The sequence below is a fragment of the Ranitomeya imitator genome, chromosome 6 (genome assembly GCF_032444005.1).
Source record: "Ranitomeya imitator isolate aRanImi1 chromosome 6, aRanImi1.pri, whole genome shotgun sequence".
Taxonomy (NCBI): domain Eukaryota; kingdom Metazoa; phylum Chordata; class Amphibia; order Anura; family Dendrobatidae; genus Ranitomeya; species Ranitomeya imitator.
In genome coordinates this window covers 143,222,099-143,366,277 of record NC_091287.1, presented here as the reverse complement: position 1 = coordinate 143,366,277, position 144,179 = coordinate 143,222,099, and positions in this window count along the sequence as shown.

Below are 144,179 nucleotides of genomic sequence, written 5' to 3'. Positions count from 1 at the left end.
TATGGGGTGTAGAGAGATGGTGTGTTCCACTCCAAGGTGTTCCCCAGGTTTCCTCGCCATTGCTTCGATCTTCATGCTCTCGTTTAGTAGTTGTTGGAAACTACGCTGCATTAGGCCTACAAATTGGGTATGGGGTGTAGAGAGATGGTGTGTTCCACTCCAAGGTGTTCCCCAGGTTTCCTCGCCATTGCTTCGATCTTCATGCTCTCGTTTAGTAGTTGTTGGAAACTACGCTGCATTAGGCCTACAAATTGGGTATGGGGTGTAGAGAGATGGTGTGTTCCACTCCAAGGTGTTCTCCAGGTTGCCTTTCCTGAGCTTCGATCTTCATGCTCTCGTTTAGTAGTTGTTGGAAACTACGCTGCATTAGGCCTACAAATTGGGTATGGGGTGTAGAGAGATGGTGTGTTCCACTCCAAGGTGTTCCCCAGGTTTCCTCGCCATTGCTTCGATCTTCATGCTCTCGTTTAGTAGTTGTTGGAAACTACGCTGCATTTGGCCTACAAATTGGGTATGGGGTGTAGAGAGATGGTGTGTTCCACTCCAAGGTGTTCCCCAGGTTTCCTCGCCATTGCTTCGATCTTCATGCTCTCGTTTAGTAGTTGTTGGAAACTACGCTGCATTAGGCCTACAAATTGGGTATGGGGTGTAGAGAGATGGTGTGTTCCACTCCAAGGTGTTCCCCAGGTTTCCTCTCCATTGCTTCGATCTTCATGCTCTAGTTTAGTAGTTGTTGGAAACTACGCTGCATTAGGCCTACAAATTGGGTATGGGGTGTAGAGAGATGGTGTGTTCCACTCCAAGGTGTTCTCCAGGTTGCCTTTCCTGAGCTTCGATCTTCATGCTCTCGTTTAGTAGTTGTTGGAAACTACGCTGCATTAGGCCTACAAATTGGGTATGGGGTGTAGAGAGATGGTGTGTTCCACTCCAAGGTGTTCCCCAGGTTTCCTCGCCATTGCTTCGATCTTCATGCTCTCGTTTAGTAGTTGTTGGAAACTACGCTGCATTAGGCCTACAAATTGGGTATGGGGTGTAGAGAGATGGTGTGTTCCACTCCAAGGTGTTCTCCAGGTTGCCTTTCCTGAGCTTCGATCTTCATGCTCTCGTTTAGTAGTTGTTGGAAACTACGCTGCATTAGGCCTACAAATTGGGTATGGGGTGTAGAGAGATGGTGTGTTCCACTCCAAGGTGTTCCCCAGGTTTCCTCGCCATTGCTTCGATCTTCATGCTCTCGTTTAGTAGTTGTTGGAAACTACGCTGCATTAGACCTACAAATTGGGTATGGGGTGTAGAGAGATGGTGTGTTCCACTCCAAGGTGTTCTCCAGGTTGCCTTTCCTGAGCTTCGATCTTCATGCTCTCGTTTAGTAGTTGTTGGAAACTACGCTGCATTAGGCCTACAAATTGGGTATGGGGTGTAGAGAGATGGTGTGTTCCACTCCAAGGTGTTCCCCAGGTTTCCTCTCCATTGCTTCGATCTTCATGCTCTCGTTTAGTAGTTGTAGAAATCTACACTGCATTAGGCCTACAAATTGGGTATGGGGTGTAGAGAGACGGTGTGTTACACTCCAAGGTGTTCCCCAGGTTTCGTCCACATTGCTTCGATCTTCCGACTCTCGTTTAGTAGTTGTTGAAAACTACACTGCATTAGGCCTACAAATTGGGTATGGGGTGTAGAGAGATGGTGTGTTCCACTCCAAGGTGTTCTCCAGGTTGCTTTTCCTGAACTTCTATCTTCAGGCTCTCATTAAATTGTAGTTAAATGGAACAACTGCATTTGGCGTACTAGTTGGTTTGGGGCCTACTATCGGTGTCTGTCACTCCTTGCTGTTCTCCTGGTTTCCTGTCCTGAAATTCCATTTTCAGGCTCTTGTTAAGTAGTTGTTAATGTTAGACTGCATTTGGCCTACTAGTTGGGTTGGGGCCTACTATCGGTGTCTGCCACTCCTTGCTGTTCTCCTCAACTGAACAAAGCTGTGCCGCCTGTTTACTACGGTTGCCAATTTTGAACTGCATGTCGACTACTTACTGATTTGGGCCTACTCTCTGTGTCAGCCTCTCATTCCAGTTGTCCTCCACTGCAATGCCCCCTGGTTAGTCCTGTGTTACCAATTTTGAACTGCATTTAGCCCACTTTATTCTTTGGGCCTAAATCTGTGTTTCCTCCTCATCCTGCCCATTGCCCAGCCAGTGATAGATGAGTCTGCTGGTACATTGACCCATAACGCAAAATTCCCCGTGCACGCTACACAGCAAGATTGTGACCCTGCTGAAAGTCAGGTTCCTCTTCCCGCATACCATACCACCTTACACGGGGACAAAGAGGAAGGTGCAGATGAAAGTGCAGGTTCCTTCATCAGGTGGGGGGAGGAATACTAGTTGGCGACGTCACTGGCACAGGGCCTCTCATAGTACGCAAAAGTGTTGCTGCCGGTGGGAGGCGCCCCCGCCGTGCAAACACACCGCTGTACTTTGAGGGGCCCTGTGCCAGTGCCAATGCCAACGAGTGGGCCCCCCCTGCTTGCTCAGGATCACAGCACTTGCAAAGTTTAAATACTTACCTCTCCCTGCTCCACTGCCGTGACGTGGTCCAGATTTACTGGGCCCACTAATTACTTGAACCAGCCCTACCCCCCACAACTTTAGCCAAATGACCCCCAATTTCAAATGCCTTCCAATTATTATAAGGTAAATTATGATTGACAAGCTTCTTTAACAAGAATGGATGTTTTTGCCATTAAAATGGGCAGTGTAGGTGTTTTCCTGGCCTCCACTCACTGCCGACTATGCTCCCCCATTGACTTGCATTGGGTTTCGTGTTTCGGGCGATACCCGACTTTTCGCGATAATCGGCCGATTCCACTCGACTCGACTTCTAAGATAGTCGGGTTTCGCGAAACACGGCTCGACTCTAAAAAGGTCAAGGTCGCTCAACCCTAATGGAGAGGCAACCTGGGGAACACCTTGGAGCGGAAGACACCGTCTCTACACCCCAGACCCAACTTGTAGGCCGAATGCAGTGTTGTTTTCAACAACTACTAAACGAGAGCTTTAAGATTGAAGCAATGGAGAGGAAACCTGGAGAACACCTTGGAGCGGAAGACACCGTCTCTACACCCCAGACCCAACTTGTAGGCCGAATGCAGTGTTGTTTTCAACAACTACTAAACGAGAGCTTTAAGATTGAAGCAATGGAGAGGAAACCTGGAGAACACCTTGCAGCGGAAGACACTGTCTCTACAACCCAGACCCAACTTGTAGGCCGAATGCAGTGTTGTTTTCAACAACTACTAAACAAGAGCTTTAAGATTGAAGCAATGGAGAGGAAACCTGGGGAACACCTTGGAGCGGAAGACACCGTCTCTACACCCCAGACCCAACTTGTAGGCCGAATGCAGTGTTGTTTTCAACAACTACTAAACAAGAGCTTTAAGATTGAAGCAATGGAGAGGCAACCTGGGGAACACCTTGGAGCGGAAGACACCGTCTCTACACCCCAGACCCAACTTGTAGGCCGAATGCAGTGTTGTTTTCAACAACTACTAAACAAGAGCTTTAAGATTGAAGTAATGGAGAGGAAACCTGGAGAACACCTTGGAGCGGAAGACACCGTCTCTACAACCCAGACCCAACTTGTAGGCCGAATGCAGTGTTGTTTTCAACAACTACTAAACGAGAGCTTTAAGATTGAAGCAATGGAGAGGCAACGTGGGGAACACCTTGGAGCGGAAGACACCGTCTCTACACCCCAGACCCAACTTGTAGGCCGAATGCAGTGTTGTTTTCAACAACTACTAAACGAGAGCATTAAGATTGAAGCAATGGAGAGGAAACCTGGAGAACACCTTGGAGCGGAAGACACCGTCTCTACAACCCAGACCCAACTTGTAGGCCGAATGCAGTGTTGTTTTCAACAACTACTAAACAAGAGCTTTAAGATTGAAGCAATGGAGAGGCAACCTGGGGAACTCCATGGAGAGGAAGACACCGTCTCTACACCCCAGACCCAACTTGTAGGCCGAATGCAGTGTTGTTGTCAACAACTACTAAACGAGAGCTTTAAGATTGAAGCAATGGAGAGGAAACCTGGAGAACACCTTGGAGCGGAAGACACCGTCTCTACAACCCAGACCCAACTTGTAGGCCGAATGCAGTGTTGTTTTCAACAACTACTAAACAAGAGCTTTAAGATTGAAGCAATGGAGAGGCAACGTGGGGAACACCTTGGAGCGGAAGACACCGTCTCTACACCCCAGACCCAACTTGTAGGCCTAATGCAGTGTTGTTTTCAACAACTACTAAACGAGAGCTAGAAGCTCAAAGCTATGGAGAGGAAACCTTGGGAACACCTTGGAGCGGAAGACACCGTCTCTACACCCCAGACCCAACTTGTAGGCCAAATGCAGTGTTGTTTTCAACAACTACTAAACGAGAGCATTAAGATTGAAGCAATGGAGAGGAAACCTGGAGAACACCTTGGAGTGGAAGACACCGTCTCTACAACCCAGACCCAACTTGTAGGCCTAATGCAGTGTTGTTTTCAACAACTACTAAACGAGAGCTAGAAGCTCAAAGCTATGGAGAGGAAACCTTGGGAACACCTTGGAGCGGAAGACACCGTCTCTACACCCCAGACCCAACTTGTAGGCCAAATGCAGTGTTGTTTTCAACAACTACTAAACGAGAGCATTAAGATTGAAGCAATGGAGAGGAAACCTGGAGAACACCTTGGAGCGGAAGACACCGTCTCTACAACCCAGACCCAACTTGTAGGCCGAATGCAGTGTTGTTTTCAACAACTACTAAACAAGAGCTTTAAGATTGAAGCAATGGAGAGGCAACCTGGGGAACTCCATGGAGCGGAAGACACCGTCTCTACACCCCAGACCCAACTTGTAGGCCGAATGCAGTGTTGTTGTCAACAACTACTAAACGAGAGCTTTAAGATTGAAGCAATGGAGAGGAAACCTGGAGAACACCTTGGAGCGGAAGACACCGTCTCTACAACCCAGACCCAACTTGTAGGCCTAATGCAGTGTTGTTTTCAACAACTACTAAACGAGAGCTAGAAGCTCAAAGCTATGGAGAGGAAACCTTGGGAACACCTTGGAGCGGAAGACACCGTCTCTACAACCCAGACCCAACTTGTAGGCCGAATGCAGTGTTGTTTTCAACAACTACTAAACAAGAGCTTTAAGATTGAAGCAATGGAGAGGCAACCTGGGGAACTCCATGGAGCGGAAGACACCGTCTCTACACCCCAGACCCAACTTGTAGGCCGAATGCAGTGTTGTTGTCAACAACTACTAAACGAGAGCTTTAAGATTGAAGCAATGGAGAGGAAACCTGGAGAACACCTTGGAGCGGAAGACACCGTCTCTACGACCCAGACCCAACTTGTAGGCCGAATGCAGTGTTGTTTTCAACAACTACTAAACAAGAGCTTTAAGATTGAAGCAATGGAGAGGAAACCTGGAGAACACCTTGGAGCGGAAGACACCGTCTCTACAACCCAGACCCAACTTGTAGGCCGAATGCAGTGTTGTTTTCAACAACTACTAAACAAGAGCTTTAAGATTGAAGCAATGGAGAGGCAACCTGGGGAACTCCATGGAGCGGAAGACACCGTCTCTACACCCCAGACCCAACTTGTAGGCCGAATGCAGTGTTGTTGTCAACAACTACTAAACGAGAGCTTTAAGATTGAAGCAATGGAGAGGAAACCTGGAGAACACCTTGGAGCGGAAGACACCGTCTCTACGACCCAGACCCAACTTGTAGGCCGAATGCAGTGTTGTTTTCAACAACTACTAAACAAGAGCTTTAAGATTGAAGCAATGGAGAGGCAACGTGGGGAACACCTTGGAGCGGAAGACACCGTCTCTACACCCCAGACCCAACTTGTAGGCCGAATGCAGTGTTGTTTTCAACAACTACTAAACGAGAGCTTTAAGATTGAAGCAATGGAGAGGAAACCTGGAGAACACCTTGCAGCGGAAGACACCGTCTCTACAACCCAGACCCAACTTGTAGGCCGAATGCAGTGTTGTTTTCAACAACTACTAAACAAGAGCTTTAAGATTGAAGCAATGGAGAGGAAACCTGGGGAACACCTTGGAGCGGAAGACACCGTCTCTACACCCCAGACCCAACTTGTAGGCCGAATGCAGTGTTGTTTTCAACAACTACTAAACGAGAGCTTTAAGATTGAAGCAATGGAGAGGCAACCTGGGGAACACCTTGGAGCGGAAGACACCGTCTCTACACCCCAGACTCAACTTGTAGGCCGAATGCAGTGTTGTTTTCAACAACTACTAAACAAGAGCTTTAAGATTGAAGTAATGGAGAGGAAACCTGGAGAACACCTTGGAGCGGAAGACACCGTCTCTACACCCCAGACCCAACTTGTAGGCCGAATGCAGTGTTGTTTTCAACAACTACTAAACGAGAGCTTTAAGATTGAAGCAATGGAGAGGCAACGTGGGGAACACCTTGGAGCGGAAGACACCGTCTCTACACCCCAGACCCAACTTGTAGGCCGAATGCAGTGTTGTTTTCAACAACTACTAAACGAGAGCATTAAGATTGAAGCAATGGAGAGGAAACCTGGAGAACACCTTGGAGCGGAAGACACCGTCTCTACAACCCAGACCCAACTTGTAGGCCGAATGCTGTGTTGTTTTCAACAACTACTAAACAAGAGCTTTAAGATTGAAGCAATGGAGAGGCAACCTGGGGAACTCCATGGAGCGGAAGACACCGTCTCTACACCCCAGACCCAACTTGTAGGCCGAATGCAGTGTTGTTGTCAACAACTACTAAACGAGAGCTTTAAGATTGAAGCAATGGAGAGGAAACCTGGAGAACACCTTGGAGCGGAAGACACCGTCTCTACAACCCAGACCCAACTTGTAGGCCGAATGCAGTGTTGTTTTCAACAACTACTAAACAAGAGCTTTAAGATTGAAGCAATGGAGAGGCAACGTGGGGAACACCTTGGAGCGGAAGACACCGTCTCTACACCCCAGACCCAACTTGTAGGCCGAATGCCAGTGTTGTTTTCAACAACTACTAAACGAGAGCATTAAGATTGAAGCAATGGAGAGGAAACCTGGAGAACACCTTGGAGTGGAAGACACCGTCTCTACAACCCAGACCCAACTTGTAGGCCTAATGCAGTGTTGTTTTCAACAACTACTAAACGAGAGCTAGAAGCTCAAAGCTATGGAGAGGAAACCTGGGGAACACCTTGGAGCGGCAGACACCGTCTCTACAACCCAGACCCAACTTGTAGGCCGAATGCAGTGTTGTTTTCAACAACTACTAAACAAGAGCTTTAAGATTGAAGCAATGGAGAGGCAACCTGGGGAACTCCATGGAGCGGAAGACACCGTCTCTACACCCCAGACCCAACTTGTAGGCCGAATGCAGTGTTGTTGTCAACAACTACTAAACGAGAGCTTTAAGATTGAAGCAATGGAGAGGAAACCTGGAGAACACCTTGGAGCGGAAGACACCGTCTCTACAACCCAGACCCAACTTGTAGGCCGAATGCAGTGTTGTTTTCAACAACTACTAAACAAGAGCTTTAAGATTGAAGCAATGGAGAGGCAACGTGGGGAACACCTTGGAGCGGAAGACACCGTCTCTACACCCCAGACCCAACTTGTAGGCCGAATGCAGTGTTGTTTTCAACAACTACTAAACGAGAGCTTTAAGATTGAAGCAATGGAGAGGAAACCTGGAGAACACCTTGCAGCGGAAGACACCGTCTCTACAACCCAGACCCAACTTGTAGGCCGAATGCAGTGTTGTTTTCAACAACTACTAAACAAGAGCTTTAAGATTGAAGCAATGGAGAGGAAACCTGGGGAACACCTTGGAGCGGAAGACACCGTCTCTACACCCCAGACCCAACTTGTAGGCCGAATGCAGTGTTGTTTTCAACAACTACTAAACAAGAGCTTTAAGATTGAAGCAATGGAGAGGAAACCTGGAGAACACCTTGGAGCGGAAGACACCGTCTCTACAACCCAGACCCAACTTGTAGGCCGAATGCAGTGTTATTTTCAACAACTACTAAACAAGAGCTTTAAGATTGAAGCAATGGAGAGGCAACCTGGGGAACTCCATGGAGCGGAAGACACCGTCTCTACACCCCAGACCCAACTTGTAGGCCGAATGCAGTGTTGTTGTCAACAACTACTAAACGAGAGCTTTAAGATTGAAGCAATGGAGAGGAAACCTGGAGAACACCTTGGAGCGGAAGACACCGTCTCTACAACCCAGACCCAACTTGTAGGCCGAATGCAGTGTTGTTTTCAACAACTACTAAACAAGAGCTTTAAGATTGAAGCAATGGAGAGGCAACGTGGGGAACACCTTGGAGCGGAAGACACCGTCTCTACACCCCAGACCCAACTTGTAGGCCGAATGCCAGTGTTGTTTTCAACAACTACTAAACGAGAGCATTAAGATTGAAGCAATGGAGAGGAAACCTGGAGAACACCTTGGAGTGGAAGACACCGTCTCTACAACCCAGACCCAACTTGTAGGCCTAATGCAGTGTTGTTTTCAACAACTACTAAACGAGAGCTAGAAGCTCAAAGCAATGGAGAGGAAACCTGGGGAACACCTTGGAGCGGCAGACACCGTTAGTAGGCCCTACCGAAGTAGTAGTAGTAGCCCCAATGCAGTTTTCAAATTCCTATAGGCTGAAAACCAGACTATTGACGCTCAGCTTTTTTAAATGGAGGACAGCTGTATTGAGTGGCGCAGACAGACACAGGTAGTAGGCCTTAAACACAACATTTGGCTCAATGCAGTTTAAAAAAGGTTACAGGGGTACACAGGCAGCATTGGTCTGTTCAGTGGAGGACAATTTCAATTATGGACCACAGACAGAGTTTGTATGCCAATTATTAAAAAAAGGATGCTCTATGCAATTTAAAATAGGTTCCAGGGGTACACGGGCAGCAGTGGACAGGTCACTGGAGGACTAGTGGAAGGAGGGACCGCAGACAGGCGTAGTAGGCCTAACATAACAAAATTTGGCTGTAGGCACTTTAAAATTGGTTCCAGGGGTACACGGGCAGCAGTGGTCTGGTCAGTGGAGGACTAGTCGAAGGAGGGACCGCAGACAGGCGTAGTAGGCCTAACATAACAAAATTTGGCTGTAGGCACTTTTACATTGGTTCCAGGGGTACACGGGCAGCAGTAGACAGGACACTGGAGGACTAGTGGAAGGAGGGACCGCAGACAGGCGTAGTAGGCCTAGCATAACAAAATTTGGCTGTAGGCACTTTTACATTGGTTCCAGGGGTACACGGGCAGCAGTGGACAGGTCACTGGAGGACTAGGCACTTTTACATTGGTTCCAGGGGTACACGGGCAGCAGTGGACAGGTCACTGGAGGACTAGTGGAAGGAGGGACAGCAGACAGGCGTAGTAGGCCTAACATAACAAAATTTGGCTGTAGGCACTTTTAAATTGGTTCCAGGGGTACACGGGCAGCAGTGGTCTGGTCAGTGGAGGACTAGTGGAAGGAGGGACCGCAGACAGGCGTAGTAGGCCTAACATAACAAAATTTGGCTGTAGGCACTTGCAATTCTCTTGCAGGGATACGCAGGCAGCATTGGTGTTGTCAGCGGAGGCCGATTGTAATGAGTGTCTGCCAGTTAGTACTCCAAAAAAATAAATAGATGTTAATGTCTCGCATTACAACAAAACCAAAACATAAAAGGGTGGAATATTTAGGTACAGGGGTGGGCTCCTCTACTGAGTTTTAGACCTAGTAATTTGGCGCTAATTATTTACTGGTGTAAATATACGACACTGCCCCTGACTATGTTAAGTACCATCATACATGTCAACACAATGGTATTGTCAGTGCCAGGCATTGAATGATGTCAGCGCATAGACTAAAAATTGGTGGAACTGTGAGAGATAATTGTGCAAGTGGTAGAGCAATGTTTGAGCTGGGGGGGACTCTCTTGTGGCCGGCGGTACAGGCCCAGGGCCCCTCATGTTATAACAGTGTGTCTGACGTTGGGTGCGCACCACCACCGCCAGAGACACTTTATTGTACTATGAGGGACCCAGTGGCAGTGCCGTCGACCAAAAGCGGGCACACCCACCTCTTCAGACAAACGGCACTCTCACGGGTGCTTGCGCCAAGTGTCGATACCACGGCCCCGTGTGGGGAGTTTGGCCATTTTGGGAGGTGTAAACATGTCGTATGCTGGACAATCAGCTGCTGCAAATTACGCGATTGGAAAAGTCAGTCAGAGTAGTCCACAAGCAAGACCTTTTCATAGGAAAGCTAGGTGTCAGCCGGGCAGGGTGGGGCAAAAGAATTCGAAATCAAGTTGTGGTTCATTTTAATGAAGGTTAGATCATCAACATTTTGGGTAGCCAGACGAGTCCTTTTTTCGGTTAATATTGAACCTGCAGCACTGAATACTCTTTCTGATAGGACACTAGCTGCCGGGCAAGCAAGCTCCTGCAATGCATATTCTGCCAATTCTGGCCAGGTGTCTAATTTGGATGCCCAGTAATCAAATGGGAGTGATGGTTGAGGGAGAACATCGATAAGGGATGAAAAATAGTTAGTAACCATACTGGACAAATGTTGTCTCCTGTCACTTTGAATTGATGCTGCAGTACCTGTCCTGTCTGCGGTCATAGCAAAATCACTCCACAACCTGGTCAGAAAACCCCTCTGTCCAATGCCACTTCTGATTTCTGCACCTCTAACACCTCTGGTCTGCTGCCCCCTGCAGCTCGTGTGAGAACGATCACGGGCGCTGTGTGCTGGGAATGCCTGAAGCTAACGGTTAACAAGAGTTGATTGTTTGGTTGCTAATATTAGTTCCAAGTTCTCATGTGGCATAATATTTTGCAATTTGCCTTTATAGCGAGGATCAAGGAGGCAGGTTAACCAGTAATCGTCATCGTTCATCATTTTAGTAATGCGTGTGTCCCTTTTGAGGATACGTAAGGCATAATCCGCCATGTGGGCCAAAGTTCCAGTTGTCAAATCTGCGGTTGTGCTGGGTTGAGGGGCTGTTTCAGGCAAATCTACGTCACTTGTGTCCCTCAAAAAACCAGAACCCGGCCTTGCCACGCCACCAATTTCCAGTGGCCCCGGAAAAGCTTCCTCATTAAAAAAATACTCATCCCCATCATCCTCCTCATCCTCCTTCTCCTGTTCGCCCGCTACCTCGTCCTGTACACTGCCCTGACCAGACAATGGCTGACTGTCATCAAGGCTTTCCTCTTCCTCTGCTGCAGACGCCTGCTCCTTTATGTGCGTCAAACTTTGCATCAGCAGATGCATTAGGGGGATGCTCATGCTTATTATGGCGTTGTCTGCACTAACCAGCTGTGCGCATTCCTCAAAACACTGAAGGACTTGACACATGTCTTGTATCTTCGACCACTGCACACCTGACAACTCCATGTCTGCCATCCTACTGCCTGCCCGTGTATGTGTATCCTCCCACAAATACATAACAGCACGCCTCTGTTCGCACAGTCTCTGAAGCATGTGCAGTGTTGAGTTCCACCTTGTTGCAACGTCTATGATTAGGCGATGCTGGGGAAAGTTCAAAGACCGCTGATAGGTCTGCATACGGCTGGAGTGTACGGGCGAACGGCGGATATGCGAGCAAAGTCCGCGCACTTTGAGGAGCAGGCCGGATAACCCTGGATAACTTTTCAGGAAGCACTGCACCACCAGGTTTAAGGTGTGAGCCAGGCAAGGAATGTGTTTCAGTTGGGAAAGGGAGATGGCAGCCATGAAATTCCTTCCGTTATCACTCACTACCTTGCCTGCCTCAGGATCTACAGTGCCCAGCCACGACTGCGTTTCTTTCTGCAAGAACTCGGACAGAACTTCCGCGGTGTGTCTGTTGTCGCCCAAACACGTCATAGCCAATACAGCCTGCTGACGCTTGCCGGTAGCTGCCCCATAATGGGACAACTGGTGTGCAAAAGTGGCAGCTGCAGATGGAGTGGTTGGGCGACTGCGGTCTGTGGACGAGCTCTTGCTTCTGCAGGAGGACGAGGAGGAGGAGGAGGGGGTGCGAACGGCTACAGCCAACTGTTTGCTAGACCGTGGGCTAGGCAGAACTGTCCCAAAATTGCTGTCCCCTGTGGACCCTGCATCCACCACATTCACCCAGTGTGCCGTGATGGACACGTAACGTCCCTGGCCATGCCTACTGGTCCATGTTGTTAGGTGCACCTTTGTACTCACAGATTGCCTGAGTGCATGGACGATGCGCTCTTTAACATGCTGGTGGAGGGCTGGGATGGCTTTTCTCGAAAAGAAGTGTCGACTGGGTAGCTCGTAGCGTGGTACAGCGTAGTCCATCAGGGCTTTGAAAGCTTTGCTTTCAACTAACCGGTAGGGCATCATCTCTAACGAGATTAGTCTAGCTTTGTGGGCGTTCAAACCCTGTGTACGCGGATGCGAGGCTAAGTACTTCCTTTTTCTACCCATAGTCTCATGTAGGGTGAGCTGGACTGGAGAGCTGGAGATCGTGGAACTAGCGGGGGTGCCGGTGGACATGGCAGACTGATAGACGGTTGGAGATGGTATTGTTGCCGCCGGTGCCCTAGATGCTGTGTTTCCTACTACGAAACTGGTGATTCCCTGACCCTGACTGCTTTGGCCTGGCAAAGAAACCTGCACAGACAGTGCAGGTGGTGCGGAAAATGGTGGCCTTACACTGACGGAAGGGATGTAGCGTTGCTGACTAGCTTCATTGGCCGAGGGTGCTACAACCTTAAGGGACGTTTGGTAGTTAGTCCAGGCTTGCAAATGCATGGTGGTTAAATGTCTATGCATGCAACTTGTATTTAGACTTTTCAGATTCTGACCTCTGCTTAAGGTAGTTGAACATTTTTGACAGATGACTTTGCGCTGATCAATTGGATGTTGTTTAAAAAAATGCCAGACTGCACTCTTTCTAGCATCGGATCCCTTTTCAGGCATTGTAGACTGAGCTTTAACTGGATGGCCACGCTGTCCTCCAACAGGTTTTGGCTTTGCCACGCGTTTTGGGCAAGATACGGGCCCGGCAGATGGAACCTGTTGCGATGTTGATGCCTGCTGTGGCCCCTCCTCCTCCGCTTCAGAACTAATGCCGCCTGCACCCTGTTCCCCCAATGGCTGCCAATCGGGGTCAACAACTGGGTCATCTATAACCTCCTCTTCTAGCTCGTGTGCAACTTCGTCTGTGTCACCGTGTAAGTCGGTGGTATAGCGTTCGTGACGGGGCACCATAGTCTCATCAGGGTCTGATTCTGGATCAGTACCCTGCGAGGGCAATGTTGTGGTCTGAGTCAAAGGACCAGCATAGTAGTCTGGCTGTGGCTGTGCATCAGTGCACTCCATGTCAGATTCAACTTGTAATGGGCATGGCCTGTTAACTGTTTCACTTTCTAAGCCAGGGACGGTATGTGTAAAGAGCTCCATGGAGTAACCCGTTGTGTCGCATGCTGCATCCTTCTCTGTTGCTGTTTTTGCTGATGAGGACAAGGAAGCGACTTGTCCCTGACCGTGAACATCCACTAACGACGCGCTGCTTTTACATTTACCAGTTTCAGAAGAGGAGGCAAAAGAGCTAGAGGCTGAGTCAGCAAGGTAAGCCAAAACTTGCTCTTGCTGCTCCGGCTTTAAAAAGCGGTTTTCCTACTCCCAGAAAAGAGAGCATTCGAGGCCTTGTGTAGCCAGACGACGAACCTGGCTCCACAGCTCGAGACTTAGGTGCTATATTGTTTTTCCCACGACCACCCGATGCTCCTCTACCACTACCATCATTACCAGCTGGCAATGAACGCCCACGGCCACGACCTCTTCCACCATTGTTTTAAAAACTTCACCAAACTAACGGTATTTGTTACTGTCAAACAACTTACAAGGTGAACTCTAACTTCTGTATGATTTAGATATCTGTTATGGACCTGGTGGTTAGGAGCACCCGGAGTGACCTGATGGTTAAACTGACACAAGACAAGCTCTGGGAAGTGGGAGCTCTGCTGACCGCAACCCCTAATCCTATCACACAACTAGAAATAGCCGTGGCGCGTACCTAACACGACCTAGACGCCTCTTCACAGCCTAAGAGCTAACTAGCCCTAAAGATAGAAAATAAAGCCTACCTTACCTCAGAGAAATTCCCCAAAGGAAAAGGCAGCCCCCCACATATATTGACTGTGAGTTAGGATGAAAGTCACAAACACAGAAATGAAACAGGTTTCAGCAGAGGGAGGCCAGACTTACTAAACAGACTGAGGATAGGAAAGGTATCTTTGCGGTCAGCACAAAAAACTACAAAAGACCACGCAGAGTGTGCAAAAAGACCTCCGCACCGACTCACGGTGCGGAGGTGCCACTCTGCATCCCAGAGCTTCCAGCTAGCAAGGCAAAATCATGATAGCCAACTGGACAAGGAAACAATGAACAAATAATTAACTAGCAGGGACTTAGCTTCTGCTGGAGTAGACAGGTCACCAGAAAGATCCAAGAGTGAACAGAACCAGTACAAGAACATTGACAGCTGGCATGGAGTAACGATCTGAGTGAAGTTAAATAGAACAGCCAGCCAAAGAATAAACTACGTCACCTGTGGAAGGAACCTCAGAAGCAGCAGCTCCACTCACAGCCACCAGAGGGAGTCCATGGACAGAACTCGCCGAAGTACCATTTATGACCACAGGAGGGAGTTCGAAAACAGAATTCACAACAGTACCCCCCCCCTTGAGGAGGGGTCATCGAACCCTCACCAGAGCCCCCAGGCCGATCAGGATGAGCCAAATGAAAGGCACGAACTAGATCGGCAGCATGAACATCAGAGGCAAAAACCCAGGAATTATCTTCCTGACCATAACCCTTCCACTTGACCAGGTACTGGAGTTTCCGTCTCGAAATACGAGAATCCAAAATCTTCTCCACCACATACTCCAACTCCCCCTCGACCAACACCGGGGCAGGAGGATCAACGGAGGGAACCATAGGCGCCACGTATCTTCGCAATAACGACCTATGGAACACATTATGGATGGCAAAAGAAGCTGGAAGGTCCAAACGAAATGACACAGGATTAAGAACTGCAGAAATCTTATACGGACCAATGAAACGAGGCTGAAACTTAGGAGAGGAAACCTTCATAGGAACATGACGAGATGACAACCAAACCAAATCCCCAACACGAAGTCGGGGACCAACACAGCGCCGGTGGTTAGCGAAACGTTGAGCCTTCTCCTGGGACAATGTCAAATTGTCCACCACATGAGTCCAAATCTGCTGCAACCTGTCCACCACCGTTTCCACACCAGGACAGTCCGAAGGCTCAACCTGCCCTGAAGAGAAACGAGGATGGAAACCAGAATTACAGAAAAAAGGTGAAACCAAAGTAGCCGAGCTGGCCCGATTATTAAGGGCGAACTCAGCCAAAGGCAAGGACACCCAATCATCCTGATCAGCAGAAACAAAGCATCTCAGATATGTTTCCAAAGTCTGATTAGTTCGTTCGGTTTGGCCATTTGTCTGAGGATGGAAAGCCGAAGAAAAAGACAAATCAATGCCCATCTTAGCACAAAAGGACCGCCAAAACCTCGAAACAAACTGGGAACCTCTGTCCGAGACGATGTTCTCCGGAATGCCATGCAAAGGAACCACATGCTGGAAAAACAATGGCACCAAATCAGAGGAGGAAGGCAATTTAGACAAGGGTACCAAATGGACCATCTTAGAGAAGCGATCACAAACCACCAAAATGACCGATATCCTTTGAGAGACAGGGAGATCTGAAATAAAATCCATGGAAATATGCGTCCAGGGCCTCTTCGGGACCGGCAAGGGCAAAAGCAACCCACTAGCACGAGAACAGCAAGGCTTAGCCCGAGCACAAGTCCCACAGGACTGCACAAAAGAACGCACATCCCGTGACAAAGAAGGTCACCAAAAGGATCTAGCCACCAAATCTCTGGTACCAAAGATTCCAGGATGACCCGCCAACACCGAACAATGAACCTCAGAGATAACTCTACTAGTCCATCTATCAGGGACAAACAGTTTCTCCGCTGGACAACGGTCAGGTCTATCAGCCTGAAACTTCTGCAGCACGGGCCGCAAATCAGGGGAGATGGCAGACAAAATTACCCCCTCTTTGAGAATACCCGCCAGCTCAGGAACACCCGGAGAGTCAGGCACAAAACTCCTTGACAGGGCATCAGCCTTCACATTCTTAGAGCCCGGAAGGTACGAAACCACAAAATCAAAACGGGAGAAAAACAGCGACCATCGAGCCTGTCTAGGATTCAACCGTTTGGCAGACTCGAGATAAGTCAAATTATTGTGACCGTCAAGACCACCACGCGATGCTTGGCTCCTTCAAGCCAATGTCGCCACTCCTCGAATGCCCACTTCATGGCCAACAACTCTCGATTGCCAACATCATAATTTCGCTCAGCAGGCGAAAACTTCCTGGAAAAGAAGGCGCATGGCTTCATCACCGAGCAATCAGCACCTCTTTGCAACAAAACAGCCCCCGCTCCAATTTCAGAAGCATCAACCTCAACCTGGAACGGAAGCGAAACATCTGGTTGACACAACACAGGGGCAGAAGAAAAACGACGCTTTAACTCTTGAAAAGCTTCCACAGCAGCAGAAGACCAATTGACCACATCAGCACCCTTCTTGGTCAAATCGGTCAATGGTTTAGCAATACTAGAAAAATTACAGATGAAGCGACGATAAAAATTAGCAAAGCCAAGGAACTTTTGCAGACTCTTCAGAGATGTCGGCTGAGTCCAATCATAAATGGCCTGGACCTTAACAGGGTCCATCTCGATGGTAGAAGGGGAAAAAATGAACCCAAAAATGAAACCTTCTGAACACCAAAGAGACACTTTGATCCCTTCACAAACAAAGAATTAGCACGCAGGACCTGGAACACCATTCTGACCTGCTTCACATGAGACTCCCAATCATCCGAGAAGACCAAAATATCATCCAAGTATACAATCAGGAATTTATCCAGGTACTCTCGGAAGATGTCATGCATTAAGGACTGAAATACTGATGGAGCATTGGCAAGTCCGAATGGCATAACTAGGTACTCAAAATGGCCCTCGGGCGTATTAAATGCAGTTTTCCATTCATCGCCCCGTTTAATACGCACAAGATTATATGCACCACGAAGATCTATCTTGGTGAACCAACTAGCCCCCTTAATCCGAGCAAACAAATCAGATAGCAGCGGCAAGGGGTACTGAAATTTGACCGTGATTTTATTTAGAAGGCGGTAATCAATACAAGGTCTCAGCGAACCATCCTTCTTGGCCACAAAAAAGAACCCTGCTCCCAATGGCGATGACGACGGCCGAATATGACCCTTCTCCAAGGATTCTTTTACGTAACTCCGCATAGCGGCGTGCTCAGGTACAGATAAATTAAACAGTCGACCCTTAGGAAACTTACTACCAGGAATCAACTCGATAGCACAATCACAATCCCTATGCGGAGGTAGGGCATTGGACTTGGGCTCATCGAATACATCCCGGTAATCAGACAAGAACTCTGGGACCTCAGAAGGGGTGGATGATGAGATAGACAGAAATGGAACATCACCATGAACCCCCTGACAACCCCAGCTGGACAAAGACATTGATTTCCAATCTAATACTGGGTTATGGACTTGTAGCCATGGCAACCCCAACACGACCACATCATGCAGATTTTGCAACACCAGAAAGCGAATATCCTCCTGGTGCGCAGGAGCCATGCACATGGTCAGCTGGGTCCAACACTGAGGCTTATTCTTGGCCAAAGGCGTAGCATCAATTCCTCTCAATGGAATAAGACACTGCAAGGGCTCCAAGACAAACCCACAGCGCCTAGCAAACTCCAAGTCCATCAAATTCAGGGCAGCGCCTGAATCCACAAATGCCATGACAGAATAGGAAGACAAAGAGCAGATCAAAGTAACGGACAAAAGAAATTTCGACTGTACCGTACCAATGGTGGCAGACTTAGCGAAACGCTTAGTGCACTTAGGACAATCTGAGATAGCATGAGTGGAATCACCACAGTAGAAACACAGCCCATTCTGACGTCTGTGTTCCTGCCTTTCAGCTCTGGTCAAAGTCCTATCGCACTGCATAGGCTCAGGTTTATGCTCAGATAATACCGCCAAAAGGTGCACAGATTTACGCTCACGCAAGCGTCGACCGATCTGAATGGCCAAAGACATAGACTCATTCAGACCAGCAGGCATAGGAGATCCCACCATGACATCCCTAAGGGCTTCAGAGAGACCCTTTCTGAAGATTGCTGCCAAAGCACATTCATTCCATTGAGTGAGCACAGACCACTTTCTAAACTTCTGACAATAAATCTCTATCTCATCCTGACCCTGACACAGAGCCAGCAAATTTTTCTCTGCCTGATCCACTGAATTAGGTTCATCGCACAGTAATCCGAGCGCCAGAAAAAACGCATCAATATTACATAATGCAGGATCTCCTGGCGCAAGGGAAAATGCCCAGTCTTGAGGGTCGCCACGTAATAAAGAAATAATGATCTTAACTTGTTGAACTGGGTCACCAGCGGAACGAGGTTTCAACGCCAGAAACAGTTTGCAATTATTTTTGAAACTCAGAAATTTAGCTCTATCTCCAGAAAACAAATCAGGAATAGGAATTCTTGGTTCTAACATAGAATTCTGAGCCACAAAGTCTTGAATATTTTGTACTCTTGCAGTGAGAAGATCCACACATGAAGACAGACCTTTAATGTCCATCACCACACCTGTGTCCTGAACCACCCAAATGTCTAGGGGAAAAAAAAGGCAAAACACAGTGCAAAGAAAAAAAAATGGTCTCAGAACTTCTTTTTTGCCTCTATTGAGAAGCATAGTACTTTGGGCCTCCAGTACTGTTATGAATAGGTAATTCAGAACCACAATGGACCTTGGAGTTCAGAGCACACAAAGTGACCTGACAATAACCAAAAAACATAGGACGAGCTCTGAGACGTGGGAACTCTGCTGACCGCAATCCCTAATCCTATCACACCACACTAGAGGTAGCCGTGGATTGCGCCTAACGCTCCCTATGCAACTCGGCACAGCCTGAGAAACAAGCTAGGCCTGAAGACAGAAAAATAAGCCTACCTTGCCTCTGAGAAATTCCCCAAAAGGAAAAGGCAGCCCCCCACATATAATGACTGTGAGTAAGATGAAAACACAAACACAGAGATGAAATAGATTTAGCAAAGTGAGGCCCGACTTACTGAATAGACCGAGGATAGGAAAGATAGCTTTGCGGTCAACACAAAAACCTACAAACAACCACGCAGAGGGGCAAAAAGACCCTCCGCACCGACTAACGATACGGAGGTGCTCCCTCTGCGTCTCAGAGCTTCCAGCAAGCAAGAAAAACCATTAAAGCAAGCTGGACAGAAAATATAGCAACAAAAGTAACACAAGCAGAACTTAGCTTATGCTGAGCAGACAGGCCACAGGAACGATCCAGGGGGAAGCAAGACCAATACTAGAACATTGACTGGAGGCCAGGATCAAAGCACTAGGTGAAGTTAAATAGAGCAGCACCTAACGACTTAACCTCATCACCTGAGGAAGGAAACTCAGAAGCCGCAGTACCACTCGTGACCACAGGAGGGAGCTTGATCACAGAATTCACAACACTGATCCACTGAATTTGGTTCATCATAAAGCAATCCAAGCGCCAGAAAAAACGCATCTACATCACGCAATGCAGGATCTCCTGGCACAAGGGAAAATGCCCAGTCTTGAGGGTCACCACGCAACAAAGAAATAATGATTTTTACTTGTTGAACGGGGTCACCAGAGGAGCGGGGTTTCAAAGCTAGAAACAGTTTACAATTATTTTTGAAATTCAGGAATTTAGATCTATTTCCAGAAAACAAATCAGGAATTGGAATTCTAGGCTCTAACATCGGATTCTGAACCACAAAATCTTGAATGTTTTGTACCCTTGCAGTGAGATGATCCACACAAGAGGACAGACCTTGAATGTCCATATCTACACCTGTGTCCTGAACCACCCAGGGGTTAAGGGGAAAAGAAAGACAAAAAACACTGCAGAGAAAAAAAAATGGCCTCAGAACTTCTCTTATCCCTCTATTGAGATGCATTAATACTTTGGGCAAGCTGTACTGTTATGGACCTGGTGGTTAGGAGCACCCGGAGTGACCTGATGGTTAAACTGACACAGGACAAGCTCTGGGAAGTGGGAGCTCTGCTGACCGCAACCCCTAATCCTATCACAACTAGAAATAGCCGTGGAGCGTACCTAACACGACCTAGACGCCTCTTCACAGCCTAAGAGCTAACTAGCCCTAAAGATAGAAAATAAAGCCTACCTTGCCTCAGAGAAATTCCCCAAAGGAAAAGGCAGCCCCCCACATATATTGACTGTGAGTTAAGATGAAAGTCACAAACACAGAAATGAAACAGGTTTCAGCAAAGGGAGGCCAGACTTACTAAACAGACTGAGGATAGGAAAGGTATCTTTGCGGTCAGCACAAAAAACTACAAAAGACCACGCAGAGTGTGCAAAAAGACCTCCGCACCGACTCACGGTGCGGAGGTGCTACTCTGCATCCCAGAGCTTCCAGCTAGCAAGGCAAAATCATGATAGCCAACTGGACAAGGAAACAATGAACAAATAATTAACTAGCAGGGACTTAGCTTCTGCTGGAGTAGACAGGTCACCAGAAAGATCCAAGAGCGAACAGAACCAGTACAAGAACATTGACCGCTGGCATGGAGTAACGATCTGAGTGGAGTTAAATAGAACAGCCAGCCAAAGAATAAACTACGTCACCTGTGGAAGGAACCTCAGAAGCAGCAGCTCCACTCACAGCCACCAGAGGAAGTCCATGGACAGAACTCGCCGAAGTACCATTCATGACCACAGGAGGGAGTTCGAAAACAGAATTCACAACAGATATCCCTTTATAGGTGGGTGAGACCGCAAGGAAAATCAGGCACAATGTTATACACTCTGTTTTCTGTGGCACCAAATGAGAGAGATGCCACACACGCAGGACTGTCACTCAAGCAGAAAGGCCAATATTAATCTCCCACTGTTTTTTTTTTTTTCAGGGAGAATTTAGATACCAAATTTAAAAAAAAAAACACTAGGCTTTCTATGGCCCACTATTTAAGAGAGATGGCACACTCAGGACTGGCACACAAGCAGAAAGGCCAATATTAATCTCCCACTGTTTTTTTTTTTTCAGGGAGAATTTTGATACCAAATTAAAAAAAAAAAAGGCTTTCTATGGCCCACTATTTAAGAGAGATGGCACACTCAGGACTGGCACACAAGCAGAAAGGCCAATATTTATCTCCCACTGTTTTTCTAATTTTTTCAGGGAGAAGTTAGAAACCAAATTAAAAAAAAAAACACTAGGCTTTCTATGGCCCACTAATTAAGAGAGATGGCACACTCAGGACTGGCAGACAAGCAGAAAGGCCAATATTAATCTTCCACTGTTTTTTTTTCAGGGAGAATTTAGATACCAAATTTTTTTAAAAAAAGGCTTTCTATGGCCCACTATTTAAGAGAGATGGCACACTCAGGACTGGCACACAAGCAGAAAGGCCAATATTAATCTCCCACGGTTTTTTTTTTCAGGGAGAATTTAGATACCAAATTTAAAAAAAAAAACACTAGGCTTTCTATGGCCCACTAATTAAGAGAGATGGCACACTCAGGACTGGCAGACAAGCAGAAAGGCCAATATTAATCTCCCACTGTTTTTTTTTCAGGGAGAATTTAGATACCAAATTAAAAAAAAAAACACTAGGCTTTCTATGGCCCACTATTTAAGAGAGATGGCACACTCAGGACTGGCACACAAGCAGAAATGCCAATATTAATCTCCCACTGTTTTTTTTATTTTTTCAGGGAGAATTTAGATACCAAATTAAAAAAAAATACTAGGCTTTCTATGGCCCACTATTTAAGAGAGATGGCACACTCAGGACTGGCACACAAGCAGAAAGGCCAATATTAATCTCCCACAGTTTTTTTTTTTTCAGGGAATATTTAGATACCAAATTAAAAAAAAAAAACACTAGACTTTCTATGGCCCAGTATTTAAGAGAGATGGCACACTCAGGACTGGCAGACAAGCAGAAAGGCCAATATTAATCTCCCACTGTTTTTTTTTTTTTTCAGGGAGAATTTAGATACCAAATTAAAAAAAAAACACTAGGCTTTCTATGGCCCACTATTTAAGAGAGATGGCACACTCAGGACTGGCATACAAGCAGAAAGGCCAATATTAATCTCCCACGGTTTTTTTTTTTTTCAGGGAGAAGTTAGATACCAAATTTAAAAAAAAAAACACTAGGCTTTCTATGGCCCACTAATTAAGAGAGATGGCACACTCAGGACTGGCAGACAAGCAGAAAGGCCAATATTAATCTCCCACTGTTTTTTTTTTTTTTCAGGGAGAATTTAGATACCAAATTAAAAAAAAAACACTAGGCTTTCTATGGCCCACTATTTAAGAGAGATGGCACACTCAGGACTGGCATACAAGCAGAAAGGCCAATATTAATCTCCCACGGTTTTTTTTTTTTTCAGGGAGAAGTTAGATACCAAATTTAAAAAAAAAAACACTAGGCTTTCTATGGCCCACTAATTAAGAGAGATGGCACACTCAGGACTGGCACACAAGCAGAAAGGCCAATATTAATCTCCCACGTTTTTTTTTATTTTTTCAGGGAGAACTTAGATACCAAATTTTTAAAAAAAAGCTTTCTATGGCCCACTATTTAAGAGAGATGGCACACTCAGGACTGGCAGACAAGCAGAAAGGCCAATATGAATCTCCCACTGTTTTTTTTTCAGGGAGAATTTAGATACCAAATTTTTTTAAAAAAACTAGGCTTTCTATGGCCCACTATTTAAGAGAAATGGCACACTCAGGACTGGCACACAAGCAGAAAGGCCAATATTTATCTCCCACTGTTTTTTTTTATTTTTTCAGGGAGAAGTTAGATACCAAATTAAAAAAAAACACTAGGCTTTCTATGGCCCACTATCTAAGAGAGATGGCACACACAGGACTGGCACTCTAGCAGAAATGCCAATCTTAATCTCCCACAACTTATTTTTTTAGGGAGAATTAAAAAAAAAAAAAAAAAGGGACTGTCCTACAATTACTATCTCCCTGCAGTAATCTCAGCCAGGTATGGCAGGCAGCAATAAGGAGTGGACTGCTGCACAAATTAAATCAAATGTGTGGACAAACAAAAAACATAGCTGTGCAGAAAGGAAGGAACAACAGGATTTGTGCTTTGAAAAAAGCAGTTGGTTTGCACAGCGGCGTACATACAGCATTGCAGCTATCAGGGAGCCTTCTAGGGCAGCCCAATGAGCTACAGCGCTGAGGAAAAAAAATGTAGCTTCCACTGTCCCTGCAAACAAAAGGTGGTGATGGACAGTGGCAATCGCTACAGCACAAGCGGTTTGGTGGTTAATGGACCCTCCCTAACGCTATCCCTGCTTCTGACGAAGCGGCAGCAACCTCTCCCTATGCTCAGATCAGCAGCAGTAAGATGGCGGTCGGCGGGAACGCCTCTTTATAGCCCCTGTGACGCCGCAGACAGCAAGCCAATCACTGCAATGTCCTTCTCTAAGATGGTGGGGACCAGGACCTATGTCATCACGCTGCCCACACTCTGCATCCACCTTCATTGGGTGAGAAATGGCGCTTTTAGCGTCATTGAAACGCGACTTTGGCGCGAAAGTCGCGTACCGCATGGCCAACCCCACACAGGGGTCGGGTCGGGTTTCGTGAAACCCGACTGTGCCAAAAGTAGGCGACTTTTGAAAATGAACGATCCGTTTCGCTCAACCCTAGTGGACTCCCTAGTCTTGTTGAAACAAGAAAACAATTATAGAACCAGAAACACATGGGCTACTTGCACATTGAACAAGTCTGTAGGAACCTGTTCACACACCGCCAAGAAACTTGAAGACACAAAAGAGCACAGTGAGGTCAAAAATACTCTGTTGCAAAAAAAAAAACAATTTTTATAAAACATTAAGCTTAAAATTAATAGGGGTGCCCAAACTTTTTCATATAACTGTATGACTACTCGAGCCTGTTTCAGTGATTTGGTGGCCATATTTCCACTGTACTGCACTGTTATACAACATATTTTACCAGATGTTGTTTTTTGCTGGGGGAATACAATTATTTCATTGTATTTCTCTACATTTAAGTAATCTTTTTATGCTGTAAAATAATGACAATAAAGAAAGGAGAGAGTCATTTATCAAATGAATCTGTAAATTTGCATTAAATTATTCTATCCCTGTCCTTACGACAGTCTTTTTTTCTCTCTGTGAGACAGCTGAAAAGATTGCTCATCAGAAGCACTTTGAATCTAAGTATCTTAATTTATTAATAAGAAGTATATAACATCAGCAATAAAGCCTCTTCAATTATTACAATATGTAAAAAGTTCTTCAGGCTTTAGTCCAGGAAACAATGAAATTTCTACCTCTGCATGTATTAACTGGACTGGAAAAGAAGTGTTTTAAATGCAATACATTTGTCGGGTTGACCTCTTTGGCTTGTGTTTTTCAATTTCTAGTGCATTTCCTTTCCATATTATTGCTGTTTTCTAATGTAGGTTACTGGTGTATACCCTATGACAACATCACTGTTCCCATGGCAGTAATGGACAGTAAAATATATATTTGTTTATGAAAAATATTTAGACGTGAGAGTCCTCTGTGGTTGATACTTTTTAATGGCTAACTGAAAAGATGGTAACAAATTGCAGGCTTTCGAGACTACACAGGTCTCTTCATCAGGCAAAGACTAATGCGAAATCTGAATCACATACTTATACACAACACATCACAGAGAGAAAGAAGGCAATAGATAAGACAAGTGACAAGAAGCAGAATTATCATGTGAGAGGGATAGACATAGATTTTGGAACAGTTCATAGATGAGGAAGTCTTAATGTTTTATGGTCCTCTGAATGGTTGTGGTTCTGTGTTGTGATGACCCCAGAAGGTCTGAAGAGCAAATTCTTTAATTGATGTAAATAGACATAAATCCATGCAACACATTCCTTCCTGCACTGAGTGTGTCAAAGGTCATAAGTAGGGTTGAGCGAAACAGATCGGCACTTTTCAAAAGTCGACGACTTTTAGCAAAGTCGAGTTTCGTGAAACCCGACCCGATCCCACTCTGGGATCGGGTCGGCGGTCGGCGATCTCTACTTAAAAGTCGGGTTTCGTTATATATATATATATATATATATATATATATGTCATTCAGACACACATATATATATATATATATATATTTATATTAACTTCAGCGTGATATAGCAGAATAGCCGGTAATTCAATTACCGGCTTTTCATTTCTCCTGCCAAAACCCGACATGATTTGAGACATGGTTTACATACAGTAAACCATCACATATCCCCCTTTTTTTGCATATTCCACACTACTAATGTTAGTAGTGTGTATGTGCAAAATTTCAGCACTCTAGCTCTTAAATTTAAGGGTTAAATCGCAGAAAAAATTGGTGTGGGCTCCCACGCAATTTTCTCCGCCAGAGTAGTAAAGCCAGTGACTGAGGGCAGATATTAATAGCCTGGAGAGGGTTCACGGTTATTGGCCCCCCCCCGGCTAAAAACACCTGCCCCCACCCACCCCAGAAAAGGCACATCTGGAAGATGCGCCTATTCTGGCACTTGGCCACTGTCTTCCCATTCCCGTGTAGCGGTGGGATATGGGGTAATGAAGGGTTAATGCCACCTTGCTATTGTAAGGTGACATTAAGCCAGATTAATAATGGAGAGGCGTCAATTATGACACCTATCCATTATTAATCCAATTGTATGAAAGAGTTAAAAAAAAACACACACAATATTAAAAAGTATTTTAATGAAATCAACACACCGTTTGTTGTAATATTTTATTGTACTGTTGTGAATTCTGTGGCAGAGCTCCCTCCTGTGGTCACAAGTGGTACTTCGGCTGATTCTCTCTGTGAGCTTCTGTTGGTGGAGGAGAGTGGTACTGCGGCTTCTGAGTTTCCTTCCTCAGGTGATGTGGTGATGTCGTTAGGTGCTGCTCTATTTAACTCCACCTAGTGCTTTGATCCTGGCCTCCAGTCAATGTTCTAGTATTGGACCTGATTCCTCCTGGATCGTTCCTGTGGCATGCTGCTCTGCATAGCTTAGTTCCGCTTTTGCTATTTTGTTTGCTATTTTTTCTGTCCAGCTTGCTTGATATTGTTTTCTTGCTTGCTGGAAGCTTTGGGACGCAGAGGGTGTACCTCCGTGCCGTTAGTTCGGTACGGAGGGTCTTTTTGCCCCCTTTGCGTGGTTTTTGTAGGGTTTTGTGTTGACCGCAAAGTTACCTTTCCTATCCTCGCTCTGTTCAGAAAGTCGGGCCTCACTTTGCTAAATCTATTTCATCTCTACGTTTGTCTTTTCATCTTAAATCACAGTCATTATATGTGGGGGCTGCCTTTTCCTTTGGGGTATTTCTCTGAGGTAGGCTTATTTTCTATCTTCAGGCTAGCTAGTCTCTCAGGCTGTGCCGAGTTGCATAGGGAGCGTTAGGCGCAATCCACGGCTGCCTCTAGTGTGGTTGGAGAGGATTAGGGATTGCGGTCAGCAGAGTTCCCATGTCTCAGAGCTCGTTCTATGTTTTTGGGTTTTTGTCAGGTCACTGTATGTGCTCTGACTTCTATGTCCATTGTGGTACTGAATTACCTTATCATAACAGTACTGGAGGCCCAAAGTACTAATGATTCTCAATAGAGGGAAAAAAGAAGTTCTGAGACCATTTTTTTTTCTCTGCACTGTGTTTTGCCTTTTTTTTCCCCTAGACATTTGGGTGGTTCAGGACACAGGTGTAGCGATGGACATTAAAGGTCTGTCTTCATGTGTGGATCAGCTCACGGCAAGAGTACAAAATATTCAAGACTTTGTGGTTCAGAATTCTATGTTAGAACCAAGAATTCCTATTCCTGATTTGTTTTTTGGAGATAGAACTAAATTTCTGAGTTTCAAAAATAATTGTAAACTATTTCTGGCTTTGAAACCTCGCTCCTCTGGTGACCCAGTTCAACAAGTTAGGATCATTATTTCTTTTTTACGTGGCGACCCTCAGGACTGGGCATTTTCTCTTGCGTCAGGAGATCCTGCATTAAGTAATATCGATGCGTTTTTCCTGGCGCTCGGATTGCTGTACGATGAACCTAATTCAGTGGATTAGGCAGAGAAAAATTTGCTGGCTCTGTGTCAGGGTCAGGATGAGATAGAGGTATATTGTCAGGAAATTAGAAAGTGGTCAGTACTCACTCAATGGAATGAAGGTGCGCTTGCAGCTATTTTCAGAAAGGGTCTCTCTGAAGCCCTTAAGGATGTCATGGTGGGATTTCCTATGCCTGCTGGTCTGAATGAGTCTATGTCTTTGGCCATTCAGATCGGTCGACGCTTGCGTGAGCGTAAATCTGTGCACCATTTGGCGGTATTATTTGAGCATAAACCTGAGCCTATGCAGTGCGATAGGACTTTGACCAGAGTTGAACGGCAAGAACACAGACGTCTGAATGGGCTGTGTTTCTACTGTGGTGATTCCACTCACGCTATCTCTGATTGTCCTAAGCGCACTAAGCGGTTCGCTAGGTCTGCCACCATTGGCATGGTACAGTCAAAATTTCTTTTGTCCGTTACCTTGATCTGCTCTTTGTCATCTTATTCTGTCATGGCATTTGTGGATTCAGGCGCTGCCCTGAATTTGATGGACTTGGAGTATGCTAGGCGTTGTGGGTTTTTCTTGGAGCCCTTGCAGTGTCCTATTCCATTGAGAGGAATTGATGCTACACCTTTGGCCAAGAATAAGCCTCAGTACTGGACCCAGCTGACCATGTGCATGGCTCCTGCACATCAGGAGGTTATTCGCTTTCTGGTGTTGCATGATCTGCATGATGTGGTCGTGTTGGGGTTGCCATGGCTACAAGTCCATAATCCAGTATTAGATTGGAAATCCATGTCTGTGTCCAGCTGGGGTTGTCAGGGGGTACATGGTGATGTCCCATTTCTGTCCATTTCGTCATCCACCCCTTCTGAGGTTCCAGAGTTCTTGTCTGATTACCGGGATGTATTTGATGAGCCCAAGTCCAATACCCTACCTCCGCATAGGGATTGTGATTGTGCTATCGATTTGATTCCTGGTAGTAAATTCCCAAAAGGGCGACTGTTTAATTTATCTGTGCCTGAGCATGCCGCTATGCGGAGTTATGTGAAGGAGTCCTTGGAGAAGGGGCATATTCGCCCGTCATCGTCGCCATTAGGAGAAGGGTTCTTTTTTGTGGCCAAGAAGGATGGTTCGCTGAGACCTTGTATAGATTACCGCCTTCTAAATAAGATCACTGTTAAATTTCAGTACCCCTTGCCGTTGTTATCTGATTTGTTTGCTCGAATTAAGGGGGCTAGTTGGTTCACCAAGATAGATCTTCGTGGTGCGTATAATCTTGTGCGTATTAAGCGAGGCGATGAATGGAAAACTGCATTTAATATGCCCGAGGGCCATTTTGAGTATCTAGTAATGCCATTCGGACTTGCCAATGCTCCATCAGTGTTTCAGTCCTTTATGCATGACATCTTCCGAGAGTACCTGGATAAATTCCTGATTGTGTACTTGGATGACTTTTTGATCTTCTCGGATGATTGGGAGTCTCATGTGAAGCAGGTCAGAACGGTGTTTCTGGTCCTGCGTGCTAATTCTTTGTTTGTGAAGGGATCAAAGTGTCTCTTTGGTGTTCAGAAGGTTTCATTTTTGGGGTTCATCTTTTCCCCTTCTACTATCGAGATGGACCCTGTTAAGGTCCAAGCCATCCATGATTGGACTCAGCCGACATCTCTGAAAAGTCTGCAAAAGTTCCTGGGCTTTGCTAATTTTTATCGTCGCTTCATCTGCAATTTTTCTAGTATTGCTAAACCATTGACCGATTTGACCAAGAAGGGTGCTGATGTGGTCATTTGGTCTTCTGCTTCTGTGGAAGCTTTTCAAGAGTTGAAGCGTCGTTTTTCTTCTGCCCCTGTGTTGTGTCAACCAGCTGTTTCGCTTCCATTCCAGGTTGAGGTTGATGCTTCTGAGATTGGAGCAGGGGCTGTTTTGTCGCAGAGAAGTTCTGATTGCTCGGTGATGAAACCATGCGCCTTTTTTTCCAGGAAGTTTTCGCCTGCTGAGCGAAATCATGATGTTGGCAATCGAGAGTTGCTGGCCATGAAGTGGGCATTCGAGGAGTGGCGTCATTGGCTTGAAGGAGCCAAGCATCGCGTGTTGGTCTTGACTGATCATAAGAACTTGACTTATCTCGAGTCTGCCAAGCGGTTGAATCCTAGACAGGCTCGTTGGTCGCTGGTTTTTGCCCGTTTTGACTTTGTGATTTCGTACCTTCCGGGCTCTAAAAATTTGAAGGCGGATGCTCTGTCTAGGAGTTTTGTGCCCGACTCTCCGGGTTTATCTGAGCCGGCGGGTATTCTTAAAGAAGGAGTAATTGTGTCTGCCATCTCCCCTGATTTGCGGCGGGTGCTGCAAAAATTTCAGGCTAATAAACCTGATTGTTGCCCAGTGGAGAAGCTGTTTGTCCCTGATAGGTGGACGAATAAAGTTATCTCTGATTCATTGTTCGGTGTTGGTGGAATCTTTGGTACCAGAGAGTTAGTGGCTAGATCCTTTTGGTGGCCATCTCTGTCGCGGGATGTGCGTTCTTTTGTGCAGTCCTGTGGGATTTGTGCTCGGGCTAAGCCCTGCTGTTCTCGTGCCAGTGGGTTGCTTTTGCCCTTGCCGGTCCCGAAGAGGCCTTGGACACATATCTCTATGGATTTTATTTCAGATCTTCCCGTCTCTCAAAAGATGTCAGTCATTTGGGTGGTCTGTGATCGCTTCTCTAAGATGGTCCATTTGGTACCCTTGTCTAAATTACCTTCCTCCTCTGATTTGGTGCCATTGTTCTTCCAGCATGTGGTTCGTTTACATGGCATTCCAGAGAATATCGTTTCTGACAGATGTTCCCAGTTTGTTTCGAGGTTTTGGCGAGCCTTTTGTGGTAGGATGGGCATTGACTTGTCTTTTTACACGGCTTTCCATCCTCAGACTAATGGCCAGACCGAACGAACCAATCAGACCTTGGAAACATATCTGAGATGCTTTGTTTATGCTGATCAGGATGACTGGGTGTCCTTTTTGCCTTTGGCTGAGTTCGCCCTTAATAATCGGGCCAGCTCGGCTACCTTGGTTTCGCTGTTTTTCTGCAACTCTGGGTTCCATCCTCGTTTCTCTTCAGGGCAGGTTGAGTCTTCGGACTGTCCTGGTGTGGATACTGTGGTGGACAGGTTGCAGCAGATTTGGACTCATGTAGTGGACAATTTGACCTTGTCCCAGGAGAAGGCTCAACGTTTCGCTAATCGCAGACGCTGTGTGGGTCCCCGACTTCGTGTTGGGGATTTGGTTTGGTTATCTTCTCGTCATATTCCTATGAAGGTTTCCTCTCCTAAGTTTAAACCTCGGTTCATTGGTCCGTATAGGATTTCTGAGGTTCTTAATCCTGTGTCTTTTCGTCTGACCCTTCCAAATTCCTTTTCCATACATAACGTATTCCATAGGTCATTGTTGCGGAGATACGTGGCACCTATGGTTCCATCTGTTGATCCTCCTGCCCCGGTTTTGGTGGAGGGGGAGTTGGATTATATTGTGGAGAAGATTTTGGATTCTCGTGTTTCAAGACGGAAACTCCAGTATATGGTTAAGTGGAAGGGTTATGCTCAGGAAGATAATTCCTGGGTCTTTGCCTCTGATGTCCATGCTCCCGATCTTGTTCGTGCCTTTCATATGGCTCATCCTGGTCATCCTGGGGGCTCTGGTGAGGGTTCAGTGACCCCTCCTCAAGGGGGGGTACTGTTGTGAATTCTGTGGCAGAGCTCTCTCCTGTGGTCACAAGTGGTACTTCGGCTGATTCTCTCTGTGAGCTTCCGTTGGTGGAGGAGAGTGGTACTGCGGCTTCTGAGTTTCCTTCCTCAGGTGATGTGGTGATGTCGTTAGGTGCTGCTCTATTTAACTCCACCTAGTGCTCTGATCCTGGCCTCCAGTCAATGTTCTAGTATTGGACCTGTTTCCTCCTGGATCGTTCCTGTGGTCTGCTGCTCTGCATAGCTAAGTTCCGCTTTTGCTATTTTGATTGCTGTTTTTTTCTGTCTAGCTTGCTATTTGTTTTCTCTTGCTTGCTGGAAGCTCTGGGACGCAGAGGGTGTACCTCCGTGCCGTTAGTTCGGTACGGAGGGTCTTTTTGCCCCCTTTGCGTGGTTTTTTGTAGGGTTTTGTGTTGACCGCAAAGTTACCTTTCCTATCCTTGCTCTGTTCAGAAAGTTGGGCCTCACTTTGCTAAATCTATTTCATCTCTACGTTTGTCTTTTCATCTTAACTCACAGTCATTATATGTGGGGGCTGCCTTTTCCTTTGGGGTATTTCTCTGAGGCAAGGTAGGCTTATTTTCTATCTTCAGGCTAGCTAGTTTCTCAGGCTGTGCCGAGTTGCATAGGGAGCGTTAGGCGCAATCCCCTCTAGTGTGGTTGGAGAGGATTAGGGATTGCGGTCAGCAGAGTTCCCACGTCTCAGAGCTCGTTCTATGTTTTTGGGTTATTGTCAGGTCACTGTATGTGCTCTGACTTCTATGTCCATTGTGGTACTGAATTACCTTATCATAACAGAGATCGTCGTGGGACACTCGTGGATTTCTGCGGACAGGGAGCAAATTGGTTGTTTGTTATTTTAACATTTTTCACAGATGATAGTGGCTTCAGGGAACAAAGTGACAAGTGATGGTGAGTAGAGTTGAGCGACTTTTACTTTTTTAGGATCGAGTCGGGTTTCGCGAAAACCAACTTTGTCAAAAGTCAGGTCGGGTGAAATCGGCCGATTATTGCGAAAAGTCGGGGGCCAACCAAAACACGAAACCCAATGCAAGTCAATGGGGAATCAAAGTCAGCAGTGAGTAGAGGACAGAAAAACACCTACAGTGCCCATTTTAATGCCAAAAACATCAATTCTTCGTTCTTAAGCTTGTCAATCTTAATTTACTTTATAATAATAGATAGGCATTGAAAACAGGGGGTCATTTGGCTAAAGTTGTGGAGGGGTAGGGCCCAAGAAATGCGGAATAAGTCACTGCGGTGGAGCAGGGAGAGGTAAGTATTTCAACTTTGCAAATGGTGTGATCCTGAGCAAGCAGGGGGGGGGCCCACTCGTTGGCACTTGGCACTGGCACAGGGCCCCTCATAGTACGGCGGTGTGTTTGACGGCGGGTGGCGCCTCCTACTGCCAGAGACACTTTTGCGTACTATGAAGGGCCCTGTGCCAGTGACATCGCCAACGAGTATACCCCCAACCTGATGAAGGAACCTGCACTTTCATCTGCACCTTCCTCTTTGTCCCCGTGTAAGGTAGTATAGTATGCGGGGACTTTCAGCAGGGTCAGATTCTGGCTGTGCAGAGAGCAAGGAGAATGTAGTGGTCTTGGTCAATGTACCAGCAGACTCATCTAGCTGTGGCTGGGCAATGGGCAGGATGAAGAGGAAACACATATATAGGCCCAAATAATAAAGTAGGCTGAATGCAGTTCAAAATTGGTAACAGGACTAAACAGGCGGCATAGCTTTGTTCAGTGGAGGACAACTGTAAAGAGTGGCGTAGACACAGTTTGTAGGCCCACAAAAAAAAGTAGGCTAAATGCAGTTCAAAATTGGTAACAGGACTAAACAGGCAGCATTGCTTTGTTTAGTGGAGGACAACTGTAATGAGTGGTGCAGATACAGTTAGTAGGCCCAAAATAAAAAAGTAGGCTAAATGCAGTTAAAAATTGGTAACACGACTAAACAGGCGGCATAGCTTTGTTGAGTGGAGGACAACTGTAATGAGTGGCGCAGACACAGTTAGTAGGCCCAAATAATAAAGTAGGCTAAATGCAGTTCAAAATTAGTAACAGGACTAAACAAGCGGCATAGCTAGGTACTGGGGTGGGCTCCTCTGCTGAGTAGCAGACAGTAGTAGTAGGCGCAAAGTATTAAGTGGTCTAAATGGAGGCCAGGTGTTATGAAAGGTAATTCAGTACCACAATGGACATAGCGGTCAGCGCACATACAGTGACCTGGCAATAACCCAAAAAACAAGAACGAGCTCTGAGACGTGGGAACTCTGTTGACCGCAATCCCTAATCCTCTCCAACCACACTAAAGGCAGCCGTGGATTGCGCCTAACTCTCCCTATGCAACTCGGCAGGGCCTGAGAAACTAGCTAGCCTGAAGATAGAAAATAAGCCTACCTTGCCTCAGAGAAATACCCCAAAGGAAAAGGCAGCCCCCACATATAATGACTGTGAGTTAAGATGAAAAGACAAACGTAGAGATGAAAAAGATTTAGCAAAGTGAGGCCCAACTTTCTGAACAGAGCGAGGATAGGAAAGGTAACTTTACGGTCAACACAAAACCCTACAAAAACCACGCATAGGGGGCAAAAAGACCCTCCGTACCGAACTAACGGCACGGAGGTACACCCTCTGCGTCCCAGAGCTTCCAGCAAGCAGTAAAAAACAAATAGACAAGCTGGACAGAAAAAGACAGCAAACAAATAGCAAAGAGGAACTTAGCTATGCAGAGCAGCAGGCCACAGGAACGATCCAGGAGGAAACAGGTCCAATACTAGAACATTGACTGGAGGCCAGGATCAAAGCACTAGGTGGAGTTAAATAGAGCAGCACCTAACGACTTCACCACATCACCTGAGGAAGGAAACTCATAAGCCGCAGTACCACTTTCCTCCACAAACGGAAGCTCACAGAGAGAACCAGCCGAAGTACCACTTGTGACTACAGGAGGGAGCTCTGCCACAGAATTCACAACAGTACCCCCCCCTTGAGGAGGGGTCACCGAACCCTCACCAGAGCTCCCAGGACGACCAGGATGAGCCATATGAAAGGCACGAACAAGATCGGGAGCATGGACATCAGAGGCAAAGACCCAAGAATTATCTTCCTGAGCATAACCCTTCCACTTAACCAGATACTGGAGTTTCCGCCTTGAAACACGAGAATCCAAAATCTTCTCCACAATATACTCCAACTCCCCCTCCACCAAAACCGGGGCAGGAGGATCAACAGATGGAACCATAGGTGCCACGTATCTCCGCAACAATGACCTATGGAATACGTTATGTATGGAAAAAGAATCTGGAAGGGTGAGACGAAAAGACACAGGATTAAGAACCTCAGAAATCCTATACGGACCAATAAAACGAGGTTTAAACTTAGGAGAGGAAACCTTCATAGGAATATGACGAGAAGATAACCAAACCAAGTCCCCAACCCGAAGTCGGGGACCCACACAGCGTCTGCGATTAGCGAAACGTTTAGCCTTCTCCTGGGACAAAGTCAAATTGTCCACTACATGAGTCCAAATCTGCTGCAACCTGTCCACCACAGTATCCACACCAGGACAGTCCGAAGACTCAACCTGCCCTGAAGAGAAACGAGGATGGAACCCAGAGTTGCAGAAAAACGGCGAAACCAAGGTAGCCGAGCTGGCCCGATTATTAAGGGCGAACTCAGCCAAAGGCAAAAAGGACACCCAGTCATCCTGATCAGCAGAAACAAAGCATCTCAGATATGTTTCCAAGGTCTGATTGGTTCGTTCGGTCTGGCCATTAGTCTGAGGATGGAAAGCCGAGGAAAAAGACAAGTCAATGCCCATCCTGCCACAAAAGGCTCGCCAAAACCTCGAAACAAACTGGGAACATCTGTCAGAAACGATATTCTCTGGAATGCCATGTAAACGAACCACATGCTGGAAAAACAATGGCACCAAATCAGAGGAGGAAGGCAATTTAAACAAGGGTACCAAATGGACCATCTTAGAGAAGCGATCACAGACCACCCAAATGACTGACATCTTTTGAGAGACGGGAAGATCTGAAATAAAATCCATAGAGATATGTGTCCAAGGCCTCTTCGGGTCCGGCAAGGGCAAAAGCAACCCACTGGCATGAGAACAGCAGGGCTTAGCCCGAGCACAAATCCCACAGGACTGCACAAAAGTACGCACATCCCGCGACAGAGATGGTCATCAAATGGATCTAGCCACTAACTCTCTGGTACCAAAGATTCCAGGATGACCAGCCAACACCGAACAATGAACCTCAGATAACTTTATTCGTCCACCTATCAGGGACAAACAGTTTCTCCGCTGGGCAACGATCAGGTTTATTAGCCTGAAATTTTTGCAGCACCCGCCGCAAATCAGGGGAGATGGCAGACACAATTACTCCCTCTTTGAGAATACCCGCCGGCTCAGATACACCCAGAGAGTCGGGCACAAAACTCCTAGACAGAGCATCCGCCTTCACATTTTTAGAGCCCGGAAGGTATGAAATCACAAAGTCAAAACGGTCAAAAAACAACGACCAACAAGCTTGTCTAGGATTCAACCGCTTGGCAGACTCGAGATAAGTCAAGTTCTTATGATCAGTCAAGACCACCACGCGATGCTTAGCTCCTTCAAGCCAATGACGCCACTCCTCGAATGCCCACTTCATGGCCAGCAACTCTCGATTGCCCACATCATAATTTCGCTCAGCAGGTGAAAACTTCCTGGAAAAGAAGGCGCATGGTTTCATCACCGAGCAATCAGAACTTCTCTGCGACAAAACAGCCCCTGCTCCAATCTCAGAAGCATCAACCTCGACCTGGAACGGAAGCGAAACATCTGGTTGACACAACACAGGGGCAGAAGAAAAACGACGCTTCAACTCTTGAAAAGCTTCCACCGCAGCAGAAGACCAATTGACCAAATCATCACCTTTCTTGGTCAAATCGGTCAATGGTTTAGCAATACTAGAAAAATTGCAGATGAAGCGACGATAAAAATTAGCAAAGCCCAGGAACTTTTGCAGACTTTTCAGAGATGTCGGCTGAGTCCAATTATGGATGGCTTGGACCTTAACAGGGTCCATCTCGATAGTAGAAGGGGAAAAGATGAACCCCAAAAATGAAACCTTCTGAACACCAAAGAGACACTTTGATCCCTTCACAAACAAAGAATTAGCACGCAGGACCTGAAACACTGTTCTGACCTGGCTTAGTGATAGAAAGCAGAGGGTGGTTATAAATGGTATAGTCTCTAACTGGGTCGCTGTGACCAGTGGGGTACCGCAGGGGTCAGTATTGGGACCTGTTCTCTTCAACATATTCATTAATGATCTGGTAGAAGGTTTACACAGTAAAATATCGATATTTGCAGATGATACAAAACTATGTAAAGCAGTTAATACAAGAGAAGATAGTATTCTGCTACAGATGGATCTGGATAAGTTGGAAACTTGGGCTGAAAGGTGGCAGATGAGGTTTAACAATGATAAATGTAAGGTTATACACATGGGAAGAGGGAATCAATATCACCATTACACACTGAACGGGAAACCACTGGGTAAATCTGACAGGGAGAAGGACTTGGGGATCCTAGTTAATGATAAACTTACCTGGAGCAGCCAGTGCCAGGCAGCAGCTGCCAAGGCAAACAGGATCATGGGGTGCATTAAAAGAGGTCTGGATACACATGATGAGAGCATTATACTGCCTCTGTACAAATCCCTAGTTAGACCGCACATGGAGTACTGTGTCCAGTTTTGGGCACCGGTGCTCAGGAAGGATATAATGGAACTAGAGAGAGTACAAAGGAGGGCAACAAAATTAATAAAGGGGATGGGAGAACTACAATACCCAGATAGATTAGCGAAATTAGGATTATTTAGTCTAGAAAAAAGACGACTGAGGGGCGATCTAATAACCATGTATAAGTATATAAGGGGACAATACAAATATCTCGCTGAGGATCTGTTTATACCAAGGAAGGTGACGGGCACAAGGGGGCATTCTTTGCGTCTGGAGGAGAGAAGGTTTTTCCACCAACATAGAAGAGGATTCTTTACTGTTAGGGCAGTGAGAATCTGGAATTGCTTGCCTGAGGAGGTGGTGATGGCGAACTCAGTCGAGGGGTTCAAGAGAGGCCTGGATGTCTTCCTGGAGCAGAACAATATTGTATCATACAATTATTAGGTTCTGTAGAAGGACGTAGATCTGGGTATTTATTATGATGGAATATAGGCTGAACTGGATGGACAAATGTCTTTTTTCGGCCTTACTAACTATGTTACTATGTTACTATGACCTGCTTCACATGAGACTCCCAATCATCCGAGAAGATCAAAATGTCATCTAAGTACACAATCAGGAATTTATCCAGGTACTCTCGGAAGATGTCATGCATAAAGGACTGAAACACTGATGGAGCATTGGCAAGTCCGAATGGCATTACTAGATACTCAAAATGGCCCTCGGGCGTATTAAATGCAGTTTTCCACTCATCGCCTCGCTTAATACGCACAAGATTATACGCACCACGAAGATCTATCTTGGTGAACCAACTAGCCCCCTTAATCCAAGCAAACAAATCAGATAACAATGGCAAGGGGTACTGAAATTTAACCGTGATCTTATTTAGAAGGCGGTAATCTATACAAGGTCTCAGTGAACCATCCTTCTTGGCTACAAAAAAAACCCCTGCTCCTAATGGCGACAATGACGGGCGAATATGCCCCTTCTCCAAAGACTCCTTCACATAACTCCGCATAGCGGCGTGCTCAGGCACAGATAAATTAAACAGTCGACCTTTTGGGAATTTACTACCAGGAATCAAATCGATAGCACAATCACAATCCCTATGCGGAGGTAGGGTATCGGACTTGGGCTCATCAAATAAATCCCGGTAATCAGACAAGAACTCAGGAACCTCAGAAGGGGTGGATGACGAAATAGTCAGAAATGGGACATCACCATGTACCCCCTGACAACCCCAGCTGGACACAGACATGGATTTCCAATCTCATACTGGATTATGGACTTGTAGCCATGGCAACCCAACACGACCACATCATGCAGATTATGCAACACCAGAAAGCGAATAACCTCCTGATGTGCAGGAGCCATGCACATGGTCAGCTGGGTCCAGTACTGAGGCTTATTCTTGGCCAAAGGCGTAGCATCTACTCCTCTCAATGGAATAGGACACTGCAAGGGCTCCAAGAAAAACCCACAACGCCTAGCATACTCCAAGTCCATCAAATTCAGAGCAGCGCCTGAGTCCACAAATGCCATGACAGAATACGATGACAAAGAGCAGATCAAGGTAACAGACAGAAGAAATTTTGACTGTACTGTACCAATGGTGGCAGACCTAGCGAACCGCTTAGTGCGCTTAGGACAAACAGAGATAGCATGAGTGGAATCACCACAGTAGAAACACAGCCCATTCAGACGTCTGTGTTCTTGCCGTTCAACTCTGGTCAAAGTCCTATCGCACTGCATAGGCTCAGGTTTAAGCTCAGGTAATACCGCCAAATGGTGCACAGATTTACGCTCGCGCAAGCGTCGACCGATCTGAATGGCCAAAGACATAGACTCATTCAGACCAGCAGGCATAGGAAATCCCACCATGACATCCTTAAGGGCTTCAGAGAGACCTTTTCTGAAAATAGCTGCGAGCGCACCTTCATTCCACTGAGTGAGTACGGACCACTTTCTAAATTTCTGACAATATACCTCTATTTCATCCTGACCCTGACACAGAGCCAGCAAATTCTTCTCTGCCTGATCCACAGAATTAGGCTCATCGTACAGCAATCCGAGCGCCAGGAAAAATGCATCGATATTACTTAATGCAGGATCTCCTGACGCAAGAGAAAATGCCCAGTCCTGAGGGTCGCCATGCAAAAAAGAAATAACGCTCCTAACTTGTTGAACTGGGTCACCAGAGGAGCGAGGTTTCAAAGCCAGAAATAGTTTACAATTATTTTTGAAACTCAGAAATTTAGTTCTATCTCCAAAAAACAAATCAGGAATAGGAATTCTCGGTTCTAACATAGAATTCTGAACCACAAAGTCTTGAATACTTTGTACTCTTGCCGTGAGCTGATCCACACATGAAGACAGACCTTTAATGTCCATTGCTACACCTGTGTCCTGAACCACCCAAATGTCTAGGGGAAAAAAAAGGCAAAACACAGTGCAGAGAAAAAAAAATGTTCCCAGAACTTCTTTTTTCCCTCTATTGGGAATCATTAGTACTTTGGCCTCCAGTACTGTTATGAAAGGTAATTCAGTACCACAATGGACATAGAGGTCAGCGCACATACAGTGACCTGGCAATAACCCAAAAAACAAGAACGAGCTCTGAGACGTGGGAACTCTGTTGACCGCAATCCCTAATCCTCTCCAACCACACTAAAGGCAGCCGTGGATTGCGCCTAACGCTCCCTATGCAACTCGGCAGGGCCTGAGAAACTAGCTAGCCTGAAGATAGAAAATAAGCCTACCTTGCCTCAGAGAAATACCCCAAAGGAAAAGGCAGCCCCCACATATAATGACTGTGAGTTAAGATGAAAAGACAAACGTAGAGATGAAATAGATTTAGCAAAGTGAGGCCCAACTTTCTGAACAGAGCGAGGATAGGAAAGGTAACTTTACGGTCAACACAAAACCCTACAAAAACCACGCAAAGGGGGCAAAAAGACCCTCCGTACCGAACTAACGGCACGGAGGTACACCCTCTGCGTCCCAGAGCTTCCAGCAAGCAGTAAAAAACAAATAGACAAGCTGGACAGAAAAAGACAGCAAACAAATAGCAAAGAGGAACTTAGCTATGCAGAGCAGCAGGCCACAGGAACGATCCAGGAGGAAACAGGTCCAATACTAGAACATTGACTGGAGGCCAGGATCTAAGCACTAGGTGGAGTTAAATAGAGCAGCACTTAACGACTTCACCACATCACCTGAGGAAGGAAACTCAGAAGCCGCAGTACCACTTTCCTCCACCAATGGAAGCTCACAGAGAGAACCAGCCAAACTACCACTTGTGACCACAGGAGGGAGCTCTGCCACAGAATTCACAACAGCCAGGGCCCCTGTATATCATCTGTAATTTCAACAAATTTGTATTGGCAGTGCCATTGAAGGATTTAACAGCACAGACTACAAAGTGGTGGAGCAGGGAGCAGTAAGTATTGCAAGTGGTAGAGCACTGTTCGAGCTGGGGGGAACACTCTCTCGTGGGCGGTGGCACTGGCACAGGGCCCCTCATTTTACGACGGTGTGTCTGACGTTGGTTGTGCACCACCACCGTCAGAGACACTTCATTGTACTATGAGGGACCCTGTGCCAGTGCCGTCGCCCAAGAGTGGGGGCACCCACCTGTCCAGGCAAACGGCACTCGCACGGGTGCTTGCGCCAGGTGGTGACCACGGCCCTGTGGGGGGAGTCAGCCCATTTAGGGAGGTATAAAATGGCCTATGGTGGACATTCAGCAGCTGCAAATAGCGGAATTGGAGAAGTCAGTAAGAGGAGGCCAAAAGCAAGACATTTTTCAGGCAAGCTACATGTCAGCAGGAGAAGGTGGGGCAAAATAATTTGAAATCCATGATTGGTTCATTTTAATGAAGGTTACATTATCAACATTCTGGGTAGCCAGACGTGTCCTTTTTTCGGTCAGTACTGAACCAGCAGCACTGAAGACTCTTTCTGATAGCACACTAGAAGCAGGGCAAGCGAGCTCCTGTAATGCATATTCTGCCAATTCAGGCCAGGTGTCTATTTTAGATGCCTAGTAATCAAAGGGGAATGACCTGTGAGGGAGAACATCGATAAGGGAGGAAAAGTAGTTTGTAACCATACTGGACAAATGCTGTCTCCTGTCACTTTGAATCGATGCAGCAGTACCTGTCGTGTTAGCGGTCATTGCAAAATCACTCCACAACCTGGTCATAAAACCCCTCTGTCCAATGCCACTTTCGGATTTGTGCACCTCTAACACCTCTGCCATGTTGCCCCCTACAGTTCGTGTGAGAACCATCACCTCCGCTGTGTGCTAGGAATGCCTGAACCAAATGGTCTACAAGAGTTACTTGTTTGGTAGCCAATATTTGCTCAAGGTTCTCATGTGGCATGATATTTTGTAATTTTCCTTTATATCGTGGATCCAGGAGGCAGGCCAAACAGTAATCGTCATCGATAATCATTTTGATAATGCGGGGGTCCTTTTTAGGATACGCAAGGCATACTTAGCCATGTGGGCCAATGTTCCAGGTGTCAATTCACTGCTTGTGCTGGGTTGAGGAGCACTTTCTTGCAAATCAACATCACTTGTGTCCCGCAAAAACCCTGTACCTGACCTTGCAACGCCACCAGTTTCTATTGCCCCCTGTGGAGCATCCTCCTCCCATAAATATTCATTCCCATCATCCTCCTCCTCCTCCTCTTCATCCACCACCTTGTCCAGGAGAGTTCCCTGAGCTCCTCCTCGGCTGCAGATGCCAGCTCCTTAATGTGCGTCAAACGTTGCATCAGCAGACACATTAGTGGGATGCTCATGCTTATGATGGCATCGTCTGCACGTACCAGCCGTGTGCATTCCTGAAAACACTGAAGGACTTGACAGAGGTCTTGGAGCTTCGACCACTGCACACCAGACAACTCCATGTCTGCCATCCAACTGCCTGCCCATGTATGTGTATCCTCCCACAAATTAATTACAGCACGCCTCTGAACAATGTGCAGTGTGGAGTTCCACCTTGTTGCAACGTCGATTATTAGGCGGTGCTGGGGAAGATTCAGTGATCGCTGATGGTTAAGCATACGGCTGGAGTGTACGGGTGACCAGCGGATGTGCGAGCAAAGTCTGCGCACCTTCAGGAGCAGGGCTGGTAACTCCAAATAATTTTTGAGGAAGCACTGCACCGCCAGGTTCAAGGTGTGAGCCAGGCAAGGTATGTGTTTAAGTTCTGAAAGGGCTATGGCAGCCATAAAATTCCTTCCGTTATCACTGACTACCTTGCCTGCCTCAAGATGTACACTGCCCAGCCATGACTGAGTTTGTTGCAGCAAGTTTGTTGCAGCAAGTTTGTTGTGGCCATTACTTTCGCGGTGTGTCTGTTGTCACCCAATCACTTAATTTGTAGCTCAGCCTGCTGACGCTTACCACTAGCTGTTCGATAATGGACAACACTGGCAGCTGCGGATGGAGTGGTCATGTGACTGCGCTCTGTGGATGAGCTTTCGCTTCTGGAGGAGGAGGAGGTGTGGCGACCGCCTACAGCCAACTGTTTCCTAGACCGTGTGCTAGGCAGAACTGTCCCTCTATGGCTGTCCCCTGTGGACCCTGCATCCACCACATTAACCCAGTGTGCCATGATGGAAACATAACGTCCCGGGCCATGCCCACTGGTCCATGCATATTTTGTGAGGTGCACCTTTCTACTGACTTATTGCCTCAGTGCATGGATAATGCGGTCTTTGACATGCTGGTGGAGGGCTGGGATGGCTTTTCTTGCAAAGAAGTGTCAACTGGGTAGGTCATAGCGTGGTACTGCATAGGCCATCAGGGCTTTGAAAGCTTCACTTTCAACCAACCGGTAGGGCATCATCTCTAACGAGATTAGTCTAGCAATGTGGGCGTTCAAACCCTGTGTATGGGGATGAGAGGAAGAGTACTTTCTTTTCCTAATGAGAGTCTCTTGTAGGGTGAGCTGGACTGGAGAGGTGCATATGGTGGAACTAGCGGTGGTGGTGGTGATGGACATGGCGGATTGAGAGAGAGTTGGTGATGGTATTCTCGATGTTGGCCTACATACAGTGTTTCCCACTAATTACCTTGTGATTCCCTGACTGCTTTGGCCTTGCGACGATACCTCCACACTTGCTGCTGGTGGTGTCCTAACCGGTGGGCTTACAGTGAGGGAAGCAATGTAGCGCTGCTGACTACCTTCATTCTGAGCAGGTGCACCAACGGTACGGGATGTTTGGTAGTAAGTCCAGGCTTGCAAGTGCATGCTGGTTAAATGTCTAACCATGCACGTTGTATTTAAATTTTGAAGATTCTTACCTCTGCTAAAGGTCTATGAGTATTTCTTACAGATAACTTTTGACTGATCATTTGGATCTTGGTTAAAAAATTGCCACAATGCACTCTTCCTACTATGGAATACCTTTTCAGGCATTGCACGCTGTGCTACCTTCACCAGATGACCACACTGTCCAAAAACTGTTTTTGTTTTTGACAAACGTTTTTGGCCTGATATGGGCCTGCCAGATGAATGGGCCTGCCAGATGACAGCTGTTGCGATGTAGATGGCTGCTGCGGATCATCCTCCTCCGCTTCTGAGCTACTGGCAGCGGCACTCTCTTCCCCCAATGGCTGCCAAGCTGGGTGAACAACTGGGTCATCTATCACCTCCTCTTCAATGTCATGTGCACCTTCCTCTGTGTCACCGTGTAAGGTGCTATAGCATTCGGGACGGGGCACCATAGTCTCATCAGGGTCAGATTCTGGCTCAGTACACTGCGAGAGCAATGTAGTGATCTGAGTCAATGGAACAGCATTATACTCTAGCTGTGTTTGTGCATCAGTGCACTCCATGTCCGATTCATCTTGTAATGGGCAGTTAACAATTTCCCGTTCTAACCCAGGCATGGTATGTGTAAAGAGCTCCATGGAGTAACTTGTAGTGTCACCTGACGCATCCTTCACTTTTGGTTTGGGTGAAGGACACAAAGAAATGTCTTGTTCCTGACCAGGAGCATCCACTGACGACTCGCTGCTTTTATATTTGGAACTTTCTGAAGAGGAGGCGAAAGAGCTAGAGGCTGAGTCAGCAAGGAAAGCCAAAACTTTTTCCTGCTGCTCCGGCTTTAAAAGCCGTTTTCCTACTCCCAGATAAGGGAGCCTTCGAGGCCTTGTGTAGCCAGACGATGACGCTGGCTCAACACCTCCAGCCTTTGGTGCTATTGTGCTTTTGCCACTACCACTAGATGGACCACCACCACCATCAGTACCATCTCGCAACCACCGCCCAAAGGCCTCTTCCACCTGACTTCCTCCTTTTTTGGAAAATCTAACCAAAATAACAACCGTTATATGGTAATGTAAAACAAGGTAGAAGGTGTATATAAATGTGTTGAGATTTTAAATCTCCCTTTTTTGGGGGGAGACTGAACAAAAACTCAGGCCCTGTGCAAAAAACAACACAATGTAAGTGGCTGAAAATGGCTGGCTGATATACCACAAACTAACAGGACTGCAGTATATCCACTTTGTGATAATTTGAATCTCACTTTTTTTGGGGGGAGACTAAACCAAACCTCAGGCCCTGTGCATAAAACAACACAATGTAAGTGGCAGAAAGTGGCTGGCTGATATACCACAAACTAACAGGACTGCAGTATATCCACTTTGTGATAATTTGAATCTCAATTTTTTTGGGTGGGAGACTAAACCAAACCTCAGGCCCTGTGCATTAACCCCTTAGCGACCGCCGATACGCCTTTTAACGGCGGCCGCTTAATTAACGGCGCTGTGGAAAAAGTCCATAGCGCCCCTCAGAGGCCGATTTTCTCCGGGGTCTCGGCTACCGAGGGTAGCCGAGACCCCAGAGAACATGATTCGGGGGGTTTTTAACCCACCCCGCATTTGCGATCGCCGGTAATTAACCGTTTACCGGCGATCGCAAAAAAAAAAAAAAAAGCGATCTCTTTTTAATTTCTCTGTCCTCCGATGTGATCGCACATCGGAGGACAGAGAAAAGGGGTCCCAGGTGGCCCCCCAATACTCACCTAGCTCCCCCGATGCTCCTCGTGTCTCCCGGTGGGCGCCGCCATCTTCAAAATGGCGGGCGCATGCGCAGTGCGCCCGCCGGCCGGCACCGGGAGAATCTTTGGGGTCTCGGCTGCCGGGGGTAGCCGAGACCCCAAAGAGCATGATCGGGGTCGGTATTACCGACCCCTGTTTTGCGATCGCCGGTAATTAACTGTTTACCGGCGACCGCAAAAAAAAAAAAAAAAAAGTAAAGTGTAATTCTCTGTCCTCTGATGTGATCGCACATCAGAGGACAGAGAAATAGGGGGATTCGGGGACCCTAGCATACTCACCTAGCTCCCTGGATTCTCTTGCTGCTCCTCCTGGCCGCCGGCAGCAGAACATGGCGGACGCATGCCCAGTGCGCCCGCCATCTGTCTCCATCTGCCGGCCGGCAGGAGAACAGCAGTTGGAGCTAAAATTAGGGTTAGGGGTAGGGTTAGGGTTAGGGGTAGGGTTAGGGGTAGAGTTAGGGGTAGGGTTAGGGGTAGGGTTAGGGTTAGGGGTAGGGTTAGGGGTAGGGTTAGGGGTAGGGTTAGGGGTAGGGTTAGGGGTAGGGGTAGGGTTAGGGGTAGGGTTAGGGGTAGGGCTAGGGTTAGGGCTAGGGTTGGGGCTAAATTTAGGGTTAGGGTTGGGGCTAAATTTAGGGTTAGGGTTGGGGCTAAACTTAGGGTTAGGCTTCTTTCACACTTACGTCGGTACGGGGCCGTCGCAATGCGTCGGCCCGACATACCGACGCACGTTGTGAAAATTGTGCACAACGTGGGCAGCAGCTGTAGTTTTTCAACACATCCGCTGCCCAATCTATGTCCTGGGGAGGAGGGGGCGGAGTTACGGCCACGCATGCGCGGTCAGAAATGGCGGATGCGACGTACAAAAAAACGTTTCATTGAACGTTTTTTTGTGCCGACGCTCCGCCAAAACACAACTGATCCAGTGCACGACGGACGCGACGTGTGGCCATCCGTCACGATCCGTCGGCAATACAAGTCTATGGGCAAAAAACGCATCCTGCGGGCACATTTGCAGGATCCGTTTCTTGTCCAAAACGACGGATTGCGACGGAATGCCAAACGACGCAAGTGTGAAAGTAGCCCTAGGGCTAGGGTTAGGGTTGGGGCTAAAGTTAGGGCTAGGGTTGGGGCCAAAGTTAGGGTTAGAGCTGGGATTAGGGTTAGGGTTTGGATTAGGGTTGGTATTAGGGTTAGGGTTGGCATTAGGGTTACGCTTGGGATTCGGGTTAGGTTTGGGATTAGGGTTAAGGTTAGGGTTGTGATTAGGGGTGTATTGGGATTAGGGTTAGGTTTGAGGTTAGTGTTGAGATTAGGATTAGGGGTGTGTTGGATTTAGGGTTTTGATTAGGGTTATGGTTAGGGTTGACATTAGGGTTGTTTTGGGGTAAGGGTTGTGATTATGGTTAGGGTTAGTGATTAGGATTATGGATGAGGTTGGGATTAGGGTTAGGGGTGTGTTGGGGTTAGGGTTGGAGCTAGAATTGGGGGGTTTCCACTGTTTAGGTACATCAGGGGGTCTCCAAACACGACAGCCAATTTTGCGCTCAAAAAGTCAAATGGTGCTCCCTCCCTTCTGAGCTCTGCCGTGCGCCCAAACAGTGGGTTACCCCCACATATGGGGCATCAGCGTACTCGGGATAAATTGGACAACAACTTCTGGGGTCCAATTTCTCTTGTTACCCTTGTGAAAATAAAAACTTGGGGGCTACAAAATCTTTTTTGTGAAAAAAAAATATTTTTTATTTTCACGACTCTGCATTCTAAACTTCTGTGAAGCACTTGGGCATTCAAAGTTTTCACCACACATCTAGATAAGTTCCTTGGGGGGTCTAGTTTCCAAAATGGGGTCACTTGTGGGGGGTTACTACAGTTTAGGTACATCAGGGGCTCTGCAATCGCAACATAATGCCCACAGACCATTCTATCAAAGTCTGCATTCCAAAAAGGCGCTCCTTCCCTTCCGAGCTCTGCCGTGCGCACAAACAGTGGTTTACCCCCACATATGGCGCATCAGCGTACTCGGGATAAATTGGACAACAACTATTGCAGTCTAATTTCTCCTGTTACCCTTGTGAAAATAAAAACTTGGGGGCTACAATATCTTTTTTGTGGAAAAAAAAATATTTTTTATTTTCACGACTCTGCATTCTCAACCTCTGTGAAGCACTTGGGCATTCAAAGTTCTCACCACACATCTAGATAAGTTCCTTGGAGGGTCTAGTTTCCAAAATGGGGTCACTTGTGAGGGGTTACTACAGTTTAGGTACATCAGGGGCTCTGCAATCGCAACATAATGCCCACAGACCATTCTATCAAAGTCTGCATTCCAAAAAGGCGCTCCTTCCCTTCCGAGCTCTGCCGTGCGCCCAAACAGTGGTTTACCCCCATATATGGCGCATCAGCGTACTCGGGATAAATTGGACAACAACTATTGCAGTCCAATTTCTCCTGTTACCCTTGTGAAAATAAAAACTTGGGGGCTACAATATCTTTTTTGTGGAAAAAAAAATATTTTTTATTTTCACGACTCTGCATTCTAAACTTCTGTGAAGCACTTGGGCATTCAAAGTTCTCACCACACATCTAGATAAGTTCCTTGGGGGGTCTAGTTTCCAAAATGGGGTCACTTGTGGAGGGTTTCTACTGGTTAGGTACATCAGGGGCTCTGCAAACGCAACATAATACCCGCAGACCATTCTATCAAAGTCTGCATTCCAAAACGGCGCTCCTTCCTTCCGAGCTCTGCCGTGCGCCCAAACAGTGGTTTACCCCCACATATGGGGTACCAGCATACTCAGGACAAATTGGACAACAACTTTTGGGGTCCAATTTCTCTTGTTACCCTTGTGAAAATAAAAATTTGGTGGCTAAAAATTCTTTTTTGTGGAAAAAAAAAATATTTTTTATTTTCACGGCTCTGCATTATAAACTTCTGTGAAGCACTTGGGCATTCAAGGTTCTCACCACACATCTAGATAAGTTCCATGGGGGGTCTAGTTTCCAAAATGGGGTCACTTGTGGGGGATTTCTACTGTTTAGGCACATCAGGGGCTCTCCAAACGCGACATGGCGTCCGATCTCAATTACAGCCAATTCTACATTGAAAAAGTAAAACGGCACTCTTTCTCTTCCAAGCTCTGCGGTGCGCCCAAACAGTGGTTTACCCCCACATATTGGGTATCGACGTACTCAGGAGAAATTGCACAACAACTTTAGTGGTCTAATTTCTCCTGTTACCCTTGTGAAAATAAAAATTTGTGGGCAAAAAGATCATTTTTGTAGAAAAAATGCAATTTTTTTTTTTCACGGCTCTACGTTATAAACTTCTGTGAAGCACATGGGGGTTCAAAGTGCTCACCACACATCTAGATAAGTTCCTTAAGGGGTCTAGTTTCCAAAATGGTGTCACTTGTGGGGGGTTTCCACTGTTTAGGCACATCAGGGGCTCTCCAAACGCGACATGGCGTCCAATCTCAATTCCAGCCAATTCTACATTGAAAAAGTAAAACGGCACTCCTTCTCTTCCAAGCTCTGCGGTGCGCCCTAACAGTTGTTTACCCCCACATATTGGGTATCAGCGTACTGAGGAGAAATTGCACAACAACTTTTGTGGTCTAATTTCTCCTGTTACCCTTGTGAAAATAAAAATTTGTGGGCAAAAAGATCATTTTTGTAGAAAAAATGCGATTTTTTTTTTCACGGCTCTACGTTATAAACTTCTGTGAAGCACACGGGGGTTCAAAGTGCTCGCCACACATCTAGATAAGTTCCTTAAGGGGTCTAGTTTCCAAAATGGTGTCACTTGTGGGGGGTTTCCACTGTTTAGGCACATCAGGGGCTCTCCAAACGCGACATGGCGTCCAATCTCAATTCCAGCCAATTCAACATTGAAAAAGTAAAACGGCGCTCCTTCACTTCCAAGCTCTGCGGTGCGCCCAAACAGTGGTTTACCCTCACATATGGGGTATCGACGTATTCAGGAGAAATCGCACAACAACTTTTGTGGTCTAATTTCTCCTGTTACCCTTGTGAAAATAAGAATTTGTGGGCGAAAAATCATTTTTGTGTAAACAAAAGCAATTTTTTATTTTCACGGCTCTACGTTATAAACTTCTGTGAAGCACTTGGGGGTTCAAAGTGCTCACCACACATCTAGATAAGTTCCTTAAGGGGTCTAGTTTCCAAAATGGTGTCACTTGTGGGGAGTTTCCACTGTTTAGGTACATCAGGGGCTCTCTAAATGTGACATGGTGTCCGATCTGAATTCCAGCCAATTCTGCATTGAAAAAGTCAAACGGCGCTCCTTCATTTCTAAGTTCTGCGGTGCGCCCTAACAGTGGTTTACCCCCACATATGGGGTATTGGCGTATTCAGGAGAAATTGCATAACAAAATTTATGGTTACATTTCTGTTTTTACACTTGTGAAAATAAAAAAAATGGTTCTGAATTAAGATGTTTGCAAAAAAAAGTTAAATGTTCATTTTTTCCTTCCACATTGTTTCAGTTCCTGTGAAGCACGTAAAGGGTTAATAAACTTCTTGAATGTGGTTTTGAGAACCTTGAGGGGTGTAGTTTTTAGAATGGTGTCACACTTCATTATTTTCTAAAATATAGACCCCTCAAAATGACTTCAAATGTGATGTGGTCCCTAAAAAAAATGGTGTTGTAAAAATGAGAAATTGCTGGTCAACTTTTAACCCTTATAACTCCCTAACAAAAAAAAAATTTGTTTCCAAAATTGTGCTGATGTAAAGTAGACATGTGGGAAATGTTATTTATTAACTATTTTTCATGACATATCTCTCTGATTTAAGGGCATAAAAATACAAAGTTTGAAAATTGTAAAATTTTAAAAATTTTCGCCATATTTCCGTTTTTTTCATAAATAATCGCAAGTAATATCAAAGAAATGTTACCACTAACATGAAGTACAATATGTCACGAAAAAACAATCTCAGAATCAGTGGGATCCGTTGAAGCGTTCCAGAGTTATAACCTCATAAAGTGACAGTGGTCAGAATTGCAAAAATTGGCCTGGTCATTAAGTACCAAATTGGCTCTGTCACTAAGGGGTTAAACAACACAATATAAGTGGCAGAAAGTGGCTGGCTGATATACCACAAACTAACAGGACTGCAGTATATCCATTTTGTGATAATTTGAATCTCACATTTTTTGGGGGGAGGCTAAACCAAACCTCAGGCCCTGTGCATAAAATAACACAATGTAAGTGGCAGAAAGTGGCAGGAAGATATATGAAAAAATTCAAGGACTGTAGTACAATTTCAATCTCCCTACAATGATCTCATGACAAGTATGGCAGCAATAAAAAGGACTGCTGCACACAAAAGTGTGGACAAATAAACAAGATAACTGTGTAGAAAGGAACAACAGGATTTTTGCTTTTAAAAAAGCAGTTGGTTTGCACAGCGTCATGCAAACAGCAATGCAGCTATCAGGGAGCCTTATAAGGCAGCCTAATAAGCTACAGAGCTGATGCACAAAAATATAGCCTCCACTGTCCCTGCAAACAAATGGTGGTGTTGGACAGTGGAAATCGCTACAGCACAAGCAGTTTCGGGGCTTAATCTTCCCTCCCTAACTGTATCCTTTCTTCTGATGAAGCTGCAGCAAACTCTCCCTATGCTATGATCGGCAGAAGTAAGATGGCGGTCGGCATGCACACCCCTTTATAGCCCTTGTGACGCTGCAGAAAGCAAGCCAATCACTGTCATGCCCTTCTCTAAGATGGTGGGGACCGAGACCTATGTCATCATGCTGCCCACACTCTGCGTCCTCCTTCATTGGCTGAAAAATGGAGCTGAACGCGTCATACGAAACGCGACTTTGGCGCAAAGATCGCTGACCTCATGGCCGATCCCACACTAGGTCGGTGATTTTTGAATTTGTCCGATCCGTTTCGCTCAACCCTAATGGTGAGTATGTACTCTATATTTAATTTACTGTATGTCTGTATATATAGCCCGCACAGAGCCCCGGCAGCCTGCACAGAGCCCCGGCAGCCCATACAGAGCCCCGGCAGCCCACACAGAGCCACCGGCAGCTCACACAAACCCCAAGTAGCCCACACAGAGCCACGGCAGCTCGCACAGAGCCCCCGGCAGACACGCACAGACCCCTGGCAGCTCGCACAGAGCCCCCAGCAGGCACGCACAGAGCCCCAGCAGCCCACACAGAGCCCCGGCAGCCCAAACAAAGCACCCAGCAGGTGCGCACAGACCCCGCCCGCAAACACAGACATGCAGTCTCCACCCACGCACCACCCACACTCCATTATAGTGCATCATTGCTCTATGGGAACTTCCGATTCCGGTATCCGATATCACAAGAGTATCGGAACTTGGTATCGGAATTCCGATACAGCGAATATCAGCCGATACTCGATATTTGAAGTATCGGAATGCTCAACAGTAGTAGTGAGCACTTTTTACCCCAAGTGCTTCACAGAAGTTTTAAATGCAGAGCCGTGAAAATAAAAAATCATTTTCTTTTCCTCAAAATTGATATTTTAGTCCGCAATTGTTTATTTTTCCAAGGGTAACAGGAGAAATTGGACCCCAAAAGTTGTTGTCCATTTTGTTCTGATTATGTTTGTACCCCATATGTGGGGGTAAACCACTATTTGGGCACACGTCAGGGCTTGGAAGGGAAGTAATGACGTTTTGAAATGCAGACTTTGATGGAATGGTCTGCGGGCGTCACGCTGCGTTTGCAGAGCTCCTGATGTGCCTAAACAGTAGAAACCCCCCACAAGTGACCCCATTTTGAAAAATAGACCCCCCAAGGAAAGTATCTAGATGTGTGGTGAGCACTTTGAACTCCCAAGTCCGTCACAGAATTTTATAACGTAGAGCCGTGAAATTAAAAAAATCACTTTTTTCCCACAAAAATAAATTTTTAGCCCCCAATATTTTATTTTCGCAAGGGTAACAGGAGAAATTAGACCCCAAAGTTGTTGAGCAATTTTTTCTGAGTACGCTTATGCCCCATATGTTTGGGTAAACCACTGTTTGGGCACACGTAGGGGCTCGGAAGGGAGAGAGCACCATTTGACTTTTTGAACGCAAGATTGGCTGTAATGAATGGTGGTGCCATGTCGCGTTTGGGACCCTCTAATGTGCCTAAACAGTGGAAACCTCTCAATTCTAACTCCAACACTAACCCCAACACACCCCTAACCCTAACCAAAACCCTAATCACAACCCTAACCCCAACACACCCCTAACCCTGATCCCATCCCGAAGCATAACCCTAACCACAACCCTAACCCCAACACACCCCTAACCCTAATCCCAACCCTAACCCTAACCACAAGCCTAACCCTAACCCCAACACACCCCTAACCCTAATCTTAACCCTAATTCCAACCCCAACTCTAATCCCAACCCTAACTCTAATTCCAATCTTAACCCTAAGGCTGTGTGCCCACGTTGTGGTTTTGTGTGCGGATTTTTCCGCACTGTTTTTTAAAAATCCACACTGTATTTTACCTGCGGATTTTCTGCGGTTTTACACCTACGGATTCCTATTGAGGAGCAGGTGTAAAACACTGTGGAATCCACAAAAGAATTGACATGCTGCGGAAAATACCACTCAGCGTTTCCGCACGGTATTTACTGCACCATGGGCACAGCTGATTTGGTTTTCCATAGGTTTACATGGTACTGTACAATGCTTGGAAAACTGCTGCGGATCCGCAGCGGATTGGCCACTGCGGATACCCCAATTCCAACCCTAACCATAATTCTAACCCTAATTCACACCATAACCCTAATTGCAACCCTAACCCTAGCTCTAACCCTAACCCTAGCCCTAGCCCTAATCCTAGCCCTAACCCTAATCCTAACCCTAGTTCTAACCATAACCCTAGTGGAAAAATAAAAATAAATATAATTTTCTTTATTTTATTATTTTCCCTACCTGTGGGAGTGATAAAGGGGGGGTAATTTACAATTTTTTTTATTTTGATCACTGTGATAGGTTGTATCACAGTGATCAAAGTGTATCGGCATTGAATGAATGAATCTGCCAGCCGACAGATTCAGCGGGCACACTGCACATGCACCCGCCATTTTGGAAGATGGCAGCGCCCTTTGCTGAAGACCGCCGGCACCAGGAGGGACACCAGGACTCAGAAGGCACAGAAGGGGTGAGATCAGACAGCGGGGGGGACGGAGGACAGGAGGGGGGATGGAGGACAGGACAGGGGGGCAGGGAACAGGACAGAAGGGAGAGCAGGGCTAACAGCAGCGGCAGATCACCACTGTCAGTTCGTGGTGGCGGTGGATCGGGGTCTCCAGACATGGCCGATGATATTGCAGCATCGGCCATGGCTGGATTGTAATATTTCAGCAGTTTGACTGTTGAAAGTGAAACAGCCAATCAGAGCAATTTGTAATATTTCAACAGCCAATCAGAGCGATCGTAGCCACGTGGGGGCAAAGCCATCCCTCCGGGCTGAAGTACCACTACCCCTGTTCCTGTAGGTCAGGTGAAATTGGAGTTAACCCTTTTACCCGATCTGCAGGAATGCGATCATTCTGTGACACAGCATATGCATCACAGGTCGGATTGGCACCGACTTTCAAAATGCATACGCTGTGTCACAGGTCGGAAAGGGGTCAAGCAGGTTTTGAAGTTAATGCCTTTCGAGGTCACGCAGGATGTTATGAATTCTGTTGTTGGGCTCCCTCCTGTGGTCGTGAATGGTACTTCGGCTGGTTCTGTCCATGGACTTCCTCTGGTGGCTGTGGGTGTTTCTGAGTTTCCTTCCACAGGTGACGAGGCTAAGTCATTAGTGGGCTGCTCTATTTAACTCCACTTAGATCTTTGCCCCATGCCAGCTGTCAATTTTGTACTATTGGTCTAGTTCGCTCCTGGATCGTTCTGTTACCTGTTTACTCCAGTAGAAGCTAAGTTCCTCTTTGCTATTTTCCTGTTTGCTATTTTTTCTGTCCAGCTTGCTATTGTGAATATTGCCTTGCTTGCTGGAAGCTCTGGGATGCAGAGAGGCGCCTCCGCACCGTGAGTCGGTGCGGAAGGTTTTTTTCCCTGCACTCTCTGCGTGGCTTTTTGTAGGTTTTTGTGCTGACCGCAAAGTGACCTTTTCTATCCTCTGTCTGTCCAGTAATTCGGGCCTCTCTTTGCTAAATCTAATTCATCTCTATGTTTGTGATTTCATCTTAACTCACAGTCATTATATGTGGGGGGCTGCCTTTTCCTTTGGGGAATTTCTCTGAGGCAAGGTAGGCTTTATTTTCCTTTCTTAGGGCTAGCTAGTTCTGAGGCTGTGACGAGTTGCATAGGGAGCGTTAGGAGCAATCCATGGCTATTTCTAGTGTGTGTGATAGGATTAGGGATTGCGGTCAGCAGAGTTTCCACTTCCCAGAGCTTGTCCCGTGTTTTTGTAGCTATCAGATCTTTCCGGGTGCTCTTGATCATCAGGTCCATTATTGTCCTAACCACCAGGTCATAACAGTACAGCTGGCCCAAAGTATTAATGCATCTCAATAGAGGGGTAAGAGAAGTTCTGAGACCATTTTTTTTTTCTTTGCAGTGTGTTTTGTCTCTCTTTTCCCCTTTACCTCTGGGTGGTTCAGGACACAGGTGTAAACATGGACATTCAAGGTCTGTCCTCTTGGGTGGATAATCTCACTACAAGGGTACAAAACATTCAAGATTTTGTGGTTCAGAATCCGATGTCAAAGCCTAGGATTCCTATTCCTGATTTGTTTTTTGGTGATAGATCTAAGTTCTTGAATTTCAAAAATAATTGTAAATTGTTTCTTGCCTTGAAACCTCGCTCCTCAGGTGACCCTGTTCAACAAGTAAGGATCATTATTTCTTTGTTGCGTGGTGACCCTCAAGACTGGGCATTTTCCCTTGCGCCAGGAGATCCGGCATTGCGTGATGTTGATGCGTTTTTCCTGGCGCTTGGATTGCTTTATGACGAACCTAATTCAGTGGATCAGGCAGAGAAAATCTTGCTGGCTCTGTGTCAGGGTCAGGATGAAGCGGAGATATATTGTCAGAAGTTTAGAAAGTGGTCTGTGCTCACTCAGTGGAATGAATGTGCCCTGGCAGCAATCTTCAGAAAGGGTCTCTCTGAAGCCTTTAACCCCTTCCCGACCTTTGACGCATACGCTGCATCATGAAAGTCGGTGCTATTCCGACCCATGACGCAGCATATGCGTCATGGAAAGATCGCGTCCCTGCAGATCGGGTGAAAGGGTTAACTCCCATTTCACCCGATCTGCAGGGACAGGGGGAGTGGTAGTTTAGCCCAGGGGGGGTGGCTTCACCCCCTCGTGGCTACGATCGCTCTGATTGGCTGTTGAAAGTGAAATTGCCAATCAGAGCGATTTGTAATATTTCACCTAAAAAAATGGTGAAATATTACAATCCAGCCATGGCCGATGCTGCAATATCATCGGCCATGGCTGGACACACTAATGTGCACCCACCCCACCCCTCCGATCGCCCCCCGATCTGTGGTCCACTCCCCTCGGTCCTGTGCTCCGCTCCCCCGTCCTCCTGCCCGCTCCCCCCGTGCTCCAATCACACCCCCCATGCTCCAATCAAACCCCCCCGCACTCCGATCCCACCCCCCGCACAGCGACCCCCCCCGCACAGCGATCCCCCCCGTGCTCCGATCCACCCGCCCGCACAGCGATCCCCCACTCCGTGCTCCAATCCACCCCCCCGTGTTCCGATCCACTCCCCCATGCTCCGACGCCCCCCCGGTGCCCTGATCTCCCCCCCCTTATACTTACCTGGCCTCCCGGGGACCGTCCGTCTTCTTCCCTGGGTGCCGCCATCTTCCAAAATGGCGGGCGCACTGTGCAGTGCGCCCGCCGAATCTGCCGGCCGGCAGATTCGTTCCAGAGTCAATTTTGATCACTGAGATATAATCTACCTCAGTGATCAAAATAAAAAAAAGTAAATGACCCCCCCCTTTGTCACCCCCATTGGTAGGGACAATAAAAAAAATATTTTATTTTTTTTCCACTAAGGTTGGGGTAAGAACTAGGGTTAGGGGTAGGGTTAGGGTTAGGGGTAGGGTTAGGGCAGGGGTCCCCAACTACAGGCCTCGAGGACCACCAACAGTGCAGGTTTTCAGGATTTCTTTAGTATTGCATCGGTGGTAATGTGATCATCTGCACAGGTGATGATTCCAACCCCTGTGCAATACTAAGAAAATCCTGAAAACCTGCACTGTTGGCGGCCCTCGAGGCCTGGAGTTGGGGACCACTGGGTTAGGGTTATGGGTAGTGTTAGGGGTAGGGTTAGGGGTAGGGTTAGGGTTAGGGGTAGGGTTAGGGGTAGTGTTAGGGGTAGGATTAGGGTTAGGGGTAGGGTTAGGGTTTCGGTATGTACACACGTATTCTGGTCCTCTGCGGATTTTTCCGCTGCGGATTTGATAAATCCGCAGTGCTAAACCGCTGCGGATTTATGGCGGATTTACCGCGTTTTTTCTGCGCATTTCAATGCGGTTTTACAACAGCGATTTTCTATTTGAGCAGTTGTAAAACCGCTGCGGAATCCGCAGAAAGAAGTGACATGCTGCGGAATGTAAACCGCTGCGTTTCCGTGCAGTTTTTCTGCAGCATGTGTACAGCGATTTTTGTTTCCCATAGGTTTGCATTGAACTGTAAACTCATGGGAAACTGCTGCGGATCCGCAGCGTTTTCCGCAGCGTGTGCACATACATTTAGAATTAGGCTATGTGCACACGGTGCGGATTGGCCGCTGCGGATCCGCAGCAGTGTTCCATCAGGTTTACAGTACCATGTAAACATATGGAAAGCCAAATCCGCTGTGCCCATGGTGCGGAAAATACCGCGCGGGAACGCTGCGTTGTATTTTCCGCAGCATGTCAATTCTTTGTGCGGATTCCGCAGCGTTTTACACCTGTTCCTCAATAGGAATCCGCAGGTGAAATCCGGACAAAAAACACTGGAAATCCGCGGTAAATCCGCAGGTAAAACGCAGTGCCTTTTACCCGTGGATTTTTCATAAATGGTGCTGAAAAATCTCATACGAATCCGCAACGTGGGCACATAGCCTTAGGGCTAGGGTTGGGTTGGAATTAGGGTTGTGGTTAGGGTTAGGGGTGTGTTGGGGTTACAGGTGTGTTGGGGTTAGGGTTGTGATTAGGGTTATGGCTACAGTTGGGATTAGAGTTAGGGGTGTGTTGGGGTTAGTGTTGGAGTTAGAATTGAGGGGTTTCCACTGTTTAGGCACATCATGGGGTCTCCAAACGCAACATGGTGCCACCATTGATTCCAGCCAATCTTGTATTCAAAAAGTCAAATGGTGCTCCCTCACTTCCGAGCCCCGACGTGTGCCCAAACAGTGGTTCACCCCCACATATGGGGTACCATCATACTCAGGACAAACTGCGCAACAATTACTGGGGTCCAATTTCTCCTGTTACCCTTGAGAAAATAAAAAATTGCTTGCTAAAACATCATTTTTGAGGAAAGAAAAATGATTTTTTATTTTCATGGCTCTGCGTTGTAAATGTCTGTGAAGCACTTGGGGGTTCAAAGTGCTCACCACATATCTAGATAAGTTCCTTGGGGGGTCTAGTTTCCAAAATGGGGTCACTTGTGGGGGGTTTCTACTGTTTAGGCACACCAGGGGCTCTGCAAATGCAACATGACGTCCGCAGTCCATTCCATCAAAGTCTGCATTTCAAAAGTCACTACTTCCCTTCTGAGCCCCGACGTGTGCCCAAACAGTGGTTTACCCCCACACATGGGGTATCAGCGTACTCAGGAGAAACTGGACAACAACTTTTGGGGTCCAATTTCTCCTGTAACCCTTGGGAAAATAAAAAATTCTGGGCTAAAAAATTATTTTTGAGGAAAGAAAATGTATTTATTATTTTCACGGCTCTGTGTTATAAACTTCTGTAAAGCACTTGGGGGTTGAAAGTGCTCACCACATATCTAGATAAGTTCCTTTGGGGGTCTAGTTTCCAAAATGGGGTCACTTGTGTGGGGTTTCTACTGTTTAGGCACACCAGGGGCTCTGCAAACGCAACGTGACGCCCGCAGACCATTCCATCAAAGTCTGCATTTCAAAAGTCACTACTTCCCTTCTGAGCCCCCACGTGTGCCCAAACAGTGGTTTACCCCCACACATGGGGTATCAGCGTACTCAGGAGAAACTGGACAACAACTTTTGGGGTCCAATTTCTCCTGTAACACTTGGTAAAATAAAAAAATTCTGGGCTAAAAAATTATTTTTGAGGAAAGAAAACGTATTTATTATTTTCACGGCTCTGTGTTATAAACTTCTGTAAAGCACTTGGGGGTTGAAAGTGCTCACCACATATCTAGATAAGTTCCTTTGGGGGTCTAGTTTCCAAAATGGGGTCACTTGTGTGGGGTTTCTACTGTTTAGGCACACCAGGGGCTCTGCAAACGCAACGTGACGCCCGCAGACCATTCCATCAAAGTCTGCATTTCAAAAGTCACTACTTCCCTTCTGAGCCCCCACGTGTGCCCAAACAGTGGTTTACCCCCACACATGGGGTATCAGCGTACTCAGGAGAAACTGGACAACAACATTTGTGGTCCAATTTCTCCTGTAACCCTTGGGAAAATAAAAAATTCTGGGCTAAAAAATTATTTTTGAGGAAAGAAAACGTATTTATTATTTTCACTGCTCTGTGTTATGAACTTCTGTGAAGCACTTGGGGGTTCAAAGTGCTCACCTCACATCTAGATAAGTTCCTTTCGGGGTCTAGTTTCCAAAATGGGGTCACTTGTGGTGGGTTTCTACTGTTTAGCCACATCAGGGGCTCTGCAAACGCAACGTGACGCCCGCAGAGCATTCCATCAAAGTCTGCATTTCAAAACGTCACTACTTCACTTCCGAGCCCCAGCATGTGCCTAAACAGTGGTTTACCCCCACATATTGGGTATCAGCGTACTCAGGAGAAACTGGACAACAACTTTTGGGGTCAAATTTCTCCTGTTACCCTTGGGAAAATAAAAAATTGCGGGCTAAAAAATCATTTTTGAGAAAAGAATTTTTTTTTTTTTTTCATGGCTCTGTGTTATAAACTTCTGTGAAGCACTTGAGGGTTCAAAGTGCTCACCACACATCTAGATTAGTTCCTTTGGGGGTCTAGTTTCCAAAATGGGGTCATTTGTGGGGGATCTCTAATGTTTAGGCACACAGGGGCTCTCCAAACGCGACATGGTGTCCGCTAATGATTGGAGCTAATTTTCCATTTAAAAAGCCAAATGGCGTGCCTTCCCTTCTGAGCCCTGCCGTGCACCCAAACAGTGGTTTACCCCCACATATGGGGTATCTGCGTACTCAGGACAAACTGGACAACAACATTTGTGGTCCAATTTCTCCTATTACCATTGGCAAAATAGGAAATTCCAGGCTAAAAAATCATTTTTGAGAAAAGAAAAATTATTTTTTATTTTCATGGCCCTGCATTATAAACTTCTGTGAAGCACCTGGGGGTTTAAAGTGCTCAGTATGCATCTCGATAAGTTCCTTGGGGGGTCTAGTTTCCAAAATGGGGTCACTTGTGGGGGAGCTCCATTGCATAGGCACACAGGGGCTCTCCAAATGCGACATGGTGTTCGCTAACAAATGGAGCTAATTTTCCATTCAAAAAGTCAAAAGGCGCGCCTTCCCTTCTGAGCCCTGCCGTGTGCCCAAACAGTGGTTTACCCCCACATATGAGGTATCTGCGTACTCGGGAGAAATTGCACAACAAATTTTAGGATCCATTTTATCCTATTGCCCATGTGAAAATGAAAAAATTGAGGCGAAAAAAATTTTTTGTGAAAAAAAAGTACTTTTTCATTTTTACGGATCAATTTGTGAAGCACCTAGAGTTTAAAGTGCTCACTAGGCATCTAGATAAGTTCCTTGGGGGGTCCAGTTTCCAAAATGGGGTCACTTGTGGGGGAGCTCCAATGTTTAAGCACACAGGGTCTCTCCAAACGCGACATGGTGTCCGCTAACGATGGAGATAATTTTTCATTCAAAAAGTCAAATGGCGCTCCTTCCCTTCCGAGCCTTATCATGTGCCCAAACAGTGGTTTACCCCCACATGTGAGGTATCGGTGTGCTCAGGAGAAATTGCCAAACAAATTTTAGGATCCATTTTATCCTGTTGTCCATGTGAAAATGAAAAAATTGAAGCTAAAAGAATTTTTTTTGTGAAAAAATAGTACTTTTTCATTTTTACGGATCAATTTGTGAAGCAACTGGGGGTTTAAAGGGCTCACTATGCATCTAGATAAGTTCCTTGGGGCGTCTAGTTTCCAAAATGGGGTCACTTGTGGGGGAGCTCCAATTTTTAGGCACACGGGGGCTCTCCAAACTTGACATGGTGTCCGCTAAAGAGTGCAGCCAATTTTTCATTCAAAAAGTCAAATGGCGCTCCTTCCCTTCCAAGCTCTGCCGTGCGCCCAAACAGTGGTTTACCCCCACATATGAGGTATCAGCGTACTCAGGACAAATTGGACAACAACTTTCGTGGTTCAGTTTCTCCTTTTACCATTGGGAAAATACAAAAATTGTTGCTGAAAAATCATTTTTGTGACTAAAAAGTTAAATGTTCATTTTTTCCTTCCATGTTGCTTCTGCTGCTGTGAAGCACCTGAAGGGTTAATAAACTTCTTGAATGTGGTTTTGAGTACCTTGAGGGGTGCAGTTTTTAGAATGGTGTCACTTTTGGGTATTTTCAGCCATATAGACCCCTCAAACTGACTTCAAATGTGAGGTGGTCCCTAAAAAAAATGGTTTTGTAAATTTCGTTGTAAAAATGAGAAATCGCTGGTCAAATTTTAACCCTTATAACTTCCTAGCAAAAAAAAATGTTGTTTCCAAAATTGTGCTGATGTAAAGTAGACGTGTGGGAAATGTTATTTATTAACTATTTTGTGTCACATACCTCTCTGGTTTAACAGAATAAAAATTCAAAATGTGAAAATTGCGAAATTTTCAAAATTTTCGCCAAATTTCCATTTTTATCACAAATAAACACAGAATTTATTGACCTAAATTTACCACTAACATGAAGCCCAATATGTCACGAAAAAACAATCTCAGAACCGCTAGGATCCATTGAAGCGTTCCTGAGTTATTACCTCATAAAGAGACACTGGTCAGAATTGCAAAAAACGGCAAGGTCTTTAAAGGGAAGGTGCCATCAAAAAAAATTTTTTTTCAGAAATTGTAAAAATGTAAAGAATTAATGATTACATTTTCTTAAAAAATATTATCATTTGTTTATAATTTAGTAAAATATGAAAAATAATTTGAAAAGTTTTGGAATTTCCACTTTTCAACACTAGGGGGAGCAGCTGCTGAAATTTCAGAAAAACCTAGTGTACAACTAGCTCACATTACTGCACTGCAGTAATTATGGGCGGAGTCTGCTGACGTGTGTGATGTCTCCTCTCCTCCCCTTCTGGGTGTTTGCTAAGGGATTAGAGAGGATGATATTCAGGAACCCAGTGAGCAGCCATTTTGTTGGTGACTGCAGAGTATGGCTGCCGTCACACTATCAGTATTTGGTCAGTATTTTACCTCAGTATTTGTAAGCCAAAACCAGGAGTGGAACAAATAGAGGAAAAGTATAATAGAAACATATGCACCACTTCTGCATTTATCACCCACTCCTGGTTTTGGCTACAAATACTGAGGTAAAATACTGACCAAATAATGATAGTGTGAAGGCAGCCTTATACTGACAAGTAGACAGTCACCAAGGATGGCAGGCAGCGAAAGGATTCTGGGAGATATGTGGTGGAGGGAGCAGGGTGACAACAGCACAGAGTATTTCAGGAGAGCAGTGTGCTGGTCTATAGGGGCCTCCTGTTCAGTGCGCGGAGCAGCCAGGGATTGTACATAGAGCGCTGTCTTTTATACACATGGATGGACCGTCTGCTCCACAGAAATCCAGGAAACATTTCTGCGGATTGATCGCCTGGTCTGATCCAGACTTTGCATGCAGACCCCATTCCCCTCCTCAGATCCTGTCTTCTCCATCCTGTCCTGGCAATGTGTGAAAGCGAGGCGACAGGCGCAGTCCGGGGTGACGCTGGGAAGGAAATGTAGCCATATAGTAACGATAAAAATGAGACCCCTCTCTTCAGCTGCCTCACCAGCCCTGACTGAACCTAACTGGAGGTCATGCTGCCCCCTCTATTACCCAGGACCCGCGTGCAGGTGCTCAGCTAGAACCACCATAGAATGGGTCCGCTTTCTGAAGATAATACTGCCATAGTGTTCTCGCATAATACCGCCATATAGATCACACACAATACTATCAAATAGATCACACAATACTGTCATACAGTTCTCACATAATACCACCATATAGATCACACATAATACCGCAAGTGTTCTCACATACCGCCATATAGATCACACATAATACCGCCAGTGTTCTCACATACCGCCATATAGATCACACATAATACCGCCAGTGTTCTCACATACCACCATATAGATCACACATAATACCGCCAGTGTTCTCACATACCACCATATGCTTCTCACATAATACCGCCATATAGACCACCCATAATGCCGCCACATAGATCTCACATGTATTGTAAATAAAGACTCGGCCAGAATAAAGTCCTTTATTAATCTTTTTTATACCATACAGAACGCATAATCCTCGACTCCCTCATCTCCCACAACAAAAATAATAAACCACAATGGGGAAAGACACGCAGGGGGGAGAGGAGTGCATAGGAGAGGATTAGATACTGACTGCTGAGCCGTGTATCTAATCCTGTCCTGTGTGATACTGTGCTGCACCGTGTATCTAATCCTATCTTGTGTGATACTGTACACAGGACAGGATTAGCTACACAAGACTAGATTAGCTACACAGGACAGAGGTAGCAGTGGTAGATGGTATATAGAGGCAGGCAGCAGTGGTAGATGGTATATAGAGGCAGGCAGCAGTCGTAGATGGTATATAGAGGCAGGCAGCAGTGGTAGATGGTATATAGAGGCAGGCAGCAGTCGTAGATGGTATATAGAGGCAGGCAGCAGTGGTAGGTGGTATATAGAGGCAGGCAGCAGTCGTAGATGGTATATAGAGACAGGCAGCAGTCGTAGATGGTATATAGAGGCAGGCAGCAGTGGTAGATGGTACATAGAGGCAGGCAGCAGTGGTAGGTGGTATATGGAGGCAGGCAGCAGTCGTAGATGGTATATAGAGGCAGGCAGCAGTCATAGATGGTATATAGAGGCAGGCAGCAGTGGTAGATGGTATATAGAGACAGGCAGCAGTGGTAGATGGTATATAGAGGCAGGCAGCAGTGGTAGGTGGTATACAGAGGCAGGTAGCGGTGGTATACAGAGGCAGGTAGCGGTGGTATACAGAGGCAGGTAGCGGTGGTATACAGAGGCAGGTAGCGGTGGTATATAGGGGCCGGTAGCAGTGGTATATAGGGGCAGGTAGCAGTGGTATATAGGGGCAGGTAGCAGTGGTATATAGGAGCAGGTAGCAGTGGTATATAGGGGCTAGTAGCAGTGGTATATAGGGGCCAGTAGCAGTGGTATATAGGGGCTAGTAGCAGGGGTATATAGGGGCTAGTAGCAGTGGTATATAGTGGCTGGTAGCAGTGGTATATAGGGGCTAGTAGCAGTGGTATATAGGGGCAGGTAGCAGTGGTATATAGGAGCAGGTAGCAGTGGTATATAGGGGCTAGTAGCAGTGGTATATAGGGGCTAGTAGCAGTGGTATATAGTGGCTAGTAGCAGTGGTATATAGGGGCTAGTAGCAGTGGTATATAGTGGCTGGTAGCAGTGGTATATAGGGGCTAGTAGCAGTAGTATATAGGGGCAGGTAGCAGTGGTATATAGGAGCAGGTAGCAGTGGTATATAGGGGCTAGTAGCAGTGGTATATAGGGGCTGGTAGCAGTGGTATATAGGGGCTAGTAGCAGTGGTATATAGTGGCTGGTAGCAGTGGTATATAGGGGCTAGTAGCAGTGGTATATAGGGGCAGGTAGCAGTGGTATATAGGAGCAGGTAGCAGCTGTATATATGGGCTAGTAGCAGTGGTATATAGGGGCAGGTAGCAGTGGTATATAGGAGCAGGTTGCAGTGGTATATAGGGGCTAGTAGCAGTGGTATATAGGGGCTGGAAGCAGTGGTATATAAGGGCTAGTAGCAGTGGTATATAGGGGCTAGTAGCAGTGGTATATAGGGGCTGGTAGCAGTGGTAGATGCATAAGAAAATAAAACCTCTGTACTTACCTTCAGTCCTCTTCCAGGAAGTGCTGAGTCATGTTCAGGGCAGAGCAGTGTGACGATCTCCCTGCTCTGCTCTGAACAGGTCTGCAGTGAGCAGTGATTGCAGCCTGTGCTGTAATAATAAGTACAGGCTGCAATCACAGCTCCTGGCTGCAGATACTCACCCCGACCCTCGCTTCCCAGCAGCAGCTTCTCCCTGGCAGCTCCTGCTATGATCGCACACACTGAGCTGTGTGTGCGATGACAGAGGAAAATAAAAAACAAAATGGCCGCGATCTCCTCTCACAGCTGTGACGTAGCAGCCCAGGGGGCGTGTCCAAGTCACAGCTGAGAGGCAGGAGAAGCGGTCGGAGCCCGACTGTTGGCTCCTATGCCCATGGCTGCCGTAAGTGAGGTGTGCAAGTGTCGTGCCCAGACACTTACACCCACAGTAATGAAAATGGCGGCCTCCAGTGGCAAAAGTAAAAATGAATAAATAAAAAAGTATTAAAGTACTACATTTACTTTTGTATTAAAAATAATTTTTTATATAATCAATAATTATTAATACAAAAACTAAAATCACGGCACCCTCCCTTTAAGGATGTCATGGTGGGATTTCCCATGCCTGCTGGTCTGAATGAGTCTTTGTCTTTGGCCATTCAGATCGATCGACGCTTGCGTGAGCGTAAAGCTGTGCACCATTTGGCGGTACTATCTGAGCATGGGCCTGAGCCTATGCAATGTGATAGAACTTTGACCACAGCTGAACGGCAAGAACACAGATGTCAGAATGGGCTATGTTTTTACTGTGGTGATTCCACTCATGCTATCTCCAATTGTCCTAAGCGCAATAAGCGGTTCACTAGGTCTGCCACCATTGGTACGGTATAGTCTAAATTTCTATTGTCCGTTACTCTGATTTGCTCTTTGTCATCCTAGGGTTGAGCGACCTTGACCTTTTTAGAGTCGAGCCGTGTTTCGCGAAACCCGACTATCTTAGAAGTCGAGTCGAGTGGAATCGGCCGATTATCGCGAAAAGTCGGGTATCGCCCGAAACACGAAACCCAATGCAAGTCAATGGGAGAGCATAGTCGGCAGTGAGTGGAGGCCAGGAAAACACCTACACTGCCCATTTTAATGGCAAAAACATCCATTCTTGTTAAAGAAGCTTGTCAATCGTAATTTACCTTATAATAATTGGAAGGCATTTGAAATTGGGGGTCATTTGGCTAAAGTTGTGGGGGGTAGGGCTGGTTCAAGTAATTAGTGGGCCCAGTAAATCTGGACCACGTCACGGCAGTGGAGCAGGGAGAGGTAAGTATTTAAACTTTGCAAGTGCTGTGATCCTGAGCAAGCAGGGGGGGCCCACTGGTTGGCATTGGCACTGGCACAGGGCCCCTCAAAGTACAGCGGTGTGTTTGCACGGCGGGGGCGCCTCCCACCGGCAGCAACACTTTTGCGTACTATGAGAGGCCCTGTGCCAGTGACGTCGCCAACTAGTATTCCTCCCCCCACCTGATGAAGGAACCTGCACTTTCATCTGCACCTTCCTCTTTGTCCCCGTGTAAGGTGGCATGGTATGCGGGAATAGGAACCTGACTTTCAGCAGGGTCACAATCTTGCTGTGTAGCGTACACGGGGAATTTTGCGTTATGGGTCAATGTACCAGCAGACTCATCTATCACTGGCTGGGCAATGGGCAGGATGAGGAGGAAACACAGATATAGGCCCAAAGAATAAAGTTGTGTTATGAAAGGCAATCCAGTGACACAGTGTGCCAGCAATCAGAGCACATACAGTGATCTGACAATAACCCAAAAACAATAGAACGAGCTCTGAGACGTGGAATCTCTGTAGACCGCAATACCTGAACCTATCCTAACACAACTAAAGGCAGCTGTGGATTGCGCCTGTCACTACCTATGCAACTCGGCACAGCCTGAGGAGCTGACTAGCCTGAAGATAGAAAAACAAGCCTGACTTGCCTCAGAGAAATACCCCAAAGGAAAAGGCAGCCCCCCACATATAATGACTGTTAGCAAGATGAAAAGACAAACGTAGGGATGAAATACAGGTCCTTCTCAAAAAATTAGCATATAGTGTTAAATTTCATTATTTACCATAATGTAATGATTACAATTAAACTTTCATATATTATAGATTCATTATCCACCAACTGAAATTTGTCAGGTCCTTTATTGTTTTAATACTGATGATTTTGGCATACAACTCCTGATAACCCAAAAAACCTGTCTCAATAAATTAGCATATTTCACCCATCCAATCAAATAAAAGTGTTTTTTAATAACAAACAAAAAAACCAACAAATAATAATGTTCAGTTATGCACTCAATACTTGGTCGGGAATCCTTTGGCAGAAATGACTGCTTCAATGCGGCGTGGCATGGAGGCAATCAGCCTGTGACACTGCTGAGATGTTATGGAGGCCCAGGATGCTTCAAGAGCGGCCTTAAGCTCATCCAGAGTGTTGGGTCTTGCGTCTCTCAACTTTCTCTTCACAATATCCCACAGATTCTCTATGGGGTTCAGGTCAGGAGAGTTGGCAGGCCAATTGAGCACAGTAATACCATGGTCAGTAAACCATTTACCAGTGGGTTTGGCACTGTGAGCAGGTGCCAGGTCGTGCTGAAAAATGAAATCTTCATCTCCATAAAGCATTTCAGCCGATGGAAGCATGAAGTGCTCCAAAATCTCCTGATAGCTAGCTGCATTGACCCTGCCCTTGATGAAACACAGTGGACCAACACCAGCAGCTGACATGGCACCCCACACCATCACTGACTGTGGGTACTTGACACTGGACTTCAGGCATTTTGGCATTTCCTTCTCCCCAGTCTTCCTCCAGACTCTGGCACCTTGATTTCCGAATGACATGCAAAATTTGCTTTCATCAGAAAAAAGTACTTGGGACCACTTAGCAACAGTCCAGTGCTGCTTCTCTGTAGCTCAAAAGTGGCTTTACCTGGGGAATGCGGCACCTGTAGCCCATTTCCTGCACACGCCTGTGCACGGTGGCTCTGGATGTTTCCACACCAGACTCAGTCCACTGCTTCCTCAGGTTCCCCAAGGTCTGGAATCGGTCCTTCTCCACAATCTTCCTCAGAGTCCGGTCTCCTCTTCTCATTGTACAGCGTTTTCTGCCACATTGTTTCCTTCCAACAGACTTACCATTGAGGTGCCTTGATACAGCACTCTGGGAACAGCCTATTTGTTGAGAAATTTCTTTCTGGGTCTTACCCTCTTGCTTGAGGGTGTCAATGATGGCCTTCTTGACATCTGTCAGGTCGCTAGTCTTATCCATGATGGGGGTTTTGAGTAATAAACCAGGCAGGGAGTTTATAAAAGCCTCAGGTATCTTTTGCATGTGTTTAGAGTTAATTAGTTGATTCAGAAGATTAGGGTAATAGGTCGTTTAGAGAACCTTTTCTTGATATGCTAATTTATTGAGACAGGTTTTTTGGGTTATCAGGAGTTGTATGCCAAAATCATCAGTATTAAAACAATAAAAGACCTGACAAATTTCAGTTGGTGGATAATGAATCTATAATATATGAAAGTTTAATTGTAATCATTACATTATGGTAAATAATGAAACTTAACACTATATGATAATTTTTTGAGAAGGACCTGTAGATTCAGCAAAGTGAGGCCCGATATTCTAGATAGAGCGAGGATAGCAAAGAGAACTTTGCAGTCTACAAAAAACCCTAAAGCAAAAAACCACGCAAAGGGGGCAAAAAGACCCACCGTGCCGAACTAACGGCACGGCGGTGCACCTTTTGCGTCTCAGAGCTTCCAGCAAAAACGAATAGACAAGCTGGACAGAAAAAGTAGCAACAAAAGCAAAGAAGCACTTATCTAAGCAGAGCAGCAGGCCACAGGAAAGATCCAGAAGCTCAGGTCCAACACTGGAACATTGACAAGGAGCAAGGAAGACAGAATCAGGTGGAGTTAAATAACAAAGCAGCCAACGAGCTCACCAGAACACCTGAGGGAGGAAGCTCAGAAGCTGCAGTACCACTTGTGACCACAGGAGTGAATTCAGCCACAGAATTCACAACAGTACCCCCCCCTTGAGGAGGGGTCACCGAACCCTCACCAGAGCCCCCAGGCCGACCAGGATGAGCCACATGAAAGGCACGAACAAGATCTGGAGCATGGACATCAGAGGCAAAAACCCAGGAATTATCTTCCTGAGCATAACCCTTCCATTTAACCAGATACTGGAGTTTCCGTCTAGAAACACGAGAATCCAAAATTTTCTCCACAATATACTCCAATTCCCCCTCCACCAAAACCGGGGCAGGAGGCTCAACAGATGGAACCATAGGTGCCACGTATTTCCGCAACAACGACCTATGGAATACATTATGTATGGAAAAGGAGTCTGGGAGGGTCAGACGAAAAGACACAGGATTGAGAACCTCAGAAATCCTATACGGACCAATAAAACGAGGTTTAAATTTGGGAGAGGAAACCTTCATAGGAATATGACGAGAAGATAACCAAACCAGATCCCCAACACGAAGTCGGGGACCCACACGGCGTCTGCGATTAGCGAAAAGTTGAGCCTTCTCCTGGGACAAGGTCAAATTGTCCACTACCTGAGTCCAGATCTGCTGCAACCTGTCCACCACAGAATCCACACCAGGACAGTCCGAAGACTCAACCTGTCCTGAAGAGAAACGAGGATGGAACCCAGAATTGCAGAAAAATGGAGAGACCAAGGTGGCCGAGCTGGCCCGATTATTAAGGGCGAACTCAGCCAACGGCAAAAAGGACACCCAATCATCCTGGTCTGCAGAAACAAAACATCTCAGATATGTCTCCAAGGTCTGATTGGTTCGTTCGGTCTGGCCATTAGTCTGAGGATGGAAAGCCGAGGAAAAAGACAGGTCAATGCCCATCCTACCACAAAAGGCTCGCCAAAACCTCGAAACAAACTGGGAACCTCTGTCAGAAACAATATTCTCAGGAATGCCATGCAAACGAACCACATGCTGGAAGAACAAAGGCACCAAATCAGAGGAGGAAGGCAATTTAACCAAGGGCATCAGATGGACCATTTTAGAAAAGCGATCACAGACCACCCAAATGACTGACATCTTTTGAGAAACGGGAAGGTCAGAAATGAAATCCATCGAAATATGTGTCCAAGGCCTCTTTGGGACCGGCAAGGGCAAAAGCAACCCACTGGCACGTGAACAGCAGGGCTTAGCCCTAGCACAAATCCCACAGGACTGCACAAAAGTACGTACATCCCGTGACAGAGATGGCCACCAGAAGGATCTAGCCACTAACTCCCTGGTACCAAATATTCCAGGATGACCAGCCAACACCGAACAATGAAGTTCAGAGATAACTTTAGTAGTCCACCTATCAGGGACGAACAGTTTCTCCGCCGGACAACGATCAGGTTTATTCGCCTGAAATTTTTGCAACACTCGCCGCAAATCAGGGGAGATGGCAGACACAATGACTCCTTCCTTGAGGATACTCGCCGGCTCAGATGAACCCGGAGAGTCGGGCACAAAACTCCTAGACAGAGCATCCGCCTTCACATTTTTAGAGCCCGGAAGGTACGAAATCACAAAATCGAAGCGGGCAAAAAATAACGACCAACGGGCCTGTCTAGGATTCAAGCGCTTGGCAGACTCAAGATAAGTAAGGTTCTTATGATCAGTCAATACCACCACGCGATGCTTAGCTCCTTCAAGCCAATGACGCCATTCCTCGAATGCCCACTTCATGGCCAGCAACTCTCGGTTGCCCACATCATAATTACGCTCAGCAGCCGAAAACTTCCTGGAAAAGAAAGCACATGGTTTCAACACTGAGCAACCAGAACCTCTCTGTGACAAAACCGCCCCTGCTCCAATCTCAGAAGCATCAACCTCGACCTGGAACGGAAGAGAAACATCTGGTTGACACAACACAGGGGCAGAACAAAAACGATGCTTCAACTCCTGAAAAGCTTCCACAGCAGCAGAAGACCAATTAACCAAATCAGCACCCTTCTTGGTCAAATCGGTCAATGGTTTGGCAATGCTAGAAAAATTACAGATGAAGCGACGATAAAAATGAGCAAAGCCCAGGAATTTTTGCAGACTTTTCAGAGATGTCGGCTGAGTCCAATCCTGGATGGCTTGGACCTTAACCGGATCCATCTCGATAGTAGAAGGGGAAAAGATGAACCCCAAAAATGAAACTTTCTGCACACCGAAGAGACACTTTGATCCCTTCACAAACAAAGAATTAGCACGCAGGACCTGGAAAACCATTCTGACCTGCTTCACATGAGAGTCCCAATCATCTGAGAAGATCAAAATGTCATCCAAGTAAACAATCAGGAATTTATCCAGATACTCACGGAAGATGTCATGCATAAAAGACTGAAACACAGATGGAGCATTGGCAAGTCCGAACGGCATCACTAGATACTCAAAATGACCCTCGGGCGTATTAAATGCAGTTTTCCATTCATCTCCTTGCCTGATTCTCACCAGATTATACGCACCACGAAGATCTATCTTAGTGAACCAACTAGCCCCCTTAATCCGAGCAAACAAGTCAGATAACAATGACAAGGGATACTGAAATTTAACAGTGATCTTATTAAGAAGGCGGTAATCAACACATGGTCTCAGTGAACCATCCTTCTTGGCTACAAAAAAGAACCCTGCTCCCAGTGGTGACGACGATGGGCGAATATGTCCCTTCTCCAGGGATTCCTTCACATAACTGCGCATAGCGGTGTGCTCAGGCACGGATAAATTAAATAATCGACCTTTAGGGAATTTACTACCAGGAATCAAATTGATAGCACAATCACAATCCCTATGCGGAGGTAAAACATCGGACTTGGGCTCTTCAAATACATCCTGATAATCAGACAAGAACTCTGGGACCTCAGAAGGAGTGGATGACGAAATAGACAAAAATGGAACATCACCATGTACCCCCTGACAACCCCAGCTGGATACCGACATAGAGTTCCAATCCAATACTGGATTATGGGTTTGCAGCCATGGCAACCCCAACACGACCACATCATGCAGATTATGTAGCACCAGAAAGCGAATAACTTCCTGATGTGCAGGAGCCATGCACATGGTCAGCTGGGTCCAGTACTGAGGTTTATTCTTGGCCAAAGGTGTAGCATCAATTCCTCTCAACGGAATAGGACACCGCAAAGGCTCCAAGAAAAACCCACAACGTTTAGCATAATCCAAATCCATCAGATTCAGGGCAGCGCCTGAATCCACAAACGCCATGACAGAATACGATGACAAAGAGCATATCTAGGTAATGGACAGAAGGAATTTGGATTGTACAGTACCAATGACGGCAGACCTATCGAACCGCTTAGTGCGCTTAGGACAGTCAGAAATAGCATGAGTGGAATCACCACAGTAGAAACACAGACCATTCAGACGTCTGTGTTCTTGCCGTTCAACTCTGGTCATAGTCCTATCGCACTGCATAAGCTCAGGTTTAATCTTAGACACTACCGCCAAATGGTGCACAGATTTACGCTCGCGCAAGCGTCGACCGATCTGAATGGCCAAAGACATAGACTCATTCAAACCAGCAGGCATAGGAAAACCCACCATGACATCCTTAAGAGCCTCAGAGAGACCCTTTCTGAACAAAGCTGCCAGCGCAGATTCATTCCACAGAGTGAGTACTGACCACTTCCTAAATTTCTGACAATATACTTCTATATCATCCTGACCCTGGCACAAAGCCAGCAAATTTTTCTCTGCCTGATCCACTGAATTAGGCTCATCGTAAAGCAATCCGAGCGCCAGGAAAAACGCATCGACATTACTCAATGCAGGGTCTCCTGGCGCAAGAGAAAATGCCTAGTCCTGAGGGTCGCCGCGCAAAAAAGAAATAATAATCAAAACCTGTTGAATAGGATTACCAGAAGAATGAGGTTTCAAGGCCAGAAATAGCTTACAATTATTTTTGAAATTAAGAAACTTAGTTCTATCACCAAAAAATAAATCAGGAATAGGAATTCTTGGTTCTAACATAGATTTCTGATCAATAGTATCTTGAATCCTTTGTACATTTGTAACGAGATTATCCATTGAAGAGCACAGACCCTGAATATCCATGTCCACACCTGTGTCCTGAAACACCCAAATGTCTAGGGGAAAAAAAAGACTGAACACAGAGCTGAGAAAAAAAAATGATGTCAGAACTTCTTTTTTCCCTCTATTGAGAATCATTAGGTTGGCTCCTTGTACTGTTATGAAAGGCAATCCAGTGACACAGTGTGCCAGCAATCAGAGCACATACAGTGATCTGACAATAACCCAAAAACAATAGAACGAGCTCTGAGACGTGGAATCTCTGTAGACCGCAATACCTGAACCTATCCTAACACAACTAAAGGCAGCTGTGGATTGCGCCTGTCACTACCTATGCAACTCGGCACAGCCTGAGGAGCTGACTAGCCTGAAGATAGAAAAACAAGCCTGACTTGCCTCAGAGAAATACCCCAAAGGAAAAGGCAGCCCCCCACATATAATGACTGTTAGCAAGATGAAAAGACAAACGTAGGGATGAAATAGATTCAGCAAAGTGAGGCCCTATATTCTAGATAGAGCGAGGATAGCAAAGAGAACTTTGCAGTCTACAAAAAACCCTAAAGCAAAAAACCACGCAAAGGGGGCAAAAAGACCCACCGTGCCGAACTAACGGCACGGCGGTGCACCCTTTGCGTCTCAGAGCTTCCAGCAAAAACGAATAGACAAGCTGGACAGAAAAAGTAGCAACAAAAGCAAAGAAGCACTTATCTAAGCAGAGCAGCAGGCCACAGGAAAGATCCAGAAGCTCAGGTCCAACACTGGAACATTGACAAGGAGCAAGGAAGACAGAATCAGGTGGAGTTAAATAACAAAGCAGCCAACGAGCTCACCAGAACACCTGAGGGAGGAAGCTCAGAAGCTGCAGTACCACTTGTGACCACAGGAGTGAATTCAGCCACAGAATTCACAACAAAGTTGGCTAAATGCAGTTCAAAATTGGTAACACAGGACTAACCAGGGGGCATTGCAGTGGAGGACAACTGGAATGAGAGTCTGACACAGAGAGTAGGCCCAAATCAGTAAGTAGTCGAAATGCAGTTCAAAATTGGCAACCGTAGTAAACAGGCAGCACAGCTTTGTTCAGTGGAGGAGAACAGCAAGGAGTGGCAGACACCGATAGTAGGCCCCAACCCAACTAGTAGGCCAAATGCAGTCTAACATTAACAACTACTTAACGAGAGCCTGAGAATGGAATTTCAGGACAGGAAACCAGGAGAACAGCAAGGAGTGGCAGACACCGATAGTAGGCCCCAAACCAACTAGTACGCCAAATGCAGTTGTTCCGTTTAACCACAATTTAATGAGACAGAAACACATGGGCTACTTGCACAGTGAACAAGTCTGTATGATCATGTTCACACACCACCAAGAAACCTGAAGACACAAAAGAGAATAGTAAAACCAAAAACACTCAGTTTGAAAAAATGTTGCAGTAATCCGCAAGTGCTAGTAAAAGATGTAAAAAACAGGGTATTTGGTTGATACGTTTTTTGCAAAAAATGTATACTAAGCTGCTCTACCAGTCTTCACGGTATACCCTTATCAGAGCAGTCCTAACTAATGTATGCAATCCCTATCTGATGTATTTAAAAACCTGAAGAGCCTGAAGATAGAAGTTCAGGAAAGGCAACCTGGAGAACACCTTGGAGTGGAACACACCATCTCTCTACACCCCATACCCAATTTGTAGGCCTAATGCAGTGTAGTTTCCAAGAACTACTAAACGAGAGCCGGAAGATTGAAGCTCAGGAAAGGCAACCTGGAGAACACCTTGGAGTGGAACACACCATCTCTCTACACCCCATACCCAATTTGTAGGCCTAATGCAGCGTAGTTTCCAACAACTACTAAACGAGAGTCGGAAGATCGAAGCTCAGGAAAGGCAACCTGGAAAACACCTTGGAGTGGAACACACCATCTCTCTACACCCCATACCCAATTTGTAGGCCTAATGCAGTGTAGTTTCCAAGAACTACTAAACGAGAGCCGGAAGATCGAAGCTCAGGAAAGGCAACCTGGAGAACACCTTGGAGTGGAACACACCATCTCTCTACACCCCATACCCAATTTGTAGGCCTACTGCAGTGTAGTTTCCAAGAACTACTAAACGAGAGCCGGAAGATCGAAGCTCAGGAAAGGCAACCTGGAGAACACCTTGGAGTGGAACACACCATCTCTCTACACCCCATACCCAATTTGTGAGCCTAATGCAGTGTAGTTTCCAAGAACTACTAAACGAGAGCCGGAAGATCGGAGCTCAGGAAAGGCAACCTGGAGAACACCTTGGAGTGGAACACACCATCTCTCTACACCCCATACCCAATTTGTAGGCCTAATGCAGTGTAGTTTCCAAGAACTACTAAACGAGAGCCGGAAGATCGGAGCTCAGGAAAGGTAACCTGGAGAACACCTTGGAGTGGAACACACCATCTCTCTACACCCCATACCCAATTTGTAGGCCTAATGCAGTGTAGTTTCCAACAACTACTAAACGAGAGCATTAAGATCGAAGCAATGGCGAGGAAACCTGGGGCACACCTTGGGGAGGCAGACACCGTTAGTAGGCCCTACCAAAGTTGTACCCCCAATGCAGTTTTAAAATTCCTAGAGGCTGAAAACAAGACTATTGACGCTCAGCTTTTTTCAAAGGAACACAGCTGAATTGAGTGGCGCAGACAGACACAGGTAGTAGGACTTAACCCAAAAATGTGGCTCACTGCAGCTTAAAAAAGTTACAGGGGTACACAGGCAGCAGTGCTCTGGGCAGTGGAGGACAATTTCAATAGTGGACCGCAGACAGACTTTGTACGCCTACTATTAAAAAAAGGATGCTCAATGCAATTAAAAATAGGTTCCAGGGGTCCACGGGCAGCAGTGGTGTGGTCAGTGGACGAGTATTGGAAGGAGGGACCGCAGACAGGCGTAGTAGGCCTAACATAAAAAAATTAGGCTGTAGACACTGTAAAATTGGTTCCAGGGGTACACGGGCAGCAGTGGTGTGGTCAGCGGAGGAAAATTGGAATTAGGGACTGCAGACAGACTTTGTAGGCTGTCCCCTGTGGACCATGCATCCAACACATTAACCCAGTGCGCCGTAATGGACACGTAACTTTTTGTGGACATGCCTACTGGTCCATGCGTCTCTTGTCAGGTGCACCTTTCTACTGTTTGATTGCCTGAGTGCTATGACAATGCAGACTTTTTCATGCCGGTGGAGGGCTGGGATGGCTTTTCTCGCAAAAGAAATGTCGACTGGGTAGCTTGAACCGTTGCACAGAGTAGTTCATCTGGGCTTTCTAAATATAAAACAAAGAAAAAAAGGAGGCTACATGCACTTTCAGCTGGGTTCCAGGGGTACACGGCCAGCATTGGTCTGGTCAGTGGAGAACTATTGGAAGGAGTGACCGCAAACAGGCATCGAAGGCCTAACATAATAACACATTGCTGTTGGCAATTTTAAATTGGTTCCAGGGGAACACGGGCAGCAGTGGCCTGGTCAGTGTAGTAGTAGTAGAAAGAACGGACCGCAGACAGGCATCGAAGGCCTAAAATAAAAAAATTGGGCTGGCTGTAGGCAATTTTAAATAGGTTCCAGGGGTATACGGGCAGCAGTGGTGTGGTCAGTGGAGGCCTAGTGGAAGGAGTGACCGCAGACAGGCATCGAAGGCCTAACAATAATAACACATTGCTGTTGGCAATTTTAAATTGGTTCCAGGGAAACACGGGCAGCAGTGGCCTGGTCAGTGGAGTAGTAGTAGAAAGAACGGACCGCAGACAGGCATCGAAGGCCTAAAATAAAAAAATTGGGCTGGCTGTAGGCAATTTTAAATTGGTTCCAAGGGTACACGGGCAGCAGTGGTGTGGTCAGTGGAGGCATATTGTAAGGAGTGACCGCAGACAGGCATCGAAGGCCTAAAATAATAACACATGGCTGTAGGCAATTTTAAATTGGTTCCAGGGGTACACGGGCAGCAGTGGTGTGGTCAGTGGAGGCCTAGTGGAAGGAGTGACCGCAGACAGGCATCGAAGGCCTAAAATAATAACACATGGCTGTAGGCAATTTTAAATTGGTTCCAGGGGTACACGGGCAGCAGTGGCCTGGTCAGTGTAGTAGTAGTAGAAAGAATGGACCGCAGACAGGCATCGAAGGCCTAAAATAAAAAAATTGGGCTGGCTGTAGGCAATTTTAAATTGGTTCCAGGGGTACACGGGCAGCAGTGGTGTGGTCAGTGGAGGCCTAGTGGAAGGAGTGACCGCAGACAGGCATCGAAGGCCTAAAATAATAACACATGGCTGTAGGCAATTTTAAATTGGTTCCAGGGGTACACGGGCAGCAGTGGTGTGGTCAGTGGAGGCCTAGTGGAAGGAGTGACCGCAGACAGGCATCGAAGGCCTAAAATAATAACACATGGCTGTAGGCAATTTTAAATTGGTTCCAGGGGTACACGGGCAGCAGTGGCCTGGTCAGTGTAGTAGTAGTAGAAAGAATGGACCGCAGACAGGCATCGAAGGCCTAAAATAAAAAAATTGGGCTGGCTGTAGGCAATTTTAAATTGGTTCCAGGGGTACACGGGCAGCAGTGGTGTGGTCAGTGGAGGCCTAGTGGAAGGAGTGACCGCAGACAGGCATCGAAGGCCTAAAATATTAACACATGGCTGTAGGCAATTTTAAATTGGTTCCAGGGGTACACGGGCAGCAGTGGTATGGTCAGTGGAGGCCTAGTGGAAGGAGTGACCGCAGACAGGCATCGAAGGCCTAAAATAATAACACATGGCTGTAGGCAATTTTAAATTGGTTCCAGGGGTACACGGGCAGCAGTGGCCTGGTCAGTGTAGTAGTAGTAGTAGAAAGAATGGACCGCAGACAGGCATCGAAGGCCTAAAATAAAAAAATTGGGCTGGCTGTAGGCAATTTTAAATTGGTTCCAGGGGTACACGGGCAGCAGTGGTGTGGTCAGTGGAGGCCTAGTGGAAGGAGTGACCGCAGACAGGCATCGAAGGCCTAAAATAATAACACACGGCTGTAGGCAATTTTAAATTGGTTCCAGGGGTACACGGGCAGCAGTGGTGTGGTCAGTGGAGGCCTAGTGGAAGGAGTGACCGCAGACAGGCCTCGAAGGCCTAAAATAAAAAAATTGGGCTGGCTGTAGGCAATTTTAAATTGGTTCCAGGGGTACACGGGCAGCAGTGGTGTGGTCAGTGGAGGCATAGTGGAAGGAGTGACCGCAGACAGGCATCGAAGGCCTAAAATAATAACACATGGCTGTAGGCAATTTTAAATTGGTTCCAGGGGTACACGGGCAGCAGTGGTGTGGTCAGTGGAGGCCTAGTGGAAGGAGTGACCGCAGACAGGCATCGAAGGCCTAAAATAATAACACATGGCTGTAGGTAATTTTAAATTGGTTCCAGGGGTACACGGGCAGCAGTGGTGTGGTCAGTGGAGGCCTAGTGGAAGGAGTGACCGCAGACAGGCCTCGAAGGCCTAAAATAAAAAAATTGGGCTGGCTGTAGGCAATTTTAAATTGGTTCCAGGGATACACGGGCAGCAGTGGTGTGGTCAGTGGAGGCATAGTGGAAGGAGTGACCGCAGACAGGCTTCGAAGGCCTAACATAACAAAAATGTCAATACAATGGTATTGTCAGTGGCAGGCATTGAAGGATGTCAGCGCATAGACTAAACATTGGTGGAGCTGTGAGATAATTTTGCAAGTGGTAGAGCACTGTTTGAGCTGGGGGGGGGAACTGTCTTGTGGCCGGCGGTACAGGCCCAGGGCCCCTCATATTACAACGGTGTGTCTGACGTTGGGTGCGCACCACCACCGCCAGAGACACTTTATTGTACTAGGAGGGACCCAGTGGCAGTGCCATCGACCAAAAGCGGGCACACCCACCTCTTCAGACAAACTGCACTCTCACGGGTGCTGTCGCCAAGTGTCGATACCACGGCCCCGTGTGGGGAGTTTGGCCATTTAGTGAGGTGTAAACATGTCGTATGCTGGACAATCAGGTGCAGAAAATTACGAGATTGGAAAAGGCATTCAGAATAGTCCACAGGCAAGACCTTATCATAGGAAAGCTAGGTGTCAGCCGGGCAAGGTGGGGCAAAAGATTTCGAAATCCAGTTGTGGTTCATTTTAATGAAGGCTAGATCATCTACATTTTGGGTAGCCAGATGTGTCCTTTTTTCTGTTAGTATTGAACCTGCAGCACTGAATACTCTTTCTGATAGGACACTAGCTGCCGGGCAAGCAAGCTCCTGCAATGCATATTCTGCCAATTCTGGCCAGGTGTCTAATTTGGATGCCCAGTAATCAAATGGGAATGACGGTTGAGGGAGAACATCGATAAGGTATGAAAAATAGTTTGTAACCATACTGGACAAATGTTGTCTCCTGTCACTTTGAATTGATGCTGCAGTACCTGTCCTGTCTGCGGTCATAGCAAAATCACTCCACAACCTGGTCAGAAAACCCCTCTGGCCAACGCCACTTCTGATTTCTGCCCCTCTAACTCCTCTGGTCTGCTGGCCCCTACAGCTCGTGTGAGAACGATCACGGGCGCTGTGTGCAGGGAATGCCAGAAGCAAACGGTCAACAAGAGTTGATTGTTTGGTTGCTAATATTAGTTCCAAGTTCTCATGTGGCATTATATTTTGCAATTTGCCTTTATAGCGAGGATCAAGGAGGCAGGCCAACCAGTAATCGTCATCGTTCATCATTTTAGTTATGCGTGTGTCCCTTTTGAGGATACGTAAGGCATAATCCGCCATGTGGGCCAAAGTTCCAGTTCTCAAATCTGCGGTTGTGCTTGGTTGAGGGGCAGTTTCAGGCAAATCCACGTCACTTGTGTCCCTCCAAAAACCAGAACCCGGCCTTGCCGCGCCACCAATTTCCAGTGGCCCCGGAAAAGCTTCCTCATTAAAAATATAATCATCCCCATCATCCTCCTCGTCCTCCTCCTCCTCTTCGCCCGCTAACTCGTCCTGTACACTGCCCTGGCCAGACAATGGCTGACTGTCATCAAGGCTTTCCTCTTCCTCAGCTGCAGACGCCTGATCCTTTATGTGCGTCAAACTTTGCATCAGCAGACGCATTAGTGGGATGCTCATGCTTATTATGGCGTTGTCTGCACTAACCAGCCGTGTGCATTCCTCAAAACACTGAAGGACTTGACACATGTCTTGAATCTTCGACCACTGCACACCTGACAACTCCATGTCTGCCATCCTACTGCCTGCCCGTGTATGTGTATCCTCCCACAAAAACATAACAGCCCGCCTCTGTTCGCACAGTCTCTGAAGCATGTGCAGTGTTGAGTTCCACCTTGTTGCAACGTCTATGATTAGGCGATGCTGGGGAAGGTTCAAAGAACGCTGATAGGTCTGCATACGGCTGGAGTGTACGGGTGAACGGCGGATATGTGAGCAAAGTCCACGCACTTTGAGGAGCAGGTCGGATAACCCCGGATAACTTTTCAGGAAGCACTGCACCACCAGGTTTAAGGTGTGAGCCAGGCAAGGAATGTGTTTCAGTTGGGAAAGGGAGATGGCAGCCATGAAATTCCTTCCGTTATCACTCACTACCTTGCCTGCCTCAAGATCTACAGTGCCCAGCCACGACTGCGTTTCTTTCTGCAAGAACTCGGACAGAACTTCCGCGGTGTGTCTGTTGTCGCCCAAACACTTCATAGCCAATACAGCCTGCTGACGTTTGCCAGTAGCTGCCCCATAATGGGAGACCTGGTGTGCAACAGTGGCAGCTGCGGATGGAGTGGTTGTGCGACTGCGGTCTGTGGACGAGCTCTCGCTTCTGCAGGAGGACGAAGAGGAGGAGGAGGGGGTGCGAACGGCTACAGCCAACTGTTTCCTAGACCGTGGGCTAGGCAGAACTGTCCCAAACTTGCTGTCCCCTGTGGACCCTGCATCCACAACATTCACCCAGTGTGCCGTGATGGACACGTAACGTCCCTGGCCATGCCTACTGGTCCATGCATCTGTTGTCAGGTGCACCTTTGTGCTCACAGATTGCCTGAGTGCATGGACGATGCGCTCTTTAACATGCTGGTGGAGGGCTGGGATGGCTTTTCTGGAAAAAAAGTGTCGACTGGGTAGCTCGTAGCGTGGTACAGCGTAGTCCATCAGGGCTTTGAAAGCTTCGCTTTCAACTAACCGGTAGGGCATCATCTCTAACGAGATTAGTCTAGCTATGTGGGCGTTCAAACCCTGTGTACGCGGATGCGAGGCTAAGTACTTCCTTTTTCTAACCATAGTCTCATGTAGGGTGAGCTGGACTGGAGAGCTGGAGATCGTGGAACTAGCGGGGGTGCCGGTGGACATGGCAGACTGAGAGACGGTGGGAGATGGTATTGTTGCCGCCGGTGCCCTAGATGCAGTGTTTCCTACTACGAAACTGGTGATTCCCTGACCCTGACTGCTTTGGCCTGGCAAAGAAACCTGCACAGATACTGCAGGTGGTGCGGAAAATGGTGGCCCTACACTGCCGGAAGGGATGTTGCGTTGCTGACTAGCTTCATTGGCCGAGGGTGCTACAACCTTAAGGGACGTTTGGTAGTTAGTCCAGGCTTGCAAATGCATGGTGGTTAAATGTCTATGCATGCAACTTGTATTGAGACTTTTCAGATTCTGTCCTCTGCTTAAGGTAGTTGAACATTTTTGACAGATGACTTTGCGCTGATCAATTGGATGTTGTTTAAAAAAATGCCAGACTGCACTCTTTCTAGCATCGGATACCTTTTCAGGCATTGCAGACTGAGCTTTAACCGGATGGCCACGCTGTCCTCCAACAGGTTTTGGCTTTGGCACGCGTTTTGGGCAAGATACGGGCCCGGCAGATGGAACCTGTTGCGATGTTGATGCCTGCTGCGGCCCCTCCTCCTCCGCTTCAGAACTGCTGCCGCCTGCACCCTGTTCCCCCAATGGCTGCCAATCGGGGTCAAGAACTGGGTCATCTATTACCTCTTCTTGTAGCTCGTGTGCAACTTCGTCTGTGTCACCGTGTCGGTCGGTGGTATAGCGTTCGTGATGGGGCAACATAGTCTCATCAGGGTCTGATTCTTGATCATTACCCTGCGAGGGCAATGTTGTGGTCTGAGTCAAAGGACCAGCATAGTAGTCTGGCTGTGGCTGTGCATCAGTGCACTCCATGTCAGATTCAACTTGTAATGGGCATGGACTGTTAACTGCTTCACTTTCAAAGCCAGGGACGGTATGTGTAAAGAGCTCCATGGAGTAACCCGTTGTGTCGCCTGCTGCATTCTTCTCTGTTGTTGTTTTTGCTGAAGAGGACAAGGAAGCGACTTGTCCCTGACCGTGAACATCCACTAACGACGCGCTGCTTTGACATTTACCAGTTTCACGAGAGGAGGCAAAAGAGCTAGAGGCTGAGTCAGCAAGAAGCCAAAACTTGCTCTTGCTGCTCCGGCATTAAAAGCGGTTTTCCTACTCCCAGAAAAGGGAGCGTTCGAGGCCTTGTGTAGCCAGACGACGAACCTGGCTCCACAGCTCCAGACTTAGGTGCAATATTTTTTTTCCCACGACCAGCTGATGCTCCACCACTACCACTACCCTCATTACCAGCTGACAATGAACGCCCCCGGCCACGACCTCTTCAACCAGACTTCCTCATTGTTTTAAAAACGTAAACAAACTAACGGTATTTGTTGCTGTCACACAACTTACACGATGAGCTATAACTTCAGTATGATTTAGCTACCCCTTTACAGGTGAGTGAGACCACAACGAAAATCAGGCACAATGTTACACACTCTGTTGTTGGTGGCAACAAATGAGAGAGATGCCACACACGCTGGACTGTCACTGAAGCACAAATGTAAATATTAATCTCCCACTGATTTTTTTATTTATTTTTTTTCAGGGAGACTTTAGGAAAAAAAAATAATAGAATAAAATGATTTTTTCAGGAAGAATTTAGAAACCAAATAAAATAAAATGATTTTTTCAGGGAGAATTTAGAAAACAAATAAAACAAAAAAAGGCTTTCTATGGCCCACTGAGTGAGAGATGACGCACACAGGAGTCAGGAGTGGCACACAAGCCCAGAGGCCAATATTTATCTCCCACTGATTGATGTAGTGATTTTTTCAGGTAGATTTTGGAACCCAAATCAAGCTAAAAAAATATTAGGCTTTCTATGGCCCACAATTGGAGAGAGAGAGAGAGATGGCACACCCAGGAGTCAAGACTGGCACACAAGCAGAAAGGGCAATATTAATCTCCCACTGATTTTTTTATTTTTTTTTTTCAGGGAGACTTTAGGAAAAAAAATAATAGAATACAATGATTTTTTTCAGGAAGAATTTAGAAACCAAATAAAATAAAATGATTTTTTCAGGGAGAATTTAGAAAACAAATAAAACAAAAAAAGGCTTTCTATGGCCCACTGAGTGAGAGATGACGCACACAGGAGTCAGGAGTGGCACACAAGCCCAGAGGCCAATAATTATCTCCCACTGATTGATGTAGTGATTTTTTCAGGTAAATTTTGGAACCCAAATCAAGCTAAAAAAATAATAGGCTTTCTATGGCCCACAATTGGAGAGAGAGAGAGAGATGGCACACCCAGGAGTCAAGACTGGCACACAAGCAGAAAGGGCAATATTAATCTCCCACTGATTTGTTTTTTTTTTTTTTTTTCAGGGAGACTTTAGGAAAAAAAAATAATAGAATAAAATGATTTTTTCAGGAAGAATTTAGAAACCAAATAAAATAAAATGATTTTTTCAGGGAGAATTTAGAAAACAAATAAAACAAAAAAAGGCTTTCTATGGCCCACTGAGTGAGAGATGACGCACACAGGAGTCAGGAGTGGCACACAAGCCCAGAGGCCAATATTTATCTCCCACTGATTGATGTAGTGATTTTTTCAGGTAGATTTTGGAACCCAAATCAAGCTAAAAAAATTATAGGCTTTCTATGGCCTACAATTGGAGAGAGAGAGAGAGATGGCACACCCAGGAGTCAAGACTGGCACACAAGCAGAAAGGGCAATATTAATCTCCCACTGATTTTTTTTTATTTTTTTATCAGGGAGACTTTAGGGAAAAAAAATAATAGAATACAATGATTTTTTTAGGAAGAATTTAGAAACCAAATAAAATAAAATGATTTTTTCAGGGAGAATTTAGAAAACAAATAAAACAAAAAAAGGCTTTCTATGGCCCACTGAGTGAGAGATGACGCACACAGGAGTCAGGAGTGGCACACAAGCCCAGAGGCCAATATTTATCTCCCACTGATTGATGTAGTGATTTTTTCAGGTAAATTTTGGAACCCAAATCAAGCTAAAAAAATAATAGGCTTTCTATGGCCCACAATTGGAGAGAGAGAGAGAGATGGCACACCCAGGAGTCAAGACTGGCACACAAGCAGAAAGGGCAATATTAATCTCCCACTGTTTTTTTTTTTTTTTTTTTGTATCAGGGAGACTTTAGGGACAAAAAATAATAGAATACAATGATTTTTTCAGGAAGAATTTAGAAACCAAATAAAATAAAATGATTTTTTCAGGGAGAATTTAGAAAACAAATAAAACAAAAAAAGGCTTTCTATGGCCCACTGAGTGAGAGATGACGCACACAGGAGTCAGGAGTGGCACACAAGCCCAGAGGCCAATATATATCTCCCACTGATTGATTTATTGATTTTTTCAGGTAGAATTTAGAACCCAAATCAACCAAATACATAAATAGGCTTTCTATGGCCCTCTATTTGTGAGAGAGATGGCACGCTCAGGACTGGCACACAAGCCCAGAGGCCAATATTAATCTCCCACTTTTTTTTTTTTTTCAGGGAAAATTTATAAACCCAATAAAAAAATAAATAAATAGGCTTTCTATGGCCCACTATCTGAGAGAGAGAGATGGCACGCTTAGGACTGGCACACAAGCCCAAATGCCAATATTAATCTCCCTTTTTTTTTTTTCAGGGAGAATTTATAAAACCAAAAAAAAATAAATAAATAGGCTTTCTATGGCCCACTATTTGTGAGAGAGATGGCACGCTCAGGACTGGCACACAAGCCCAGAGGCCAATATTAATCTCCCACTTTTTTTTTTTTGTTCCAGGGAAAATTTATAAACCCAATAAAAAAATAAATAAATAGGCTTTCTATGGCCCACTATCTGAGAGAGAGAGATGGCACGCTTAGGACTGGCACACAAGCCCAAATGCCAATATTAATCTCCCTTTTTTTTTTTTCAGGGAGAATTTATAAAACCAAAAAAAAATAAATAAATAGGCTTTCTATGGCCCACTATTTGTGAGAGAGATGGCACGCTCAGGACTGGCACACAAGCCCAGAGGCCAATATTAATCTCCCACTTTTTTTTTTTTGTTCCAGGGAAAATTTATAAACCCAATAAAAAAAAATAATAAATAGGCTTTCTATGGCCCACTATCTGAGAGAGAGAGATGGCACGCTTAGGACTGGCACACAAGCCCAAAGGCCAATATTAATCTCCCTTTTTTTTTTCAGGGAGAATTTATAAAACCAAAAAAAAAAAAATAAATAGGCTTTCTATGGCCCACTATTTGTGAGAGAGATGGCACGCTCAGGACTGGCACACAAGCCCAGAGGCCAATATTAATCTCCCACTTTTTTTTTTTTGTTCCAGGGAAAATTTATAAACCCAATAAAAAAAAATAATAAATAGGCTTTCTATGGCCCACTATCTGAGAGAGAGAGATGGCACGCTTAGGACTGGCACACAAGCCCAAAGGCCAATATTAATCTCCCTTTTTTTTTTCAGGGAGAATTTATAAAACCAAAAAAAAATAAATAAATAGGCTTTCTATGGCCCACTATTTGTGAGAGAGATGGCACGCTCAGGACTGGCACACAAGCCCAGAGGCCAATATTAATCTCCCACTTTTTTTTTTTTGTTCCAGGGAAAATTTATAAACCCAATAAAAAAAGTAATAAATAGGCTTTCTATGGCCCACTATCTGAGAGAGAGAGATGGCACGCTTAGGACTGGCACACAAGCCCAAAGGCCAATATTAATCTCCCACTGATTGATTTATTGATTTTTTCAGGTAGAATTTAGAACCCAAATAAAGCAAAAAAAAAAAAAAATGGGCTTTCTATGGCCCACTGAGTGAGTGATGATGCACACAGGAGTCAGGAGTGGCACACAAGCCCTGAGACCAATATTTTTCTCCCACTGATTGATGTAGTGATTTTTTCAGGTAGATTTTAGAACCCAAATCAAGCAAAAAAATAAATAGGCTTTCTATGGCCCACTGACTGAGAGATGGCACACACAGGAGTCAAGAGTGGCACACAAGCCCTGAGGCCAATATTTTTCTCCCACTGATTGATGTAGTAATTTTTTCAGGTAGATTTTATAACCCAAATCAAGCAAAAAAATAAAATGATTTTTTCAGGAAGAATTTAGAAACCAAATAAAATAAAATGATTTTTTCAGGGAGAATTTAGAAAACAAATAAAACAAAAAAAGGCTTTCTATGGCCCACTGAGTGAGAGATGACGCACACAGGAGTCAGGAGTGGCACACAAGCCCAGAGGCCAATATATATCTCCCACTGATTGATTTATTGATTTTTTCAGGTAGAATTTAGAACCCAAATCAACCAAAAACATAAATAGGCTTTCTATGGCCCACTATTTGTGAGAGAGATGGCACGCTCAGGACTGGCACACAAGCCCAGAGGCCAATATTAATCTCCCACTTTTTTTTTTTTTTCAGGGAAAATTTATAAACCCAATAAAAAAATAAATAAATAGGCTTTCTATGGCCCACTATCTGAGAGAGAGAGATGGCACGCTTAGGACTGGCACACAAGCCCAAAGGCCAATATTAATCTCCCTTTTTTTTTCAGGGAGAATTTATAAAACCAAAAAAAAATAAATAAATAGGCTTTCTATGGCCCACTATTTGTGAGAGAGATGGCACACTCAGGACTGGCACACAAGCCCAGAGGCCAATATTAATCTCCCACTTTTTTTTTTTTGTTCCAGGGAAAATTTATAAACCCAATAAAAAAAAATAATAAATAGGCTTTCTATGGCCCACTATCTGAGAGAGAGAGATGGCACGCTTAGGACTGGCACACGAGCCCAAAGGCCAATATTAATCTCCCTTTTTTTTTTCAGGGAGAATTTATAAAACCAAAAAAAAAAAAAATAAATAGGCTTTCTATGGCCCACTATTTGTGAGAGAGATGGCACGCTCAGGACTGGCACACAAGCCCAGAGGCCAATATTAATCTCCCACTTTTTTTTTTTTTGTTCCAGGGAAAATTTATAAACCCAATAAAAAAAGTAATAAATAGGCTTTCTATGGCCCACTATCTGAGAGAGAGAGATGGCACGCTTAGGACTGGCACACAAGCCCAAAGGCCAATATTAATCTCCCACTGATTGATTTATTGATTTTTTCAGGTAGAATTTAGAACCCAAATAAAGCAAAAAAAAAAAAATGGGCTTTCTATGGCCCACTGAGTGAGTGATGATGCACACAGGAGTCAGGAGTGGCACACAAGCCCTGAGGCCAATATTTTTCTCCCACTGATTGATGTAGTGATTTTTTCAGGTAGATTTTAGAACCCAAATCAAGCAAAAAAATAAATAGGCTTTCTATGGCCCACTGACTGAGAGATGGCACACACAGGAGTCAAGAGTGGCACACAAGCCCTGAGGCCAATATTTTTCTCCCACTGATTGATGTAGTGATTTTTTCAGGTAGATTTTATAACCCAAATCAAGCAAAAAAATAAATAGGCTTTCTATGGCCCACTGAGTGAGAGATGGCACACACAGGGATGGCACTCTAGCAGAAATGTCAATCTTAATCTCCCACAAAAAAAAAAAAAAAAAAAAACAGGGAGTGTCCAACAATTACTATCTCCCTGCAGTAATCTCAGCCAGGTATGGCAGGCAGCAATAAGGAGTGGACTGATGCACAAATTAAATAAAAAGTGTGGACAAACAAAAAAGATAGCTGTGCAGAAAGGAAGGAACAAGAGGATTTGTGCTTTGAAAAAAGCAGTTGGTTTGCACAGCGGTGTACACACAGCAATGCAGCTATCAGGGAGCCTTCTAGGGCAGCCCAATGAGCTACAGCGCTGAGGGGAAAAAAAAAAAAATGTAGCTTCCACTGTCCCTGCACACCGAAGGTGGTGTTGGGCAGTGGAAATCGCTACAGCACAAGCGGTTTGGTGGTTAATGGACCCTGCCTAACGCTATCCCTGCTTCTGACGAAGCGGCAGCAACCTCTCCCTAAGCTCAGATCAGCAGCAGTAACATGGCGGTCGGCGGGAACGCCCCTTTATAGCCCCTGTGACGCCGCAGACAGCAAGCCAATCACTGCAATGCCCTTCTCTAAGATGGTGGGGACCAGGACCTATGTCATCACGCTGCCCACACTCTGCGTTTACCTTCATTGGCTGAGAAATGGCGCTTTTCGCGTCATTGAAACGCGACTTTGGCGCGAAAGTCGCGTACCGCATGGCCGACCCCGCACAGGGGTCGGATCGGGTTTCATGAAACCCGACTTTGCCAAAAGTCGGCGACTTTTGAAAATGAACGACCCGTTTCGCTCAACCCTATGTCATCCTATTCTGTTATGGCATTTGTGGATTCAGGCGCTGCCCTGAATTTGATGGACTTGGAGTATGCTAGGCGCTGTGGTTTTTTCTTGGAGCCCTTGCAGTATCCTATTCCATTGAGAGGAATTGATGCTACGCCTTTGGCCAAGAATAAGCCTCAGTACTGGACCCAATTGACCATGTGCATGGCTCCTGCACATCAGGAGGATATCCGCTTTTTGGTGTTGCATAATCTGCATGATGTGGTCGTTTTGGGGTTGCCATGGCTACAGGTTCATAATCCAGTATTGGACTGGAAATCTATGTCTGTGTCCAGCTGGGGTTGCCAGGGGGTACATGGTGATGTTCCATTTTTGTCAATTTCGTCTTCCACTCCTTCTGAAGTTCCAGAGTTTTTGTCGGATTATCGGGATGTATTTGATGAGTCCAAAGCCAGTGCCCTACCTCCTCATAGAGATTGCGATTGTGCAATTAATATGATTCCTGGTAGTAAGTTTCCTAAGGGCCGATTGTTCAATTTATCTGTGCCAGAGCACGCCGCTATGCGGAGTTATATAAAGGAATCCTTGGAGAAAGGCCATATTCGCCCGTCGTCATCACCGTTAGGAGCAGGTTTCTTTTTTGTGGCCAAGAAGGATGGTTCTTTGAGACCTTGTATTGATTACCGCCTTCTTAATAAAATTACAGTCAAATTTCAGTATCCTTTGCCGTTGCTGTCTGATTTGTTTGCTCGTATTAAAGGGGCTAGTTGGTTCACCAAGATAGATCTTCGAGGGGCGTATAATCTTATGCGTATTAAACAGGGCGATGAATGGAAAACAGCATTTAATACGCCCGAGGGCCATTTTGAGTACCTGGTTATGCCATTCGGGCTTTCCAATGCTCCATCAGTATTTCAGTCCTTTATGCATGACATCTTCCGAGAGTACCTGGATAAATTCCTGATTGTGTATTTGGATGATATTTTGGTCTTTTCGGATGATTGGGTGTCCTTTTTGCCGTTGGCTGAGTTCGCCCTTAATAATCGGGCCAGCTCGGCTACTTTGGTTTCTCCATTTTTCTGCAATTCTGGTTTCCATCCTCGTTTCTCTTCATGGCAGGTTGAGTCTTCGGACTGTCCTGGTGTAGATACTGTGGTGGATAGGTTGCAGCAGATTTGGACTCATGTGGTGGACAATTTGACATTGTCCCAGGAGAAGGCTCAACGTTTCGCTAACCGCCGGCGCTGTGTGGGTCCCCGACTTCGTGTTGGGGATTTGGTTTGATTGTCGTCTCGTTATGTTCCTATGAAGGTTTCCTCTCCTAAGTTTAAGCCTCGTTTCATTGGTCCGTATAAGATTTCTGAGGTTATCAATCCTGTCTCATTTCGTTTGGCCCTTCCAGCTTCTTTTGCCATCCATAATGTGTTCCATAGGTCGTTATTGCGGAGATACGTGGCGCCTGTGGTTCCATCTGTTGATCCTCCTGCCCCGGTGTTGGTTGAGGGGGAGTTGGAGTATGTGGTGGAGAAGATTTTGGATTCTCGTATTTCGAGACGGAAACTCCAGTACCTGGTCAAGTGGAAGGGTTATGGTCAGGAAGATAATTCCTGGGTTTTTGCCTCTGATGTTCATGCTGCCGATCTGGTTCGTGCCTTTCATTTGGCTCATCCTGGTCGGCCTGGGGGCTCTGGTGAGGGTTCGGTGACCCCTCCTCAAGAGGGGGTACTGTTGTGAATTCTGTTGTCGGGCTCCCTCCTGTGGTCGTGAATGGTACTTCGGCTGGTTCTGTCCATGGACTTCCTCTGGTGGCTGTGGGTGTTTCTGAGTTTCCTTCCACAGGTGACGAGGCTAAGTCGTTAGTGGGCTGCTCTATTTGACTCCACTTAGATCTTTGCCCCATGCCAGCTGTCAATGTTGTACTATTGGTCTAGTTCGCTCCTGGATTGTTCTGTTACCTGTTTACTCCAGCAGAAGCTAAGTTCCTCTTTGCTATTTTCCTGTTTGCTATTTTTTCTGTCCAGCTTGCTATTGTGAATATTGCCTTGCTTGCTGGAAGCTCTGGGACGCAGAGGGGCGCCTCCGCACCGTGAGTCGGTGCGGAAGGTTTTATTCCCTGCACTCTCTGCGTGGCTTTTTGTAGGTTTTTGTGCTGACCGCAAAGTGACCTTTTCTATCCTCTGTCTGTCCAGTAAGTCGGGCCTCTCTTTGCTAAATCTATTTCATCTCTATGTTTGTGATTTTATCTTAACTCACAGTCATTATATGTGGGGGGCTGCCTTTTCCTTTTGGGAATTTCTCTGAGGCAAGGTAGGCTTTATTTTCCTTTCTTAGTGCTAGCTAGTTCTGAGGCTGTGACGAGTTGCATAAGGAGCGTTAGGAGCAATCCACGGCTATTTCTAGTGTGTGTGATAGGATTAGGGATTGCGGTCAGCAGAGTTTCCACTTCCCAGAGCTTGTCCCGTGTTTTTGTAGCTATCAGATCTTTCCGGGTGCTCTTTATCATCAGTTCCATTATTGTCCTAACCACCATGTTATAACAGCAGGACCTCTTCATCATGACAAACCTAGGTTCGACTAGGTGAATCCTGATGAAGAGGTCCTGCATGACCTCAAAACGCGTTGACTTTTAAACCGGTTTAATAAATGTTCTCAATTTTATCTATGAGCTGTCACCAGCAGCACATGAGTGATACCTCCAGCCACCTCTCGTTACCTTGGTCTATTATCTGATGGTATCTGTGCAGCAGCTGTATGAAAATGACATTTTTCTCGGTTTTTCCTAAATGGTCAGTGCAAATGACAGTCAGTCTAATAAAAGTCATCACCCGTTAGAGTATACATCAAATTTTATTGAAGAAACCTCCCAATGATAACAGTATAATCTCCAAAATGAATAAAAACTTAAAATGCACTGTTCCAAATTATTAGGCACAGTAGAATTTCTATACATTTGATATGTTTTAAAGAACTGGAAATGCTCATTTGTGGAATTTGCAGCAATAGGAGGTCACATTCACTGAACAAAAAAAGCTATTTATCTCCAAAACATCCTAACAGGCCAAGTTACATGTTAACATAGGAACCCTTCTTTGATATCACCTTCACATTCTTGCATCCAATGAACTTGTGAGTTTTTGGAGAGTTTTTGGTTGTATTTCTTTGCATGAAGTCAGGATAGCCTCCCAGAGCTGCTATTTTGATGTGAACTGCCTCCCACCCTCATAGATCTTTTGCTTGATGATGCTCCAAAGGTTCTCTATAGGGTTGAGGTCAGGGGAAGATGGTGGCCACACCATGAGTTTATCTCATTTTAAGCCATTGACTCTGAGGTATTATTTGCAGCATTAGATGGTGCATTGTCATGTATAAAGATGATTTTGCTCCTGAAGGCACGTTTCTGCTTGTTATACCATGGAAGAAAGTTGTCAGTCAGAACTCTATATACTTTACAGAGGTCATTTTCACACCTTCAGGAACCTTAAAGGGCCCTACCAGCTGTTTCCCTATGATTCCGGCCCAAAACCTCCTTGATGACGTCGCAGCCTTGTTGGGACATGGTGGCCATCCACCAACCATCCACTACTCCATCCATCTGGACCATCCAGGGTTGCTCGACACTCATCAGTACACAAAACTGTTTGAAAATTAGTCTTCATGTATGTCTGGGCACACTGCAACCGTTTCTGCTTGTGAACACTGTTTTGGGGTGGCTGAATAGTAGGTTTTTGCACCACAGCAAGCTTTTGAAGGATCCTACACCTTGAGGTTCGAGGGACTCCAGAGGCATCAGCAGCTTCAAATAACTGTTTGCTGCTTTGAAATGGTATTTTGGCAGCTGCTCTCTTAATCCAATGAATTTGTCAGGCAGAAACCTTCTTTATTATGCCTTAATCTGCATGAACTCTATCTGTGCTCTGTTTCAGTCACAAATCTCTTCACAGTATGACGATCACTCTTAAGCTTTCGTGAAATATCTAATGTTTTCATACCTTGTCCAAGGCATTGCACTCTTTAACGCTTTTCAGCAGCAGAGAGATCCTTTTTATTTCCCATATTGCTTGAAACCTGTGGCCTGCTTAATAATGTGGAACATCATTTTTAAGTAGTTTTCCTTTCATTAGAATCACCTGGAAAACTAATTATCACACATATTTAAGATTGATTTCAGTGATCCATTGAGCCTTGAGACACAATACCATCCACGAGTTTATGTGAAAAACAAAACAATTACATCTTTATGACACTTAAATCCAATTTGCATAATAATATGGAACACAGTGTACATGCACATTATGTATTGCTTTTAGCAACCTAATAAGGCGAGTGTATTCCCCTTATTTGACATTCCATTGTCACCAGATAAGACCCTACTGCACTTTATTTCTTCCAAGTTTTTCCTCTTTAATAAAGCAATACTCGACAGATTTAGGTTGAAAAGTGTAAATGTTTTAGAGTGGCCTCATCAAAACTCAGACCTTTATCCAATTGAGAATCTGAGAACAGACTTGAAAATAGCTGTTTACCAAATGAAACCATATAACCTGAAGGTGCAGTTTTGCATTGAGGAATGGACAAAAATCCCAGTCACCAAATTTGGAAATCTCATACAGATGTATCCAAAGCGACTTATAGCTATAATTGTCAAAAAAGGAGGCTCTACAAAGTACTCACTTGACACTGAAGTTTTCACTTATTTTGTCCTACTTGTTGTTTGCTTCACAAATATAAGAAAATTAAATGTTCACAGTCGTTGGCATGTTCTTTACATGAATTGATGCAAACCCTCAAAAGCAATTTGTAAAATTCCAAGTTGTGAGGTAGCAAACAATGAAAAATGACAAGGGCGTTACAACTTCTGAAAGCCACTATAAGTTACCCTTCAATTCTTGACCTAAGCCAGTGTTTCTATATTTCTCTGTCATATTAAATTATCCTCCTCAATATTAATTACCTTGCAGAATTTGGTATTTTAGAATTGTGTTAAAAAGAAAATGTCCCTATATTGACATCTGAGGTACCATACTTTTACATGTGACCCAATCAGAATGTGTTCTATTTATAACCAATCCCTGTTTTCTCATTGTTCACATTGTTTACGCTTTATTTTCCTCGTTGTGACCCCATATCAATTTCCTTTAAAAATAAAGGGAAAGTTTGGAACAATAGGAGCTAACCAAATTTGTTTGGCAGGACTGTTACCTTATAAACCCACGTTGATGCTTCTTGTCATTTATTGCGCCCCTTACAGCTCTATTTAGCCATAGAGGCTTTCTGTTATCATAGTTACATAGTTATTAAGGTTGAAGGAAGACTATAAGTCCATCTAGTTCAAACTATAGCCTAACCTAACATGCCCTAACATGTTGATCCATGTTATCTCTGGATTATACCAATAGGAACCCTTTATGTACTAAAGATAACACAGATAAAATATAGCTTTTAATTAATATACCAATTAAAACCATGCCACAAATACAACCAGATAAACACATAAAACACACAACCGTGCACTCTGGGATAACCCTGCCAAACAATACCTCTTAGTACTGCCTACCTATCAGTGGAGGTTGGCACCCTAAACACAGATACGAGATTGGCGCCCCCACTCACCGTCGGCTGTCCCTATGTCTCCTAGTATGGATCCTAATATAGGTGTCACATACAGACCAGCACTTACACTAGACAGGAAAAAGATAGGCAGACTAACTGGCTGATTGTATATATATATATATATATTTATGAAATAATCATATATATAAACTAGGTTTGTGACAGGGTGAGATACACGGACTAAAGACCAACAATGTGCATAACAAAAAAGTGCTCGTGTATTAAAAATAGGCCTCACTACCTCTGTACCCTACTGCTGTGCAGCCTGCCTGGCTGTGGAGGTTGGCACCCTACTGGTCAGCGGAATGGCGCCCCCACTCAGCGACGACTGGCCCTGGGAAGCCCTAATATTAAATCCCAGCCTGATAATGATCAGACACAGATGTGTAAATACACAAAAATGGCAAGGCACAAAAACATATATAGCTGCAGGGAGAAAAAGGAAAAAAAAAAACAAAAAAAAAAAACAACCCCTTATCTTCAGCCGAAGATAGCCTAGTGCTTAGATATATGCATGGTAAACAGAGGGTGAGACCGATACTTATCAGTGTTGATATTTCATACGCCTCTACGCGTTTCACCCCAACGGATCATCAGGAGGCCTTGATATGTAGATGCTGCATGGAATCATGCTTGGTGCACTTATATACATGTCTTAATGAGCTTACTAATAATGGGGCGGTGTGAGCATACCAAACAACAGAGTATGGGACACCGCCATTTTGAAGTAGTCCTAATATGATAGAGGGATACCTAGAGCCTATAGACTAATTGATGGCCGCTGCCTGTCATCGGAGACATGTTAGGGAGCATGCTATAGTGTGTAAATTAGCCCCTACCATAGCGTTCTGCTCCATACAGGCAGGAAGTCCCAGTGTGCATTGCAAAAAAAAAAAAAAATTGCACACCAAGCACACAGACTCACAGGGAGGAGGGGTGTGTACGCTATCCCATATGTCACCGGTGCCTGCGCACAGGACCCCAGAGTCAACAAATTACACTCACCAGTGCCGAACAGCAACGTCACCCGGCCATCCCACCACGAGCCCACACAACCACTCATGCGCAGATGGGGACAAACCAGCGTGACCGCGCACCCCCGCACCAGCGGCGTGCGCATGGGCATGGCCGCAGCGCATGCGCCAGGCACCTCCAGACACGGGATTGATGCTGGAGGCATACTATACAAATGCGCAACCACGCACGCGCGGACAGCGCGAAGCCAAAACCATGTAAACGGCATAACATCTATCGCGGACGCGCCTACTGCTACGTGTCTCACAATGGTGCAAGCATAGCTCATAGGTCCTGCCAGTGCAGAATACTGTGTGCACAGACACAGCCAATGGCCGCATTGCTGATAGACAGCCATACTACTGAAGATATAGCATACCCCACATAGGGGGAGGAAAAGAAAGGGTTAAAGGCAATACATTAATACCTATCACTTTATTATATATGGACGTATTCCTACCAAAAAGATGATGTACAGCTGCTTTAGTATGGGACAGTTGTAATTATATACACCGCCAAAGATTTAAATGACCGGAATATTCAGCCCTTTTTCTGCACCACCATGTATATAGTATATATCAATACAATGCATATAATATCAGATACTATACCCACATGACAACACATGGGATTTGATATATAGTAGATGGCCACAGTCAATACTGTCTATCCCTGTGAACTCACAGGGTGTATAATGGTGGCATGGTCAGCCACGATTTAGTTTGTCGGTGCCCAGAGACTTAGAAAACGAAAGACACCAATACTAGAGTCTCACACAACTAAGGGGAAGAGAGCATGGGTATATCAGATCATAGGAAGCATGTATATGAGACATGTTCATTGAGGCCTAATGGGGCCAAACAGTTGACCCGATGGATCCAGGCATATTCTTTCTGTAATAGAAATCGGTCGAAGTCACCACCTCTTGGGTTCGGTGTATATACCTCAATGATGCTGAAAGTTATTTCATGAACATTACCACCATGTTGGTCATTCATGTGTCTTGCTACCGGGGTGTCACGTTTGTGCTTGATATCGCCTATGTGCTCCCCTACACGCCTCCTAAACTCCCTCCTCGTCTTACCAACATAGTCCATAGGACAACTGCATGTAGCCATGTAGATGAGCCCACTTGTCTTACAGTTAGCAAAGTTACGTAGATAGAATTTTTTGCCAGTTACGGAACTAGTCACAAATTTCCCTGGTTTCATAAATTTACAGTTAACACATGCTCCACATTTGAAAAAACCACACGTCCTACGGTCCAGCCAGTTACCTTCTGGGGTAGATCTCTTAAAGTGGCTATGAACCAGATCATCCTTCAGAGACCTACCTCTCCTGTAAGTGATCAGAGGCCTGGGACCCACCCATTTGTTCAAATCAGGGTCAGATGTCAAAATGTCCCAGTGTTTAGCCAACACTTTGACCACTCTCTCATTCTGACTGTCAAAGGTCCCTATGATTCTAGTCTGGTCAGGATCACTGGCTGCGGGTCTACTGCATGATTGTCAGAGAGTACTTCTATCCAAAGAAAGGGCATGTTTGTATGCCGCTTCAATAACCCCTCTGGGGTAGCCCTTTTCCAGAAATCTCATCTTCATATCTCCTGATTGTTGAATGAACGTTCCTATCTCCGAGCAGTTCCTTCTCAGCCTTATAAATTGGCCCCTGGGGATACCACGTTTTAGGGCTCTGGGGTGATGGCTATCCCATCTTAATAGGCTGTTGGTACTAGTGGGCTTCCGGTAGATTTGTGTGCTAAGGCACCCATCCTCGTTTTTTTGGATGTACACATCCAAGAATGGCAGGGTCTTATCATTGATGTCAAAGGTGAACATCATGCCGATGTTATTCGTTTTAAGTTCTTGAATAAACTCAATAAAGCCCTGTTTAGGACCCTGCCAAATAACGAAGATGTCGTCGATAAACCTATACCAGACCCCCACAAATTGATGCCACCACTTACTTTCATCGGTAAAGACTATGGTTTCCTCCCACCAGCCCAGGAACAGATTAGCATACGATGGGGCACAGGGACTACCCATCGCGGTGCCCCTGAGCTGGTGGAAGTACTTCCTGTCAAATATGAAAAAGTTTTTTGTGAGAGTAAATTGTAGAAGGTCTAGTACAAATCTACTGTGGGCCCTATGTTGAACTGCTCTAGATCTAAGAAAGTGGTCCACCGCTTTTAACCCCAAATGATGTGGTATATTGCTGTAGAGGGCCTCCACGTCTATGGAGGCCAAGAAGGAACCCTCAGCAAATTGTATCCCCTCGAGTTTAAGGAGTAGGTCAGATGTATCCCTTATGTAAGAAGGAAGGGCTAATACGAATGGTCGAAGTACCTCATCAATGTAGACACCGCAGTTTTGGATCAGTGAGTCCGAGCCAGACACTATAGGACGACCTTTTAATGGTTCAAGCCCCTTATGTACTTTAGGTGTGGTATAAAAAGTAGCTGTAAGGGGGTGGGCTGGTAAGAGGAAATCATGTTCATTTTTAGAAATTAACCTCTCGGTGTGTGCTGCTTCAAGTATATCCGTCAGTTCAGTTTTGTATTGAGTTATGGGGTCAGCGCTTAGGATTTCATATGTGGTTGAGTCACTGAGGATGGCATTACACATTTTGATGTAATTAGTTTCTGTCATAATCACCAGGTTGCCCCCTTTATCAGAGGGCTTGATTATCAGTTTATTAACTTTCATTAATTTTTGTAATGCCTCGTATTCACCCTTAGATAGGTTGAAGTCTCTCGGGCCCATAGGTATTTTTTTCAGGTCCCTTTCTACCAACTTCAGAAAAATGTCTATGCTGGTAATATCACCCTGTGGTGGCATTTTTTTACTTTTGTTTTTAAGGGTCATGAATGGGCCCTCCCCTTCATTACGGGTGTTTTCATCTAGCAAGTCAACCAAGGCTGAATATCCATCCATATCCTCTTCACTGAGACCCAATTGATTCAGTGTGATCTGGTTGTTGTGCGCAAAAAACTTTTTCCATTTCAGCTTTCTGCAAAACAAGTGTAAATCCTTCGTCCAACCAAAGCTATCATATTTATTAACGGGAACGTAATTAAGGCCCTTTTTCAATAAACTATATTCATCACTTGATAAGACATAATCAGATAGGTTTATAATCTGGCCCTGATTTAAGCCAGCTTGGGTCTTAGGTAGTAGCCTGTATTGGCACTCCTCTCTAAAAAAGAAGAAGAAGAGGGCGCAGAAGAAGGTGTCGAGGAAGAGGGACCATTTATAGTGTTGGGGCCTCTGCCATCGTACTGTAACTGTACATTTCTTTGGGGGCCTCTGTTGAAGTTTCTGCCCCTGCCTCTCCATCTTTGCCTGAACCTTTTGCCACCTCTATAGGGGGCACTTGTTTGCAGACGCTCAGTATCGGAGTTATCAATATCCGAGGATGAAATATCAGAGATACTGTTTTGATTAAATATATAGGCCTGATTCTCACTAAAGGCTTTCAGATCTCTTTGAAATTGTGACTGTTTTCTCTCTTTAATGAAAGATTGATATTTCTCTACTGACGTCTGCAACAGGCCCTCCCGTCTGTTGAAATCTGGATCACTTTTTAGCCGTAGGATGTTATCTATTGATTTGTTCAATTGTGTGGTAGAGAGATCGAAGAGTTTTCGTTCCTCTTCAAGGAGTAACTGCATAAATCTAATGGATGAGTCGATAGACTCCTTAATCCATTTGTTCAGTAAATCAGGAGAGGCAGTTCTTGGTGATGGATTTATGTTAATCCTCAGACCATTTGGTATTACTCTATTTTTGATATAATTTTCAAGGGCCTTAATTTCCCACCATGATTTTATGTGCTCTTTGTAGTCACCGTATAAATCACCAAATTGTGATTTCAGTGATTGATTAGCTGAGGTTGGACCAGGTTGTGTGCAAAAGGCCTGATTGGCGTCCTCAATCCAGGCGTCTGTGTTTAATGGGCCCGACAAAAAACTAGCCATGCCACAGAATTCAAAATCAACGCCACTTGGAGCTGTCTTAGCAGCTACTTAAAGGTCAACGACAATCTATATTATACCAATAGGAACCCTTTATGTACTAAAGATAACACAGATAAAATATAGCTTTTAATTAATATACCAATTAAAACCATGCCACAAATACAACCAGATAAACACATAAAACACACAACCGTGCACTCTGGGATAACCCTGCCAAACAATACCTCTTAGTACTGCCTACCTATCAGTGGAGGTTGGCACCCTAAACACAGATACGAGATTGGCGCCCCCACTCACCGTCGGCTGTCCCTATGTCTCCTAGTATGGATCCTAATATAGGTGTCACATACAGACCAGCACTTACACTAGACAGGAAAAAGATAGGCAGACTAACTGGCTGATTGTATATATATATATATATTTATGAAATAATCATATATATAAACTAGGTTTGTGACAGGGTGAGATACACGGACTAAAGACCAACAATGTGCATAACAAAAAAGTGCTCGTGTATTAAAAATAGGCCTCACTACCTCTGTACCCTACTGCTGTGCAGCCTGCCTGGCTGTGGAGGTTGGCACCCTACTGGTCAGCGGAATGGCGCCCCCACTCAGCGACGACTGGCCCTGGGAAGCCCTAATATTAAATCCCAGCCTGATAATGATCAGACACAGATGTGTAAATACACAAAAATGGCAAGGCACAAAAACATATATAGCTGCAGGGAGAAAAAGGAAAAAAAAAAAAAAAAAACCCTTATCTTCAGCCGAAGATAGCCTAGTGCTTAGATATATGCATGGTAAACAGAGGGTGAGACCGATACTTATCAGTGTTGATATTTCATACGCCTCTACGCGTTTCACCCCAACGGATCATCAGGAGGCCTTGATATGTAGATGCTGCATGGAATCATGCTTGGTGCACTTATATACATGTCTTAATGAGCTTACTAATAATGGGGCGGTGTGAGCATACCAAACAACAGAGTATGGGACACCGCCATTTTGAAGTAGTCCTAATATGATAGAGGGATACCTAGAGCCTATAGACTAATTGATGGCCGCTGCCTGTCATCGGAGACATGTTAGGGAGCATGCTATAGTGTGTAAATTAGCCCCTACCATAGCGTTCTGCTCCATACAGGCAGGAAGTCCCAGTGTGCATTGCAAAAAAAAAAAAAAAATTGCACACCAAGCACACAGACTCACAGGGAGGAGGGGTGTGTACGCTATCCCATATGTCACCGGTGCCTGCGCACAGGACCCCAGAGTCAACAAATTACACTCACCAGTGCCGAACAGCAACGTCACCCGGCCATCCCACCACGAGCCCACACAACCACTCATGCGCAGATGGGGACAAACCAGCGTGACCGCGCACCCCCGCACCAGCGGCGTGCGCATGGGCATGGCCGCAGCGCATGCGCCAGGCACCTCCAGACACGGGATTGATGCTGGAGGCATACTACACAAATGCGCAACCACGCACGCGCGGACAGCGCGAAGCCAAAACCATGTAAACGGCATAACATCTACCGCGCACGCGCCTACCGCTACGTGTCTCACAATGGTGCAAGCATAGCTCATAGGTCCTGCCAGTGCAGAATACTGTGTGCACAGACACAGCCAATGGCCGCATTGCTGATAGACAGCCATACTACTGAAGATATAGCATACCCCACATAGGGGGAGGAAAAGAAAGGGTTAAAGGCAATACATTAATACCTATCACTTTATTATATATGGACGTATTCCTACCAAAAAGATGATGTACAGCTGCTTTAGTATGGGACAGTTGTAATTATATACACCGCCAAAGATTTAAATGACCGGAATATTCAGCCCTTTTTCTGCACCACCATGTATATAGTATATATCAATACAATGCATATAATATCAGATACTATACCCACATGACAACACATGGGATTTGATATATAGTAGATGGCCACAGTCATAGTAACATAGTAACATAGTTAGTAAGGCCGAAAAAAGACATTTGTCCATCCAGTTCAGCCTATATTCCATCATAATAAATACCCAGATCTACGTCCTTCTACAGAACCTAATAATTGTATGATACAATATTGTTCTGCTCCAGGAAGACATCCAGGCCTCTCTTGAACCCCTCGACTGAGTTCGCCATCACCACCTCCTCAGGCAAGCAATTCCAGATTCTCACTGCCCTAACAGTAAAGAATCCTCTTCTATGTTGGTGGAAAAACCTTCTCTCCTCCAGACGCAAAGAATGCCCCCTTGTGCCCGTCACCTTCCTTGGTATAAACAGATCCTCAGCGAGATATTTGTATTGTCCCCTTATATACTTATACATGGTTATTAGATCGCCCCTCAGTCGTCTTTTTTCTAGACTAAATAATCCTAATTTCGCTAATCTATCTGGGTATTGTAGTTCTCCCATCCCCTTTATTAATTTTGTTGCCCTCCTTTGTACTCTCTCTAGTTCCATTATATCCTTCCTCAGCACCGGTGCCCAAAACTGGACACAGTACTCCATGTGCGGTCTAACTAGGGATTTGTACAGAGGCAGTATAATGCTCTCATCATGTGTATCCAGACCTCTTTTAATGCACCCCATGATCCTGTTTGCCTTGGCAGCTGCTGCCTGGCACTGGCTGCTCCAGGTAAGTTTATCATTAACTAGGATCCCCAAGTCCTTCTCCCTGTCAGATTTACCCAGTGGTTTCCCGTTCAGTGTGTAATGGTGATATTGATTCCCTCTTCCCATGTGTATAACCTTACATTTATCATTGTTAAACCTCATCTGCCACCTTTCAGCCCAAGTTTCCAACTTATCCAGATCCATCTGTAGCAGAATACTATCTTCTCTTGTATTAACTGCTTTACATAGTTTTGTATCATCTGCAAATATCGATATTTTACTGTGTAAACCTTCTACCAGATCATTAATGAATATGTTGAAGAGAACAGGTCCCAATACCGACCCCTGCGGTACCCCACTGGTCACAGCGACCCAGTTAGAGACTATACCATTTATAAACACCCTCTGCTTTCTATCACTAAGCCAGTTACTAACCCATTTACACACATTTTCCCCCAGACCAAGCATTCTCATTTTGTGTACCAACCTCTTGTGCGGCACGGTATCAAACGCTTTGGAAAAATCGAGATATACCACGTCCAATGACTCACCGTGGTCCAGTCTATAGCTTACCTCTTCATAAAACTGATTAGATTGGTTTGACAGGAGCGATTTCTCATAAACCCATGCTGATATGGAGTTAAACAGTTATTCTCATTGAGATAATCCAGAATAACATCCCTCAGAAACCCTTCAAATATTTTACCAACAATAGAGGTTAGACTTACTGGCCTATAATTTCCAGGTTCACTTTTAGAACCCTTTTTGAATATTGGCACCACATTTGCTATGCGCCAGTCCTGCGGAACAGACCCTGTCGCTATAGAGTCACTAACAATAAGAAATAATGGTTTATCTATTACATTACTTAGTTCTCTTAGTACTCGTGGGTGTATGCCATCCGGACCCGGAGATTTATCTATTTTAATCTTATTTAGCCGGTTTCGCACCTCTTCTTGGGTTAGATTGGTGACCCTTAATATAGGGTTTTCATTGTTTCTTGGGATTTCACCTAGCATTTCATTTTCCACCGTGAATACAGTGGAGAAGAAGGTGTTTAATATGTTAGCTTTTTCCTCGTCATCTACAACCATTCTTTCCTCACTATTTTTTAAGGGGCCTACATTTTCAGTTTTTATTCTTTTACTATTGATATAGTTGAAGAACAGTTTGGGATTAGTTTTACTCTCCTTAGCAATGTGCTTCTCTGTTTCCTTTTTGGCAGCTTTAATTAGTTTTTTAGATAAAGTATTTTTCTCCCTATAGTTTTTTAGAGCTTCAATGGTGCCATCCTGCTTTAGTAGTGCAAATGCTTTCTTTTTACTGTTAATTGCCTGTCTTACTTCTTTGTTTAGCCACATTGGGTTTTTCCTATTTCTAGTCCTTTTATTCCCACAAGGTATAAACCGCTTACACTGCCTATTTAGGATGTTCTTAAACATTTCCCATTTATTATCTGTGTTCTCATTTCTGAGGATATTGTCCCAGTCTACCAGATTAAGGGCATCTCTAAGCTGTTCAAACTTTGCCTTCCTAAAGTTCAATGTTTTTGTGACTCCCTGACAAGTCCCCCTAGTGAAAGACAGGTGAAACTGTACAATATTGTGGTCGCTATTTCCTAAATGCCCAACCACCTGCAGATTTGTTATTCTGTCAGGTCTATTAGATAGTATTAGGTCTAAAAGTGCTGCTCCTCTGGTTGGATTCTGCACCAATTGTGAAAGATAATTTTTCTTGGTTATTAGCAGAAACCTGTTGCCTTTATGCGTTTCACAGGTTTCTGTTTCCCAGTTAATATCCGGGTAGTTAAAGTCCCCCATAACCAGGACCTCATTATGGGTTGCAGCTTCATCTATCTGCTTTAGAAGTAGACTTTCCATGCTTTCTGTTATATTTGGGGGTTTGTAACAGACCCCAATGAGAATTTTGTTACCATTTTTCCCTCCATGAATTTCAACCCATATGGACTCGACATCCTCATTCCCTTCGCTAATATCCTCCCTTAAAGTGGACTTTAGACAAGACTTTACATAGAGACAAACCCCTCCTCCTCTCCGATTTTTACGATCCTTTCTAAACAGACTGTAACCCTGTAAGTTAACTGCCCAGTCATAGCTTTCATCTAACCATGTCTCGGTTATTCCCACTATGTCAAAGTTACCTGTAGATATTTCTGCTTCTAGTTCTTCCATCTTGTTTGTCAGGCTTCTGGCGTTTGCGAGCATGCAGTTTAGAGGATTTTGTTTTGTTCCAATCTCCTCACTGTGGATTGTTTTAGAAATGTTCTTACCTTCCTTCTGAGTATGTTTTCCTGGGTCGTCTTTGTTCGAGTCTAATGTTTTAGACAGTCAATACTGTCTATCCCTGTGAACTCACAGGGTGTATAATGGTGGCATGGTCAGCCACGATTTAGTTTGTCGGTGCCCAGAGACTTAGAAAACGAAAGACACCAATACTAGAGTCTCACACAACTAAGGGGAAGAGAGCATGGGTATATCAGATCATAGGAAGCATGTATATGAGACATGTTCATTGAGGCCTAATGGGGCCAAACAGTTGACCCGATGGATCCAGGCACATTCTTTCTGTAATAGAAATCGGTCGAAGTCACCACCTCTTGGGTTCGGTGTATATACCTCAATGATGCTGAAAGTTATTTCATGAACATTACCACCATGTTGGTCATTCATGTGTCTTGCTACCGGGGTGTCACGTTTGTGCTTGATATCGCCTATGTGCTCCCCTACACGCCTCCTAAACTCCCTCCTCGTCTTACCAACATAGTCCATAGGACAACTGCATGTAGCCATGTAGATGAGCCCACTTGTCTTACAGTTAGCAAAGTTACGTAGATAGAATTTTTTGCCAGTTACGGAACTAGTCACAAATTTCCCTGGTTTCATAAATTTACAGTTAACACATGCTCCACATTTGAAAAAACCACACGTCCTACGGTCCAGCCAGGTACCTTCTGGGGTAGATCTCTTAAAGTGGCTATGAACCAGATCATCCTTCAGAGACCTACCTCTCCTGTAAGTGATCAGAGGCCTGGGACCCACCCATTTGTTCAAATCAGGGTCAGATGTCAAAATGTCCCAGTGTTTAGCCAACACTTTGACCACTCTCTCATTCTGACTGTCAAAGGTCCCTATGATTCTGGTCTGGTCAGGATCACTGGCTGCGGGTCTACTGCATGATTGTAAGAGAGTACTTCTATCCAAAGAAAGGGCATGTTTGTATGCCGCTTCAATAACCCCTCTGGGGTAGCCCTTTTCCAGAAATCTCATCTTCATATCTCCTGATTGTTGGATGAACGTTCCTATCTCCGAGCAGTTCCTTCTCAGCCTTATAAATTGGCCCCTGGGGATACCACGTTTTAGGGCTCTGGGGTGATGGCTATCCCATCTTAATAGGCTGTTGGTACTAGTGGGCTTCCGGTAGATTTGTGTGCTAAGGCACCCATCCTCGTTTTTTTGGATGTACACATCCAAGAATGGCAGGGTCTTATCATTGATGTCAAAGGTGAACATCATGCCGATGTTATTCGTGTTAAGTTCTTGAATAAACTCAATAAAGCCCTGTTTAGGACCCTGCCAAATAACGAAGATGTCGTCGATAAACCTATACCAGACCCCCACAAATTGATGCCACCACTTACTTTCATCGGTAAAGACTATGGTTTCCTCCCACCAGCCCAGGAACAGATTAGCATACGATGGGGCACAGGGACTACCCATCGCGGTGCCCCTGAGCTGGTGGAAGTACTTCCTGTCAAATATGAAAAAGTTTTTTGTGAGAGTAAATTGTAGAAGGTCTAGTACAAATCTACTGTGGGCCCTATGTTGAACTGCTCTAGATCTAAGAAAGTGGTCCACCGCTTTTAACCCCAAATGATGTGGTATATTGCTGTAGAGGGCCTCCACGTCTATGGAGGCCAAGTTATCTCTGGACTCTTTTTTTCAAACAGGGTATATTGTGCATATAACATATTGATAATGCCTAGAAAGGTATCCCATTTGCTTAGTGGAACATTACTTTGGGGACATTTTTTTTCATTTTATAGTTTAAAAACCATTCTCTCCTACATTTCCACCAGTGATTACCAGTGTTGAGCGATACCGTCCGATACTTGAAAGTATCGGTATCGGATAGTATCGGCCGATACCCGAAAAATATCGGATATCGCCGATACCGATATCCGATACCAATACAAGTCAATGGGACATCAAGTATCGGAAGGTATCCTCATGGATCCCAGGGTCTGAAGGAGAGGAAACTCTCCTTCAGGCCCTGGGATCCATATTAAAGTGTAAAATAAAGAATTAAAATAAAAAATATTGTTATATTCACCTCTCCGGCGGCCCCTGGACATCAGCGGGAGGATCCGGCGTCCGGCACGGCTTCTTTCTTCAAAATGCGCGCCTTTAGGACCTGTGGAATGACGTCCCGGCTTCTGATTGGTCGCGTGCCGCCCATGTGACCGCCACGCGACCAATCAGAAGCCGCGACGTCATTCCTCAGGTCCTAGAAGGCGCTCATTCTAGGACTTTAGCTGAGGAATGACGTCGCGGCTTCTGATTGGTCGCGTGGTGGTCACATGGGCGGCACGCGACCAATCAGAAGCTGGGACGTCATACCACAGGTCCTAAAGGCGCGCATTTTGAAGAAAGAAGCCGTGCCGGACGCCGGATCCTCCCGCTGATGTCCAGGGGCCGCCGGAGAGGTGAATATAACAATATTTTTTATTTTAATTCTTTATTTTACACTTCCGATACCGATACCCGATATCACAAAAATATCGGATCTCGGTATCGGAATTCCGATACCGCAAGTATCGGCCGATACCCGATACTTGCGGTATCGGAATGCTCAACACTAGTGATTACCTCTTTTGTGAACAAAAAACTCCATTCCATGTTGTCAATGAATTTTAGTATTGCAAGTTACTCATATAAATGCAATATCTGAACCTCTAAACGTTCAATATGTAAAAATCTTGCACTGCAGCATGCAAACTTAAATGGCTGTTCAAGGATTGCATACATGCGCCAAGATGTACATTGTCAATAAAGTAGCATAATTTACTTACTGATATGGCACAGAAAACATACAGTAGGAATTGTGGCATGGTAACTGGCAATGTATGCGATGGGAGATATGTATCACGAAAACTGATGTCTTCCGTGATGTGAAAACTCAGTAGTTTCTCGTCAGTGCATTATGTTTTTAGAGTGGTTAATCGGCCATGACAGAGTTGTTGTTTTTTTGGTAATTGTAGATGTTGGGTGGAATGGCTTCTCACCATATTTCCAACCCAAAGGTGTGGTTCGGTAAGTTACATGTCTGGCCACTGAGTTTATTTCTTTGTCTTTGGGTCTAGAGGGAGAAGAGCTCCAGAGAAGCCTTTATGTGCAACTGTGCTGGACTGTTGATTGTACCCTGAGTGGGCTGATTCCTGCTGGCATAAGGACTGTGCTATACGTTTCTTTTTGCTTCTCGGTTTTCCCAGAGAGGCCATGTTTATTTTGCTGAACCCTGCACTGGTTTATGCCGTGACTTAAATAAACCAGCAGAAGAAATGCTCCTATTTTTACCTCTGTGTGCTGATGAGTGAGTCGACCTCCCACCGTAGATGTTTAGAATGGGGGCAACTTTTCAGGAACACGTGTAACTGCTACAGACAAACTGTATGTCCTAAATAAAGGCAGCTATGGGGATGGAACAGAGCTCAGACATAATGGAGAAGCTGATCAAGAAACTGCTCCTAAGCCAGCAGCAGTTCCAGCAGCAGCAGCACTGAGAGAAGCAGCTTGTACTGCAGGAGACATTTACTCCTGGTAGGGGATGACTGCAGCAGAGAAATCTCCCATTCCACAAGTCCACGTGACAACTCACATGTCCTTAAGATGGTAACACGGGCCATGTAGAAGATGACTCCAGGGATGATGTTAAAGACTTTCTCATGGTTTTCGAGATGGTTACCGAAGAGACCTACCACCCAGAGTTGAGAGTGTCCGGAGAGAACTTTCAGACTGCTCAACTTAGGGATCTTATCTTAAAGGGGTGTTTGATAATGTTACCATGTTTAATGGGGTTGCTTAAGAGCCAGGAGCAGACTCCAGGTTTCCACAATTTTCAGTCAATGAGGAGTTGTTTTATCGGGTGACTAAATTGATTAGAGGGGAAATCATGGAGCAGATGTTAGTTCCAGGTCCCTATTGGTGGAGCGTTTTAAACATGGCCCATTTGGATGTTTTGGGGGGACATCTGGGTGTAGAAAAACTCAGGAGAGGATTGTGTTCAGGCTTTATTGGGTCAGATGCTACTGGGAGATCGTAAATTATTGTAGATTTTGCCCCACCTACCAGGTAACTAGGGTTGAGCGAAACGGGTCGAACATTTTCAAAAGTCGCCGACTTTTGGCTAAGTCGGGGTTTCATGAAACCCGATCCGACCCCTGTGCGGGGTCGGCCATGCGGTACGCGACTTTCGCGCCAAAGTCGCGTTTCAATGACGCGAAAAGCGCCATTTCTCAGCCAATGAAGGTAAACGCAGAGTGTGGGCAGCGTGATGACATAGGTCCTGGTCCCCACCATCTTAGAGAAGGGCATTGCAGTGATTGGCTTGCTGTCTGCGACGTCACAGGGGCTATAAAGAGGCGTTCCCGCCGACCGCCATCTTACTGCTGCTGATCTGAGCTTAGGGAGAGGTTGCTGCCGCTTTGTCAGAAGCAGGGATAGCGTTAGGCAGGGTCCATTAACCACAAAACCGCTTGTGCTGCAGCGATTTGCACTGTCCAACACCACCCTCGGTGTGCAGGGACAGTGGAAGTTTTTTTTTTTTTTTTTTTCCCCTCAGCGCTGTAGCTCATTGGGCTGCCCTAGAAGGCTCCCTGATAGCTGCATTGCTGTGTGTACGCCGCTGTGCAAACCAGCTGCTTTTTTCAAAGCACAAATCCTCTTGTTCCTTCCTTTCTGCACAGCTATCTTTTTTGTTTGTCCACACTTTTTATTTCATTTGTGCATCAGTCCACTCCTTATTGCTGCCTGCCATACCTGGCTGAGATTACTGCAGGCAGGGAGATAGTAGCTGCCTGCCATACCTGGCTGAGATTACTGCAGGCAGGGAGATAGTAATTGTAGGACATTCCCTGTTTTTTTTTTTTTTTTTTTTTTGGTGGGAGATTAAGATTGGCAATTTGGCATTTCTGCTAGAGTGCCATCCCTGTGTGTGCCATCTCTCTCACATAGTGGGCCATAGAAAGCCTTTTCATTTTTCTGTATTTTTTTTTGTGGGGTGTATAAATTCTCCCTGATAAAAATACAGTGGGAGATTAATATTGGCCTTTGGGCTTGTGTGCCAGTCCTGAGTGTGCCATCTCTCTCACAAATAGTGGGCCATAGAAAGCCTATTTTATTTTTTTTGGGGTTTTATAAATTCTCCCTGAAAAAAAGGGAGATTAATATTGGCCTCTGGGCTTGTGTGCCAGTCCTGAGCGTGCCATCTGTGCCAGCCCTAGGCGTGCCATCTCTCTCACAAATAGTGGGCCATAGAAAGCCTATTTATTTTTTTTTTTGGTTTTATAAATTCTCCCTGAAAAAAAGGGAGATTAATATTGGCCTCTGGGCTTGTGTGCCAGTTGTGAGCGTGCCATCTGTGCCAGTCCTGAGCGTGCCATCTCTCTCACAAATAGTGGGCCATAGAAAGCCTATTTAAATATTTTTTTGGTTTTATAAATTCTCCCAGAAAAAAAGGGAGATTAATATTGGCCTCTGGGCTTGTGTGCCAGTCCTGAGCGTGCCATCTGTGCCAGCCCTGAGCGTGCCATCTCTCTCACAAATAGTGGGCCATAGAAAGCCTATTTAATTTTTTTTTTTGTTTTATCAATTTTCCCTGAAAAAAGGGAGATTAATATTGGCCTCTGGGCTTGTGTGCCAGTTGTGAGCGTGCCATCTGTGCCAGTCCTGAGCGTGCCATCTCTCTCACAAATAGTGGGCCATAGAAAGCCTATTTAAATATTTTTTTGGTTTTATAAATTCTCCCAGAAAAAAAGGGAGATTAATATTGGCCTCTGGGCTTCTGTGCCAGTCCTGAGCGTGCCATCTGTGCCAGTCCTGAGCGTCCCATCTCTCTCACAAATAGTGGGCCATAGAAAGCCTATTTTTTTTTTTTTTTGGGTTTTAGAAATTCTCCCTGAAAAAAGGGAGATTAATATTGGCCTCTGGGCTTGTGTGCCAGTTGTGAGCGTGCCATCTGTGCCAGTCCTGAGCGTGCCATCTCTCTCACAAATAGTGGGCCATAGAAAGCCTATTTAAATATTTTTTTGGTTTTATAAATTCTCCCAGAAAAAAAGGGAGATTAATATTGGCCTCTGGGCTTCTGTGCCAGTCCTGAGCGTGCCATCTGTGCCAGTCCTGAGCGTCCCATCTCTCTCACAAATAGTGGGCCATAGAAAGCCTATTTTATTTTTTTTTTGGGTTTTAGAAATTCTCCCTGAAAAAAGGGAGATTAATATTGGCCTCTGGGCTTGTGTGCCAGTTGTGAGCGTGCCATCTGTGCCAGTCCTGAGCGTGCCATCTCTCTCACAAATAGTGGGCCATAGAAAGCCTATTTAAATATTTTTTTGGTTTTATAAATTCTCCCAGAAAAAAAGGGAGATTAATATTGGCCTCTGGGCTTCTGTGCCAGTCCTGAGCGTGCCATCTGTGCCAGTCCTGAGCGTCCCATCTCTCTCACAAATAGTGGGCCATAGAAAGCCTATTTTATTTTTTTTGGGGGTTTTATAAATTCTCCCTGAAAAAAAGGGAGATTAATATTGGCCTCTGGGCTTGTGTGCCAGTCCTGAGCGTGCCATCTGTGACAGCCCTGAGCGTGCCATCTCTCTCACAAATAGTGGGCCATAGAAAGCCTATTTAATTTTTTTTTTTGTTTTATAAATTTTCCCTGAAAAAAGGGAGATTAATATTGGCCTCTGGGCTTGTGTGCCAGTTGTGAGCGTGCCATCTGTGCCAGTCCTGAGCGTGCCATCTCTCTCACAAATAGTGGGCCATAGAAAGCCTATTTAAATATTTTTTTGGTTTTATAAATTCTCCCAGAAAAAAAGGGAGATTAATATTGGCCTCTGGGCTTCTGTGCCAGTCCTGAGCGTGCCATCTGTGCCAGTCCTGAGCGTCCCATCTCTCTCACAAATAGTGGGCCATAGAAAGCCTATTTTATTTTTTTTTTGGGTTTTAGAAATTCTCCCTGGAAAAAAAAAAAGAAAGATTAATATTGCCCTTTGGGCTTGTGTGCCAGTACTAAGCGTTCCATCTCTCTCTCTCTCTCTCAGTCAGTGGGCCATAGAACGCCTATTTTTGGTTTTATTTGTTTTCTAAATTCTCCCTGAAAAAATCATTTTATTTTATTTGGTTTCTAAATTCTTCCTGATAAAATCATATTTTTTTTATTATTTTTATTTCTAAAGTCTCCCTGAAAAAAAAAAAAAAAAAACAACCAAAAAAACAGTGGGAGATTAATATTGGCCTTTCTGCTTGTGTGCCAGTCTTGACTCCTGGGTGTGCCATCTCTCTCTCTCTCTCTCTCTCTCTCTCTCTCTCTCCAATTGTGGTCCATAGAAAGCCTATATTTTTTTTCCTTGATTTGGGTTCTAAAATCTACCAGAGAAAATAACTACATCAATCATTGGTAGAAAAATATTGGCCTCTGGGTTTGTGTGCCACTCCTGACTCCTGTGTGCGTCATCTCTCAGTCAGTGGGCCATAGAACGCCTATTTTTGGTTTTATTTGTTTTCTAAATTCTCCCTGAAAAAATCATTTTATTTTATTTGGTTTCTAAATTCTTCCTGATAAAATCATATTTTTTTTATTATTTTTTTTTCTAAAGTCTCCCTGAAAAAAAAAAAAAAAAACAGTGGGAGATTAATATTGGCCTTTCTGCTTGTGTGCCAGTCTTGACTCCTGGGTGCGTCATCTCTCAGTCAGTGGGCCATAGAACGCCTATTTTTGGTTTTATTTGTTTTATAAATTCTCCCTGAAAAAATCATTTTATTTTATTTGGTTTCTAAATTCTTCCTGATAAAATCATATTTTTTTTATTATTTTTTTTTCTAAAGTCTCCCTGAAAAAAAAAAAAAAAAAACAACCAAAAAAAACAGTGGGAGATTAATATTGGCCTTTCTGCTTGTGTGCCAGTCTTGACTCCTGGGTGTGCCATCTCTCTCTCTCTCTCTCTCTCTCTCTCTCTCTCTCTCTCTCTCCAATTGTGGTCCATAGAAAGCCTATATTTTTTTTCCTTGATTTGGGTTCTAAAATCTACCAGAGAAAATAACTACATCAATCATTGGTAGAAAAATATTGGCCTCTGGGTTTGTGTGCCACTCCTGACTCCTGTGTGCGTCATCTCTCAGTCAGTGGGCCATAGAACGCCTATTTTTGTTTTTATTTGTTTTATAAATTCTCCCTGAAAAAATCATTTTATTTTATTTGGTTTCTAAATTCTTCCTGATAAAATCATATTTTTTTTATTATTTTTTTTTCTAAAGTCTCCCTGAAAAAAAAAAAAAAAAAAAAAAAAAAAAAAAACAGTGGGAGATTAATATTGGCCTTTCTGCTTGTGTGCCAGTCTTGACTCCTGGGTGTGCCATCTCTCTCTCTCTCTCTCTCCAATTGTGGTCCATAGAAAGCCTACATTTTTTTTCCTTGATTTGGGTTCCAAAATCTACCAGAGAAAATAACTCCATCAATCATTGGTAGAAAAATATTGGCCTCTGGGCTTGTGTGCCACTCCTGATTCCTGTGTGCGTCATCTCTCACTCAGTGGCCCATAGAAAGCATATAGTTTGTTACATTTGTTTTCTAAATTCTCCCTGCAAAAATCTATTTTTTTTTTTTGGGGGGGTTTCTAAAGTGTTCCTGAAAAAAATAAAAATAAAAAAAAAATAATAGTGTGACATTAATATTAACATTTGTGCTTCAGTGACAGTCCTGCGTGTGGGGCATCTCTCTAATTTGCAGCCACCAAAAAAAGAGTGTGTAACATTGGGCCTGATTTTCGCTGTGGTCTCACCAACCTGTAAAGGGGTAGCTAAATCATACTGAAGTTATAGCTCACCGTGTAAGTTGTGTGACTGCAACAAATAACGTTAGTTTGGTTACGTTTTTAAAACAATGAGGAAGTCTAGTGGAAGAGGTCGTGGCCGGGGGCGTTCATTGTCAGCTGGTAATGAGGGTAGTGGTAGTGGTGGAGCATCAGGTGGTCGTGGGGGAAAAAATATTGCACCTAAGTCTGGAGCTGTGGAGCCAGGTTCGTCGTCCGGCTACACAAGGCCTCGAACGCTCCCTTTTCTGGGATTAGGAAAACCGCTTTTAAAGCCGGAGCAGCAAGAGCAAGTTTTGGCTTATCTTGCTGACTCAGCCTCTAGCTCTTTTGCCTCATCTCGTGAAACTGGTAAAAGTAAAAGCAGCGCGTCGTTAGTGGATGTTCACGGTCAGGGACAAGTCACTTCCTTGTCCTCTTCAGCAAAAACAACAACAGAGAAGAATGCAGCAGGCGACACAACGGGTTACTCCATGGAGCTCTTTACACATACCGTCCCTGGCTTAGAAAGTGAAGCAGTTAACAGTCCATGCCCATTACAAATTGAATCTGACATGGAGTGCACTGACGCACAGCCACAGCCAGACTACTATGCTGGTCCTTTGACTCAGACCACAACATTGCCCTCGCAGGGTGCTGATCAAGAATCAGACCCTGATGAGACTATGTTGCCCCATCACGAACGCTATACCACCGAACGACACGGTGACACAGACGAAGTTGCGCAGGAGGTACAAGAAGAGTTATTAGATGACCCAGTTCTTGACCCCGATTGGCAGCCATTGGGGGAACAGGGTGCAGGCGGCAGCAGTTCTGAAGCAGAGGAGGAGGAGGGGCCGCAGCAGGCATCAACATCGCCACAGGTTCCATCTGCCGGGCCCGTATCTTGCCCAAAACGCGTGGCAAAGCCAAAACCTGGTGGAGGACAGCGTGGCCATCCGGTTAAAGCTCAGTCTGCAATGCCTGAAAAGGTATCCGATGCTAGAAAGAGTGCAGTCTGGCATTTTTTTAAACAACATCCAATTGATCAGCGCAAAGTCATCTGTCAAAAATGTTCTACTTCCTTAAGCAGAGGTCAGAATCTGAAAAGTCTCAATACTAGTTGCATGCATAGACATTTAACCACCATGCATTTGAAAGCTTGGACTAACTACCAAACGTCCCTTAAGGTTGTTGCACCCTCGGCCAATGAAGCTAGTCATCAACGCAACATCCCTTCCGGCAGTGTAGGACCACCATTTAGCGCACCACCTGCTGTATCTGTGCAGGTATCTTTGCCAGGCCAAAGCAGTCAGGGTCAGGGAATCACCAGTTTCGTAGTAGGAAACACTGCATCTAGGGCACCGGCGGCAACAATACCATCTCCCACCGTCTCTCAGTCTGCCATGTCCACCGGCACCCCCGCTAGTTCCACGATCTCCAGCTCTCCAGTCCAGCTCACCCTACATGAGACTATGGTTAGAAAAAGGAAATACTTAGCCTCGCATCCGCGTACACAGGGTTTGAACGCCCACATAGCTAGACTAATCTCGTTAGAGATGATGCCCTACCGGTTAGTTGAAAGCGAAGCTTTCAAAGACCTGATGGACTACGCTGTACCACGCTACGAGCTACCCAGTCGACACTTTTTTTCCAGAAAAGCCATCCCAGCCCTCCACCAGCATGTTAAAGAGCGCATCGTCCATGCACTCAGGCAATCTGTGAGCACAAAGGTGCACCTGACAACAGATGCATGGACCAGTAGGCATGGCCAGGGACGTTACGTGTCCATCACGGCACACTGGGTAAATGTGGTGGATTCAGGGTCCACAGGGGACAGCAAGTTTGGGACAGTTCTGCCTAGCCCACGGTCTAGTAAACAGTTGTCTGTAGCCGTTCGCACCCCCTCCTCCTCCTCCTCCTCGTCCTCCTGCAGAAGCAAGAGCTCGTCCACAGACCGCAGTCGCACAAACACTCCATCCGCACCTGCCACTGTTGCACACCAGGTCTCCCATTATGGGGCAGCTACTGGCATACGTCAGCAGGCTGTATTGGCTATGAAGTGTTTGGGCGACAATAGACACACCGCGGAAGTTCTGTCCGAGTTCTTGCAGCAAGAAACGCAGTCGTGGCTGGGCACTGTAGATCTTGAGGCAGGCAAGGTAGTGAGTGATAACGGAAGGAATTTCATGGCTGCCATCTCCCTTTCCCAACTGAAACACATTCCTTGCCTGGCTCACACCTTAAACCTGGTGGTGCAGTGCTTCCTGAAAAGTTATCCGGGGTTATCCGACCTGCTCCTCAAAGTGCGTGGACTTTGCGCACATATCCGCCGTTCGCCTGTACACTCCAGCCGTATGCAGACCTATCAGCGTTCTTTGAACCTTCCCCAGCATCGCCTAATCATAGACGTTGCAACAAGGTGGAACTCAACACTGCACATGCTTCAGAGACTGTGCGAACAGAGGCGGGCTGTTATGTTTTTGTGGGAGGATACACATACACGGGCAGGCAGTAGGATGGCAGACATGGAGTTGTCAGGTGTGCAGTGGTCGAAGATTCAAGACATGTGTCAAGTCCTTCAGTGTTTTGAGGAATGCACACGGCTGGTTAGTGCAGACAACGCCATAATAAGCATGAGCATCCCCCTAATGCGTCTGCTGATGCAAAGTTTGACGCACATAAAGGATCAGGCGTCTGCACCAGAGGAAGAGGAAAGCCTTGATGACAGTCAGCGATTGTCTGGTCAGGGCAGTGTACATGACGAGGTACCGGGCGAAGAGGAGGTGGAGGATGAGGAGGATGATGGGGATGAGTATATTTTTAATGAGGAAGCTTTCCCGGGGGCACGGGAAATTGGTGGCGTGGCAAGGCCGGGTTCTGGTTTTTTGAGGGACACAAGTGACGTAGATTTGCCTGCAACTGCCCCTCAACCAAGCACAACCGCAGATTTGACAACGGGAACTTTGGCCCACATGGCGGATTATGCCTTGCGTATCCTCAAAAGGGACACACGCATTACAAAAATGATGAACGATGACGATTACTGGTTGGCCTGCCTCCTTGATCCTCGCTATAAAGGCAAATTGCAAAATATTATGCCACATGAGAACTTGGAACTAATATTAGCAACAAAACAATCAACTCTTGTTGACCGTTTGCTTCTGGCATTCCCTGCACACAGCGCCCGTGATCGTTCTCACACGAGCTCCAGGGGCCAGCAGACCAGAGGTGTTAGAGGGGCAGAAATCAGAAGTGGCGTTGGACAGAGGGGTTTTCTGACCAGGTTGTGGAGTGATTTTTCTATGACCGCAGACAGGACAGGTACTGCAGCATCAATTCAAAGTGACAGGAGACAACATTTGTCCAGTATGGTTACAAACTATTTTTCATCCCTTATCGACGTTCTCCCTCAACCGTCATTCCCATTTGATTACTGGGCATCCAAATTAGACACCTGGCCAGAATTGGCAGAATATGCATTGCAGGAGCTTGCTTGCCCGGCAGCTAGTGTCCTATCAGAAAGAGTATTCAGTGCTGCAGGTTCAATACTAACAGAAAAAAGGACTCGTCTGGCTACCCAAAATGTAGATGATCTAACCTTCATTAAAATGAACCACAACTGGATTTCAAAATCTTTTGCCCCACCCTGCCCGGCTGACACCTAGCTTTCCTATGAAAAGGTCTTGCCTGTGGACTATTCTGAATGACTTTTCCAATCTCGTAATTTTCTTCACCTGATTGTCCAGCATACGACATGTTTCCACCTCACGAAATGGCCAAACTCCCCACACGGGGCCGTGCTATCGCCACTTTGCGCTTGGACCCTTGAGAGTGCTGTTTGTCTGAAGAGGTGGGTGTGGCCGCTTTTGGTCGACGGCACTGCCACTGGGTCCCTCATAGTACAATAAAGTGTCTCTGGCGGTGGTGGTGCGCACCCAACGTCAGACACACCGTTGTAATATGAGGGGCCCTGTGCCTGTACCGCCGGCCACAAGACAGTTCCCCCCCCAGCTCAAACAGTGCTCTACCACTAGCAAAATTATCTCTCACAGCTTCACCAATGTGTAGTCTAGCCGCTGACATCCTTCAATGCCTGGCACTGACAATACCATTGTTTTGACATTTTTGTTATGTTAGGCCTTCGAAGCCTGTCTGCGGTCCCTTCTTTCTACAACTACTACACTGACCAGGCCACTGCTGGCCGTGTTACCCTGGAACCAATTTAAAAGTGCCTACAGTCAGCCCAATTTTGTTATGTTAGGCCTTCGAAGACTGTCTGCCGTCACTCCTTCCACTAGACTTCCACTGACCATACACTGCTGCCCATGTACCCCTGGAACCAATTTAAAGTGCCTACAGCCAGCCCAATTTTGTTATGTTAGGCCTTCGAAGCCTGTCTGCGGTCACTCCTTCCACTAGACTTCCACTGACCAGACCACTGCTGCCCGTGTACCCCTGGAACCAATTTAAAAGTGCCTACAGCCAGCCCAAGTTTGTTATGTTAGGCCTTGGAAGCCTGTCTGCGGTCACTCCTTCCACTAGACTTCCACTGACCAGACCACTGCTGCCCGTGTACCCCTGGAACCAATTTAAAAGTGCCTACAGCCAGCCCAAGTTTGTTATGTTAGGCCTTGGAAGCCTGTCTGCGGTCACTCCTTCCACTAGACTTCCACTGACCAGACCACTGCTGCCCGTGTACCCCTGGAACCAATTTAAAAGTGCCTACAGCCAGCCCAAGTTTGTTATGTTAGGCCTTCTAAGCCTGTCTGCGGTCCATTCTTTCAACTACTACTACACTGACCAGGTCACTGCTGCCCGTGTACCCCTGGAACCAATTTAAAATTGCCTACAGCCAGCCCAATTTTTTTATTTTAGGCCTTCGATGCCTGTCTGCGGTCCATTCTTTCAACTACTACTACACTGACCAGGTCACTGCTGCCCGTGTACCCCTGGAACCAATTTAAAATTGCCTACAGCCATGTGTTATTATTTTAGGCATTCGATGCCTGTCTGCGGTCCATTTTTTCAACTACTACTACACTGACCAGGTCACTGCTGCCCGTGTACCCCGGGAACCAATTTAAAATTGCCTACAGCCATGTGTTATTATTTTAGGCCTTCGATGCCTGTCTGCGGTCACTCCTTCCACTAGGCCTCCACTGACCACACCACTGCTGTCCGTGTACCCCTGGAACCAATTTAAAATTGCCTACAGCCATGTGTTATTATTTTAGGCCTTCGATGCCTGTCTGCGGTCACTCCTTCCACTAGGCCTCCACTGACCACACCACTGCTGTCCGTGTACCCCTGGAACCAATTTAAAATTGCCTACAGCCATGTGTTATTATTTTAGGCATTCGATGCCTGTCTGCGGTCCATTTTTTCAACTACTACTACACTGACCAGGTCACTGCTGCCCGTGTACCCCTGGAACCAATTTAAAATTGCCTACAGCCATGTGTTATTATTTTAGGCATTCGATGCCTGTCTGCGGTCCATTTTTTCAACTACTACTACACTGACCAGGTCACTGCTGCCCGTGTACCCCGGGAACCAATTTAAAATTGCCTACAGCCATGTGTTATTATTTTAGGCCTTCGATGCCTGTCTGCGGTCACTCCTTCCACTAGGCCTCCACTGACCACACCACTGCTGTCCGTGTACCCCTGGAACCAATTTAAAATTGCCTACAGCCATGTGTTATTATTTTAGGCCTTCGATGCCTGTCTGCGGTCACTCCTTCCACTAGGCCTCCACTGACCACACCACTGCTGTCCGTGTACCCCTGGAACCAATTTAAAATTGCCTACAGCCATGTGTTATTATTTTAGGCATTCGATGCCTGTCTGCGGTCCATTTTTTCAACTACTACTACACTGACCAGGTCACTGCTGCCCGTGTACCCCTGGAACCAATTTAAAATTGCCTACAGCCATGTGTTATTATTTTAGGCATTCGATGCCTGTCTGCGGTCCATTTTTTCAACTACTACTACACTGACCAGGTCACTGCTGCCCGTGTACCCCGGGAACCAATTTAAAATTGCCTACAGCCATGTGTTATTATTTTAGGCCTTCGATGCCTGTCTGCGGTCACTCCTTCCACTAGGCCTCCACTGACCACACCACTGCTGTCCGTGTACCCCTGGAACCAATTTAAAATTGCCTACAGCCATGTGTTATTATTTTAGGCCTTCGATGCCTGTCTGCGGTCACTCCTTCCACTAGGCCTCCACTGACCACACCACTGCTGTCCGTGTACCCCTGGAACCAATTTAAAATTGCCTACAGCCATGTGTTATTATTTTAGGCATTCGATGCCTGTCTGCGGTCCATTTTTTCAACTACTACTACACTGACCAGGTCACTGCTGCCCGTGTACCCCTGGAACCAATTTAAAATTGCCTACAGCCATGTGTTATTATTTTAGGCCTTCGATGCCTGTCTGCGGTCACTCCTTCCACTAGGCCTCCACTGACCACACCACTGCTGTCCGTGTACCCCTGGAACCAATTTAAAATTGCCTACAGCCAGCCCAATTTTTTTATTTTAGGCCTTCGATGCCTGTCTGCGGTCCATTCTTTCAACTACTACTACACTGACCAGGTCACTGCTGTCCGTGTACCCCTGGAACCAATTTAAAATTGCCTACAGCCATGTGTTATTATTTTAGGCATTCGATGCCTGTCTGCGGTCCATTTTTTCAACTACTACTACACTGACCAGGTCACTGCTGCCCGTGTACCCCTGGAACCAATTTAAAATTGCCTACAGCCATGTGTTATTATTTTAGGCCTTCGATGCCTGTCTGCGGTCACTCCTTCCACTAGGCCTCCACTGACCACACCACTGCTGTCCGTGTACCCCTGGAACCAATTTAAAATTGCCTACAGCCAGCCCAATTTTTTTATTTTAGGCCTTCGATGCCTGTCTGCGGTCCATTCTTTCAACTACTACTACACTGACCAGGTCACTGCTGCCCGTGTACCCCTGGAACCAATTTAAAATTGCCTACAGCCATGTGTTATTATTTTAGGCATTCGATGCCTGTCTGCGGTCCATTTTTTCAACTACTACTACACTGACCAGGTCACTGCTGCCCGTGTACCCCGGGAACCAATTTAAAATTGCCTACAGCCATGTGTTATTATTTTAGGCCTTCGATGCCTGTCTGCGGTCACTCCTTCCACTAGGCCTCCACTGACCACACCACTGCTGTCCGTGTACCCCTGGAACCAATTTAAAATTGCCTACAGCCATGTGTTATTATTTTAGGCCTTCGATGCCTGTCTGCGGTCACTCCTTCCACTAGGCCTCCACTGACCACACCACTGCTGTCCGTGTACCCCTGGAACCAATTTAAAATTGCCTACAGCCATGTGTTATTATTTTAGGCATTCGATGCCTGTCTGCGGTCCATTTTTTCAACTACTACTACACTGACCAGGTCACTGCTGCCCGTGTACCCCTGGAACCAATTTAAAATTGCCTACAGCCATGTGTTATTATTTTAGGCCTTCGATGCCTGTCTGCGGTCACTCCTTCCACTAGGCCTCCACTGACCACACCACTGCTGTCCGTGTACCCCTGGAACCAATTTAAAATTGCCTACAGCCATGTGTTATTATTTTAGGCATTCGATGCCTGTCTGCGGTCCATTTTTTCAACTACTACTACACTGACCAGGTCACTGCTGCCCGTGTACCCCTGGAACCAATTTAAAATTGCCTACAGCCATGTGTTATTATTTTAGGCCTTCGATGCCTGTCTGCGGTCACTCCTTCCACTAGGCCTCCACTGACCACACCACTGCTGTCCGTGTACCCCTGGAACCAATTTAAAATTGCCTACAGCCAGCCCAATTTTTTTATTTTAGGCCTTCGATGCCTGTCTGCGGTCCATTCTTTCAACTACTACTACACTGACCAGGTCACTGCTGCCCGTGTACCCCTGGAACCAATTTAAAATTGCCTACAGCCATGTGTTATTATTTTAGGCCTTCGATGCCTGTCTGCGGTCACTCCTTCCACTAGGCCTCCACTGACCACACCACTGCTGTCCGTGTACCCCTGGAACCAATTTAAAATTGCCTACAGCCATGTGTTATTATTTTAGGCATTCGATGCCTGTCTGCGGTCCATTTTTTCAACTACTACTACACTGACCAGGTCACTGCTGCCCGTGTACCCCTGGAACCAATTTAAAATTGCCTACAGCCATGTGTTATTATTTTAGGCCTTCGATGCCTGTCTGCGGTCACTCCTTCCACTAGGCCTCCACTGACCACACCACTGCTGTCCGTGTACCCCTGGAACCAATTTAAAATTGCCTACAGCCATGTGTTATTATTTTAGGCCTTCGATGCCTGTCTGCGGTCACTCCTTCCACTAGGCCTCCACTGACCACACCACTGCTGTCCGTGTACCCCTGGAACCAATTTAAAATTGCCTACAGCCATGTGTTATTATTTTAGGCCTTCGATGCCTGTCTGCGGTCCATTCTTTCAACTACTACTACACTGACCAGGGCACTGCTGGCCGTGTACCCCTGGAACCAACATCAGAAAATATAAAAATAAGTATTTTGCTTATAAAAAAGAAAATACTGGTGAGATATCAAATGCAGACATTTTAACATTAAAAACAAACACACAACTAAAATCTGGTACAGTACTAAAAATGGCCACCAGCTACAATTACTTTCTCCTGCAAGTAGTTAACTGAAAGTTTTTTTAAATTGAAAACACACATATGGCATCCACCGAGTGTTGTCCTGTCGCGTCTTCTTTATATTATTGCCGAGAAGATGCAAAATAATGAAAATAATAAAATCATTAATTACCAAAATAATAGAGAAAGTCAACACCACATTGCAAATAAACATTCATTCCAAATAAAGAAGCAGGGCGCGTCCGAGGGTGAGTATATACCTAATAAGAATATAATCACCCTCGGACGCGCAATGCTTATTTCCAACAGCCTTCCTTCCTAAGAATCAGCCCTTCCGTCGTGTAGAGAGACGTTGTGTTACACTCCAAGGTGTTCCCCAGGTTGCCTTTCCTGAGCTTCGATCTTCCGGCTCTCGTTTAGTAGTTCTTGGAAACTACTCTGCATTAGGCCTTCAAATTGGGTATGGTGTTGTGAATTTGCTTTTTGGCTCCCTCTAGTGGTTACTAGTTTTTTGACTCTGGTTTTTCTGTCTTTCCTTTTATCCGCACCTGGGTCGTTAGTTAGGGGCGTTGCTTTATAAGCTCCCTGGACACTCAGTTCTATGCCTGGCAACGTAGTTATCAGAGCTAATCTGCTGTGCTCTTGTCTACTGATCCTGGTCCGGTTATTCAGCTAAGTCATTTTCTTTGCTTTTTGCTATTTGTTTTTGGTTTTGTATTTTTGTCCAGCTTGTTCCTAATCTGTATCCTGACTTTTGCTGGAAGCTCTAGGGCGCTGGTGTTCTCCCCCCGGACCGTTAGACGGTTCGGGGGTTCTTGAATTTCCAGTGTGGATTTTTGATAGGGTTTTTTGTTGACCATATAAGTTACCTTTCTATATTCTGCTATTAGTTAGCGGGCCTCTCTGTGCTAAACCTGGTTCATTTCTGTGTTTGTCATTTCCTCTTACCTCACCGTTATTATTTGTGGGGGGCTTCTATCCTGCTTTGGGGTCCCTTTCTCTGGAGGCAAGAGAGGTCTTTGTTTTCCTCTACTAGGGGTAGTTAGATTCTCCGGCTGGCGCGAGTCATCTAGGATCAACGTAGGTATGACCCCCGGCTACTTCTAGTGTTGGCGTTAGGAGTAGATATATGGTCAACCCAGTTACCACTGCCCTATGAGCTGGATTTTTGTATCTTGCAGACTTCCACGTTCCTCTGAGACCCTCGCCATTGGGGTCATAACAGTTTGCCAGGCCTATATTAAATGTTTAATGCATTGCAAAAGAGGGATTATAAGAAAGAAGATTCTGAGTTTTTTTTTTCTCCTCTCTCATTTTTTTTTTTTTTTTTTTTTTTTTTTCTTCATCCCCTTTACCTCAGAGTGGCTTCTGCTTGCTGCAGACATGAATGTCCAGACCTTGATTACAAGTGTGGACCAGCTGGCTACTCGAGTGCAGGGCATACAAGATTATATTATCAGAAGTCCTGGGTCAGAACCTAAGATACCGATTCCTGAACTGTTTTCCGGAGACAGGTTTAAGTTTAGGAATTTCAAGAATAATTGTAAATTGTTTTTGTCCCTGAGACCCTGTTCATCTGGAGACTCCGCTCAGCAAGTAAAAATTGTTATTTCGTTCTTACGGGGTGACCCTCAAGATTGGGCTTTTTCGCTGGCGCCAGGAGATCCGGCATTGGCTGATATTGATGCGTTTTTTCTGGCGCTCGGTTTACTTTATGAGGAACCCAATCTTGAGATTCAGGCAGAAAAGGCCCTGCTGGCTATGTCTCAGGGGCAGGACGAGGCTGAAGTGTATTGCCAAAAATTTCGGAAATGGTCCGTGCTGACACATTGGAACGAGTGTGCACTGGCCGCTAATTTTAGAAATGGTCTTTCTGATGCCATTAAAGATGTTATGGTGGGTTTTCCCATTCCCACAGGTCTGAATGATGCTATGGCACTGGCTATTCAAATTGACCGGCGATTGCGGGAGCGCAAGACCGCAAATTCCCTCATGGTGTTGTCTGAACAGACACCTAATTCGGTGCAATGTGATAGAAAAACCGCAAATTCCCTCATGGTGTTGTCTGAACAGACACCTGATTTAATGCAATGTGATAGAATCCTGACCAGAAATGAGCGGAAAATTCATAGACGCCGGAATGGCTTGTGCTACTACTGTGGTGATTCTACACATGTTATCTCAGCATGCTCTAAACGTATAGCTAAGGTTGTTGGTCCGGTCACCGCTGGAAATTTGCAACCTAAATTTATTTTGTCTGTAACTTTGATTTGCTCACTGTCGTCTTATCCTGTCATGGCGTTTGTAGATTCAGGTGCTGCCCTGAGTCTTATGGATCTGTCATTTGCTAAGCGCTGTGGTTTTACTCTTGAACCATTAGAAAATCCTATTCCTCTTAGGGGTATTGATGCTACGCCATTGGCAGCAAATAAACCGCAGTATTGGACACAGGTTACCATGTGCATGACTCCTGAACACCGCGAGGTGATACGTTTTCTTGTTTTACATAAAATGCATGATTTGGTTGTTTTAGGGCTGCCATGGTTACAGACCCATAATCCCGTCCTGGACTGGAAGGCTATGTCAGTTTCTAGTTGGGGCTGTCGTGGTATTCATGGGGATACCCTGCCTGTGTCTATTGCTTCTTCTACGCCTTCGGAAGTTCCGGAGTATTTGTCTGATTATCAGGATGTCTTTAGTGAGTCCAGGTCCAGTGCATTGCCTCCTCATAGGGACTGTGACTGTGCTATAGATTTGATTCCAGGCAGTAAATTTCCTAAGGGAAGACTCTTTAATCTGTCGGTACCTGAACATACCGCTATGCGTTCGTATATCAAGGAGTCTTTGGAGAAAGGACATATTCGTCCGTCTTCTTCCCCTCTTGGTGCAGGATTCTTTTTTGTGGCTAAAAAGGACGGATCTTTGAGGCCTTGTATTGATTATCGGCTTTTAAATAAGATCACTGTCAAATTTCAGTATCCTCTGCCGCTGTTGTCTGACTTGTTTGCCCGAATTAAAGGTGCCAAGTGGTTCACCAAGATAGACCTTCGTGGTGCGTACAACCTTGTGCGCATTAAGCAAGGTGATGAATGGAAAACCGCATTCAATACGCCCGAAGGTCATTTTGAGTACTTGGTGATGCCTTTTGGGCTCTCCAATGCGCCTTCAGTTTTTCAGTCCTTTATGCATGACATTTTCCGGAAGTATCTGGATAAATTTTTGATCGTTTATCTGGATGATATTTTGGTTTTTTCTGATGATTGGGACTCGCATGTGGAGCAGGTCAGGTTGGTCTTTAAAATTTTGCGTGAAAATTCTTTGTTTGTCAAAGGCTCAAAGTGTCTCTTTGGTGTACAGAAGGTTCCCTTTTTGGGGTTTATTTTTTCCCCTTCTGCTGTGGAGATGGACCCGGTCAAGGTCCGAGCTATTCTTGATTGGACTCAGCCCTCGTCAGTTAAGAGTCTTCAGAAGTTCTTGGGTTTCGCTAACTTCTACCGTCGTTTTATCGCTAATTTTTCTAGCATTGTGAAACCTTTGACGGATATGACCAAGAAGGGCTCCGATGTAGCTAACTGGGCTCCTGCTGCCGTGGAGGCTTTCCAGGAGTTGAAACGCCGGTTTACTTCGGCGCCTGTTTTGTGCCAGCCCGATGTCTCACTTCCCTTTCAGGTTGAGGTGGATGCTTCGGAGATTGGAGCAGGGGCCGTTTTGTCGCAGAGAGGCCCTGGTTGCTCTGTTATGAAACCTTGTGCCTTTTTCTCTAGGAAGTTTTCGCCTGCCGAGCGAAATTATGATGTGGGCAATCGGGAGTTGTTGGCCATGAAGTGGGCATTTGAGGAGTGGCGTCATTGGCTCGAGGGTGCTAAGCATCGTGTGGTGGTCTTGACTGATCACAAAAATCTGATGTATCTCGAGTCTGCTAAACGCCTTAATCCGAGACAGGCCCGCTGGTCATTGTTTTTCTCCCGCTTTGATTTTGTTGTCTCGTATTTACCAGGTTCAAAGAATGTGAAGGCCGATGCTCTTTCTAGGAGCTTTGTGCCTGATGCTCCTGGAGTCGCTGATCCTGTTGGTATTCTTAAGGATGGAGTTATCTTATCAGCTATTTCTCCGGATCTGCGACGTGTGTTGCAGAGATTTCAAGCTGATAGGCCTGAGTCTTGTCCACCTGACAGACTGTTTGTTCCGGATAAGTGGACCAGCAGAGTCATTTCCGAGGTTCATTCCTCGGTGTTGGCAGGTCACCCGGGAATTTTTGGCACCAGAGATCTGGTGGCCAGGTCCTTTTGGTGGCCTTCTTTGTCAAGGGATGTGCGGTCATTTGTGCAGTCCTGTGGGACTTGTGCTAGAGCTAAGCCTTGCTGTTCTCGTGCCAGCGGGTTGCTCTTGCCCTTGCCTGTCCCGAAGAGACCTTGGACACATATCTCCATGGATTTCATTTCTGATCTTCCGCTATCTCAGGGCATGTCTGTTATCTGGGTGATATGTGATCGCTTCTCCAAGATGGTCCATTTGGTTCCTTTGCCTAAGCTGCCTTCCTCTTCCGATCTGGTTCCTGTGTTTTTCCAGAACGTGGTTCGTTTGCACGGCATCCCTGAGAATATTGTGTCAGATAGAGGATCCCAGTTCGTTTCCAGGTTCTGGCGATCCTTTTGTAGTAGGATGGGCATTGATTTGTCGTTTTCGTCTGCTTTCCATCCTCAGACTAATGGACAGACGGAGCGAACCAATCAGACTTTGGAGGCTTATTTGAGGTGTTTTGTCTCTGCTGATCAGGACGATTGGGTGACATTCTTGCCGTTGGCTGAGTTTGCCCTTAATAATCGGGCTAGTTCCGCCACCTTGGTTTCGCCTTTTTTCTGCAACTCTGGTTTCCATCCTCGCTTTTCTTCAGGTCATGTGGAGTCTTCTGACTGTCCTGGGGTGGATTCTGTGGTGGATAGGTTGCAGCGGATCTGGAATCATGTGGTGGACAACTTGAAGTTGTCACAGGAGAGGGCTCAGCGCTTTGCCAACCGCCGCCGCGGTGTGGGTCCCCGACTACGCGTTGGGGATTTGGTATGGCTTTCTTCCCGCTTTGTTCCTATGAAGGTCTCCTCTCCCAAATTTAAACCTCGTTTTATTGGTCCTTACAAGATATTGGAAATCCTTAATCCTGTATCTTTTCGTCTGGATCTTCCTGTGTCGTTTGCTATTCACAATGTATTTCATAGGTCCTTGTTGCGGCGGTACGTTGTGCCTGTAGTTCCTTCTGCTGAGCCTCCTGCTCCGGTGTTGGTTGAGGGCGAGTTGGAGTACGTGGTGGAGAAGATCTTGGATTCTCGCCTCTCCAGGCGAAGACTTCAGTACCTGGTCAAGTGGAAGGGCTATGGTCAGGAGGATAATTCCTGGGTGGTCGCCTCTGATGTTCATGCGGCCGATTTAGTTCGTGCCTTTCATGCCGCTCATCCTGATCGCCCTGGTGGTCGTGGTGAGGGTTCGGTGACCCCTCACTAAGGGGGGGGTACTGTTGTGAATTTGCTTTTTGGCTCCCTCTAGTGGTTACTAGTTTTTTGACTCTGGTTTTTCTGTCTTTCCTTTTATCCGCACCTGGGTCGTTAGTTAGGGGCGTTGCTTTATAAGCTCCCTGGACACTCAGTTCTATGCCTGGCAACGTAGTTATCAGAGCTAATCTGCTGTGCTCTTGTCTACTGATCCTGGTCCGGTTATTCAGCTAAGTCATTTTCTTTGCTTTTTGCTATTTGTTTTTGGTTTTGTATTTTTGTCCAGCTTGTTCCTAATCTGTATCCTGACTTTTGCTGGAAGCTCTAGGGCGCTGGTGTTCTCCCCCCGGACCGTTAGACGGTTCGGGGGTTCTTGAATTTCCAGTGTGGATTTTTGATAGGGTTTTTTGTTGACCATATAAGTTACCTTTCTATATTCTGCTATTAGTTAGCGGGCCTCTCTGTGCTAAACCTGGTTCATTTCTGTGTTTGTCATTTCCTCTTACCTCACCGTTATTATTTGTGGGGGGCTTCTATCCTGCTTTGGGGTCCCTTTCTCTGGAGGCAAGAGAGGTCTTTGTTTTCCTCTACTAGGGGTAGTTAGATTCTCCGGCTGGCGCGAGTCATCTAGGATCAACGTAGGTATGACCCCCGGCTACTTCTAGTGTTGGCGTTAGGAGTAGATATATGGTCAACCCAGTTACCACTGCCCTATGAGCTGGATTTTTGTATCTTGCAGACTTCCACGTTCCTCTGAGACCCTCGCCATTGGGGTCATAACAGTATGGGGTGTAGAGAGATGGTGTGTTCCACTCCAAGGTGTTCCCCAGGTTGCCTTTCCTGAGCTTCGATCTTCCGGCTCTCGTTTAGTAGTTGTTGGAAACTACGCTGCATTAGGCCTTCAAATTGGGTATGGGGTGTAGCGAGAGGGTGTGTTACACTCCAAGGTGTTCCCCAGGTTGCCTTTCCTGAGCTTCGATCTTCCGGCTCTCGTTTAGTAGTTCTTGGAAACTACACTGCATTAGGCCTTCAAATTGGGTATGGGGTGTAGAGAGAGGGTGTGTTACACTCCAAGGTGTTCCCCAGGTTGCCTTTCCTGAGCTTCGATCTTCCGGCTCTCGTTTAGTAGTTCTTGGAAACTACACTGCATTAGGCCTTCAAATTGGGTATGGGGTGTAGAGAGAGGGTGTGTTACACTCCAAGGTGTTCCCCAGGTTGCCTTTCCTGAGCTTCGATATTCCGGCTCTCGTTTAGTAGTTGTCGGAAACTACGCTGCATTAGGCCTACAAATTGGGTATGGGGCGTAGAGAGAGGGTGTGTTACACTCCAAGGTGTTCCCCAGGTTGCCTTTCCTGAGCTTCGATATTCCGGCTCTCGTTTAGTAGTTGTCGGAAACTACGCTGCATTAGGCCTACAAATTGGGTATGGGGTGTAGAGAGAGGGTGTGTTACACTCCAAGGTGTTCCCCAGGTTGCCTTTCCTGAGCTTCGATCTTCATGCTCTCGTTTAGTAGTTGTCGGAAACTACGCTGCATTAGGCCTACAAATTGGGTATGGGGTGTAGAGAGAGGGTTTGTTACACTCCAAGGTGTTCCCCAGGTTGCCTTTCCTGAGCTTCGATCTTCCGGCTCTCGTTTAGTAGTTGTTGGAAACTACGCTGCATTAGGCCTTCAAATTGGGTATGGGGTGTAGCGAGAGGGTGTGTTACACTCCAAGGTGTTCCCCAGGTTGCCTTTCCTGAGCTTCGATCTTCCGGCTCTCGTTTAGTAGTTCTTGGAAACTACACTGCATTAGGCCTTCAAATTGGGTATGGGGTGTAGAGAGAGGGTGTGTTACACTCCAAGGTGTTCCCCAGGTTGCCTTTCCTGAGCTTCGATATTCCGGCTCTCGTTTAGTAGTTGTCGGAAACTACGCTGCATTAGGCCTACAAATTGGGTATGGGGTGTAGAGAGAGGGTGTGTTACACTCCAAGGTGTTCCCCAGGTTGCCTTTCCTGAGCTTCGATATTCCGGCTCTCGTTTAGTAGTTGTCGGAAACTACGCTGCATTAGGCCTACAAATTGGGTATGGGGTGTAGAGAGAGGGTGTGTTACACTCCAAGGTGTTCCCCAGGTTGCCTTTCCTGAGCTTCGATCTTCATGCTCTCGTTTAGTAGTTGTCGGAAACTACGCTGCATTAGGCCTACAAATTGGGTATGGGGTGTAGAGAGAGGGTTTGTTACACTCCAAGGTGTTCCCCAGGTTGCCTTTCCTGAGCTTCGATCTTCCGGCTCTCGTTTAGTAGTTGTTGGAAACTACGCTGCATTAGGCCTTCAAATTGGGTATGGGGTGTAGCGAGAGGGTGTGTTACACTCCAAGGTGTTCCCCAGGTTGCCTTTCCTGAGCTTCGATCTTCCGGCTCTCGTTTAGTAGTTCTTGGAAACTACACTGCATTAGACCTTCAAATTGGGTATGGGGTGTAGAGAGAGGGTGTGTTACACTCTAAGGTGTTCCCCAGGTTTCCTTGCCATTGCTTCGGTCTTCCGACTCTCGTTTAGTAGTTGTAGAAAAGTACACTGCATTAGGCCATACAAAATGGGTATGGGGTGGAGAGAGATGGTGTGTTACACTCCAAGGTGTTCCCCAGGTTGCCTTTCCTGAGCTTCTATCTTCAGGCTCTCATTAAATTGTGGTTAAATGGAACAACTGCATTTGGCGTACTAGTTGGTTTGGGGCCTACTATCGGTGTCTGCCACTCCTTGCTGTTCTCCTCCACTGAACAAAGCTGTGCCGCCTGTTTACTACGGTTGCCAATTTTGAACTGCATTTCGACTACTTACTGATTTGGCCCTACTCTCTGTGTCAGCCTCTCATTCCAGTTGTCCTCCACTGCAATGCCCCCTGGTTATTCCTGTGTTACCAATTTTGAACTGCATTTAGCCCACTTTCTTCTTTGGGCCTATATCTGTGTTTCCACTTCATCGTGCCCATTGCCCAGCCAGTGATAGATGAGTCTGCTGGTACATTGACCCATAACGCAACATTCCCCGTGCACGCTACACAACAACATTGTGACCCTGCTGAAAGTCAGGTTGCTCTTCCCGCATACCATACCACCTTACACGGGGACAAAGAGGAAGGTGCAGATGAAAGTGCAGGTTCCTTCATCAGGTGGGGGGAGGAATACTAGTTGGCGACGTCACTGGCACAGGGCCTCTCATAGTACGCAAAAGTGTTGCTGCCGGTGGGAGGCGCCCCCGCCGTGCAAACACACCGCTGTACTTTGAGGGGCCCTGTGCCAGTGCCAATGCCAACGAGTGGGCCCCCCCTGCTTGCTCAGGTTCACAGCACTTGCAAAGTTGAAATACTTACCTCTCCCTGCTCCACTGCCGTGACGTGGTCCAGATTTCCTGGGCCCACTAATTACTTGAACCAGCCCTACCCCCCACAACTTTAGCCAAATGACCCCCAATTTCAAATGCCTTCCAATTATTATAAGGTAAATTACGCTTGACAAGCTTCATTAAGAAGAATGGATGGTTTTGACATTAAAATGGCCACTCTAGGTGTTTTCCTGGCCCCCACTCACTGCCGACTATGCTGCCCCATTGACTTGCATTGGGTTTCGTGTTTCGGTCGATCCCGACTTTACGTCATAATCGGCCGATTTCACTCGACCCGACTTTGGACATAGTCGGGTTTCGCAAAACCCGGCTCGACTCTAAAAAGGTCAAGGTCGCTCAACTCTACAGGTAACTGTTCACTCTTCCCACTTCCAAAGTCCAGTAGTCCCGTTACCTGCTATAGAGATCCTATTTGAGTTCTAGTAGGTCTGCTAGTTAAGTCTTCACAGAGACATTAATACAACCTGGCGGTCATGAACTATGCAACCTGCTACCCAGAAGCGGATCCACTGAGGAACTCATCCGCCAAGTGTACAGCACCAGAGATTGTCCATATTTTCTGTAGGACTGGCATGCCATAAGAGATCTTGATGGACCAAGAGATACCCTTCATGAACAAGATGATGAAGGAGCTATGTAGGGCCTACCAGATTGCCCAGCTGTGAACCTCTGTCAAGCATCCGCAGAGGGACAGCCTAGTGGAGTGCCTCAATAAGACCTTAAAGGCTTTGCTCAATAATGCCATTGAGAAGGATAGTCGAGACTCAGACTATCTGTTTCCATTCCTGCTGTTGTTTGTTATGGAAAATCCTCAAGCCTTCACTGATTTCTCTCTGTTCTAGCTCCTGTATGGTTGACACGTGCAAGGGCTCGGGAATATCGCCAAGGAAACATGGGAAGCCAAGGTCATGAGCCACTGGAGCATCACAGAGAATGTCACCCAGATGCAGGGCAGAATGGCAAAAGTGATGTCTACCCTGAATGTGCATCTCTTCCAGACACAGGAGGCACAGGCAAGGGTGTATAAGTAATCAGTGAGGCTGAGGCTGTTCCAGCCTGGGGATTGCGTACTGGTGCTTATCCCAATGGTCGAGAGCAAGTGTGATGAAAATATATATATATCATGTAGATCTCACTTGCATGTATACTCCTTTATAATCACATATACTCATATAAATGCAAATATATCTATGTACTCAGCTAGTTTACAATCAATTGCTCAACTTGACCACATGAGCTAGGCCAGATGGTTCCTCGGTACTTTCCAGACACCCAAAAACCGGAACTTAGGCCAGATGTCTTGAACTAATATCTAAGAATCCTGCTAAATGGCAGGATAAATGTGACAGCTACATTTTAGTTGCTTAATCAGCATTCATATGTGCATTAATCACAATATTCCATATATATATTTAGATGACCAATAACAGAGGAGCTAGACAATATGGTAATTAACTAACCACCCCTAACCACCTCTTTTCTATATGCAATTATAAATCCATGTATGTACAATAAATCATCAGTATTGGTGGAATGTTATTGTCACAATATTGTGCAGTCTCATTCTTGAGCGCTCAAAATACTCAGTTTAATTGGGAATGGCCACAGCACACACAGGGATAGATTTATCCAAACCAAATTTTCATATCATCTGGTGCCTGCACGCGAGGCAATGGATGAAATGCCCGGGGACCCTGCTGACTGGAGAGACGGAGGTGTTGGCCACAGCCTTGGCTCACAGGACGGAGAACTGCGCAGCTCCATAAGTGAGGTAAGAAAATGTTATCTTCTTACCTGAAAGTCCCTTGTGACCAGTCCGGGTGTATACCTCTTGCCGGTCAGGTGTGGTCACCACCGCATTCCCAGGTAGTGTAAAAAGTCCAAGCCCATATCCAAACCCTGGGATATAAATCAAGGTGTCTGCTGTGTGCCGTGTATGTGTTCCATGCTTGTGTAAGATCCGGGAGAAAGTTGGAACGGTGACTGTTTTGCTTGTGGTTGCTGGGTAACAGATGGCAGGAGGTCAAATCGCTCGATAAGTTATTGCAGGATTCCCATGCATAGGAGGGACAGGTAGTCCTGGGACAGGTGGTCCCAGGCTCCAGGCTAGGGTAGTATTAACTTAGAAAGCTACCACAGATTCCCGTAGTGCCGACGAGCCATCTAGGACGACTGGACTGGGGTGGTAGAATTCCCGCTTGTTGTGTTTTTCACAATAGTCTGTTCCCAGAGCAACCTGCATGTGTCACAGAATAATAAAGAGGGCATCGGTTCTCCCTGATGTCTGTATCTGTTTTTGTTCATGATATGTTCTGTTGCTTTAAGTGATAACAGTTGTCAGTGCATACAATTGTAAAGAGAAGTTTTTTTTGTTTTTTTTCTTCTTTCTCTCCTTCTCCACACTTCTCCTCTGCTGCTGGCAAAGATATATCCATTGTAAATCACACTGTCACATATGTTTTTGCAAAATTTCCTGTTTCTGCATTCTGAGTAGTACTAGCTACAGTGTAGCAATTTTTGAAGAAGTGAGACTAAGTGGTATCTATCATTTTTTCTGTGATCTACTTGTTTTCAGATACGTGATTTTAGCGACTTTGGTTACAGCAGCATAAGAAAGGGGAAGTGTGTGTGCTGACTGCGTTTGAGCACAGACAAGTATAAGGAAAGCCATTTTAACTTTTTTATTCATTAAAGTTTTTCCTTCTGTCTCTTTACTTTTTAAAGCTTTTCCTTCTGTATCAAAATGTTAAGTTTTTTGGTTGTGTACCAAATTTTTGATTGTTTTCTTTTCTTTTGGTTTCAACTTATTGCACCAACCTTTTGAAGGTTTTCTTTTCTTCTTTTTTTTTGTGTTTTTATATACCCATCTTTTTGAAGTTTTTGTTATTGTTTTTTCCATTTTTGTTTGTTTTCGTTTATGCCATGGGAAATAAAGTGGCCAAGCAACAGCAAGGTCTTTACTTTGGGATGAGAAAACGGCCCCCCAGATAGTGGCAGAACATGAAGGTGTTAAGTATGTGAAGAATTTTAGAAGGTATAAAGTATGTGAAATCCATCAGACTGCAGAATGGCATGACGTAGAAAGGAAAATAAGGGAAGTTAGCTGATGTTAAATTGCTGAATACTAATACATGGTATAAAGTAGCAGCAGAGCTTACATCGCTTAGGTGGTGCAGAAAGATATGTGAGAAAACCAGGAAGTGATTTTGATGTGTATAAGACGGGAGATATTAGACATTTGCAGTCTGCTCTCAACAGAATCCATGGTATAGGGAGTTCTTGCGCAGTATGTGGCGCGCCACGTTCCTCCCTACAGGGAGAAGGCATCATTGTTCCAACCATGCCCTCTAAGACTGCACAGAGGGGGGGAGAAATTCTCTTCTCTATCCTCCTTTTTCTCTGTCACTCTTTCACTCCTTCTTCTCTCTCACTCTCCTTTCCTCTCCTCTTCTCCACACTTTTCTCTTCTCTCTCTCTTTCTCCCTCTCTCTTTCTCTCTCCTCCACACCTCTCTACTCCTCCTTCACCTTCTTCTCCACACCTCTTTCCTCCTTCACTCACCCTTTTTCTCTCCTCCTTCTTCACTGGCCACGCTACCTTCTTCACTCCCCCACCACACCTTTCATCAAACCCTCCTTCTTCTGCTTCATCTCCTCCTTCTCCTTCACCACACTCTTCCCCTTCTGTTCCTTTTTCTCACTCCTCATGTCTGCCTCCTGTGCACCTTACACCTCCCCTCCTCCTTCTTTTCTGACCCATATATCTCTCCTCCTGTTTCACACTCTTCTTCTTTGTTGCCGTCTGGGCCAACGCCCAATTCAAACAATGTGGTGTCTCTGTATCCAGTGCTTACAGCACAAGGCACCCCTTCTATGTCCCTGGCATAGTCCAGTCATTGCCAGTTGTGATATCCTATGCCATTTTAATGAAGAATGTAGCAGAAACAGCAAACATATGCAGCCACCTGGAATGATCTCTGGGCCATAAACGGAAATAAAAGCAGGTGATGCACCCTGGCCAATCATGAAGGAACAATTCAAACTTCCAGCAGAATTAGATGTACACGCTTGGAAGTCAGGGCCATAGCTAATTGAACAGCTCAGAGAGTAGGCCAAAGGCAGATTGGTAGGACAAGCCCTCAGCTTACATGACATCAGCCAAGACAAGACAGAGTCTGTAAAGAAGTTTCATGGCAGAGTAATGCAAGTATTCCAAGACTTGGGCTTCACCATTCATGACCAGATACACAGGTAAATGTTGGCACAGGCCATTGTACATGGTCTAAGAGAGCCAGTCAGGAAACCACTGATATTGGTTAGGCCAGGGAACAAGTCAATAGCAGTGGACTGACCCCGCAAAACGGGTCATGTGCGCCTAATAGACTGTTTATTGCCAAATTGCTGCCAAAACTGCCGCCATTATAGTGCCACGAAGAGCGCAGGGGAAGAAGAGGCGTACCTTTGTGGGCGGAGCCAGCTGGAAGGAGCGTGAAGAAGGAAACGGGTGCCGTGCTGCTGAGAACGCCAGAGGGGGAGCCAGAAGTGAAGATGCTGCAAAGTGCCGAGCAACACACTGGAAGAACCGCTGCAGGCTCCGGAGAGGAGACACCAACCTCAATAAGGTTAGCTATGTCAGACCAGGGGGAAGAAGTGATGGCAGATGCAGCCGCAGCCCCTCTAATGCTCCATGACCTCAGGTTGGACGCAGCCGCCAGTTACATGGCTCCCTCAGGCCTCGCCATGGTTGCACCTGCAGGCCCCATCTTAACACCAGGCCCCGCAGCTTTATTCAGCAGGCCGGACCCCGCTGCTGCTACAGTGCCCATCATGCCATTGTCCACAGTAGCCAAAGGGATTGAGTCCCAACCAGGAGTGCAGAAGACTGCCCCTCTCATGGTGACCACTGACCTGGAAGCGCCACCACCCTACAAAGACAGAAGAAGTGTCAAGTGTTACAACTGTGGCAAGTTTGGCCATTTCTGGAACCAGTGCAGAGCACCATGCAACCCAAGTGTTGGTCCAGAGAAACAGGTCAAGGAAGAAGTACAGAAAGCAGTGAAGTAACCCGTCCATAGGACAGGGGCAAGCAAGCCAGGTCCACAAAACACTACACTCCTGACATGCAAAACCCAATCTGCAGGACCAATAACTCAAATTACCCTGAAAGTGGATGGCATTGTCAGATCTTTTCTTCTGCACACTGGTGCAGCCAGAAGTGTGATGAGACATGTGGAACTCCCTGATGCTACCTGCCTATCAGAATCCTCTGTGTCTTGCGTGGGCATTGATGGTCAAGTCAGACAATCCCAGCCTACAAAGCCTCGGAGAGTGTGCTGTTGTGAATTCCATTCTGGAGCTCCCTCCTGTGGTTGCTAATGGTAATTTTGTGAGTTCTGCCCTTGGGCTCCCTCTGGTGGTTTCGAATGGAACTGCTGCTCCTTTAGGTAGCAGTAGCAGCTGCCTTCACTAATCGCCTTGCCTGGGTTTGTTATTTAAACCTGCTCTGGGCTTTAGTCCATGCCTGCTGTCAATGTTCTTGGTTGGATTTGGTTCTTTCCTTGGAATTCTCATATGGCCAGTCTTTGTCTGCAAAAGACAAGTTTTTGCTAGTTATTGTTTGTCCATTTGTTTGGACTCTATTGCTTTGCAAATATGTCTCTTTTTGTCCAGCCTGTCACTATGTGGTATTCAGGCTAGCTGGAAGCTCTGGGAAAGCAGATCTGCCCCTCCACACCGTGAGTCGGTGTGGAGTTCATTTTTGTAAACTCTGCGTGGATTTTGTAGTTTTTATACTGACAGCACAGTATCCTTTTCTCTCTGTCTATCTAGTTTAGTATTGGCCTCCTTTGCTGAATTCTGATTTCATTTCTCTGTACGTCATTTCCCTCTCCATTCACAGTCAATATTTGTGGGGGGCTATCTTTCCTTTTGGGGGTTTTCTCTGAGGCAAGATAGCTTTCTATTTCCTTCTTTAGGGGTAGTTATTTCTTAGGCTGTGAAGAGGTGTCTAGGGAGAGTCAGGAACATCCCACGGCTATTTCTAGTGTTGTTGTTAGGATTAGGGACTGCGGTCAGTAGAGATACCACCTTCTCAGAGCTCGCTCCATGTTGTGTTTTAGCCACCAGGTCATATCAGTGTGGCCTCTTAACCACCAGGTCATAACAGTGTGCACTCAGCCAGGACACTCTATCCTGGACCAGTTTGTGGTGTCAGGGACCTGCCACTCAATCTGCTGAGAGCGGACCTACTGCAGAAACTGAAGGCGACCCCAGTGTTCCAGGAAGATGGGACCGTGACACTTTCTTCATCCCTGACCCAAGAAGAATCATGCTGGCGGCCCTACAAGAACCTCAAACAACCGATGGAGGCCTACCCAAGGAGGTACTGGACGTAGTACCAGAAAGTCTGTGGTCTAAGGGACCCCAGGATGTGGGAAAACCTCAAGTTGCCCCAATACAGGTGTCACTCAACCCAGGTACCCCGTACCCTTGTAAGGCCCAGTATCACCCATCCATCACCTAGAGTCAAGCTGTCTCTGACCAACTGAAGGTCTACCTGGAAATAGGAATCATTGTTCCTTGCACATCACCTTGCAATACCCCACTTTTCCTAGTCAAGAAAAAGAATGTAAAAGGAGAGCCAGCTAAGTTCAGAATGGCACATGACCTGAGAGCTGTGAATGATGCCATGGTGTTTGAAACTCCATTTGTGCTGAATCCGCACACTCTGCTCTCAAATGTGCCTTCCACAGTAAAATTATTCACAGTGACTGACCTGGCTAATGCTTTCTCCAGTGTTCCCCTTCATCCTGAAGACCAGTTCCTGTTTGCCTTAAGGCACCAGGGAGCACAGCACACATGGACAGTGATGCCAAAGCAGGCCCAGAACAGCTCTTCACAGTTCACCAAAGCAATGTCCACAGTCCTCGCTAACAGGGTCACAGAACATGCAGAATTAACCCTGCTACAATACTTGGACGTGGACGATCTACTCCTTTGTGCAGTTGTCTCTCCTACTCTACCTGGTGGAGCAGCACTGCAAGGTCTCAAAGAACAAAGTCCAGTGGTGTCTAAATAGATTTATGTTCCAGGGACAATGTATTGCTTACCAGACGAAACACCTGACGGATGACCGGAAGACCACAGTGGAGAAGACAATTCCTCCAACAACTCCAAAGGTGCTACGGGCCTTCCTTGGTCTAGTTTCGTATTGCAGAGCCTGGATCCCTAATGCCTCAGTCCTAATGCAGCCTCTGTATGATTGTGTCAGTGTAACCCCGTTCCTCCTGACAGATTCAGCCTTCAGCTCGTTCAAGAAGTTAAAAGGCTCTGTAGTCTCAGCGCCAGCACTAGGCTTATCTGACTACGAGAAGCCATTCCGTCTCTACCTGATGGAAAAAGAAGGCCTTGCTACTGGAGTCCTGACGCAGCCTCAGGGGGGAAAGCAGAGCTCTTTAGGCTACTTTTCAGCTCGCCTGGATCCAGTTGCAAGGGGAGCTCCCTCCTGCATGAGAGCAGCATTTGCAACACACTCCCTCCTGGACAGGACTGCTGACATCATTCTTGGATATCCATTGGAAATCCTGGCTCTGCATGACATCTCAGCAATCCTCAACCAAACCCAGCCAAAACATCTCTCCACCACAAGGCATCTTCGACTCCATTGCTCTCTACTCTTGCCCGACAATGTCACCATCTCCAGATGCACAGTCCTCAACCCGTCCACTCTACTCCCACTCCCAAGGGGGATACAGATATGGACCCTCAGATCAAAATTCTTATCAAAATCTGCATGATACCTTCTGCAGGGATCTTGATTTGCTCCGGACGGATGACCATGATTGCTTCAGCATCATTCAACAGGAAACAGCAGGACTACCCAAGGAGGCAGAAGAGCCACAGACCAACCCAGAGTTGATCCTCTATGTGGATGGCTCCAGATTTGCAGATGATGAAGGAAGATTCCACATGGGATGTGCAGTGACCAGCAATCAAGAGATCCTGTTGTCCAGAAGTCTGCTGCCTAGCCTGTCAGCCCAGGAAGCAAAACTGATAGCGCTGACGAAGGCCTGCCAGATTGCAGATGGCAAAACTGCGAACATATATACCAATTCAAGGTACTCGCATGGCATATCACATGACTTTAGACCCATCTGGGGTGCAAGGGACTTCATCACAGCAAGCGGAACAAGCGTGAAGCATCATGGAGCCATCAAGGACCTGTTGGATCCTCTCCAACTTCCAAAAATGGTGGCAGCACTAAAAGTCAAAGCACATGAAAAACTGAATAGAGGCACGGGGCAATAACATGGCGGATAAGGCAGTCAAAGGAAGACAATATGGAGAAGTGGGAGAGGTCGTAGAGCCGGACGGCTACTACATGACGACTGAAGACAAGAAACCTGACCAGATGGCGTCCTGGGATCTGCTCAAAAAACTGCAAGAGCAAGCCCCAAAATGACAAGAAGGAATGCTGGATGTGGAAGGGAGTAACACATGAAGAAGGAAGGGTATACTCAATGGACTACAAACCCTGTTTACCCCGAAGCATGAACCCTATGGTGGTCCAGTGGGCACATGGGCCCACACACAGATCAAAGTCACAGATGAATGATCTGATTGGTGTTTGCTTCAGGGATCTCCACCCTAACATCCAAGTTCGCTAGCAGCTGTTTGACCTGCGGCAATTGCAACCCTGGAAGAATGGAGAAAGTTCCCACACATCATCTTGCCAGACTACTGTACCCCTTCCAGAGGATCCAGATAGACCACATCCAGATGCCGCCAAGTGCACGATTCGAATATGCCCTTGTGGTCGTGGACATGTTCTCAGGATGGCCAGAAGCTTTCCCAGTGAGGAACCAGTCAGCAAAGACTACTGCAAAAAAGCTACTCTTGGAGATGAGATATGCAGATATGGGGTTCCAGAAGTGATAAAGAGTGACCAGGGACCCGCATTCACAGCAAATCTCACACGAGAGATCTGGTCAGCAGTAGGGTCAGACTTAGGCCAACACACTCCTTACCATCCCCAGAGTAGCGAGAAAGTGGAAATACTGAATGGGACACTTAAGAACAGGATGTTGAAAGTTGCCCAAGAGACAAATAAACCATGGCATGAGACACTCCCAATCACATTAATTAGTGTAAGGCACACTTCCAGAGGCCCAGAAAAGCTGTCACCAAATAAAATTTTGTTTGGGTCTAGTCCCAGGTTAGGGGTATTCTTTCCCTCAGCAGCTGACTATGCAATATGATACTTTGTCTGCTTATGTAATTGAACTCAGCAAGAAACTTGTTAACATCCATTATCGAGTTTTTTCTTCATTGCAAGATCCAGATTCAGTGTCCGGTACGCACTCCTTGAAGCCAGGAGATTGTGTGTTGGTGAAAAAAGTTTGAAAGGAGAACACCACTCGATCCCAGATTTGATGATCCTGTCCAAGTGCCACTGATGACACCAACCTCTGAGAAGCTGGAGGAAAGACCCACTTGGATCCACTCATCGCATTGCAAGAATGCTCCCCAACCAGAGGATGACAACCAAGCCAGAATGATGTTGTGGATGCCCTGCCTGACCGAATAGATGACCTACCTGATAAAGAATACCCACCGCTTACTACACATGCTGCTAAGAGACTGATTGCAACAAACCCCATTAGGGCAGATCTCCTGACCACCCATTTGCGAAAAATCTGTATGGAGGGGGCGTATGTGCTAGGCATGCGTCAGCTCACCGGCAGCATAAAAGAGTTGCAGCGCTTTGGGACAGGAGGCTAGGATTAGGGCAAGCAATATCTAAGGGGGGATTGTGATGGAAATATATATATCATGTAGATCTCACTTGCATGTATACTCCTTTATAATCATATATACTCATGTAAACGCAAATATATCTATGTACTCAGCTAGTTTATAATCAATTGCTAAACTTGACCACATGAGCTAGGGCAGATGGTTCCTCAGTACTTTCCAGACACCCAAAAGTCGGAACTTAGATGATGTCTTGAACTAATGTTTAAGAATCCTGCTGAATAGCAGGATAAATGTGACAGCTACATTTTAGTTGCTTAATCAACATTCATATGTGCATTAATCACAATATTCCATATATATTTAGATAACCAATAACAGAGGAGCTAGACAATATGGTAATTAACTAACCACCCCAAACCACCTCCTTTCTATATGCAATTATAAATCCATGTATGTACAATAAATCATCAGTATTGGTGGAATGTTATTGTCACAATATTGTGCAGTCTCATTCTTGAGCGATCAAAATACTCAGTTAAATTGGGAATGGCCGCAGCACACACAGGGATAGATTTATCCAAACCAAATCTCAATAACACAGGTTCCTGGCCAGGTGGCAAGACCATTACAAGGTGGTGGAAAAATTGGGCTAAGTTAATTGCGAAGTACACCAGCCAGGATAAAGGAAACCTCACCAAGAGTACCACATGAACTTGTTAAAGCCATGGTGAGATTGGGAACTTCTGGAAGCCCCTTACCTGGGAGCTCATCCTGAAGCCAAAGTTGGGGATGTCACGATCATGGAGACTACCGCCGTCCCAGAAGTCACAGTGTCAAGAACTGCTGCAGTGGAACCGTGACCTATTCTCGATGTTGTCCAGGCATACACAGGTGGTGAAGCATGACATTCTGACTGAACCATACAAAAGGGTGAATCTTAAGCCATTTATGATTCCCAATGCAAGCCGTGAGGTAGTATCAAATGAGGTGAAGAGAATGTTAGACCTAGGTGTGATAGAAGAATCCAAAGGCTTGAGATCAAGTCCCATCGTCCTCGTTCCTAAGTCCAACGGTGAGTAATGTATTTTTAAAAGATACATAGAAAAACTCTAAAGTGCACAGCATCAGAACAATCCGGTCTGGATAGTCTTATAAATCTTAATGATACGTCTGATTTCTTGAAAAAGATTTACTCCATACACATTGATGAAGACCTGATTTTTGTAACATGTGATGTGGAGTCACTGTATACAAACATTCACCACCACGTCGGTTTGAGAGCAGTCTCCACTTTCCTGGCCATGACAAATTTCTCATCCAATGATATTGAATTTTTGTTATCCCTTCTTCAATTTCTACTCACTCACAATTGTTTTCTATTTAATGGATCCTTCTACTTACAGCTCCAGGGAACAGCCATGGGTGCAGCGTGCGCACCTTCGTACACCCACCTAATCCTCGTGCTGTGGGAGAGGGATCTGTCCTCGTTGAACCGGGGGTTCATCGATGGAATGGGTGGTATTTTGGGCCCACTACATCGAAGTTAAATTCCTGATCTAGCAAGGTACCCCTTCAAAACTTGAATTATTTTTTCTGCATCTTAATAGCAATGATTTAAATACACATCTCTCTTATCATTTCAATTATCACCAAATTAAGTTTTTAGATGTCCTGGTCAGGAGAGATCGAAAACAACGGATACTGGAATTCTGTGCTAGCATTTCTTCTGCGGTGTTGCCATCAGTGTGTCAAGAGTGGGAGAAGAGGGGTGCATTGACAATCCAACACAATGGGCAGCACTTTGAAGACATTCAATAAGTGGTCATAAACTTGTAAATAACTCATGAAAGAATAAAGATACATTAAACCAAGCACCACCAAATTGCAACAAATAAAGTTGGATCCAAAATGGCAGACTTCAAAATGGCCACCATGGTCACCACTCATCTTGAAAAGATTTCCCACTCCCATACACTAATTTTCCACAAACAAGAAGTTTGCGAGAGGATCGGAAACCAGTAGCATGACACTCTTCTCCCGCTCGCAGAAGAGCAGGAGCCAGGGGGTCATTAGCATATCGCATCTGATGCTTTCACATAAGATGTGATACGCTGGTGTGACTCCAGCCTTAAAAGTAATGTTTTAACTTCTACATACCAAGGCAGATGCTGGAATCCCCCCCTCCCCACTTTGTCTTTCCTAGCCTGAGAGACCTTGGGATTTAAGTGTGAACCGAGTTGACCAAAAGATGTATTGAGGACTAGATGGGTGATGGTGAGTACCAGGTTTTCTTTTCAGTTTCAGAAAATAGGCTGTCATTCTGCTGAATCTGCACAGAAGGAAATTAAGAAGAATCTTCATTTTGGCGACATGTGATTTTTTGGTAAAATTTGTGTAAAGTTCATTTCCGCTTGGATATATTCACTCATGTCTAGTCCCTAGTGATCACCAAGGTATCCCATATCTCTGGGATAGGTAATAATATGCCTGACTGGAAGTTACTTTTTAAGAAATACTGTAAATATGAATTTGTGCTGCATCTTCTTGTGCTGAGTCTGAGGGAAACATGCAGATCTCTAAAATAATGTAAATATCAACATATGTTCCTCTTTGGTCTGCACTAAAAATTCGCTTTTTATATTCTTGCTATATTCTTGTAATAATTGAACTTGTCACAACTTACCAATCCTGACATCAAACGTGCATTTAATCTTTTTATCTTGACCTGCTAGATTTTCTAAAACAAGTATCCTTGAGTGAAAGGTAACATTGACTTGGCAAGTTTAGTACCTTCAAAGAATAACTTGTAGTTACAAATAATTAGGTTATTCTCTAACTAAATTCTTTACTTTGGCTATGATTAACATCTGAACAAAAGAAATATAATATATTGCACTGGTTTCTTGCTATTATGACCACCCACTGAGTACATTATTATATGCTGAGATGACATGTAGAGTTTCAAATATAACAATTATGTCACTCTGTCAACATCCCGGCAAAAAATCTATTTGAACCTGTCAGAGGCCAAATCAGTAAGACCTCCTCATGGCCTGACGGAATCTGTATAGAAGTATTGTACTTGAGCAGCTTGCAAATGATTGTACAGATAGCTTTGAAATACTGCATAATGCATAAGTCAGACTCAGTACCTTATGTTACTTTGAATGGAGTCTTACTGGACTCCTATTATTCATACATTCATAAGGAAATAAGTCATACAAAGAAGATGTATGACCAACCGCTATTTTCACTTTTCAAGTTCACCATTTTTTTATTCCCTTTAGTGTCCTGTATTTGTTCATTCAATTTATGCAAATGATTATTACAATGCTGTAGTTTTAAGTACATGTTAGTCTGGGCAGTGATCACCTTAAGGGTATAGGGTGTGATGGGCATAATATCTGAAGAATATGCTAAAAATGTATGTAAAATATAACACTAACTAAATAGAAAGAAATGTGAATAACTGTTTATGAAGAAAGGGTGAAATGTACAGTGATATAAGCAGCATAATTCACATGTTCATAAAAAGTGCTGTTACTTTAAAAGGCAGTAAGGTTTCCAAAAATCCAGGTCATAAATCCATGGCTTTCTTTACTATGAGAAAAATTATTGTTAGGGCTGGCGGAATGCAATGAGTAAATATAATGATAGTAAAGATGCGTTCGCAGCTCGGGGTCCACCGTGCAGGAGTGGAGCCTGCTGCTAGCTATTGGCGGCACAATATGGCGGTACTAGGCCAGAATAGACACCGGTTCCATCACCCGGTCTGTAAAGGAGCGAACTCTGTTGCTTCACAGAGTTGCAGGGAATAAAGGTAATGCTGTGCCCTGTTAGCAATCACAGGGTGCAGCAAATGGATACTAGTGGGATCCCTGTAATTCACCCCCACTATGCTGGTGATTGATCCTGCTCTGACCCTCGGTCACTTTTGAGCCCACGCCTGAGGATGCCCTGAGTCAGATGCTGGGATCAAGCGGGAGTTCCCACCCTACACTGACGGATTATCAGGAGACACTGGAGATAGCCGCACAGAGTGCGTACAGCTCCACACTGGTGGTCACTGCTGGTTAGACACAGTATATTTTGTGCCTGGTGCTGGATGGCACTATTTGGCGCTAGACAGCTCCAACATTCGTGAACATTCATCAACTCTAGGGATGGGAATGATTCGGAGCTTTCACCAAAACAGGCATACATCCACACACACAATTACTCATTTGTACTAGCGCATGGCCGTGCGTCCATGCAAAACTTTTATAGTGGAAGCTCTCCGGGACCTTCCTAGTGATCCAATAGGAGCCACTACAGGACCTGAGCATGTGACCCCCAACCTCCAATGAGAGGGTGTCCCCTGAGCATGCTCAGTAAAGGAAAAGCAGGAGTTAGTCCCAGGAGCGTCCTCTCGCCGCTGATCAGTGCTGGTTACAATGGCTGGACCTGGAAGGGCAGCAGTAACCAAGTGCACAGTATCTGCCTGAGCTAAACAGGCTCCACTGTTGTGAATTCCGCTCTTGGGCTCCCTCCGGTGGTTGAAAGTGGCACTTTTGTGAGTTCTGCTCTTGGGCTCCCTCTTGTGGTTTCAAGTGGTATGGCTGCTCCTTGGAGTTAGCTGTCTTCAGCTGCCTCCACTTATCGTCTCTTCTGCTCGGCTATTTAGACCTGGCTGTTCCTTCAGCCAGTGCCACTTGTAAATGGTTCCTGGTTGGATTCACATCTCTTTGGATTTCCCTGTTATCCTGACCAGTTCAGCAAATCT